General features: G+C 44.9%; 3 protein-coding genes and 1 long non-coding RNA gene across 6 annotated transcripts in view; all 4 read right to left on the reverse strand.

Annotated features, from left to right (window-relative positions):
* Nucleotides 1–4,925: 4,925 nt before the first annotated feature.
* On the reverse strand, nt 4,926–7,383 carry LOC306809066. The gene is made up of 3 exons (XR_013776156.1): nt 7,290–7,383; nt 5,978–6,181; nt 4,926–5,040 (listed from the first exon to the last, which is right to left on the reverse strand). It is a non-coding gene; the product is annotated as an uncharacterized lncRNA (long non-coding RNA).
* Nucleotides 7,384–17,965: 10,582 nt separating this feature from the next.
* LOC306808814 (organic cation/carnitine transporter 2-like) lies at nt 17,966–42,557 on the reverse strand. Of its 2 annotated transcripts, none has more exons than XR_013776108.1 (10): nt 42,055–42,557; nt 33,672–33,775; nt 31,019–31,173; nt 29,509–29,680; nt 28,416–28,542; nt 24,912–25,012; nt 21,898–22,122; nt 20,505–20,687; nt 19,958–20,093; nt 17,966–19,405 (listed from the first exon to the last, which is right to left on the reverse strand). XR_013776108.1 is itself a non-coding variant. In XM_079319794.1 (10 exons), exons 1-10 carry the CDS (start codon nt 42,445–42,447, stop codon nt 19,318–19,320), a joined length of 1,674 nt encoding a protein of 557 aa, XP_079175920.1. In that variant the 5' UTR covers nt 42,448–42,556; the 3' UTR covers nt 17,966–19,317. The 2 variants fall into 2 exon arrangements, 1 of the variants encoding a protein (XP_079175920.1); XM_079319794.1 differs by having other exon boundaries at nt 21,908–22,122; nt 42,055–42,556.
* Nucleotides 42,558–43,590: 1,033 nt separating this feature from the next.
* Nucleotides 43,591–68,265, reverse strand: SLC22A4 (solute carrier family 22 member 4). Of its 2 annotated transcripts, none has more exons than XM_079319796.1 (10): nt 67,782–68,265; nt 61,695–61,798; nt 59,933–60,087; nt 56,212–56,335; nt 54,208–54,334; nt 52,161–52,261; nt 50,963–51,177; nt 50,121–50,303; nt 47,564–47,699; nt 43,591–46,399 (listed from the first exon to the last, which is right to left on the reverse strand). In XM_079319796.1, the coding sequence occupies exons 1-10, from the start codon at nt 68,172–68,174 to the stop codon at nt 46,324–46,326; spliced, it is 1,614 nt and encodes a 537-aa protein (XP_079175922.1). In that variant the 5' UTR covers nt 68,175–68,265; the 3' UTR covers nt 43,591–46,323. The 2 variants fall into 2 exon arrangements, with proteins under 2 accessions (XP_079175922.1, XP_079175921.1); XM_079319795.1 differs by having other exon boundaries at nt 56,212–56,383; nt 67,782–68,264.
* An 8,069-nt stretch (nt 68,266–76,334) lies between these two features.
* Nucleotides 76,335–144,179, reverse strand: part of PDLIM4 (PDZ and LIM domain 4) — a 152,991-nt gene continuing 85,146 nt past the window's right edge. The window contains exons 2-8 of the mRNA XM_079319663.1: nt 118,936–119,095; nt 108,893–109,044; nt 100,620–100,704; nt 87,906–88,084; nt 83,838–83,995; nt 79,983–80,103; nt 76,335–79,101 (exon numbers count right to left, since the gene is read on the reverse strand). Coding sequence (XP_079175789.1) covers nt 78,897–79,101; nt 79,983–80,103; nt 83,838–83,995; nt 87,906–88,084; nt 100,620–100,704; nt 108,893–109,044; nt 118,936–119,028 — 993 coding nt within the window. The 5' untranslated portion in view covers nt 119,029–119,095 and the 3' untranslated portion in view covers nt 76,335–78,896. The remainder of the gene's footprint in view (nt 79,102–79,982; nt 80,104–83,837; nt 83,996–87,905; nt 88,085–100,619; nt 100,705–108,892; nt 109,045–118,935; nt 119,096–144,179) is intronic.

Below are 144,179 nucleotides of genomic sequence, written 5' to 3' on the forward strand. Positions count from 1 at the left end.
TTATCATACATTTTGCCTGCACAGAAAATAAATCACACAAAGGAAATAGAAACAGGAAAAGCAACCATCAGTCAAGAAAATTATTACAAGCATTTGTAGGATTTCTGATAGGCCAGGATGCAGAGACTCTCTGATAGCAGGCTGCATGGGAAATAGAAAAATTGGGGTTAAACTGCTGCATGAACCCAGAGAAAAGATGAGCTGTCTGAATTTGTTCTGTTCTATTGCAGTGAGTCACCCAATTTCTGTATCCAAATCTTCCTCTAAAGAGCACTGGAGTTCAGCATGGTGCAGACAATAACACAGATCCCTGCACAGGGACTTCTTCAGCCCAAGTAAATCTGAAATTCAGAGGTTAGCTTAGGCTGTAGCATCACAGGGGAGCCTCACTGGTTTGATGAGTTTACTTTTAAGCCCATGTCCATATTTCTTGGTATTTTAGCTAACAGGAATTTTTTTCATACTGCCTAAGGTGAAGGCTGGGGACTCTAGGATTAATTTATCACTGCTCTTTCTCTGCAGTTGTTCAGTCTCTATTGACTAAATCTCCAAAACTCCCCAGACTACAGATGGAACATATCCACACAAGGATCTAAATGTAAGGAGTTTAATCTGGGGTTGAATCCCACCTGTAAGATTCCATCTTGTCCCCACTTTCCTTCTTGATCTTCCTTTAATATCATTTAGAGGAAACATGGCCAGCACCTCTCTGACATTAGCATTTTACCAGAGATCAGAGGAAAAGATTTGCCATTTGCTTTGAGTATCCCCTAACAGACCAAACTTCGGGAATGTAATCCTGAAATTAGTTCCTAAAACAAAATATTTTTTTTCCTAGTTTCCAGAAAATGCAAAGTTTTAATTAGGTGGATTACCTAAACCACCTCCTCTTCTTAACTCTTCTTGCAAAATAGTCTGGCAGCTGCCCCAGAAAGTAAGGAGATCATCAAAAGGATGATTGTCTGGAGCTGAATCCTTCCCCTGTGTTCCCCAAGAGTCCTCCTGGCTCCTTGTGCCACATGACATGAACCATTTAACCCCCTCAATGCCACACAGTGTCACACTCCCTGCTGGCTGTGCTCCTCTGGTATCTGAACAGAATCCAGCAGGCTTCTCCTGCCACTGCAGGCTCCACCCTCTGCCCTTTTTTCTGCCTCTTTTTGGGTCCAAATTTTATATCTGCTGTAGCTCCCTAGTGTGTTTCAATCAAATCTGACCCTGCTTTGAGCAGAAGCCTGAGCCAATCACTTCCAGGTATCCCATTTTGCTCTGTTTTTCCTGTGTATCCATAAAGATCCACGAAGATTTGGCTGCAAACTGCCAAATCCCTGGTGAAATGGTGCCCCCTCCATGTCAGCCACAAGGCACAGCCCCACCAGCACCCAGCTGGGACAGGACCATCCCATCTGCTGTGCCCAGCGTTGGAGTCCCAAATCCAGCCTGGAACCACCCAGGGAATCACAGGGACCAGCAAGACACCCCCAGTTTGCAAGGGAGGAGCTAAAAGTTTGTTCCTGCTCCTTCTCTCTTGGAGATGGGCAGAGACAAATTGCACATTCTACTTTTTTTAAATGCTATCACTTCTTTAAAACTATTTTTAAAAATGAATTAAAAACTTGGATGTGAGCTGCAGGGATGAATCACAGCACAGAGCTTGGCAGCACAGTGGGGACTCTTGTGTCACCCTCCCAAGCCTGGCTGCTGAAGGTATTAGGAAGGAAAACCACTCTGGGAGCCACTTCTGAAGAGTTGATTCTGTTGGCATGGAGAATTTTTTTTTCATAAAGGGGCTTCTATATGCAAATGGGAAATGGAGATGGAGTGGGAAATAAGCCCAGCAAAAAATCATGGAAGTTTTTGCTGCCTGCAAGTGGAATTCAACCAAAAAGCAGGGGGAGGGAGAAGAAAGGAAATTGAAGCAGCCTCCTCTCTGCACAGATTGCATTGCTGGAGAAGCTCTGAGTGTTGCAAGGCGTAATAGTTGTCTGCTCAGAGGTTCCTTCCCAGGGGACTTCCCCTGGGATAGTTTCATATATTTATCCCTGACTCCTGGCATCTGCATAACACGCTCACAGAGAGAGTTATTAGTTTAATTTTCTTGTGAATTACAATGGAGGCAGAGAGAATTAGAAAATACTTTTTTTTTTTATTATCATTACTTTTTTGTTTTCCAGTTGAGAGACTGTAAATGAGGCTATTCATCCTGCTAACATCAGTAGGGACCCAAACCCAAGTCTTTCTGGGGTAATTGGTTTCTGATGAGCAATCACTTGTAAACCCAATAGCAAAGGCAAGAACTGAAATATAATCTCTCTCTTTACATGCTGAGCTTTTCATTAGGATTGTATGTCTGCTTTCTTTCTGGGATTCAGTGGAAAAGCCATGAAGTGGTAAAAAAGGCAGTGGACTAAGCATGACAAGAAGTTTGTCTTAGCAAAAAAAATGGGGGAAACAGCATTGTCTGATATTCTCCAGAACAAATAAAGCAGCTGCAGAATCCCTCAAGCTGCAGCTTTCTAGTGAGCCCTTTGGAACTGAAGCCCTGGACAGAGAGAAGAGACAGCAGATCTTCCTGTGGGGCAGACCTGAGTGTGCTTTTTTCCAAAAGAGACTAAAATGTTGAGAAAAAAAAAAAAAAAAAAAAAAAAAAAAGGCCAGGGACAGTTTTTCATGCCGCAAGTCTGATTGGGGTGGCTGGTGGAAATTTGCAGTCCCTGGTATCCTGCAGTTTGCAAAGTATAGGGCACAGTAATGCCTGGATTTGTTGCAAGGGCTGAGCCTATGAGTCAGGCTCCAGTTTTTTTTTTTTCCTTTCCTCTCAGTTACTAGTGAGGAATCTGTTAATCTGCACTGGCTTTTGTTTCCCTGATGAACCTCAGGGTGCTTAAGGCTTGATTTATTTATTTATTTTGGTGGCAAATTAAGCATCAGTCTGGATGCAGCTCTCAGAGCTTTCTAGGCTGGGGCTGTGGTGCTGTCATTCATTGGCTTAACTGGATTGCTTGCTGCTTTATGGGTTTTTTTCCACTAAAATCTTTTGGCACACATACAGCTGGTTGTTTCTTTAAAGATGAGCAGAGAGTAGCAGGCTTGACAAAGACAGGGAACATTTTTAAGCTCATGTACACAGAAAGGCCTCTGAAACAAGAATGATGTGGACACATCACCAAAACAAACCAAGCAAAACCCTTCAAATAAATCTATTTTTTTTTTTTCAGCTTTCAAATGCTGAAAGCTGATCCCAAGGAAACAAACAGTGAAATCAGTGATGGAATCAGTCGTGAGGAACCTGCTGTGAGCAGAGGCAGGGGACACAACATGACACACTAAGTACTGTCCAGAGATCTCTTCTAAACACAACTATTCTGGGATTCTGTGATGGCAGATTTTTGCTTTCATTAACCCAAAAGAGCCAAATACCTTGCTGTGACCACAGCAAGAAATGAGGCAATTTGGACACCTCCATATTTGCACCACATTTGTGTACAACACACAGCCCAGGGCAACGTTCTGCAGGCTATCAAGCAAACCCTTTTTTATTTCTCTCATTTGGAGCTTCCCTGGAATCTCCCAAAGCCTGGATGTGCCCTGCACCAATCATGCCCCCTATTAGCTCTACATCCATCAGGCTCTGCTGACTGACCCAATTTTTGGCCTCCCACCTCAAATATAGGGCAACCTTGTAATTTTGGTGTTTCTCAAGCAGAAGCAAGTGTCTCTGTCATGCTGCCAGGATCATTTATCTGAGTTTAAACACTGGAAGTTTTGGGAATACAAGGGAGGAGGAGGAGAGGAGAGGAGAGGAGAGGAGAGGAGAGGAGAGGAGAGGAGAGGAGAGGAGAGGAGAGGAGAGGAGAGGAGAGGAGAGGAGAGGAGAGGAGAGGAGAGGAGAGGAGGAGGAGAGGAGAGGAGAGGAGAGGAGAGGAGAGGAGAGGAGAGGAGAGGAGGAGAGGAGAGGAGAGGAGAGGAGAGGAGAGGAGAGGAGAGGAGAGGAGGAGGAGAGGAGAGGAGAGAGGAGGAGAGGAGAGGAGAGGAGAGGAGAGGAGAGAGGAGAGGAGAGGAGAGGAGAGGAGAGGAGAGGAGAGGAGAGGAGAGGAGAGGAGAGGAGAGGAGAGGAGAGGAGAGGAGAGGAGAGGAGAGGAGAGGAGAGGAGAGGAGAGGAGGTTTTAGCTAAGACTGTAGTGTGATTTAAGACATATGGAAGAGGGCCAACTGGTCATAGCAATTTTCCAAACTGCCCAAGTCTCCACAATCACTTATAATTCAACCATTTCTGTCTAGAGTATAGACAGAGGTTTGTACCAGATTTGTACCTCAGAGTAACTTCAATGTCTTCCTGTCAAACTGTCCAAGGACAATCCACAGAGCCTGGCCCTACATCACTACCTGTGCCTATTTGGAGATCTGTACAGGTAGAAGCAGTCTGCAGATAATGAACATGGTTTTTTCCAACTTGGATTAACTGCTGCATGAGCCCCAGCTCCCCATCTCTTTTTCTCTTCCCCAAACATTTCCACATTTCCTTTTTCTGGCAACAGCTGAAGTTCCCAATTGAGTTATCTCCTGAAAGTTTATCCTGCTGATCTTTCAGAGGATGCTTCCATTTGGTCTTTATGGAAGTTTCTTCCCTCCAAGTGATGAACAGTACAGCTGAGCTTTTCATTCACAAAGCAATTGTGATGGGAACAACGGGGGGAAAAGTAGGAAGTTAATCCTTATAATTTTAGTTTGGTTTGCAACACTGTTATATTTGATTGTGCTTGTATTTTCCTTTTCTTGAGTTTATTAATGAGGAGGTCAGGACTAGAAATAAGCAAAACAGCATCAGATCACATCATTACAATATTCTCTTAAAATGTGTGCGTGGCTTAAGAAGATTCACTTACTGTGGTGGCAATTTGTCAGTGACAGAAAGTGGTGAGTGATTGAAGAACATTGATCAATCAAACAAATTATTTGTTGCTGTTGCAGGTTTTTCTCATTCTCTGCTTTATTCTGGGACCTAGGAAAATTCATTGAGGATGGAAGTATTTGGAAGGTCTGTGGAAGAAAAATGAGATGGTTTTCAGGACCTGAACAGCTGGTGTACAGCAAAGTGAAAGAAAAGAACTATGGGCAGATTTCTGTCTAGGAATTTCTTCCATTGGATAATATTTGTAGTTGTTATTATAGAAACAAGGAAAAAAGATGGACAAAACATTAAAAAGTGGATTTAAAAGCTGCTATCTGGCCAGGGAGTCTGTACCAGTGTTGGGACCTCCCTACACTTCCTTTCTGGTGGATATTTCAGGGAACCTGACGTATTAGGGGAACCTCTGGATAAGAAATGAAATTGCTATGAGTTCCAGGTACAAGGTATTAGAGGGATTCTGCCTGAAACTGCAAAGAGCTCAGCCTCTGACAGCCCACAGACCCTCTTTGCATCATCTCCTCTGGCCATCTTATCCCTCTTAGCTTTTATACTCCTTTCCTATCATTTCATGCCACTCTTCCCTCTTGGTGTAGAGCAAGGAGGAAGGAACTATTTTTCCTGCAACAACATCATTCTCTGACTTTATTTACAGAGGCTGAAATGAAGAAAACTCCCCCCTGCACTAAATCTGTTTGGCTTGGTGGAGGCAAGGAAGTGGAATTATATTGCAAATGTCAAGGGCTATGAAAAATGTAACAGACTTTAATATTCTTCTGCTGTTATTGCTGAGAGTGTCTCTCACCTGCATTCACAGAAAGTGAAGTGCCTTTTACCACTGAGCAGAAATGATTGCCTATTTTTATTTTAAAGCTACACTGTGGCATGCATCCTAATAATAAATGCATTTCCCTTTAGCAATTAACCTTCAGCCTCAAGACTTAATTTCAGCATTGAGCCTTCAGGGTTAACTCCTGCCTCAGGCTCCAATAAGCCCCAGCCCTAAATACCTCCTGTTACCTATGTCTTAAAAGTGTTCCTGCATTCCTAATTAACCACAACCCCTACCTTCCATGATACCTGATGGTAGCTAGTGCTGAGCCAGGCACTGGGATGCTGCTTTGAAGATGTAAAACATTAACTATGCCTCTCTCCGTAGCTCACTTTCCCGTGGGGTTGTGTTTCAAGGTAAGTGGTTTGCATAAGATCCCTCAGAGACCTGCATTTAGTTTATTCAGTAGGATAAACAACCTGCTGCTTTTGTGCTTCTCCCTACAGAGCAAAGAAAAGCCCATTTTATACATTAAAATTGAACATAGCATTGCTGAAAGGTCTGTGATGGCTTTTTCTGGAGCTCGGAGCATTTTATCTTGTTCCAGGAGGGGTCTCACAGGGCACAAGCCCTGTATATCTCATTGTACATCCCCCTCCTTAAATTACAAATATTCCTCTTTTAAGACCCTGTGCTGGTGAGGGAGAAGAGGTTTCCAGCCCTCAGCTCTGCCTGTCTCGCTGACCGGACTGCCTGAGGCTGGGGGGAGTTGGCATCGATGGTTTTTTCATGAAGATATTTTAATTTCACCTGGGTACAGCAATCCCACAGCTCCAGGAGGGGGAAACTGGCTCTTCTCGGCCCAATTAGCACAACTCTTGGAATTAAAGTCGCTGGTGTTTTACTGGGAATCACACTTCTCTCCCTGCTCCAGCAGCACCGAGTCCCTGCGTGCCGGGGGAAACGGGGCAGCCCTGCAGGTCTGTGCCACAGTCACCTGTCTAAAAAAGTATAAGCCATACTCTGTGTCTTATACACCACCCAAACTACATTTAGCTGGTTTTCTCCATATTTTGCTGCATAGTTGTTTTTCTGCATATTTTGCTGTTTCTTCACATGCTTAGCTGTTTTTCTGTATATTTCTTAGTTTAGACCAGTGTTTATAACAATTGTGCAAAATGAGACATTTTTAAGTGTTTTTCTGCAACTTGTTGAAACCCTTCAAAGCCACTGAAACATAAATTGTACTAAATCAGGAGAAAAGGAGCAGAAAAACAGAATACCAAAATCAAAAGACCCAAGACAAAGGTAAGCAGTAAAGTTCTAAACAACCACCAATCATCGTACAAAGCTCGTGCAAAGCACGTAAACAACATAAAAGCACCAATCAAAAATGCATAATCGCATAAACAATAGTCTTAAAATATATAATTAAAACTAAAAAGTAAACAATAAATCAGCTTCTACATAATCATATTAATTTGCTATTCAAAAGTCCTGTTTCTCCCTCAGCCTGGCAGCCCAGAGCAGCATTTCTGCTGGGCAGGGGGCTGTGAGGGCCGAAGCAAGGCTGGCATCACAGTTTTAGTCTAATTATCAGACACTTACACCCGGAATTAGGGGCACAGACAAGAATTTCACCCTCCTTGTGGGGTCGGTGCTGGTAAGGCACAAAGAGGAGTGGTGGAAGATAAACGAGCAGCTCCCTGCCCCCGCCGGGATTTGAGCAATCAGGAAATATAATCGGAGCTGGAAAGTGCCCGAGCATCTGTTGGGTTATTAATAAATTGTATGCAATCTGTCCGGGATGAAGCTCGGGACGGAGAGGAACCATCTGCTCCCGAGCGGCGGCTCTAATGGTGTCTGGGGAATGAATTTAGCAAATGAAAAGCAATGGGATCGGCCAGCCAGGCTCCCGGGGCGCCCGATCTCCGCACGCCTTTTCCAGGGAGGGACAACGCGAGGTTCCCTCTCCCCGGGACAGGACCCGCGGGGATCCCGGCCCAGCGCGGGCATCACCTCTCCGAACCCCACAGGCTCGGCCTGGCACCTCGGGCTCTTTTTCGAGACCCTTTCCAAAGGGTCCTGCTGCAGAGAAACCCCACAAGGGGCTGCCTTGTGTCCCCACCCCTGCGCGGGGACCCCGATCTCGCCCGCTGTTCCTCGGGTCAGTGCTAAGTGCCGCCCATAAATATTGTTCTCCACGTTTTATCCTCCACCTGTAAGGGTGCCTCGTGTTTTCTCGGAGGATTTTCAGCTCAGCACCTTCAGCCCTCGGCCAGGGCTCGGTGCCGGCGCTCGGGACTCTCTGGGCCAATGTCTGGGTGTCACTTATGTTAACTGAGCAAGGCTGGGAGCCTGGGGAGGTTATCGCATGAGCTCTCGTGGAGGAATAAGCCGCCAAAATGTTTCTTGCTGAAGGATATCTCTGCCTGGTGAGCAGTCTGTGCCTTCCCTTAGAGGGAGAATCCAGCAGCGGCCAGCAGGCAGGCAGCACATCCCTAAAACTCTTAATACGTGAGAAAATCCTGGCTTCCATAAACCCCGCACACGGGAGTTCCAGCCGAAATAAGGGGCGCTTGAGGACGGCACCTCGAGTGGCAGGAGAGAGAGCGAGACAGCGAGGGAAGAGCCGCTGCCGGCGGAGCCCGGACTGCTCGTGGCGATGGCTCCATCTCCATCTGCCGCCGGTGCCGCCGGTCCCGGAGCCGCCGCCGGTGCCGCGGAGGCGCCGGCAGCTGCCGCGGGGCGGGGCGGACACGGGAGGCGGAGGGAAGCGAGCTCCGCCCGGCCTCGCAGCGCCCCGGGACCGGGAGAGGCTCCGTGCTGCCTGGGGAGGGTCTTGGCAGTGGAGGTTATTGTTGTGTTATTATTAAATTCTAGTTTCTTTTGGTTAATATATTTTATTAATGAGCTTTCCGGCTGGTGACTCTCTTCCTGTGGATCGAGGCGTGGAAACCCGGCGGAGCCGGGAGGTGGGCTGCTGCGGGGAGAATGGAAGAGCTGAAGGGCGGGGGACCGGGACAGGGGTCACCGCATCACCAGCAGGTCGGGATTTCAGCTGTCCAGCGTCCCAAGACACAGGGGGAAGGGAGCGGGTTTGCTGTGCGTTCCCTGCCCTCTGAGCCTGACCCCTTCTCTTCGGTGCCTGCTGGAGGTGATGTGCAGGAGCGAAGACTAAAGCTGCTCCAGGCGCTGAGCCAGCACCGCATCTCCTTCCTGGTCCCCACTCGCATTGTCCGGGGAGGAATGCCTCACTCAAAGACCGATGGGACCGTGTGAGCAGTCCTTGTCTCGGTGCTACTCATGAATGGTGGAAGAGCTTGCGGCCTCAGAAGGCTTTGAAACCAGACCCAGCTTTTCTGTGCCTGCTCTAACACTAAACTGCGCTCAAGAGCCGAGAAGGACGCAAAGACAAATTGGACGATGCGAGTTCGGGGCTCGTCGCCTTTCTGGAGGGAACGAGCTTTTCTTTCTGGATCCTCCTCGACGGAGACAGTCGCCCCGAGGCGGCTGATGTGGATCTGCTGAGCGATACCTCCCATCTCGGGGTGCTGGAGCTGGAAGTGTCCAGAATGACACTTGGGAGCGATTCTGTAGAGGATGCAGTTTTCCTTCTCTTGCCAGCTCTCCATTTCTTGTCACCAAGTGTAACCAGAGTAGTGGTTCTAATTTCAGATCTAAGTTTCGGGTCTAAATAGAGCATTCCAAACACCCCTCAAAAAGGCTGTGTGTCTGTCAGCTCTCTAGAGAACAATAGGAGGTAAACATTTTCACTTGTGTTTGTCACTGGGCTGTACTTGCTTTTCTAAGAGTCCAGAGATGAGTCCGTGAGCTCTGATGGATGCTCCGAACTTGGGATGTGGAAACACGTGGTTATTATTTTTCAGGACTTTAACCAGGCTTTCATCGTTCCTGCCTAATGAAGGAGGCTCAAAGTAGCACTCAGACACTTGGTGGGTTTTCAGGATGTTAAGATGAGTGGTTTATACAGATTTTTTTTTAACAGATCCTCACTGTGGATCACCACTCCTCACGTCTTGCTGCTTGGTCAGAAGCACTGGGAATGCTCTGAGGCTGATCAAAGTTGAAATAGCTAAACCAAGCCTTCCACCAATTCGTGTGCTTTTTGCAGGATTGTCTCAGCTTTTTTTATCATGACCTTTGTGGGTTCCCCTTATAGGTGCAGGTGGTATAAAAAGCACTTAGTTGTCCATCTGTGGTAGTAATGCAATGCTACAATATGCAAGGATCCTCCACTGTCACCCACTACCCCACTGCTACTCAGGTAGTGGCTGGATTTCATCAGTGTGAGAATCCCACATGGACTGGATCTGAATAAGCAAGAAAAAAAAACTCTTCCTGTAGGTGATCTTGGAATCTTTAACTCTGTCTTTGTATTTAGAACCATTTTTATTTCTAGCTAAGCTCAGATATCCAGCATTGTGGGACCATTTAGTGAGGCTGCTACTTGGTGGATATGAAAATTATAAAGACAGGTGTTCAGACCAAAATCAAAGGACACCGAAATAGGACATAGGTCAGTGCTTATCACCTCATTAACAGCTGTTTTATTGATTAAAAACATCCTATGACATTTTACACACAGCATTCCTAACTTAGTACAGCTCTTAAGATGCGTGTAGACAGAATTTACTGACATCAGCATTACATTTTCACTTCCATGAGCACGGCATGAAATATTTCTCCAGAGAAGACCTACTCATTCCAGGTAAGTAAATTAATTTAGCAAACAGGTAAGTAGGGGGGAAAAAATACCTCAATCAACCAAAACAAACTCACCACAAAAATAAAACCAAAACTAATTGAACAAACAAAAAACCCAAAACCAACCCAAAGCATAACCAATCCAAAACCAAAAAAAAACCCCAAAAACCCAAAAAACCCAAAAGAACAAAAAACCAAACCAAACCAAATGACGACAACAACAACAACAGCAACAAAACAAGTCAAAATCTGTCCTGCTTAAACACCTCTTGTCCTGGACTCAAATGGAGCAAACATGAGTGATTTGTTGATAGAAGATCATCCCCAGCATCTCTTCCTGTCCACGAGTCAAGATAGTGATCTCTACCCAAACCATTATTTCCTTTTGCTACAAAAATTGAAACAAATTGCCAGAGAACTCCAGGCAACTCATGAGCTTGTGAACGTGTCTCCAGATCAACCTGACAAAAATTGTGCTGTGCAGGTTTTTCTCACCAGTCCTCTGTTATCAAAAAGATCAATTCTGTTGCCTGCACCTGGAAAAAGTTAGCAAATGCTGTTCTACTCGATGGAATGGATTTTTCTGTGCCTGTTTACCTGTGGTCTATGGTGAGGAGAGTGTGAATCTGCAAATTTGATCTAAGGAAGAGAAGGACGAAACCTGTGTGGGTGTTAGGAATGAAAAAAGCATGTGTTATTTGGTTTAATAAACCCGAGTCCTCAGCAGCAGCAGTGCCTGCCAGAGGCTTCTTTTGCTCTTTACTGTGGGCTGCTCAGCTCGAGAGAAGTGCTGGAGGGGAGGACCACTCTTTATCTTCAAAGCCTAAATCCACCAGGATTTGGGATATGAAACATAAACTGAATGTCCTCCTCGGGGAGAAAACCGTGTTGCTGGCTGTGATACGAAAATACAGGTAAGTTACAAAGACACAGTAGGATGAATTCATCTCTGCATTGATAGCATAGCCCAGACACAAAAGGGATAGATCTGGAATCAAGACATCATTCATATCCTCAAAAAGCTTGACTGCAGGTTTCCATATGAACCGGTGGAGCTGTGGAGACCAATAAAACAGGAACACAAAGAGGTGAGTAGCACAATTTTTTAGCACAACTTATTTAATAATGTTTTGAACCATGGTTTGTGTACAGAAGCTACAGATGTAACAGCAGAAGTTATTCTTGTCCTTAGTGCTCCTGAGGTAGGTGCTGCCAGGGGCAGGTGGTGAATGTGAACGAGGGTAGGTGAGAGCTGTGTGGGCATATGGATAATTTCGCCCTGAAGCTTCAAATAGTGGTAGAAAATCTTCCCCACAGCCACGAAATTGTCTTTGCCAGGATGGAGAAAAGGAGACTTTTTTTTTTTTTGTGGCAGTGATCCTTCCCTCTGAGTTGCAGGGAGTAGGGATTGGAGATTTGTCATGGGGAGGCTGAATTTGAGAGAAAGGTCTTCGCTGAGGAAAGGAGATGCTGTGTAGCACGTGGGCTGTGTCATTGGTGACAAACTGCAGAATGTCTGCCTAGCTGGAGATCTCTGTCCCTGCACAGAGAGGCTCTTGCTGTGTCCTGCTGGAAAGGAGAAGCAAGAGCTTGCCATTCATCATGCAGGCGGAAAAGGAAGCTGCAAGAACAACTCTTCACCTGTATGAACAGTGCACAGGAGCTGTGGGGCTTTTTCAGCATTCCTGGAGAATTGGTGTGCTGGGTTCTGATGGGTTTGAATCTTCAGACTCAAACATCCCCTGGGTTGTTTGGTGCACTCAAAGCCTTGTGCACAGCTGTGGAAATATCTGCGGCTTGGGTTACTGTATCAGAGTGAGGTGGATTCTCTTCACTGAGGTGATGGGTTCAGGAGTGCGCCTGTCTTCCAAAAGGGGAGGGAAGCAATGGAGAAGGGACAGTCTGTCTGTCTTGCATAAATTGCAGAAAAGCAAGAAATTTATTTCTCATCTGGAAAGATGAAAGTCGGCAGGAAAAAGAAAGGGGAGCTCTTGCCAAAAGACATGTCCGCACTCCACGGCGAGAGTGATGTAATCACATGAAAAATCAGTTCATGAAAGAGACAAAGGGGACGCAAAAAAAGAAGAAGAGAAGGGATCGGGGGAACAGAAGACTATGAGAAAGAAGAGGAAGAGGGAAGAAACAATGCAGAAATAAAAGAGAAGCAAAGAATTATGAAGAAATAAACGGAAAGAGAGAGAGAACAGAAGAAACCTTGAACTATTTTAGTGACGTCACACGTGTCGTTGAGGGTATCACTACACACAGAAAGAAAGAAAGGAGGCAAAAAAGAAAACAGGATGAAACCATAAATTACATGACAACAGTGCACCAAATACATAGCAGAAGAATACAGGAATAAAGGATAAAGCCAAGACGGAATATACATCCGTAAATGAGCAAAGAAGAAAGGACGGAGAGAGGAACACGAGATGACCTACACGCACCGAAATTACCTCTAGACGCGGAAGGGAGTTGGTCCCTAAAAACGTCCCCCTTGCTAAGAGCACCGCATCCGGCGCGGATGTCCCGTAATTAGTGCTGATCGCTGCTGTTTGATGATCATTCAGCACCGGAGGCAGCGACCGATCTACCACAGGGGTAAGGGAGAGAGAAGGACCGAAAGAGAAGGGAAAGGGGAGTAAAGGATAGGGCATGAAAAGGCAAGGAAGAAAATGAGAACAAAGTGAAGAAAGAATAAAGGGAAGTAAAATAGAAAGAAAAAACTAGAAGAGATAATTGAGGAAATACAGAAGGCTAAAGAAGGAAGAGAAAAGAAGGATGAAAGAACGAAGAAGACGGAAAGACAAATGAGACAAAGAAAGTGCGAAAGAAATTCGGTAGGAAGAAACGGCAGAAGTGATGGCTGTGGCGGAGAGGAGGCAGAGGGGATGCGGCGGATGGTGCGAGGCGGCGGGACAGCGCACGGTGTCGCTGCAGGCTCAGGAACGGCGGCTCCGACCCGGTGCGGCGGAGACAGAGCCCGGCTGCGAGCGCGGGGACAGCACGGGCCGGGAGCGGAGCCGGTGCGGCCGGGCGGCGGCGGGGAGCAGTGCGGAACCGTGCGGGGCACAGGCAGAGCGGCGGGGAGCGCAGTGGAACCGTGCCGGGCACAGGCAGAGCGGCGGGGAGGGGAGTGGAACCGTGCGGGGCACAGGCAGAGCGGCGGGGAGGGGTGCGGAACCGTGCGGGGCACAGGCAGAGCGGCGGGGAGGGGTGCGGAACCGTGCGGGGCACAGGCAGAGCGGCGGGGAGGGGAGTGGAACCGTGCCGGGCCGGCAGCACAGGCAGAGCGGCGGGGAGCGCAGTGGAACCGTGCCGGGCCGGCAGCACAGGCAGAGCGGCGGGGAGCCGTGCGGAACCGTGCCGGGCCGGCAGCACAGGCAGAGCGGGGACAGCGGCGGCAGGGATGGAGGAGCGCTGCTGTGCGGCGGCGCGGGTGCTGGCGCTGCGGGCGGGCAGGTGCGGTGCTCGGTGCCGGAGGAAGCCAAGGACCGGGGCTGGAGGCGGGCGGCGGTGGCGCAGGGCCGGCGGGCGAGCGGCAAGAGCGGCTGTGCTGCCGGAGCGGCCGCTGCGCGTCTTCCATGTGCAGCTGGAGGTCACTGACACCGACAATGACAGTGGCCCCGTCTTCCCACCGCCCGCATTTACTCAGATGTGGAGATGCCATCCACATGGAATTAACTCGGTTCACTCCAGGGGCAAAGAACCCTCCAGATGGTCACAATTAAGATCCTTCAAGAAGTTTCACTTCTAGCAGAAAGCTAACACCGACACAAGAAAGGGGAGAAAAGCTGGGGCTCTCAGAAGTGCTTCGAAGGAACGAGGACCATCCTCCTCAGCTGGTCTGCAGTACTCCTCCTGCACAGCTGCTCACTTCAACAGGCAACAGCTGCTACCAGGAGTGCTCACTCAATGACTGCAGGCTTTTAAGGTGTTTTCTTCAGGAATTTAATCAATTACCTGGTGTTCTTGGACAGTTGCTGCTTATCACTCATTATTTACTGTGCCTTGAAGTAAAGTTGGCCTAGGAGCCAGTACACTTGTAGCTTGTTAAAAGGCAGGCAAAGAGTCACAGTGACACAGATAAGACTTGCTGGCCTAAGAGGTCAAAGATCTACAGTGCAAGTGAAAAAAATTGTCTCCCTGCAGCAATGGACATCCATCTCCAGAAACTACTGGGTTTGCATGGTGCAATCTCTGGTTTGGGGGATTTTTTTTTTTCTTCTCAGAAGCACTTGTTTCTGCTCAAGAATTTGTGGAATGCTGTTCCCAGGCTCTGTTCAGAAGAATGACCCCAAGTGTAAGAAAAACCACGGTGGACAGGCTGCTAGAGGCACCAGGGGTTTTACATGAAGCACAAAGTGGTTTGAGTTGGAAGAGACATTAAAGCTGATCTCATTCCAACCCCTGCCATGGACAGGGACACCTTCCACTACACCAGGTTGCTCTAAACCCATCCAACCTGGCCTTGAATATTTCCAGAGATGGGCCAGCCACAGCTTCTTTGGGAAACCTGTTCCAGCAATTACTTGCCTCTCCACAGTCAAGAATTCATTTTCAATCTTGAATCTAACCCTGCTCTCTGTCAGTTTGAAGCCATTTCCCCTTATCCTCTCACTTCATGCCCTTGTCCAAAGCTCCTCTCCCACTCCCAGCCCCTTTAGGCACTGGAAGGACTCTAAGTTCTCCCTGGAGCCTTCTCTTCTCCAGGCTGAGCAGCCCCAGCTCTCCCAGCCTGGCTTCAGAGCAGAGGGGCTCCAGCTCCCAGCACCTCCAGAGCCTCCTCTCCAGCAGCTCCACGTCCTTCTGATGCTGGGGGCCCAAGAGCTGGACACAGCATGGCAGGTGGGGTCTCACAAGAGCAGAGTAGAGGGATAGAATCTTGTCTCTCGCCCTGCTGGTTATCCTAAAAGGGTTTGTTTCCTTTTGCTCAGATCCCAGGCAGCACAACTGGGTTGCTCAAGTGCTGCTGGCACCTCTTGCTGGGCTCTGCAGGACTGTTACTATTTGGATGTACACAGAGACCTCTTATACAAGGATGCAGGGTACAGACAGTCCAAGAGATCTCAGACTGGCTGTTAAATAATGAAACTTCATACTAACAGCCTTTCAATAGATACTAGGATATATTTCTAAACATGAAGATGGAAAAAAAAAGAATATAAAATTTTGAAGATAATTCCAGATATTTTATTCTTAGTTTTACAAATAACAAGCATTTCTCTATAAAAAACTATGGCAAGAATCAATGTAGATACAGCTAGAAATATTTACATTCTTAGAAAAAATTTATGTATCTTTCTATATACAAGGCTCTGGCCATTACTGGTTTAAGGTACTCCCAAAAGCATTTCTGGGTAAGGCCTTATGGCCCTAAGCCGATTCTATGTTTAAAGAAAACCATTTATAATTGCCAGTTCTGCAAATGCTGAAATAGGTGTTGCAGTCCAGCTCCCCAGGCAATGCACCCCCTCCCTGTCTACCCACCCATCCTAAATGCTCATTGGAAAGGGAGGAGGAGTTCACACCTCTTCATGAGAGTGTCAGAAGTCAGCCAAAGTTGCCTCATTGTGGAAGATGAAATACTGAACAATGCTTATGGAAGCATTACCTTCACTGTCAGGAGAGTCAGAGATTCTAATAATTATTGACAGTGGAGCATGAACATCACAAGTAGTTGTGGCACGTTTTCAGTTAATGATATTTCCACACAAAAGCAAAGAAACTGAAGGCACAGGATTATCTGACATGCCTGAGGTGATGACAGGAGTCAGCCTGAGAGCTGAAAAGGAAAGGATCCTTGCCCCTAAGGCCACATGCTGCCTTCCCTTGGTGAGGATATACAGTGTGATTGTTCTCTGGCATCAGGGAATCCTCCCTAACCAGGTAACTGTGCCATGTATTGCTCCTGTGATACGGATTATAGCCACCCAAACCATGCAGGATTTCCCAGGTTAAGGTCAGTCTGAATGTCAAAGTCTGTTTCACCTTCCTCCTCTGCAGCACAAGCCCACAGGTTTATCATAACTCCTCTTCCAGAGGTAAATTCTGTCCTTTCTCCCTATTCTGCAGGTATAGCTGTAGTCACACTCTATGCTACAAATCCCATCTGCTGCCAGCACAGATGCCACTCTAAGATTTGCCCACGACTGTATCAGTTCCTTTTATCTATTACCTTGTTTATTAAAATATTCCCTCAGTTTCTTTTGGAGATGCCTGTTAGCTGGAGTCTGCCTACCCACTAGAACAAGATCCTTGGCTTAGAGCTGAAATTGAAAAGAGTAGGATAAAACAGTAAGTACAAAATAACTCAGTTGGCTATATCAATTATGTTCCACATTTCTGACTCAGACTTTATGTTTTTAAAAACATAAGCAATGGAAAAAACCTTTTTTTGACACAAAGTGATTGCTATTGATTTGTGTATAGTAGTCACAACCAGGAAATTCCCCAATTTGGATTTTTAAAAAAACCTCAAACGGATAATAACAAAAGAAAACCTTACAAAAACCTTTGGTAAACATCAAAATATTTAAATATTCAAGAATAAAAGTTTCTCTTTCAAGACACATACTTTGATAAAACAGTGGCAAAGAAATTACAGGTAAATTAGATGTTAGACACTGCACTTTAGGACTTGAATTTATGGACTGAATAATATATCAGGCAAGCACATATCTTACATTTCAGGGTATTTTTTGAAGCTGTTTACAGGAAGAGCCTTATGGGACATGACTGTTTACATTGGCAAATTCATTACAAGGAAGTTGCAGCTAAATGTGTTTTGCCTCAGATTCCTGTGGTTATCAGGTCATTCTTCTACAAGACACACAAAAAAGCTGCTTCTCAATGTTCCAGTTCCTAAACAAAGTTTACAAAGAAAATTATCTGTACTATATTTTACAACATACTCTTATATTTGCAATAAGTATTTCAAAAAGGCTGTAAGCCTAACAAATCAGGTCATGCTTTTGGGCAAGGGGGACTGGCTGTTACATGCACTCCTGTATTTGCTCATGTCAAGGCTGCTCTGTGATGTGCAGTGAGGCTTGTAAAATCCAGATTCTCAACTTTGGCAGTAGCCTCAAATCACACACTGCATTTTAACCCTGCCTGCTCAGGGCTTGTCAACCTATTAACCAGGAGTCACACTGAACCTGCCCTAAGCTTTGGATTTCTTTCCTTGGAAAAGCTGACAGCACTACGTTTGTCAGTGTCATTCTCTGACCCAGTGACATTGGTCAGCTCCCTCCTGCATTCATAAAATAAAATTCTAAATAAAGAGGTGAGAAAATGCAGGAAATGTGAAGCAAACCCTGGAGCTTCAGATACTATTAGGAAAAATTTATAGTCTATACAGCATTTTCTACTTTCTTCCTGTGGCAAGCAGTCCAAGGTACACATCAGTCCCATTGCTGGAGTTACAAAGATCAGAATTTGGGATATCAATTAAAGAAAGACTGGAATCAGCCAGTATATTTAAACCACATAGGAAAATGCAAAACTTCTCCAACCAGCTACTGCAGTAGAGTAAGGACCCTGAGAGTTTAAGCTACAAAGGTTTAGGCTTTTTATTATTATTGTCTAAATTTAAGGAGACAGAACAAAACACAAGTGCCATTAGAGAGAAACCTTTCACCACTCACATTTGTCACACTGTAACCAGCACTGCACAAATGAGACTGTGTACATATATATTGTATATCTAAAGAAACACAGGTAATGCCAGACTTCCATAGCACAAGGAACAATTTCTTGGCAGACTGTCAACAAGATTTATGGGTTTTTTAAGACAATTGAAAAGCAATTCGGTAATTACAAAAGTTAAGTGAAACTTAGAATGAACAGACCTCACAGCAATCATATGGCTGACATATGAAGATAGAGAACCAGTGATCAGAGATACATTCTGAATTTTGTTCTCAGTACATTCCACCATGAAGTCAAATGCAGTGGCATGATTAACATAAAAATTTACACCTAAATATATTAATAGTGTGCATGTGTACATGAGTGGGAAAAACACAGGACAAGGACAGGACGATTGTTTCCATCATAAAAATTGCACAGAAAACATTAAAACAATTTACACATTAAACTTTCACAACACATTGAAAAGGGAGAATCCCAAACTAACACCTCTCCCTTACACACAGGTGAAACAATTTGCATTATTTAAATAAATTCAGCCCAAAGAAAGGCAACATCCAAGGTCAGATGTAAACTTCACCAAGAAGGTACAGTTGAAATCCAGCATTGGAATCAAGTTAATTTTGTGAACAAAATTTCAGTGCTAAATATTTTATGCAAGACAATCCTTTCAGTCTATGCTGAGTTAAAATATATCAGGTTAGAATTGATTCTCAAAATCTTTCTTTGTATCTTTCTCAATTTGGTAACAAATTCAGCACATGAAGAGTCATTTGAGTAAGATCACAGAGAGGCACATTCTCATAAACCTTCACTATAATAAATAAGTTTCCTGTCCAGAAACAGAAGTCAAGGAACCAAAAGCAATGAACAATTTTTTCAGGCAATTTTTACCTCTTGATGTAAGTATTAGCTCTGGAAGAGGTTCACTGAAGAATCCAGGCACCCTGCCAGCCCTTGAAATAATTTTCAAGTATCTTTCAGCTGAACTATAGGTGTAAAGTTATAAAGGATTGATCAGATTCTGCTCCAGTGTATTACTGCATGAACACAACCATGGCTAAAAAACTCTCATTGAAGGCTACAGAGTATTTATGTTCATATAAAAAGAGAATGTAAGGAACATGGTGTTTAAATTAATAAATAAGGTTAAAATTACAGAAAATAAAGTATTACCACTAGCCCTTTCTAGAATAAATTTTAGAAGAAAAGTCCATTTAACTTTCAGTCCATCAGGAAATACAGAGCTGTTCCATCAAAAAGCTGTGCTTTTAAGAATCTCTGGGTTTTCTTCTTCCTCCTTGGAATCCCTTGTGCTACTAGATGGAGGCCTGTATTCTAATCTGGGGGTTGAAGAAAGAAAAAAAAAAGTCTTTAAAAACAGATGAGAGAACTTAGGAAAAAAAAAAAATCCGAGTCCTGTCTGACATTACAACCTCCTAGTTTTAATATCCTGTTGACTTCAGTTCAAAAGGTCCCTTTCTCACACCATGTTTATGCTCATGTGCCATCTTCAATCAGAGCCATGGCAAAAGGCCAAATGCTCTCAGTGCCTTTTAGATCAGCTCAACTAAACTGGAAGAGTTCAGCTCTTCCCCAGCACTTAGGAGACTTTCAGGACCTGCAACTTGTCTGTATACCTTGATAAAGCAACACACTTTTAAAATGCATTCCTCTGATGTATTTTTATTAAGTCACCAGAGTCAAATGATAAATTTGGAGCTGAGAGATGTACACATGAACATTTAACTTGGGAAGAGGGACTAAGACTCCAGCTAAGCTTTTGTATTTTCAACAAAGTGCTACCATTGCTGCCAAAACCAGCCTCACCCTCTGACATACCCAGGCAAGTCCCTTCCTCAGAGCAGAGGAGTGTAAGATCAGGTGGCACTTACCCTTTCACCCGCAGCATTTGATCAATGGTGTCAGGAAGAGGCATGCCATAGCTTTCAGGCAGAAACAGTGTGAGAATGCCTGACAGCACAGTCAGGCTCCCCATCAGGATGTAAGGCAAGAATCGATCATAGGCACCTGGAAAAAGCATCATCTCTAAGTGTCTGATAACTGCCCAGGGAAGCTGTGGATGCTCCATCTCTGAAGTGTTCAAGACCAGGTTAGACAGGGCATGGGGTAACCTAGTGAAAGGTGTCCTTGCCCATGGCAGGGAGGTGGAATGAGATGATCTTTAAGGTTCCTTCCTATCCAAACCATTCTGTGGTTCTGTGGTAATGTTTGTACCAAGGTACAGGTACCTGTGCAAGATTTGTGCTTTCACTAAAAACCAAACAACCCCCACCACAGCCTGACATTCAAAGCATATGTTACTAGAAATGTGGTTGTAGGAACTCAAGAGAGTGAAAATAAATAGCTGTAAGAAGTGTCCTTATTGAGGCAAGAGGATTGAGTCTCTGGAGCATCTGTCCAGCAGAGCTGTTAACTCACCAAGGTAAACAAAGTAAGGGGAGAGGATGCTGCCCAGTCTGGAGGCCATGGAACTTGCTCCAACTCCCATGTTTCTTACTACTGTTGGGTAGAGCTCAGCCGTGTAAACATAAACCATTGAGAAGGCAGAAGTGATTCCAAACTTCCCCAGCATCACCAGCAGAATGGACAGTGCACGGATATCTGAAATCCAAACACAGTAAGAACTTAGGCTCTTGCAATTCATTGTATCCCTTAACTCATTTGTTTGTTAACTCCTGCCTAATTAATTCCAGTAAATGGTGTCTTTTTCCCTGTAAACATTCACAAACATAAGCAATGTTCTTTTTTTTAGTTTTATAAATTACTAGAAGTCAATGTTTCCATTTTCTTTTGAGAAGAGGGTATCCAACCGAGTGAAAAATAAGGAGAACAGAGCCATCCTCTCAGGTTTCAGGGGCCAGACCTCTGCCATATATCCCTTTTAAATAAAGTCAACAAATTAAAGTATTTGAAACAAATTATTTTATGTTTCCTAAAAACCTGTTTTTTCATTAACATTCTTAGCTACATTCTTAGTTTCATTAACACTCTTAGCTATAATAATTTAATTATATGACATTGGGTTGACTTAACAGTTAAGATTTGAAAATGAAAACAGATCAAATCAGTGTGCAATTGACTCAAAGAACAGGGGAAAAAAACACCAAACCTGAGAATGCAGCACACATATTACCTGTATAAAATATGCAAGACAGTTCTTGCACATTCTCTCTTTTGTATATCTTTGATTTGTGAATGAGTCCTATGCAACAACACATCCCCTGTATTCAATATTATTATCAGTAATATCTCCATAGCCCTATTAATCTAAGTGGACTAAAAATACATATAGTTTGAGATCCAATAAATGCTACTTGGCCCTCCTTTCCAGTATCCACACATTATTTTAACTATCAACACTAATTCAGTACAAGCATCTCTACTGATCAAAAATACTTCCACAATGACTCCATTGAAAGTAACTCTTTAAACAAGCTCTAAAGTCATCAACAGCTGTTTGGGAAGTGAGTTCTGCAGCCCTTTGGTAACTGCCACTTACTAACTCTGGTTGGTCTAGACCTGGTTTTACAGCTGGACCTTATCAGGATACCCTGTCAGAGATGTAGTTTAGAGGCAAAACTGGACAACAACTCTAATCCCAGCAGATCACAAAGCCAGTGATCCACCTTTCAAACTGTATCTGAATGACACGTTGTGGCAGTTCCTTGTGCAGCAGCACTGAGAGCCAAGGAAGAGGGGCAAAGACAGGACACAAGTATCTGTATTTAGACCCTTGGGACACTTTTCCTGCACACCTGCCCCGTGCACAGCACTGCAGGTCACCCATGGTACATTTGTGAGATGAACTAACGATTGCATACGTGAAGGCACCAGCTGGATGAAGAGCAGGACGCAGCCTCCCAAAAAGAGAGCAGCAGCCATTGAGTAGCGCCGGGGGAAGCTGCGCAGCAGCAGCCAGGAAATGATGTAGGCTGGGACTTCAGTCACTGCTGAGAGGAAGCAGTTCACATACACGTCTCCGTGCAAGTTAGGTGTGTCAAGAGAAAGTCCAAAATAGCCCACGGAGATTATCATCCTGAAAGAAACAACAGCAGCATCAAACAAATCTCTCTTCTTCCTCAGGTTGCCACGAACCTCTTTCACATTTCCATCAAGCAAGAAATGGCTGTGTAAGGCAAATTCAGCACCTGGTGGTCTAGTTCACCTCTGAAGCAGCTGAAGTGCTGACTACAGAAGCAGCAGGTTAACTATTAAACCATGTGGATAATTTTAATCTTTCAGACTGCTCTTGATTTCAAATAAAAAATATATCACCATGGGAGGAAAGCAATGATCATTCACACTGCAGTAATAGAGTAGTTGCCATTACTATAGTTTATAGCCTTAACCTGAAAGTCTGAGTTACTGTATTTTACTGAGGCCTACAGCAGCTTTCCATTATGTTTACCAGGGAGCTCAGGGTGGAGAGCATTGTTTCTGGGTCATTATGCTCCATGCTTTCTGTATAAAGTCAGAGAGGAGGAGTATGGCATCCTGGCAGGATAAATAGCCCATGATTTTCTCTGTCATGCTCCAAGCTGGCTGGACAGCATCCAAATCACATTGCTATGGCTGGGTGCCTGGGCTGGTCAGTGCATCAGGACAGAGCTTGGTGACTGGAACACTCTTAATTTCCTGCCAAGGAAATACACAACTCTCCTTGGAGACAAACTCTGCCCTGTCTTGGGAGAGGGTAGGTAGAGAAGGTTAAGCTTTACCAATAAGTATTACGTGGTAAATAAGGAAATAATGGGCAGTGGATTAGGACATGTTCAGGTGCAAACATGAGGCACAGAACACTTGGAACTTATCTCCACCAGCATCTGCCTCATAACAGAACCTGGAGCTAAATCACTGCACCAAGGGCACCACTGTCAAAAGAGTAGCTCTTCCTCCTCCTCAACGAATACTGGAAGAGCCTTCATGGTCCAGTCACTTAAAATAAAGCTGCTTAGTATACCTGGGAAGGCATGAAGTGACATAGCTGTGAGTTATCCCCTGCTGCTGTGGTACCCTGCCCTGAGCCATTCTTCTCAGAAGTACTTCTGCAGTGCTTTTCACACCCTGTGCTCCTTGGAGTTATTTTTATATACAAACTGTAATGCTGGAAGTCCCTTTTAGTAGCAGATTGCCTTAGCTCATTACATTGGCAAACCTTAATATGGTTATATATTTTGTAGGAAAACTTCATTTACAGATCCTAGGGTGCCAAGAAGCCAAACTTCTTCATCTCTGGTGCAAACCCTGCAAAGGGAATAGTTTAGCAGCCTGTTACTTAATCAAAGTAACAAAACACTCAGCACTATGTAAAGGTGATAGGTTACTGTCTGCAATTATCCTTTTTTATAACTCTTTTTTGTGAGAACTTTTAATTCATGATACAGACTATACCATCAGCATACCATGAGTTGGAAAACCATGTGCTGTGAGGAAGCACAAGATATTGTATCTTTACATATTGGGAAATTAATTTAAAGGAGATTAGGTCATTGACATACAAATTAGAATAGTGAAAAAATTGCCCAACCAAACAAATACTTTCCTGCAGGAGGAGGTAATATTGTGCAAGTCAACTGTACCTAATTGACTCTTCCAGCCTATCACAAAACTTGATTTTTGAATTGGTAAAAAGCCCTTCAGTATGGGTTACTGAATCCAGTAGAATGGATTACATACTGTCACATCAGTGTTTCTCTCAGCTGTTTCATCCTACCAGAAATGCTGTTCAAACAGGTTTTGCCTTTGATTTCCACAACCACACACACAAAACTGGTAGTGCCCAGGAGCTACTGCCCCACATCAAGCAGATGAGGAGTAGGGCAGCCTCACTTCCAACCAAACATGAAAGGCAGTGACTGGACTTGAGCAGTAAGATATTATATAGACACTTTATTGATATTTCTACAAGGAACCAACATTACTCTTCTTTTTGAGCTGTTTTTGGACAAGTTCCCTTCTCAGTGTGTTTGTGGCCTTTTGCTTGGTGATGGGCCAGAGAATCTGGCTTAAATATAAAGCCAAATCATCCTTTGACCTAGGATGTCACATCATCTTGAATGTGCTGGCAGGTCAGTGGATTGAACGCCGAGGCTCTGCCTCACTAAGGCACAGGAACATTGTTCAAAAAGACAGTATATAGACTTAGTTGGCTCTCAAGCACTTGAGGGATCTTCTTGGTTTGGTCACTAGGTACATGCACTAATTAAACCACACCTGTACAACCTCTGGCAGGTTGTAAGTTACCCTCTGTTTACAGCTTTACTGAGATTTCTAGTAAAGAAAAATAACCCAACCATTTCATCAAATTGAGAATAAAGTATGGCTTCAGCTAGATAAAACCAAGATGAAGATGACAAGTAGACAAAGCAGACAGCAGGAAAATACAGGGGAATCTCAGATGAGAAGCTAAAAGGCAGCATTATCCCTTGAAGAGCCAATACAAAGGAAATTGAAAGATTCTCCTCTAAGTAAGGCATCATGTTCAGATCCCTGGGCAAAAGTTCTCTGATTGGGGGTAGGGCACAACTCATTGCTCTAAAAAGACTGTTACAGTCACAAGAGCATTGCCCAAGGCCCAGGATCAGGCAGCATTCCCACACATCCACTGCCAGCTGATCAGATTCTTGCTCAGTTGAGGATAAGCCTGTTTCAGAAAGGAACACCAACCTAGATGTGTTTCTACACTGTCACCAAAATGAAGAACCTATGTAACCAGAATTTTGTTGTTTCAGCCAGCTAGTCATTGATTTTTGAGCTGCTTTTGTCTGTATCTCTTCAGAATACTTTAGTATTTAAAGCTACATACTCCTGAATATGCCTGCTTACCAAAGAAGCACTGACATAATTGTGATAGTTAGGATATTTCGGGTTTTCATTAGATCCAAAATGGTGTATGTCTGCTGCTTCTGGGAATTCACATCTTGTAGCTGCAAAAGAGCAAACAACAAACAAAACATGGGAACTTTAAATTCCTGTAAAAATAATTGTTATGAAACTAAGTCCTACCACCAACTTATACTTCAGAATTTTGATTTGCTGAAACAGATGCCTGACTTCTAATAAAACATATGTAAAAGCCAACTACTTGTGAAAGTAGAAGCTCCTCTCTTATTTAAAGTCACTTTAGACTGAAACCCTTAACTCTCATGACCAGTGACAGGACTCAAGGAAACTGCATGAAGCTGAGTCAGGGAACATTTCTGTTGGGTGTCAAAGAGGCTCTTCACCCAGAGGGTGGCTGGGCACTGGAACTTCCCTATAGGGAAGTGGTCACAGCATCAAGCCTGAGAGAGCCCAGGAGGCATCTGGACAATGCTCTCAGGCAAATGGTGTGACTCTTAGGGTGTCTTGTGCAGGGCCAGGAGTTGGATTTGATGATCTGTGTGGGTCCCTTCCAGCTCAGCACGTTCTATGATTCTATAGTAATAATTTTCTTTGCCTGAAGCTTCACAGAACAACTGCTTTTTGTTACTTGAATTAAAAAGCAACAGCATTAATTCACTATTTATATTTCACTATTGGAAGGGTTATTGCAACCAATTTTGAGCACTGCACCTGGAGAATCAGGCTATCAACTGCACTCAGACTAGAAGAGAGCAACAAGAATGGTGAGACATTTGAAAAAAAGCAGAGTGTGTCTTTAATCTAAGGGCCAGAAGACCAAGGACATCTTAAATGACACAGAACAGTCTTCAAATACCAGGAAAAAAAAAGTGATAAACTGTCCTTCAAGTCCATTGTAGACACAGCAACAATTAATAAGAATTGCTGCAATAAACTGCAGCAGGGCAGAGTTAGTAAATGACTACTCAAGCTGGACCTAAGAGTAATGTATATAAACTGAGACAAACTGGGTAATGAGCTGAAGAGTGCCCATCATTATCTAGTCCATTTTTGAGATTATCTTCTAAGAATATAAACAAAAAGACAACATACATCTCCCTTCCTCATTAAACTTTCCAGCCCCTTAACATAAAATCACTTCCATGTAAACAATGCAAGGGTATTCATCCATAAAGTATGAGAACAAGTTTTGTGCTTGGTAAGACTGTAAAAAAAGAAAGAATTATTTTTTTTTAATTAGGACATTATTTAGACTCCTAAAGAAGGGTACTAAGGGAAAGACTTTTAAAAATATGGAAAACGTGATTTAAGAGGACAAATTCCATTGATTAAAACTACCAGCTCTGATAAAACAACTTGGAGTTTCTCTAACCTCTGCAATACCTTGAAAATTCTTTACAAGTGATAGGTGGTTCTGAAGATCTGGATAATGAAATAGCAATCTGGTGTACACCAAATTTCTGTGTACTTGCTTTCATAAATCCCATTTTCTACAAAAGGCAAACAGTCCTTTACCTTTGATAGCTTTCACTCTGCCTGAAGCCAAACTTGTATCACACAAACTGTAGTCACTTCACAGCCCATAGCCCTTTCTCATAAATCACGTGATCTTCCCTAAGTATTCTCCAGTTCTGCCACTATTTGTTGCCAAGAAGCAAGAAGAAAAAAAAACAAAATAAAAAAAAACAAACAAAGAAGAAACAAGCAAACCATAAAACAAAACCAGGAAGAGAAAAATTCAGAGTCAGTTGATGAGAAAAAGGGTCCTTGCCTTGTAAAAGCTTGATAAGCAGACAACATAATCTTTACCAGGACAGGCTCAAACAAGAAGCTATGAGAAACAGGCAGGGAAACCAAAATGACAGTTTGAAATTAAACTTATCATCTAAACATTTCTACCCCCTCTTAACCAACCAGGCCTTATTTGTGCTTGGCAGCTGGTGATTTGGCACCTGCTGAACCTCAACTGGATTGAAATCTCTTGATTCAAAATCACTGCTCTCCAGCTGCACAGGTTTGGGTGGCTCCTCCATCCAAAACACACATTCCAAATGCAGGAGGGCAAAGGGTCAGACAGATTTCTCAGAACATCTCTGCAGCATAAACATGCTCCCTAAACCCTCCAGAGGCTGTAAGCCTTCTGCTTTCCAGCTCTTCAGATAGCAGACACAAGAACAGCGTAAATACTCTGCTGATGCAGAGAAGTTTTGCACAGATCTTTTGGCCACAATACTACTTTTACCTTAGAAAGCAAAGAGATATGAGCTCTGCATGTTTATCAAGTTCATTTTCCTTTGATGGTCAGAAAGTCAGTATGTTTTTGAAAGCTGATGTGCTAATATCTGTAAATACACATCACATTCTCCAGCTCACTCTGCTGCAACATCAGCATTTCCCCTTGTCCAGCATTTCCTGGGACAAAATCCCTACTCTTGCCCCTGCCTTCTGCTCCTTCACTATCCCACCCCATTCAGAGACAGAAAACACATCACTATTTCTGTCTAAGAACAAGACAGAAGATTCCAGGAACAGTGATCTTAGACAGATGTTGGAGCCAGAGTTTATTTTCTGTTCTGCTGCTGCAGCACTGGCAACAGATGAGTTTTCATGGCTACATGAAAGAAGGAGAAGAAAAAGATGTATTGTAACAAAGATCCCAAGGAAGAGGTATCAGAAGGAGTGTATTTTCTTGGCATTCTTACTCTGTTCCAGTAAGACCAGGATGCTTGCCCTACTATCTACTAATAAGTCTGGACAAACAAGCTTTGTCTGCACCTCAGCTGACTTCAATACAAGGGAAGATGTTTTAATCTCAGTAGCAAACACCTACAGCTCAATGGCTTCTTATTCTCCTTAGCCCAGAACAGAGGTGCTGTAAAGCAAATATTATACTCCTACATTATATGTATTTTCACTTCAATGACTGTATTGGTTTGGCATGGCCTGGGAGAGCTACAAAGATGGCTCATGTGGGAAGCTGCTGGAAGTTTCCACCATGTCCAGCAGAGTCAATCCTTGATGGATTAGAAATTGAAGTTGACTATGAACTAGAATGACAGTATTTCCAATGTCAGTGGCCAGGATTAGCCCTCTGTTAGACTTACACAGAGTTATATTATAGACTGAATAAGCACAAAATCTGCTTGGTGCAAATATTTAAATCACTAAGCAACAGGTACCTCAAATTTATTATCCTCCCCTGAAAAACAGAGTTTAAAAGGAAAAAGGGTGGCTGTAAACTGGATGAAAAAGATGTTTGCATTAGAATGCATGCTGGCATTCCCATGGGAATGGGACCAAAGGCTCTGCAAATTTCATTGAAGGGAAAGAGTATTGTACTTTCCAGCAGAAAACTATGATCTTTCACCCACTTGAGAAGCTCATAAAGCAGTGCAGGCATAACTGCATTCATCTGTATGGAATTAATTGCTTTATGTAAAGTCCAGCAAACAAGCAACCAGACTTGGACTGCTAAACAAGTCTTACCTCAGTAGGGTCAAGTATTACATCTGGGGCTGCAATGCCATTAGTTTTTGCAGCTTTTCGGATTATGTCTTCTGCCTCCTGAAACCTCCCCTGGGAGATCAGCCACCGAGGAGACTCTGGAATGACCCTGCAGAGAAGGTTCAGAATAACAAGGCTGTATTTCCATAGAAAGCCCTGCTGAAGGCACCAACACATTGTTCCAGGCAGGAAAATCTCCAAACGTGCCACATCTTCCAGGAATTAGCACAATGACAACAGAAATCAGATTTACAAAAGCAGACCAGGGTAAGGAACAAGACCAGACTAATATGGCCTTATTGATTTCAGAAGTGCTGAAGGAATTAGCAGTGACTCAGAAAAAGGAGCAATCCAAACATTCCAAGTATGGGATAAATTTAAAAAATTCAGAAATGTGAAAACACAAGTAGCATGCTGTAGGTTAAGAAGCATATCCTTAGAGGCTAACATATATAAAATTAGTAACTGTAAATTCTGTCACAGAAAGGCAAGTCAGAGAACAGAATTCTCCAGTCATTTGATTGCATAAGAACCTAGATAGAAGCAAAACCACAACTGCTAAGTGAAGGAACACCACCACCACGTGGACTATTTCAGCTTTACATGCCACTCAAAAGTAGTATTTTAACAATTACAGAAGAAAACACAGCACAATTACACACAATTACAAAAATCACACAATTACAGAAGCGCCACAGCTGTGCAAGTACTGTTTTGTAGTTTTGTCACATCTGTGTCATCCTATCAATGCCCAGAACAACTGGTTTTTCCTTCTGCTCTTAGTTCACACCTATACTTAAGAGCCTGTGGACTTCAGTGCAGAAGTATGAGTTTTATAGACTTTTTTTTGCTCTTTGCATGTACAAGACTTAATTTTCCAGAAGTCTATAGAAAATGAAGAGTGGTCATTAGCCACATACAATGCCATGGACTGACACCTAAACAACTAGGAGAGTAAAGGACACAACATCCATTCTTCACCTACCCATTCCTGAATTTCATTAGCTTCATCATCTTAAAAATCTGCAGACAGGACCCTCTAAAGACTAAAGTCTTGCAAGTTAGTGACACTCACCACCAGAGTGGGATGAAGAGCAGCCCAGGCAGGGTGAGAGCCAGCAGCAGCATCCGCCAGTCCCGGATGAAGAAAGCAAACAGAGGCAGCAACATGTAACCAAATGCGTAAAAGATGCACACGCCCAGGGTGCTGAACAGCACACGGACTGATTTGCCAAGGATTTCTGTGCCTGTTCAAAACAGCAAAGGGATTATCAGCATTTTAACTTAATAGCAATCAAGTAACTTCATAAAAATACCCCTAGCAATTGGCTTTGAAATGCACTGCACTGCAAAGTTGCAGGATATAGCACTCTGCTGTCTAGTTAGAGAGGCACCACAGAGCTGCTTCATGCTATGACTACATCAATGGAGGTAATTATATGTGTAAAAGAATGAGAACTGGGCCACAGAGCATTGCTGTAGCTCAGTATGTAGGTCATATTTCTGTAATTTTATTCTTTTAGAATCTCACATTTTACTTGAGGAGCTGAAATCACCCGACATTGTCAACAGTTAACTGTAGCTTGATCTCCAGAATCCTTTCCAGCTTATGAAGAGTGACCAGACAATTCAAAGGTGACTAAACTAAGTTTCCAACCTGTATGACCTCTAAAAGACTATTTAGCCAAAAACCCTCACAGTCCCTTGGGGTAGACATGTGGAATTCATGCTGGCCACAATGACCAGGCTACTGTCAGAGAAATTAAATGCATGAACAGGGGTCAGTGCCCTCCTCTGAAATGTTTTGGGACCTGCAAATCAAGAGACAAAAAAACCCCCAATCTTTCTTGTTTCCATGGAAATCAAAGAGGATGGCAGCAGTTGCAGCAGGCTGTGTGCAGTGAGGTTAGCTAAGCACTGCTTTCACCCCTGAACTGGCCTTCCTTGGCTCAAAAATAATTTCTTGCCACCATCTCATACTTTGGACAGTGAAGTCACGGTAAATAACATTATTTTTTGTTTTTAATCTCAGATTAATGAGATTTATGAAATTCACATTTGTGATTAAATATGGTCTTAGATTGGAAGTATACAAAGCAAAAGTAATTTAAATTTTTACTATAGGCTGTCTAAAGAAGACTTGATAAAAATCACTCCACCTATCTTGGTTCTTTTGCAACTTTTAAATTAAACAGATATTTAGGCCCCAAAATGGACATCAGAAATCCCCAAAAAATCATAGAATCATGGAATGGTTTGGGTTGGAAGGGACCTTAAAGATCATCTAGTTCCAATCCCCAAAAAGTCATGTCTCACATGTATTATCTCTCCAACTAGAAAATGGATTTTATTTCAAACAGTCAGTTTCTGGGGTTTTGCCTTTTTTAGGATGGTAAACCATAGTTCAAATTGCATCTCTATCAACTGGAAGTTTCCAGGGAGAAGAGAAGTTATTCATGCACAGTGAGGCCACATTCTTAACAGTGTTGCTTGGTAAAACAAACCAACCCTAAGTCAGTACTGAAAAGGAGCAGGAAAAGCACAAGATGAAAGGACACATGCAGTGACCAGCAGGACTTTCATACCAAGAACAAATGCTGCCACGTAGTTAGATATCTGTCCCATGCCAACCAGCACAAACAACACTGAAAACATCTCCCAGCTGGTAGAGAAGACCTGTATGAAACTGAAGCCAGTCTGCATTGCCAGAGTTGCAAACAGCACATTCTTCCTGCCAAACCTTCCATGGACAGATTAAAAAAAGAAAGAGAAGGGGGAAAAATATATAATTAAACAACATCATGAATGGAATCTACAGAAACAGAAAAATAAAATTACTTATATGCATACTTAAGGACATACAAAACTTCTGCAAAAAGCAGAGGTTCACCAAATGCAACACAGGCACAACTATTCTAAACACATTAAAAACATCACTGTCCAAGAGAAATTATTATTCCAAGGGCTGCTAGTTAAGTTGTCTTTAAGTATGTGCTGGACCACTATTCCTCTCTTACTGATAGGATGAGCAGTGAAACAAATCATTAGGAACAAGTTACTTAAACTGCAAGAGTATCCAATGCTTCCTCTCCTCCAAGGAGCACACAGTCCATGAGGCAGATGATGTTAAAAAAAAAGAAGAAAGACTTCTGGAAGAGAGGTAAAACCCAGATATGGAAGATGCTATTGGCAGTCAGTGATCCCATGCAGCAATCTTCATTCCCTTTGGTTTAAAAATGAGCAAAATTAAGGGATTCTAGAAGACCTCCTGATGAAGTATTAAAAATCCAAAAATCAAAGACAAAAGAAATTAAACTAAACCCATCAGGCTGCTGTAAGAGTGGTAGCTGGTGTCCTGGCCCAGGGCAGCCCCAGGCTGCTGGGACAGGATGTGCTGAGTGCAGGTTTCACAGCTCCACAGTCCGTGCTGACCTGCAGGTCCCTGCTGGTGTTGGGCCAGCAGGTGGGACACGATGCACAAACAGGCTGTTACTTGAAACACCCAAAAATTTTGTCAACCTTCATGTCTCAGGCTCATTGCAGGCAGCAGAACTCTGTGGGCAGCCTTGCTGGAGCATTCTCCTCATGGAGGGAAGGAGCTCTTGACCATGAGCTTGCTGTCCTTCAGTGGCTGCTGGATGGGCTGCACTGATGGCTCCTCACCTGCACCTGCTGAGGATCTTTGCTACCATGGCAAGGAGCAGCAGGAGACTTCCAGGAATGTGAAGGTAGGAAGCTCATGGATTCAGGCACCAGACCAGCTCCAGTTTCACCTGCTGGGTAGTCACCACAGGAGACACTCAGGATCCTTGTACCAGACAAGGGGCTCTTTGGAAGGAAGCACCTGAACCTTCTGAAGCAGCAGCACCAAGAAAGGGTGGAGAGACTCCCCCAGTGAGGAGGGGAATCACTCCTCACATGGGGAGGCAGCAGAAGAGAATGGAGCTCTGATGAGTGACAAGCCAGCTGAGATCACAGCTGGGACTAGCAGGGAGGCCAACATGGGTGGCAGGTTTTGCTGCAGCCAACTGCTCAGAAAAAAGCAAACACAAAAAAATCTGCTGCAGAGCACCACAGGAAACCTCCTCATGTCCAAAGGCACCAGCCAGCATAAGGGCTCTGAACAATCCAGGACATGCTGAAAGGACAAAACCCAGGAGGTTTCTGGAGCTCATTAGTGATGACTTCCTAACACAGATGCCTGAGGAGCTGGAAGGGAGAAACTGCTGGAGCTCACACTTGCAAACAAGAGTGAAGTGACTGGGGTGTGAAGGCTGTGCAGTGGGAAAGAGCTGGATTGAGAGGGGAGGAACAAGGCAGAAGGCAGGATCACAAAGAGAGCAAACACTGGCCTGCCCAGGGATTTTTTGGGAGAAAAAACATTGCATATATCTTTGGAGAGAAGTACACGAGGCCTGGTTAATTTTTAAAGATTGCTGTCTCTAAGCTTGAGACTGGTCTAACCTGATAGGCAGGAAACTATGGAAAGGCCCTAAATGATGCCACAAAATTATGTTTCAATGAAACAGAAACTTTGCAAGTATCAGCAAATTAGAGACCACATACTGCTCTCAGGGAATCCAGAGGACAGCACACAATGCATTGCACAAAAAATTCCAGGGAGAGAATCAGAAAAACTGAGCCAACAACTGTTGGCATCACAAAAAATAATGATGTCTTCTTTTTTTTTTTAATGTTTGTACTGATTAACAAGAATTGCTTCTCTGGAGTACAGCTGATCAGCATTTATGCTTCCACAAACACAGATCATTGGACTTAAATGCTGTATTTGATGATGAGAAACAGCAGCTATAGCTGTTTATTAGATGAAAAATCCCAATTTGACCAAAAAAAAAAAAAAAAAAAAAAAAAAAGAGAACAAGCCTCAGGGATCACTCTGAACAGAATCCAAAATAAATAGAAGAGAATGTCATTTATCAGATTTTTCCAGGCAAAACTTATCTCCTACACCTGTTTACTGGCATAAAAAAACCCAAACAGTTTACTGCAGTGATTTGGTTGCAAGAAACAGATGTGAATAACACCTACTAACAATGTTTTAAAATTCAGTTCTATTTCAGCACATTTCTCTACACACTCTGTGTACACTCAGGTTAGCCAGTCACAGAACAAAGACATGTTAGTAGCTGCAGAAAGACAGTAGTAGGAAAGCTGACATACAAGAAATGCCTACAAATGAGCATCAAAGAGAGAGCAGCTCTGGTGTATATACTTTACTTGTCTGAGAGCTGTCCTGAGATGAAAGATCCCAGCAGGACACCCACAAAGAACAGGGAGGTGCTCAGGGGTCCCTTCCAGTCGTTGGCACAAACGAGATTCCACTGCAGGGAGAGAGAATTGGAAAGTCTTTTAATAAACAGGATTTCCCCTCCCTCCTAAACTCAGCTGAGCTGGGTTTGCAAGGAGTGAGAACAGAATTACAGAATAGTTTGGGCTGTAAGGGACCTTAATCTCAATCCAACCCCTGCCATGGGCAGAGACACCTTCCACTATCCCAGGCTGCTCCAAGCCCCATCCAGCCTGGCCTTGGACACTTCCAGGGATGGGGCAGCCACAGCTGCTCTGGGCACCTTGTGCCAGGACCTCCCCACCCTCACAGGCAAGAATTCATTCCTAATATCCAATATAACCCTGCCCTCTGTCAGTATGAAGCCACTCCTCCTTGTCACCTTACAAATAGCTCTCAAACCTGATTTCCCTCCATATAGTAATGTTTCCCATCAAAAATTCACATTCCTAATTTAATAAAAATTTAATAAAAATAGAACCATAGAAACAACAACAGAGAAAGAAAAAGCCTCTTTGTTACATTCTAATACGGTTTTGAGAGACAAGAGACTGCTCATTCTTCACTGGGAATCTAACCTCAATTAGAATCTTTGAAATACAAATTGAAATATACACCTAACAAAGATTTCCAAAATTAAAACAAAAATTGAGAACAAAAGAAAATATTTACTAAATAAAGTCTTCAATAGTTTTCAAGACCCTACCCAGCTCAGATGTTTTTGAAACAGCACTCGTGTTATTTTTCCATCTACATAAACAACTATTATTAAAAGACTTTTAGTTTTATTTTGGTTATCTGGGTGTGTAAATATTAGAAGAAAGGACAAAACCCAGCAGGGATCCCTCAACCCCTCCTTCAGAGCTATGCTGTGACTGGAGGCCATAAAGCCAGTTTCCCAGAGCTCTGCCAGTACCTGCTGCCAGAGGGCAGGTGCTGCAGCCCTGCAGGAGAGGAACTGGAAGGCAGCAGATGCTTCTGATGTGAGACCAAACCCTCCTGAGCTTAGTTATTCAAACAGCCCCACCTCAAGGCCCCTTCTAATGTTTTAGCAATGGAAAATTTTAGGTTTTAATCTCTATTAAAAAGGCCAAAATGAAAATATTCACCCTGATTTAAATAGTTAATCCTCCTTGTCTCCCAATTACAAATAATTCAGTATAGTTTTTTCAAGTAGGGAACACCCTTCAATGCTTTGATCTGCTTCACAATAAACACAGAGCAGTTGCTGTGTTCCAGCTCCCCCATCCATCTCATCCACAGTCCCCCACGTGGCAATGCTGGTGTCTCACTGTCTGCCAGCCCCATCTCCTCAGCAATAAGCAATCTCCAGTAATCTCACAGCCTGTTAACAGCCACCCCATAACTACATCCTAGTCCATGTTTTAAGGCTGGAGGATCACTTAAAACTATGCACAGAATGAACAACACCAGCAATGGCCTTCCACTGCCAGATTCCCATGTAAAAATGCAACTGGGCCATCACTTATTTAATGGAATAGCATCCAGTTTTGAATTAGAACTGGAAACTGTTCCAGAGATGAATTATGGTCATTCATACAGTCTACACTCTCATCAGCTGTCTAACTTTATCTGCCAGCCCTTATATTATCTTTTAAGACAGTCACCACAATTATTATTTTAAAGGTCAATATGCACTTTTTCCCAATTTGTAACTGTATTCAGGTCACTTCATAACCTCTGCATTGATAAACCTGTTTGTGCTTTTATGTCTGAAAAATCTCTCCTTCTACCAGGTTTCATAACCCTCAACATTTCCCCCCAGGCCTTTCCAGCCTTACAGCACCTGAGGCTCAGGTACCAACACTCCAGGCAGTGCTCCAGCACACCCCAATTAGGCATCATTACAGAAGTTCCTTCCAGAACTTCACCCTACTAATGTGTTAACAAATGTATCCCACTCATGGTAAGGAATTGAACTTACTATAGTTATCAACATCTCTTAGATTATGAACTATAATTAACATTTATAGTTAAAACTATATTATTCAACAAAAGCTATAATTTATTACAGACTAAAGAAAGCTTGAGCCTTTCTGTCATGATCACAGAGGCTAAGCCAGCTAGGAAGCTTCAGTAAAATATACCTGCAACTTGGAAATACTATGACTGCTATCAAGTTTATAATTTATACAGGCCAAAGGTCTCAGTGGTTATCACATGCCTTTATATGATAACACCTACCAGAGAAACAAACACCACAAATACAAATCCTGCTGTTATAAAGACTTGTCTACTCAAAAAAAGTTATCTTTGTATCAACTACTGCAGTCAGATAGCCTCAACAATAGAACTAAAATCTATCCTGGTGATTAGTCTATCATTATAAATAGGTGATTACTGTCCAGTGGGTCACCCTGTGCCTCTGAGTCCCCCATCTCTATTCATCTGTCCTACACCCTGCACTTTGGCACAAGGCTTGCACAACACTTGCATTTACAGACACTGGCATGCTCGTGTCCCATAACAAACATTTTCGTCAGATCACCGAGGTGGAGACCTTTCTTGGAAAAGTTCAGGGTATTAAAATGTTTAGTACAGCTCTGCCAAAACCTTCTTGCATTGGCAGGGGGAAACATACTGGGCATTAAAATGTGGCAATGATTACCAGCTTGTTTTTCTGGCCTCTCACTGTTTAAGCACAGTGAGGAGCTGTCATGCTGAAGATCACTTGAACTAGGCACCAAAGTGAACTTCAACATCAAATTTCCAAAGTAGAACTACCTTGGTTGTACAATACCAGTTATTTACAGACTCCACAGAAGCACAACAATTAGAACAAAGGGATTTTAAGGTCTGCTACCCTTTGACCCAGTAAATAAATGCCAAAGTCTTTAACTTATTAATGACACACCTTTGAGGTTTATTATATTGCTTGTCAGTGATGATGGCATCATCCTTCCAGAACCATTTTGCAACCATACCCTTCCCTCAACTGCACTTTATCCAAGAGGAAGTCACCAAGGTATCACTGCTAGAAGATCAGCACAGCAAAGAGCAAGTGTCCCAGGAGTAGTTACTAATTAAACCCTGCTGCTGGCAGTGCTGTTTGGACACAGAATACCATGACCTAGTGCTCTAAAATCATGTGTTATTTTCACTTCTTAGTATCTTTTGAACTAGCCTGCTAGCTCTAAGAGCCTTTGCCCCTAATCCTGTGAACAAGATATGGTCAACCTTGGCAAGGTACCTGAGCTTCAAACAGGAGAAAAACATTTCCACTATGTTCTCAAAGAGCAGCTGCTGATGTGAAGCAACGAGCTGCTCAACTGGTATGCAATGGAACAGAGCATTCTTGATCTATTTTGTTATGACTTAAATTCAAACTGCAACAGAGGATGTCCTAATCTTCTTACTCATCCTATAGACAATTTGTGATTTTTCTGCTTCCCAGGCAATTCACATCAGGCTGGGGTGATGCCTTTCAGCAGCCTCACACCCAGCATAAGCCAAGGTGTGCCCGTGCACCTCCCTAAGGAGACTCTTGGCTGATGCCAGTCACTGGTGAAGACAGCCAGGAGTTGGGGAAGGGAGAAAGAGGACAGGCTATGGAGATGGCCAGGAATGTGGACAGCTTGGGTTAAAAGGCAGGGGGACCAAAAAGGAGAGGGACTGAAGCAGTTGCTTCTCAAGCACAGGTCTGGGGCCCCGAGTATTAAAAAGCCCCAGGCACTTAACAGCCATCACTTACACAGCCTTCTAGGACAGCACTGTCCAAATTCTGCTTAATCTCCTACATGCCAGCTGCCTAGAACCATGTCTCCAAATCCCTTGCTAGAAAACCAAGCCCAGTGACAAAACTGAGAAGAACAAAAACTCTATAAACTACTCCATCAGATCTCCTCCCTCCCACAAACTCAAGACCCTTCCCTAATGCCATGACAAGAACCCTAAACAAAGCTGGACTGTGACAAATACAAAACTTCAAGAGCCACACCCAGTTATACTGCTGTCCTACAAGGAAAAGCCTGATAAGCAAAACAATTTTTACAAGATACTGTGTCTTTGCATTCCTTTATTTTTTTAAGCTCTTTTCCTGTCTTGCTGAGAATAACATGGATAATTAAAAAATTAAGTGGCTAGTTCCATATATTAATATTTTTTTTAAAAAATTAACATGTTAGCAAGACTTTTTGAAGCTAGGCCAGTACCCTGTATTCCCTCCTTCCATTTGCTTCTCTCAGCAAGTAGAGGCAGGTTCTTCAAAAAATCTCAGTCTCATAAGCAAGTGGCAACCTTTGAATCTGATTTTGTTTATATCCATACAAGTATTCTCTGCTTCCTTGAGAGCAGTGAAGGTTATTAAACACCCTTTCCTCTAAAAACACATTTGTATATTCCAAATACTTAGAAGGTCTAGATGTTACATTGACACTTATTATCTAAAGCAAACAGAAGTTTTCCTTGGTCTTTTTCAAGAAACATTCTGCTTAATTTTCCCTCCTCTAGTTGTTTTACATTTCCACAGAGATAAAAATTGCATAGAACAGGAAGGAAATTACCAAATATTTTACAATTCCAGTGCAGAAACAGAACAGTTCCCAATACACCACGAGAAAGGAAAATGAAAGAGGGTACTGTCATCACCTGAGGTGAGTTTGAATTTAAAAGGCAACATAAAGGGAATTTTACCTTGTCACTAACTGTCTGTAGTACCTCTAAAACACCAGTGTTTCCATTTAACAATATCAACTGCAGGCCCATTACTCTTGAACAATACTAATCTCACATTATATTGTGCTACCTGTTCTTTGTACAATTCTGAACACTACTGCATTATGTGCTTTTTAAATCACAACTTGAAAAACCCAGCACTTAAAAAATATCTTTGTATATCTGTCAGACATTTGTATTTACTTATGAAATGAAAACCACAGTTTCTTTTCCTTCTTCTGACAAGACTAGTAATACCAAGCTTTTGTAAAACTGCAAAAAGCTTTTTCAGCTCCTGGGGCTGCAAAGTTAAGGCTATGAAAACTTCAGCCACAAAGATAAGCAGATATTAACCTACAACAATAAAAAATCAGCACCTGTTTTTAAACGATGATAAATAATGGAGGTGACTAACATTAATGAAGAGTTAGGTGAGAGCAGGACCTGGATGACACAGGGTTAATTTACAATTCAGCTGCTGGCTCCACACCTGCAACAGTCTGGTCTAGTGTGGGAAGGTGTGCCTGTCCACGCCAAGGGAGTTGGAAGTAGATGATCTTTAAGGTCCCTCTCAACCCAAACCATTCTGTGATTCTATGACTCTATAAACTAGAACGTCTAGCACAAGCTTGTGTTTTTATTTTGGCAGAGTGAAACAACACATCCCTTTGTCTTCCAACAGGGTGAACATCATCTCCACTCATCTCCAGGGACTGTGGTCTGACAGCACAGCAGGGCACCTGAATCCCTGGGGTGCAGAGAATGGAACCCTCTGGGCCTCCTCTCTGAACACCCACACAGGATGCAGTACCAGCCCTGCACTAAGCCTCCAGACACCAGGCAATTCCCACCACGTGCATCCTTCCTCTGCAAAAACTAACAGGCCCTAAAGTTTGCCAATAGCAAAATAGACACAAACCATGCAAATGTGGCATACACCACCTGCACCCATTTCAAACTGATGAACAATACAACTCCTTTTTAGAAGCTGAGGATGAATCAGTGTATCCAAAACTCAGCATCTGTTTGTGGTTCACTGTTTAAGAATTACCCCTGTATGAATTAAAATGTTGCGACTGATGTATCATCTAACACCTCATTATATCATATTTCTAGTGCACTCATGCCCTTAACTCACTTCTCAATTCTACTCCCAGTTATTCTGTATAGCCCCATAACAGCCATGACTGGCAGAAGCTAATCTTTTCCCTTAATTACGCCCTGTTTAGTCCTTTTACTACCATGCATGAACTTTCACTACTCCTAAACTAATTTTTTACAGGACTAATGGAGAAATTAGAATGACACAGTTGGGTTCTTGGGCCAAAATAAAGCCATTCTTATGCCCTGAGCTACAGCATTTCAAAAAGTAAAAGACAGAAAGGGATTTTGTTACATTGGAGCTGGTTAAATACTGCAGACTGGTTAATAACAACCTTCTGTTGTCAGTCTGTGAGAAAAGAAAGTCTCTCTTCAAGTGGGAGAGAACTTACTGTTTTAAGTTTCCCCTGAAAAGCAGAACCATAAATAAGGTTTCTCTAAAGTCATGAGAGATTCAGCAAAAACCTTTCTTTAAAAAAAAAAAAATCCCCTCCCCCTTTCCAGTGTCAGCTATGGAAATCTGGGACAAAGGTCCTCATGATTATTCAACAAGTTAGGGATATGCAACTAAACACAAGATTAGTTAATCATAAAAGCAGTGCCACCAAGACAAGAAATTAAACAAGTTAAACACTGAAAACCTGTAAGTGTGTGAAAGGTCACAGCTCTTGCAAAACTCCCTCAGAAGCATTAATATTAGAGGAGAAAAAAATGCTGCCTCAGTGCACGATGCCTGGGCAGACAAACATTGCCTCCCACGGACACGGGACATCTGCCAAGTCACACAGGGCTGGGGAGTCTGCACTGCCTGAGCAGCTCCCTTTTCCTATAGACTGTAGGACTCCTTGATGATACTCCAATACCTCAAGACATTTTAATTAACATCAAGCCAAAGCTGAGTGAAGCTCTAAAGACAAAGCACCAAATGTAAGCCAGGAAAACCATCCCAGCACAGCACTCAGAGCAACAGTGTGTGTCTGCCTGTGAAAGGGGCCTGCCTGAGAAGATGCCAAAAGGTGCCTTACACCACCCTGAGAGTGCTCAGCCTTTCACAACAGTGCATTTCAGCGTGGACTGGAGCTGAGAAATTCTGAGCAGCTTTCCTCTCGAGGAAGACAGCAATTCTTTAGAAACAGATGAGGCAGTGCCTTGAACTGCTTGACAGAATCATTCAAACTCTTGACTGAGTTTCCAATCCTCCCTTGTGCTGCTATGGCTCTTCTTCCATGTTCCCCAAGTCACCTCAGTCCTCTGTGCCCAGATCAGCTTATGGTCATTTGGTACTCACACCCATCACTACCCAAACACGGATCACAACCCAATTTGCAAAGCGAGAAATCATGGCAGAATTTTTTATGGAGTTCTAGCTTCATAAAACTCATGTCCAGGCAATGGGACTGTACAAACTTTGCAAGACTTCTGAAAAAGGCCTATACTTGTACTGAAATTCAAGTATTCCTCAAAAGTACTTCTCAAAATCCATTTCCTTGCTTCGTAAGTCAACCTGCCTTTGTGGGTCTGGACAGTTTTCTTCTGAAACCTGAGTGACAATCAGCACAGCTTCACCTTTGGCTGGTTGCCCACAGCCCAGACTTGATTCAAGTGGTATACCTGCACAGACAAAACCATGACCTATCCCAGCAGGTGAGCACAGAGACCAAAGCAGAGGCACTGTGGGCACAGGGCAAAGCTCAGGGTCCTTTGAACAAAGCATCAAAACAGGGCTCCCCAACCCATGCATTTTGGACAACTCAGGATGACTCTAAACTGTGAGAATGGTGACACATTGGCACAGGCTGCCCAGAGAAGCTATCAGCGTCCCATCCCTACAAGAGTTCAAGGCAAGGTTGGACAGGGCTTGGAACAACCTGGTCTAGTGGAAGGTGTTCCTGCCCATGCCAGGAGGTTGGAACTAGCTGTTCCTTAAGGCCCCTTCCAAGCTAAACCACTGTGATTCTATGAGTTGTACCACGTTTATTTTTTTAAAGAAAGAAAACAAATGCTGTTATCTCCAGAGTTCACCGTCATCTCTGTCACACCAAGCATGCTGAATCCAGTGCTCACCATGCTCCAGCCCCTTGCACAGATACCTGATGAACCAAGAAGCATTTACACAGTGACCAGTTTCGCTGTGTAAGGAAACACTTTCGCTGCACTTGGAAGCTCATTACAGAAACAAAGAACGTTAAGGGATTGGGATAGACCTTAAAGATCATCTAGTCGTTGCCACGGGCAGGGACTCCCCCACCAGACCAGGTTGCTCAAGGCCTTATCCAACCTGGCCTTGAACACCGGGGCTCCACAACCTCCCGGGGCAACCTGCTCCAGCGCCTCACCACCCCACTACAAAAATTTCCTTCCTCTTTCTTATGCAAACGAAAGCGAACAGAAGACCTCAAGATAAACTCGGCATGTCATGTGTAACAGCAGGTCAATGTGCCGGCACAAACCCCGGAGCGCGGCGGCGCTGTGCCGGTACGGCGATAACCCCGGGGCTCCCCCCGGACCCCGGGCTGCCCCCGAGCCCCTCCCGCGCACCTCGGTGACGATGGTGGAGTGATAGACATCGCGGCTGTACTCCCAGCCGTCCAGGCACGGCTCCTGCTCCAGCGCCTCCAGCTCCACGTCGGAGCCGGGTCGCAGCCCCAGCGCCGAGAAGTTGGCGAGCGCGGCCAGGCGGTAGCGGCGGCAGCGGCTCGGCGCCTCCTGCCCGCCCCGCAGCTCCAGCGGGATGCTGGCGTTGCGCCACTCGCCGCTCAGGTTGGCCCCGTGGGGCACGACGCACCGGTGCTCGGGAGTGCCGGCCAGGAACACGATGGACAGGCCGTTGAAGCCATTGGGAATGATGCTGGCGCTGAGCAGAAAGAAGACGAGGCGCTGGAAGCGTCCCCACTTGCCCAGGAAGGCGGTGGCCGCATCGTAGTCGCGCATGGCGCGGCCGAGCTGCGGCCGGCGCTGCCCGCGGGGCGGTGTGGCGCGGGCAGGAAGCGGCCGGCCCGCTCCGCGCGGCCCAGCGCCATGGGCCGGGCCGGGGGCGGGGCTTGCGGGCCGAGCCCCGCGCAGGTGGCGCCGGCCCGGCGGGGGCGGGCCCGGAGCTGCGGGCGGGGGCGTGGCGGGGGCCCGGTCGGGCGGGGCCGGCGGCGGGGACGGTGGCGGTGTCGGTGTCACTGTCACTGTCACTGTCGCTGTCACTGTCGCTGTCACTGTCGCTGTCACTGTCGCTGTCACACACGGGCTGCAGATGGCCCCGGAGCCCGCTGGTCCCGGCCCTCGGCGCTCCGGGCCTGCCGCTCCCAGGCCAGGGGCACAGCTCCGCTGCCCTCCGTGACTTGAACGGGCATTAATACAGGCATCGCATCTTGTATTTAATACCCAAATAATTAAAAAAAACAGGGTGAAAATGAATTATAGTCAATGACGTTGGAAAGGACCTCGCAGATCATCGCCTCCGAAGCATCTTTTAACTTACATCATGTCACCGAGTGCCACGTCCCGTCAGTGACTCCACCGCTTCCCAGGGCAGCCCATTCCCACCGAGCGACAATCGGGCTCCCTGCAGCCTCCAAGCCACACGTGTGACCTGCCTGGGGCTCTTCACTAACACCTTGCTTGGGTCAGTGCCATGTACGAGCCAGGAGCCTTCACGGATTGTTCTCACCAAAGCAGGGCGGTCACTGCAAGTTCAGGAGTTAAAGGGATCCTCACCTCGCTCTGTGCCACTGTCCCTTCGGCAGGCTCAGCTAAAGCTGTAGAAAAGCTTTCCTGATCCTGACACTGTTTTCTCAGGCAATGCCTACTACATGCTTGACAAATAATAAATTTAATAAATCGTGTTCTAATCTTAAGCCCAAAATCCCAGCTCAGTACCTAGTGGCACTGTCAGGAAGTTCACAGAGTCCCACAGATGTCAGTTCAAAAGCTGGATTTTATCACTGCAGAAATTTGGTCTTGCTCATCATAAGGCTAATGTCACATTTTCAAGTGGCCTTTTATGGCTGATAATTTTTCCCACCTCTAACTGATGAAAAAAAAAAAAAAAGTGTACTTTACAGCATTTTTTGAACACTTGTATTTAAAATAATCTTTTATCCCGAGTTGGAATGACACAGCTGTGAAAAAATGTCAGAGGTGATAAATGAATGACATAGTAGGAACTCAATCACAAAATTATCCTGAGCCTGGCCAGGGTCAGCTTCCAGGGATTTGCACCTGAAAGGCAGAAAAACTGTACCACAGCATCATAATCTTCCTGTGTGGAAGAACTTAATTTGTGAAAGAGCTTATTTTAGGACTTTTTTATTTTTTTCCATTTTCCGTTTTCCACTTTCTATTTTTTTCCATGCCTGATCCACACTAAATAAATTTAATAATTATTTATTTTAAATTCTTGGCACCAAGTGTTTAAGTTTAGAGACTTGTTCTTCGAATAGAATCCACACAGGAAGCAGGTTGAAACAATGTCAGTGCACATTTTTATTACAGTGAAAACAGAAGGCAATGTCTGACAATTACTACAGCTTCATATAAGCATTAGCAGATCCAGTAACTCAGCTGAGGATCAAAGGCTGCACAGAGAGACCCCAGTAAAGGTGACAAGGTTACAGATGAGGCACAGCACCATGGCCCCTGTGTCAGAGACAGTGCAGCTGGGGCTTCCCTCATTTCCACCATGTTTAGACTCCATAAGGACTTAACACCACACACTTTTAAGAAAGATATTTCACTCCTCTGAAAGATTATCAAATCTGCTGCAAAAAAATACTAAGATGTGATACAAGCTTGAGATCAATGGTTTAAGTAAGAAAAAGAGACTGGTTAAAACACAGTATTTTAAAAAACACTGTAGTTTTTCTTATTTAAAAAATGAAAAACAGGTTTTACGATACTGAAAAGTTCAAGAGTACAAAAATATTTACCTTTTAGAAATACCCAAGCCTACAATCACATAAAATAAGTCTCAAAATAACAATCTTCATAAAAATATGGCCACCTATATTTAACTCAAGTCCTCAAACCTGTCCTATGCTGATAAAAAGGGCTTTATTGAGAAATTTAGTTACATCTAAACAGTACTTCTTTAGATCAACTCTGTAAAAGTAAAAACAAGATTAAATACTGCTGTTAATAGAGAAATTGATTGAAAAGGATGAGAAGATCAGGAGTCACAGGACACTGGTTCCCTCATGCTATGTTACATTTATGGCAAAATCATCATTGCAGGAAATTAAAAATAGTATTTCCACTCCCAAAAGCATCTTGAGTTAATTGCACAAGTTCCTTGCATTTGTTATAAAGCTTAATATTTGTGCTTGAACTTCAAGGGGAGCCTCATTCTTGTGCCAAGAGCCAGCACAAGACAACCTACCCTGAACTCACACATTAGAGATGAGACACTGTGCTTTTGTTGGCCCTTCTAGAAGGTGAATCAGGGCTAATTGTTACTTATGGAGGATAAAAATCAGTTTACCAGGTCTGATAGACTTTAAGTGACCAAGACATGCACATATAGCCAATAAATACAAAAATAAGAGGAATTACCCTCTTCAAACAATGTAGTGTTCATAAAACAGTAGTAGCACAACTCTGAGCTCAACATTTGTCTTTATCCAATCTAGTTTTTCTGAACTTAAAAAAAAACCCCAAGGACCAAACTTGCATAATCTGTAAGATTTGAAAAAAAAAAAAACAGTTTTTGTTGGTGTTTGGGGTCCTGTGGTCCCAAATTAGTCCTTTTGCATTTTTAATAGGTGAACATATCTAGTACCCAAGATCAGACTTTTGTGAGCATCAAATCGCCTTTCAATTTGTAAATTCTACAAAGGTTTTGTGAAACCTTTTACAACTGCAGTAAGTGTCCTCTGAAGGTGCAGAATAAAGTGGTATATATTCAAAGGAGAAATTAAATACTTTGAGAAAAAGAAAAAAACAACACCCCAAGAGGTCTAAAAAAGTGCTTATGCCCATATACAATGAAAAACCTGAAAGCTAAAACTTGCATGGCATGTTAGGACAGAATCACAGACTTGCTACAGCTCACTTTTCTGTTGAAAGTGGGTATGTCCCACCAAAAAGTCAGCAAATTATAGTCCTTACTCGGTGCTCAAGATTTCCCCCTTCCCCAAAGACACTGAAGATTCACAAAGCTGAGGGTTTTGGGTGGGCTCAGGCTTTATGAAAAAGCAGCAGCTTTTACAGGAAATAGGGGATTCCAGGTCCTGGGAAAAGCAAATGGCATCTAAAGCCACTCTGATGTTATGTTTAAAACCCCTATTGTTACAGGGAAATCTATGCTCTGCTATAGATGAATTCTGACTCCACTTAGTCTATGGGCTTTGGTCACAGATTTCAAAGGAGGCCAGGATCTTTCTTTCAGGTTTTGAAAGGCAGACACCCAGCTTCCCTTCCTCCAGTCAACACACAAAGTGAGAAACAAAACCCTCCAGCATTACATTTGCTATTTTTTTCCTTTTCAGCAGCTTTCATCAAGTACCTGACTGCCTGGAGTCACTGCTGTATTATTTCTAAGACTCACTTCCAACTTACTTGTGTATAGCACAGACAGGCCCCCATTTCTAAATGGTGACTGTCTGCCAACAAACCCCAGGAAACAGGACACTGAATTACAGACTAAGAGTCCTACAGGTAGACAGCATCTGATCAGTAGACTATGTAATTTGAGGACAGCAGAACAAGGGATAACAACTATGGTGCAGTAGCTGTTGAGTTTTGTTCATTTTCCTCTGGCAGAAAATGCATTTTGAGATGATTTTGTTCTTCTTTCAGCCTCTCTGAGAGGTGTGTCTTTCTTCACAAAGGTGTTATCAGACTTTTAGGACTCTCCTTGGAACTCCTACTGCCAGTGGTTTGTTTCCCATTTCTGAAACTGAAAGCAAGTAAAAGACTGAGAACATTTTCCAGGCTGTCATCATACACTTCCCTCTCCTATATAAGCACCACTACAGTGACCATGTTACACTGCTAATATAAACATTAGATGCAATGCAATGCTCTGTACAGTGTGCCTTGCTGGATGGCAGCAGCAGTGCAGAAACAACGCTTGGAACTCGAAGATCATTCAGCAACTATAATTCAGTTACTTCAGGCTGTTGATGCAAGAAGCCTCTGAGGGGAATCTGGGTTGACTCTAGGATTTCTAGCTACAGTTTTATCAACTGCAAAGATGAAAAGCCACAGGTGAGACATGTAAGAAGTCCCTAATTGTGATAAAGAGCAACATGTCCTTTCTCAAGGAACCTGGCCTAGGAATTTTTCTTATTTTGAAAGCACAATGACAACTCCTTATACTGACCAGGAATTAGATGCAAGGAATTCTAGACTTTCAAACTATTATGCTTACAGGGGCAAATTCTGTTCCAATACCAGTCTCACTGAGCTGAATAGTAGCTACACAGCTGCTCTTTGGTTAATTCAATTTCCCTCCAATGCTCTAAGAATTTTTCTCACACTCTAGTGGATGTGCATAGATTTGAGCAGAAATGTTTGGTTGGGGTACCCTAAATAGCAATGCTGGTGGGACAAGTGAACTGTCATTGCTTACAGCTAAATCATATACACCAGAGAAAAAATCTGTCCTGGTCTGTCTCTGGCTCCCCAGAAAGAGGCCAGAATGTTGAAATCCTGAATTTAATTTAGAATAGTACCTAAATAACTTACACTGGAAGAATGAAGGATATGCATATAATCCTATTTAAAAAATATTTTAAAGGAATAGTTTAAATAAAGAGTTAAGGAGACTAAATGGTATAATAGGATGGAAAGTGTCTGGAGATATGAAGCAACAGCCTCAAGGTGCTATGAAGGTCAGCCTTGCTTTGCCAGCACACATCAGCTCTCAGGTTCAGACATTCTGGAGAAATTGTATGATATCATTGTCTGTCGAATTAATAACCCGAAAGAAAACAATCTGAAGTGCACTTTGAATGCCTTGAAGTTCTGCAGTGGACCTGAAGAAACATGTTTCCTGATTGTGAAAAGGGACTGTGTTCTGAATTCCTGTGAAGCATGGGATGAATGAAAGCTGCCTTACCATTTCACCTTCAGCATCTGCTCAAAGCTCTCAGGCAGTGGATTGCCATAGCTCTCTGGGAGAAACAGGGTAAGGATCCCAATCAGCACAGTCAGGCTTCCCATCAAGATATATGGCAGGAATCTGTCATAGGCACCTGGCAGAAAACAGAACATTCCAACAGTAATAATGTCCACAATTGACAAACCCACATATACAGTTTATATTCCAGACATAGCTGTAATGCAGAATTAATTTGGAATAATTAGCTGAAAGATTCATCAATATCAAAGGTGAATCCAAAGCTGAATTACATCTATTACCTGCCAGCAGTCAAAGGGACTTTCAGATTTTAAAGCTTTGACATATGCTCTTGGATGGCCACACGTACCATAATTTCATGCCAACCCCCACATTTCTGTACCAGCTACAAGTTTGGGTAGTTTTTTTTGTTTGTTTGTTTGGTGGTTTTTTTTATATATATATTTTTCAACTGGGATAATCAACATCTTTGCAAGGCAATAGCTCTGCTGGAGCCTTCAGTACCACACTGCCATCAATTCTCTCTTAAATAATACAATATGAGGGAATAAAATTGCTTGTAAGCAATGAAGCACTCATCACTGCCTAAGACCATGTATCCTGATGGGCTGATGCAAAAGGGAAGAGACTAAATCAGCAGAACAGGTCAGTTACAGATCAAAATCTCATTAATGGGAAAATGCTTTCATGCCTCCTTACTGCACAGAGAGAACATCAGGCTTCCCAAGACACATATGAGGCTCTGACCTTAAGTCTACTCAGAAAATTATTTTGAACTTGAAGGCAGCAGCCTCTGCCAGCAGCCTCAAGCTGGCACTACAACTGTTTAGGCAGGATTCAAGATCCTCAAGTCACAACAGCACAGCAATGAAAAAGTCTTTCAGAAAAGGATTAGCTAAGAGTTAAAGTATTGAAGATAGAGAAAGTACCAAAGTGCACTTGACAGCTTTATTTTATAGCTGGGATAGAGCAATATGCTTTATAATGTATGGAATAAACTGAGATTAAAGAGAGGACCTCTGGGTATGTCTCCCAGAGCTGAAGTTTGTGATCTGATCTCCTCTGTGTTTTTGAGCTGGATGAACTGCAAGGTCTTAATTTAGCTGTAGCAAATAGTAGCAGCCAACACATTTCTGCCAAAATCTCTTAAAGTTTAAGAAACTATTTTGATGTCTGGAATAAGATTTCCTAAAGACTGAGTCCATGGATAACTGGGAGAAAAAACCCCACAAACCCATAAAAAACAATCAGTAAAAATGTTATTTTGTCTACATTTGTCTCTTAGTGCTGCAATGGACACTGAAGACCTTAAGGAGTCACAGTACTGCTGACCCTTTTACTTTACATTTGCACTGTACAGGTATGAAACTATGACAAGGTATTTCCATCATTTGTGGCACAGTGTGTTCCAATCACACTGGAATGCAGAGGAGCATTAACATAACTAACACTGATTAGTTACAGATAGTCATCTCCTCTCACTTTGCTGGCAGGGAGAATCAGCACCAACCCCTCAGCAGTACACCAGCAATGTTCTGTCAGAGCCAGCAAAGTCATGCTCCTGTTGTACCCAAGATCTAAGCAGGAAGCAATACTTTTTAAGGGCAGAGAGAGTTGACACTAGTCCAGTGATGGCAGAAGGAGATAAATCATGTATAAATGAAAGAAAGAGGAGATTGAGCACCCCAGACTGAACAGTAGATATCCACAGATACTTTCACCCTTAGTCCCCTAACCTCTGTCACTCTTCCCTGTCTGCAACATGAGGAATATTTGTATGCATTAAGCAAAAAAAACAAACAAACAAACAAAAAAATATTTGTCAGTTAATACATGCACAGCAGTCAGAATGTGATGGCATTGAATGTCAAAAAAGCCTATGAGGAAATCAATAATTCTGCTTACAGAAATACTGAGCAATAGGAAAAAGCAAAAGTAATTAATGCTGAGGTTAATGGCTCAGAAACTAAAAAAAAAAAAAATAAAAAAAAATTAAAAATCACTTCAAGTAAACACAATTTTATGCTACTTAACCTGTATGTTTTCCATTATTACTTTAGGAAGTACAAGTCCTGGGAATGTTTGGATTCCCACCCGATTTATCTCCTGACACACCTGTCTAAGGATGCACAGGGACAGTACCATGCAATGAATTTCCTTCTGCTACATTTTCTTACTTGCAAGACCACACCTTGTCACACTCTCCTGGGAAACTAACTGGCATCCCAAGATGTGATTATCATTTCAGCCACTCTGCTTGCACAGTTTATAAACATCATGATTGTATGGACCAGCTCTAACTCTCTTCAGTGATATATGAATGGTACCTAAAGGAATGAAGTGCCTGATCCTTCTGTGAAGTCCAGGACACTCCACTTAATTTCTACCATGTGTAAAAGTGAACTCACACCCAAGCTGAGAGAAAGAACTGAAAAGACAACAAGTGAAGGCACTTAAAGCTGAGTCTGCACTGCAGAAGCTCAGACAACTTCTCTGTGCAGTTCTGTGGTGCAAGGAATGAAGAATGGTATCTCACCCAGGTACACAAAGTAAGGAGCAATGATGCTGCCCAGCCTGGAAGCCGTGGAAGTCGCTCCGACTGCCATGTTTCGCACTAGTGTTGGGTACAACTCCACATTGTAGACATAGAGCATGGAAAATGCAGCTGTGATGCCAAACTTCCCAAGCATCACCAGTGCAACAGAGAGGATGTTAAGTTCTGGAGGAGAAAAAACAAAATCATGGTGAATAAACAATACCCTGTACTTATTACTTGTATTACTTCTACATCCAAAAGACTGTATTGCTGCGTTTTTCCAAAAGGTCATGAGCTTGGCACTTTAGGTTTTTTTAGTTATACAAAGTATTAATCCCACCCCTAGATGACTCCAAACTCCCCACTAAGCATAATGTAGATCCTCAGGTTATTTTGTATTTTTCAGATTTTGGTTGCCTTCAAGTAAAACAGCATTCTTGAAATGGAACAAAACTCTGGATTACACAGCAATAAACTACAAGCTTGAACCCACCCCTTTTTAACAAAATTCTCTGGAGATTTACACACAGTGGAATCTGGATGCAGGTTTTGTAGCCTGGAAGCACAACCAGATAAATCACAGTACACTTTTGGCTTTCATTTTAGAAGCTGCTTCCCCTTGAACTATATAAAGGTCAGTAATTTGACACAATAAATGACAGTTAAGTGTGACTCAGCATATACAAATGAAAAAAAAAAACAACCTAAGTCTGCAAGGGATCAGCATAACCTTGAGTTCAAATTCGAAATTACATCCTGATTTCCAGCAATTTTGCAGAACTATTACAAAGTACCATACTTTGAATGTTTCATATAATTAAGTCCCATATTTAATTTTGTACCTGCAGGAACCAACTGAATGAAGAGGACAACACTTCCCCCTAAAAAGAAGGTGCCAGATAAGGAGTAGCGCCGTGGGAAGAAGCGGAGGAGAAGCCAGGCGATCACATAAGCTGGAACTTCAATAACAGCTGAGAGGAAACAGTTGACATAGGCATTTCCATGCCAGTCTGGAGTGCTGAGGGACAGGCCAAAGTAACCAACTGATGTGAAAAACCTGAGAAAAGCAATAAAACCAAATTATTCCAGAAGCAGCAGTCTCTGAACGCCTCCAGTGTTGCCTCAGGTGTTGTTACAAAAATAGGATATCGCAAAGCACCACCACAGGCATTGTGGCTTAAAAAAGTCTCAGTGGCAACCCCCCTCTTTCTAATTCTGTCATCCCATTCAGTGATCATATCCACAGCAGCTTGAAGACACCTAAGATTTCTCTGTCCTCCTGCATAGATTACACCAAGTAAAAAGCTTTGTGGAAGTTGTTCACAAAGGCATTTCACTGCAATGGACTCAATGGCACAATGAAACTCCTGCAAGCTTCCCAAGCCAACTACATTCCTACTTGTAGCTAGTGTCAGGATCTCCCACCCTCAGCAGTTCTGCTGTACTTTATTTAATCTTCACAGAGAGCTGGATGTTCAGGTTTCAAATCTCAAGAGTGCCTTACCAAATGTGCTAGCCAGTTCCTTTCTGCAGGGGTGAATACGGACAGAAAAGAGTTCTGGTTTGTCTATATGGCATTATTGTGTACTCATTTCTCGTGGCTGCCCAGGCAAGGACCAGGATCTCACTGAGATGGGCACAGTACAGAAACAGAACAGAAATGCTGGCCATGGGTCTGGCTCTTGTTATGTTACTGAGTTGCTGCCTTTGATTCAAGAAGAACATTTCTCTTCAAATAGAGATTGCAGAGATGGAAGCATTTAAAAAAAAAACAAACAAACCAACAACCAAACTTACGCCAAAATACACAAGTTGTTACATACAGTTTTCTAACTATTTTACATCTGAGTCAAGGCTACTGTCTCTGTATTCTCTATATTAATGCAGTGTGGGTGTGAGGACACTGAGGGCCATGTACCAGCCAAGGACCACTGGAGCACAGCTCCGAGGCTCAGGCTTATTATCTAAGCCTGTGGCATGTGCCCTTAAATCAGAAACTGTTCTATTGCCTGGGTACTTTAGGAATACACATTTCCTTACCACAAAAGTAATGACATAATAGTAATAGTTGCAATGTTTCGGGTTCGAAATAGGTCCAGAAGGATAGCCTTCTGCTGCTGCTGAGGCTTCGAATCCTGCATCTGAAGGAAAAAGGAAAACAAAACCAAAAAAATTCCCACACACCTAAGAGTATAACAACCTCTGCTACCCAAAATCTGGGCAGTTACGAAGTTACGACTACCAGGGGATAACTGGTCAGCCCAAGGGCCACTTGTGCACCAGGAAGTGCAGTCCTTAGGTGGAGCTTGTCTCTGTACCCAGCTGCACTCATGGGAGCTTCCACTGCACCACGATGATTAATTAGAAAGGACTATCTGCTGACCAGACAGACGAGTTAACATTTCCTCAAGGATCTCACACAGTACTTCCAGAAGTAACCTCATTACCAGAGGCATTTTTCTGTCCATTCTGTGCACGGTCCATTCACCTCTTAAACCTTCATAAGTGATGTGAAATGAATGTAGGAAGTCACCCAGTTTTCCTGCCTGCCAGCGCCCTGACAGGGAGAAGAACAGATGAGAGAGGTTGGTGAGGTGGCCAGGGCACATCACAGGAGCATCCACCACCTCAGGTTGGAGATGAAGGGTCTAGTTTGAGGCTTGAGGCAGGAATCTTCTGAGTGGTAATAGGGTGCCTTTCTGCCTGCACACTTTGCTCTTGCTAGGGCAAAGCCAGAACATGTGGCCAGGCTTCCCTCAGGCCCAAAGAACAAACCACCCTGCTTCTCCCTATAGGACTATCCAGGAGATACTCTTTCCTAGAACAGATTATGGTTTCCAAGCAGTCTTTCTATTGTTAATTATCTTCCAACATAAGACTTAGCATGCAGACATCATCCTCAGGCTTTTTTGCACGGACACTTCAGCACAAAAATTTCCATGGAGCAGGTGAGTGTCTCCTTGTTTTAACAAAATATTCAGGAATGATAAAATGCTGCAATCTAAAAAACTCATCCCCAGTTTGAAAGACATCCAAGGCCTGGTCTGTGAAGTAAGGGAAGTGCTTTTTCATGGCTGGTGTAGAATGAGCTTCCCATAATTGGAGCATGCACTTCAATCTACACTAAAACTTCCACTTAGGTAAGAGATCTTCAACCAAAATATAAATGTGACAGTCAAGTGATGGATCCTGCCCAGGGGAGGGGTAACTCATCTTTGTCTTGCAGACACTGCAGGGGAGCACATGGTGCTTTGCTTTCTGCTCTATCAGAAACAGACACAAAACACAGGCGGCAGGATAAGGCAGTAACTTGTAAGGCAGTAGAGGAAGATCCGACCTACAGACACAAGGTCATTGCTGACACAAGTCTGGAGGTGTCTTTGCACAAGAAAAATGTGCCTTTGTGAGGAGGTCCGGTGAGGGCAGAGCCAGTAGAGGGCGAGATGAGCACAGGAACCATCCCACTGTGTCTGTGCTGCTCCCTGGCCTGCTGGGCTGCCAGGTTTGCACTAGACTTCTTTCTTTTAACCAATAGACATGAAATACAGAAAAAAACCCACAGTTTTGAAGAAGAGCTTGATGTTCTTCACTGTCTTCACTCACATCAAATCTCCTTGTAACACTCGGGTGCTTTTGCTGGTTTGTAGAACCTAAAGAGTCCCTCAGGCTGCACACAGCCCCAGCTCATATGGGTGCTTCTTTAGGGTTCCCCACACAGCCCCCCTGCAAAGGGCTGTTGCTAAACTGCAAACGGCAAATAATGCATGAAACTGAAACGGGCACAAACACACTTCACTTGGGTCTTTGCAGTGCCCAAAGGATGAAGCAATCTGGGTCACCCTTGCTTTGAAAACCACAATAAACCACTGCTGAGGAAGAGAATTTTACTGTGAAAAGCAAACAGATAAAACCTCCCTCTGGGTTCTCACTTTGATCTCAGTAACCCAGCACTTACCGCAGGCCAACAGCCACTGCCAGCCCAAGAGCTGCTGCTGCAAACTAGGTCTTTGCTGGCATTTCCCAACAAGTCAACCAGCCAAATGGGGAAGTGCTAGTGAGGTAAAGCACCAGGATGTGTGGAACATACCTCTGCAGTATCGAAAACCACGGCTGGGGCTGGAATGCCATTTATTTTTGCAGCCTTTTGGATAATAACTTCTGCCTCCTTATATCTTCCTTGGGAGATCAGCCACCGAGGAGACTCAGGAATGATCCTAAAAGTTTCAGAATAAATGACTCAATGTTTTCCCAAAAGTAACATGTTACAAATAACATATTTATTGTGCCAGATCTCACAGATTGACTGCAGCAGGAGACAGCCAGCACAGAAGCATGTGGGCAATGTAATTCAAATATATGGGACCTACTCTTATGCTAAAGTAGATACTTTGTCCTCAGTGGTTGTTTTCTAAGGAATAACTGATGTCCACCAGGTGTCACCAGATAGACAGAAAGGATGGGGGTAGCTTAGCCAGTGTGAATAAAAAAAATTCTTAGGAAACAGCACACAATGTAGAAATGCTTTAAATATGCACAGTGTGTATTTAAAGGTCTGTGTCATAGGAATGTTATATACAAACCTCACCAAGTTACCACAGCTCTGAGGCAGATTCTCCCAGGCAGAAGGCAGGGGCAGTGCTCCCTTGCAGAGTTGATGACATTTGTAATCAGTTACAGGTACATGTTGAATGAATTAACACCAAATGCAGAACAGAAAACTAACTTTCCTTAACTAAATCCTTTGGCTTTAACAGATACTATCTTGCTCCCTTTAGCTAGCAGCACTTTTTCCTCTCCTTGGAAAAAAGCAGGTCAGACACTCTTTTTCTGATGAATCCTAAAGACTGACTCAAAGCCAGGTCAATAATTACAAACATATGATGATTTATATCTGATCATTAATGGGACTTTCTGTAAGATGAGCTGCCTCCACTGCTCTTCTTACTGGGAAAGCTGAGGATCTTGAGACTGCAGAGATAATGAAGAGAACCTTCTGGAGAATTTGGAAGGGAAAAGAGCAAGAATGGTACAGAGCAGAGGGATGTGCAAGCCACATGGCCCGTGGAAGCAGTGGGTCCACATGCCAAAATGCCAGCTAACACCAACCTGCCTTGGCAGAGCTTTGCCAGTGCATCTTGATCCCCATCTACCCCCACACAGGCCCCAGACAAAGTGCCCAGAGGAAGTTTTTGGCATTTTTAAGCTTAAGCTCTTCAAAGTTTTTTAAAAGGCCTGGGAATTCCCAGCCCATAGGTTTCAAAGCAGGACTCTGAAGCCATGCCTTGGGGACAAATGTCCTGTGCCTCACAGTGCCTGTTTTATAGCAGACATCTGAGAGGATCCCACCCAAAACCAGCCTCTCCAGAAAACAGCTGCTTGGTGCAGAGGGAAATGCTGCTGTGATGGAGCTTGAAACATTTCATGTGAAATAAGCAAACTTACCCTTAAACAGAATCAGACTGTCTTTAAAATCCAATGAGAGCAGAAGTGGAGCTGAAAACCATTTTAAAGGTTTGGTTTGAAGTCTAAGGTTAAAAAAAAAAAAGCCCAACTAACAAGCCATCAGCAGATACTTGTAACAAGACTGGGACATTCAGGAGGGCTTTTAGACCATAGAAGAGTATGTTTAAATCACTTAAGTGTTATAAAGATGCTAATTACTCACTCACAGATATAACTTTTTCAAGATGGCAAAAAGAAAGGAGTTCCCTGAATAATATGGAAAAACTCTTCCTGTTGTGAATTATCTTTATTTTAAGAGTGTGAGTGATACCTTGCTTTTCCTTACCTATTTTCAAACACCTGTAACTTCAGAAAAGAGCAGATGCCCAAGGCTATCTGCCCTTCTTCAGTGTTTCTATCCAGCTAAAAAGAGCAGGGCTTCAAGTACACAGACAGCATCTCTAGGCAGTAGCCGACTTAAGACTGGCAAGAAAAGCCCAACCAAAAAATGCTCCCTCAAGGCGAAGCCTTCTCACTCGGTGAACAGAAGAGTGTCCCTCCTCCCTGACCCTGTGCCATTACCCAGCACCCAGCACAGAGAGCATCAGGCAGGAGGGGGGTGGGAAGGGTGGCCTGGGCGTGGACTCACCACCAGAGTGGGACGCAGAACAGCCCCGGGACAGTGAGCGCCAGCAGCAGCATCCGCCAGTCTCTGATGAAGTAAGCAAACAGTGGCAGCAACATGTAGCCAATTGCAAAAAATATGCAAACTCCTAATGTAGAGAATAGAATACGAACTGATTTGCCAAGAATTTCTGTGCCTGTTTAAAACAAGGGAGGTTGGATTAGCATTTTAACTCTTTGTTTTCAAGCATAACTAAATACTTTATTGCATTTACAAACAAAAAAAAAAATAAGCTAAACAATCTTAGAATAGAGCAGCACAGCACAGACCTGACTTTACAGAAAAGCTGCTGGGAGTACTGGGAACCTTCAGATAAAGAAGCTACTTCTGTTTGCTTTGATTAATGCATTGGCAGACACAGATAAGGACAGGCAGACTTCCAGGAGCCTTCCCACATGCTCACCTAGAACACATCCTGCTCTCTAACTTATCCCATCTGGATTTAACTGCTGAGCACTTCTGGAAGAGCAAAGGTCTGAGCACAGCAGACTGACATGGGATAGAAGGATGTGAATTTACAGTGAGGTGAGGTGGAAACAAATTTCCCACCTATTTTTTGGAACAGAAGAAAGGTTGGAATGCTGAATCAGCACATCACAGGCTGAAGGACAGAACCAGGGAAGATGCCATCCTCTAGTAATGTTACTATTCCAGTAGCCAGGCAGCAGTCAGGGAAAGCATCCTACAGCCATTGCACCATGCAGCAACCTAATATTGAGTAACAAAAGCTGAGACAGTTCTAAGCCTTCAAGAGCACCTAAATTCTTTTACAATAAACCACCCAGCCACTGCTTAATAGAACCCAGTGAAGCCCTCAGGTCCACCTCACTTCTCTTTGAGTTCTCAGCCCCCAGTCTACAGAGCTCTCCTTCACACTAGGAGCACTGCAAGGCCCATAACTGCCAGAGTATGATCTGGACTCAATTAAAACACAAAAGACACTGAGCAAACAGGAGGGTCACAAAGTGTGGAGAGTGTACTTGAGCTGTGTATCATGGCAAGAACTTCAACATTTATTGCAGAGAAGATAGAAAAAAATATCCAAGACTGGAAAACCCTATTTGACAGTTATATGAATTCTCATTTCAGAAACCTGGAGTAACTAAATAAAGTCACAGTAAAAAAAACTGAAAATAAGTATTTGCTGGGCTAAAATGAGTGTGTGGGGATAAATGATAGCATCTTCCTCTTGACTTGCTCTTGTTTAGAGGGGCTTTCTTGGGAGAGGTCTGATACTTGAAACCTTGGTTTTAGCCTGTTAAATATTTCATTGTAATTTGTGTCAATTCAAAGCCAGTAGGAGATGAGGTCTCTCCTGCTCTTCTCTTCCCTCATTCTCCAAGCCATGGAGCAACAGTTCTTGGACAATACCAACATACCTTCACAAACTTTTGTAGTGTTTTACAGTCCCAGAACCTGAACACAATAGTTTTGAGCACAACTGAGAACTAAAGCTAAGAGAAAAAATTCACAGCATGTGGTTGAAAAAATCCTAACATTGACTACAGCAGTTCACCAACAGCTCAGGAAGGAACCATTTCCATGAAGGTGGGCAATAGTGCAAAGGGCAGCATGAGCCTGGGTGGCTAAGGATGCTGAAACAGGGTCTGAGCTACACATAGGGAGGCAACAGGGGTCTGGATATTGAAAGTTTGAATGACAAGAGAAACCTGTGCTGAACTTGGAAGAAAACCCACTGCACTTGGGGATGGAGGGTGCCAGGGCTGCAGCACAGCCAGGGTCAATGGGACCTTTATGGGTGCTAGTGCCACTGCTCCCCTCCAAAGCACAGGTCAGCCCTGCCTGCTCTAGGATGGAACAAGGGGAGCATTTCCAGCACATCCTGTAATCAGGATGGGCTTTCTTAAGGATTTACTTTTCTTTTTATGGGTATATTCTCCTATTCAGTACTTCTATCATGTGCAGGTTCCTGGAAGCTCCTGGGTTTGCCTTGCCACAGGCAGAAGTCACAGTGCTTTTGGGGACTTGCTGGCTATGGAGTGTAGGGTGGGGTGGACCACCCTCTGTAAGAACCTCCCTCCTTACCATGATGGTTAGCTGACAGCTCACTCAAATGAGGAGCTAAGGTCTAAGTTAGTTTAGATTAGTCCTGCCCTTAGAACCAGCATCAAGGCTGCTGGGGAATAGCCAGCACTGTTGGCAAGTGCCCCAGGAATCTGCCTCTGCTCCCTGGGAGCCAACACTGCTGTGACAACTCTACAGAGGAGAGGATGGCACAAGAGACAACACAATGGGACAAGGGCCAGCAAACAACAGCTGGCCAATTAAACAAGCCTAATGATAACAGGGGAGACCCAGTCCCCTCTCCCAGCAGTAGGACCATTTGCCCAGTGGGATGTTCCAAGCCCTCCCTTCCAGCTTTGCTTCCACTGAGCACCAAGAAGCATCCCAATTCACATCCAGCTGTGCCTCACATTCCCAGGGGAGCTGGCAGCTAAATCCCTGCCTGATCAGAACCTGCACCTCTGTGCTACACTACACCCATGTGTTTCCACAAGGATTTTCAGCTTTACTCAGTGCTGTACCTCCCAGTCTTCCCACGGCAGGCATTTGCTCCTGTTCCATCAGCTCCACACAAGAATTAAACTACCAGGACAGTGGCAACGGTGACAGCAAAGGCAGGAACAGTTACAATGATGATAACAACAAGGCATCTCCCTGCTGACAGCTTGACCTTAATCCTCCCTGCACCACAGACAGCAGTGACTTGTCACTGCTTGGGGACAAAATGCTCTATCTTCTTCATAGCACTGACTTCATATTATGCTCTTCTGAACTATTTTTTCCCCATTAAACCTCATGAGGTAGGAAAGACCAGCATTTACTAGTCATGTACAGTTTTAATCTAGCTCACATTACAATCTACAAATTGTAATGCTGACACCAGGGGTTTAAAAACGACCATAAATATATATGTGCACACTTTAAAGACAGTGCTTGCAAATCTCAGTTTTGCCCCTGAGACCTGCATTACTCATTCCCATAATTTGCTCACGAAGTTGCCTTTCCTGAAACCCCCATGTTCAGTGGGAGCCTCTGTGGGACCCCCTTCCCCATAGGGTCCCTTGCTCCCTGCAGGGTCCCTTGGCAGCAACTGTAGCCATGCAGCTGCTGGGTCTTTTTCCTTACACTCCCCATAGAAAAGAAAGCAAACCTTACCTTCCAAAACTTAGAACTTTATTACTGATCTCAACACTGAGAGCAATGACTTTATGGCTAATGGGGCTTTGGCAGCCACCCAGCTCCTCTGCTCTGGTCCCCTGACACCCCTTGTGCCTGGAAATTGCTGGTTTGCTCCAAGGCTTTGCACTCAGGTATGCACTGACCTCTCTGCAAAGGGTGCACAGGGAGGCAGAGATGAACCCAAATGCCTTCTCTGTCTCAGACCTGCTGCTGCTAAACCCTGAATGCTGCCTTGATTGTCTTCTCCAAAGAGGAATGTAATGGATATTGATTTATACTCTTCCTGCTCTCTCCTTTTTCTTTAAACCTACAGAAAGTACAGGTTTGAACAGTTGCAGAGCAAAAGAAATTCATACTGGACTAAAGTAGGAATTTCACCTAGTGAAGATTTACCACTGTCTAATTAAATGATCCAGGTTCAGAGGGGAAAAAGTAACAGCACATTAAGCAAACATTTAATCTAATGCAAACATATTCATACCCAAAATGAAGGCCACCACGTAGTTAGAGATCTGTCCCATCCCCACAATGAGAAAGAGCACTGTGAACATCTCCCAGCTGATGGAAAAGATCTGCAGGAAGCTGAAACCAGTCTGCACCGCCATTGTCAAAAAAAGGATATTCTTCCTGCCAAACCTTTGGTAAAGAAAAAGATTATTACAGAAACAGAAACAGCATGTATTTGTGGTGGGGGCTATGTAAGAGGGTACAAGGGAGAACAAATATCCAAGCATGCATCTTAGCAAAACCTGAAGTTCTGTTCATCTTACAGAATTTGATTATTTTCATACACACTAAAATATTAAAATTTCCAGGACCCATGAGACAAACATAAAGAAGAACTATGAGAAGAAATTTCAGAGAGCCACCAGAGGAGATTAAGAAGACTAGGCAACAGTACAATAGGGAGACATGTGCAGACTGCAAGCCACACACCTAAAAGTTAGGAAATGATGGCTTTTAGGCTACTGGCATCTATACTTAGCAACACCATTATACTTTGAATGTGCTAAATAGCTTTGTCAACAGGTTTCAGTCTGAGTACCCAGACATACTACAGCCTTCCTCTCACCTGTTTCTCTTCATTAGGATTACATGGCAGCTGTCCTGGAGAGGCAGGACAAGCTCACAGACAGGTTTTCATACCTGTGGGCACAGATGCTGCATGGGCAGCATTGCCCTGCCTGCAGCAACCCTTCACTTGGGAAAGGCTTCTGGAGCAGTCATGGGGAAACTGCTTAGCTACAGGCTCAGACCATAACCCTTTACTGATAAAACCCCCAAATAATCCCCAAGGCAATGCAACAGGGCACAAGGGGGGCTCTCAGTAGCTGTGCTGCCACAGGCACCAGGGCACACACACTTCCTCAAATGCTCCCACTGGGCAAATGGCAGCACTGGGATTTAGTGATTATCTCATCTCCCTTTCAAACAGTAACACCAACTGACTTCTTCCTGGGGTAGGAGTCAGACAATTAAATTCAGATCACATGGAATTTAATGCTGAAGGCTTTTGGATTAAGACTTCCAGTGAGTTTTGAAACCCCTCCACTAAGCACCCAGAGGAACACTGCTACCTTATAACAACCTCATTCCCAGACAGCAGTCAAAGCAGGATCACAGATCCCACCATATGGGTATGGATATGGGGCTGAGGGCTGTATGGGGGGAATGCATATTCTGCATTCAACATTTGTAAGGCCAAAACCTCAACACTGCTGAGACAATTACCAAATGCCTGTAATGATTTTTTTTTTTAACATTTATATCTACTTAGTGAGATGCTATGACAATTGCTATCATTTTCAGGTTATCTTTTTTCCTTCCTCTCATATGTCCTTACTCTATTTCCACCAAACCATCTTTCCTATGCAGGGATGCCATTCAAAGGGCAAGTTTCTATCTTGCAGCTCTGACAAGGGATTATCAGTTAATGTGCAACAAAACACAGCATCTTTTAAGCTACTAAAAAGGCTGGATAAAAACACAAATGGGAAGTGGGCTGTGAAGGGAAACGCACTACATCATCCTGCAAAGCAGCCACATGGGCTCCTTGCAGAGATCAGTCCCTGGGCTCTGATGTTCCAAGAGACAGAAATCCTTCACCTGGGGTAGATCATGATGGGATTTTTGAAGAAGCCAGGCCAGTTACCTCATTTTGATCAGAATTCAGAGTACTGGTGATTTCATTCTTTTGTCTCTTAAAAACAAATGCCCCAGGTGTGCTCTGCCCATGGCATTACCTGTCTGAGAGCTGCCCCGAGATGAAGGAGCCGATGAGGACCCCCACAAAGAAGAGGGAGGTGGTCAGTGGGGCTTTCCAGTCATCCTCACACACCAGGTTCCACTGCAAGAGAAAGGCCTGTGCTCAGATTCAGCCACAATGCTGCACCCAGCCTTGTCCAGCTGCTTGGAGACACATTTCCCTGCAATGGAATTCTGTTCCCCATACTGACACTATTTTCTTGGTCAAAGTCACTGTTGGAACACCCTGCTTACAGCACAGGAAAAAGAAGGGAAAGTGATTGCCTCCCCAGGCAGCTCCATGAGGCCAAAACACCAGCAGCTTTCTGATACAGCCCCATTACCTCTGAAGGGGGTGAGCAGCCAAACCTGATAGGAGCCCATGTGTGCAGCTCAGGGGCTGCCCTGGACCTGTTTCCAGTGCAATCCTCCCATCATGTACCCACCAGACCCCTGGACCTGGCTCCCCATGGTCCAAGATATTTCCACCAGTGAACCAGAGCTACAGAGAAGGGTAAAGGACAGCTACCAGTTTACCTCTGCCAGCACAAAACCTGCTGCATCTCTGTAACTTCTGGGGCTGACAAAACATATGTAAGAAAATGCACAAAGTGAAATCTCTTTTCTTGCACTGACATGTTACCAAATTCTGTTCCACCCCACAGCCTGCACCAATGACTTGCCACCTATCACTCACAGCCTCACGACTGCAGCTGGCTGGGGCTGCAGACTTAAGACAGGAGCCAGTGTGGAAAGTTCCACCTAAAACTACTCATAATCTCAGACAAGGTTTAAAAAAATTTAAATGGCATCATGAGCCTCTGTGCACCGCTTTGCCAAGGCTTGCTCCCTTCCAGGTGACTAATCTGGCTAAGGCATGCCTGCCAGGAGTACTTAGGGAGAGGCTTCAAGCATGTCACTCAGATCAGATAATTCTACCACAATGGTAGTTAGATCACAGATTAAAGAATGGCATAGTTTTAATAATTAGCTATGCTATCAGAGAGCGAGGTCATCACCTGCCCCAGCAGTCACCCTCTGCTCAGAGAATGGATGGGCCAAGCACAGGCAAAGGCTTGGTGATGGAGCAGAAACCTTCCCTCAGAGCTGCTCAGACTCCTCACCCAGCTGCAGGCAACAAGAAGCAACTCTTGTGTTACAGAGACACTCAGGTGCTGTCTGATGGCACCACAAGCCCTGCCAAAACCAAATCACCCATGGACTGGTGGATGAGCTTCACTGCTGCTGCAGAACAGGCAGGCAAACCCCAAAACATGGGGGAAGGTGGTGTGGTTAGATGCAGTTTGCTTTGGACTGTAATTTAGGAAAGAGATGCAATTAATGCTTATTTTCAGGCAAAACAGAAGTAAGCTGCCAACAGAGGGGAGTCAAGTACCTCTGCCCTTTGCCCAGCCTGCAAAGTAACACCAGCTACACAACAAAAAAAAGATGAGGTTAAAAACACAGCCCATGCCTCTTCCTGAGGAACACACATCTTCAGTGCAGGAACAAGGAGACCTGTGGACTAAAATGTGCCTCCAAGATTAAATCTGATTAAGATTTTTTAAAATCTTGTCCCTGCTGGGAAAGGGGAGGTGGTGAAGTGTGGGCTTGTCTGGGCACACATCTGCACTTCTCCACACTGTTTTGAGAAGGTGGAGGTTAGCGTGTGGGTCAGTGGAGCTCTGGTACATTCAAGGATGCTAGATGTGAAAAATAGATGCAGGAATCTGCTTCACCTGTGAAAGAAAACAGATTTCTGTAAAGAAGGTCGGTGGAAATCAAGTCCAATATTTACACCAAGCAAAATTCAGCTACAAAAACCATGGCAATCAAAGTACACTGCAGAGGTCTTTTACCACGTCCTGCTGTGCTTCCCTTTCCCATGCCAGAAAGCTGTTGACTAACAGCATGGCAGAATGTGCAGCTCATCCAAACTATTGTAATTATCTGGGTGCTGAGCACCCTGCTCTGGGGCCACTAGCACAGTGCCTGTCCTGGACCTTCAGACTTAAGTTGCTCGAGGTTAAGGATCAGTGTTTTCAAAATGTCTCCATGGTGCAAAAGGCACTTTGGCTGTAAGATAAACCCAGGTAAATAATAACTTGCCCATGAAACTGCATTATCTCCTTGGTGCCAAATGCCTCCTATCCAAATGTTCACTCCATTTTCTCCCACAACATACTGCACACCCAGCAAAAATTCACTGGGTGAGTTTTTGAATTTGAGTGAATCTGAAAGAACTTGACCTGTTCTCACAGGGTCAAGTCTTTCATATCTGGGGGATATGCATAAAGAGCATCAGCACACAGCAGCTGGCTCTCCAAAGAGGGGTTACTGTTTACAGGAACTCACTGCATTTGAGCAGAAAACACACAAACACATCAAATCCATCTGACTTTAAGTATACCTGAAGCTGCTGAGTGAACAATCCACCTATTTTAGCTCAAATATCACATGGTACCTGAGCAATACATCCCTGCTCTACAGCTATACCTCATCTCCCAGATCCCAGTCTCCCATCCCCTCTGACTGAGGCTCATGCCATGGCACTGCACAGAGATCAACCACATATCAACATGGTAAGGCTTCACTAGTGCTTCAGTGTACAGGGAAAAGTGAAATGCAGCTTGTTTTTCCCCTTCCTCAGAGGCCACATCCATCACAGACAGCATCAGACACACCACGGCTACAGGAGCTACAGCCCAGCCACAGTTGGACTGCTTACAGCTAGAACTTCTAAACTCTCTCTACTGGGCTAATTATACATTAACCAGAAAATAAGTAATTCTGTAATGTCCCTGGCAAAGCAGACTGGGGAGCAAAGTTCATGTAAGATCTCAAGCAAAGCCTCTGAATGCTAGAAATAGGAGCTACTCATGAACGCTGCTACTAAATCACTTTATTCCCATCAAATCCTTACAACCCTTTCTGACAAACTCCCAGCTACTGGAAGAGCCAATTCTGCTAAGTGCTGCTACTAGGAACACTATAGATGGACAAGCTTTCTGAAACAATGAAATTTCTGGAGAAGGTGTACTGACTGCCCAAAGCATCCCTCCTGCCAATTAGAAATCACTGAGTAGAACCCATTCACATGAGAGGAGAAAACACTAGTGGAGCCTTGTGTAAATGGGTGGGGCTGCAAACCAGGGAAAATCTGAACTTGCTTCCAAGAATAAAGCTGACGATGAATAACTCAAGAAGTGTTAATTATTCACAGATGGCCCCATCGTGCTCCCTGGGAATCAGGTCCAGCAATGAGAACAGCTCTGCTCGATGCACAAGTGACAAGCACAAGCACCTCCATGCCTGAGCACAGGGTGGGCTTTCAGGGCTGGGCAGGGCTGCTCTCCACTGATAGAAAAAGCCAGAACAGAACAGAACAGAAAAGAACAGAAAAGAACTTCAGATACCTTCAAACTACAGCAATTCCTATGCAGTCTCTTGCCTCTGCCAGTCCCAAAAGCTTCTGGTTTCTGCCTTCACTAACATCAGTGTCAGGGCTGGGACAGGGACTGGGCAGGATGACACAGGTGACAGACCAGTAGCCCCAGCAGAGCCTCTGGCACTCACTCTGCCCTTTGCAGGGGCCTCACAGTGGTGTCTGGACATGCCATGCCCCTGTGGGGAAGAGCAGCTCAGTGTGTCCCCAGGGAGCAGTGCTGGGTGCCAGCCTGGGTCAAGGGGACCAACTGGATCCTAATGCCTGCTCCTAAGGGCAAATTCAGTGCTTGTCCTTGAGCACCTAATTCATGTTTGATCTGAGCATCATTATCTGGAAATAAAAGAAAAAAAGTTAAGTTCCAGAAAAGAATACCAACCCCCATGAGCCTGCCAATAGGAAAAGGAAACCCTGCAGCCCCTTCATCTTAGCAAAGGGATCACTCTTGACCCCACAATGACTCACATTTCCACTTGCTCACCATTACACTTACAGCCCCTTTCTTACATCACCCTGGCCCAAAGATTGCCTGTGCACACATTCACTTTTCCCCATCATCTCCATTTTAAGACCATGAAAATGACTCAGTCTGGGATTCTGTTCCCACTATTTAGCATGTCCTCACAGACCAAGTAACACAGGTGCTGAGCTGGCATCTCCCACTCTCCTTCAAGCAGCACTAATAACAGGATTTAATGCAACTGAACGAATCAAATGAGGTCTCCAGCACTTAATCCTGTACTATCAAGTTCTAGTCCTCAACTGAGTTCTTGAACTGAAGCTGTTTCTTCACTAAGCTCTTCTGATGGCATGTCCTGGCTTGTCTTTCCTAATAAAGAGAAAAATGTTGGGTACAAAAATAAGCATCTCAAATTTGTCTAAACTGCCTCTATCCAGCATTTAATCAGTGCCTGCTTTCCTTGTTTTGAAACCAAATTCTGATTTTTTTTCCAAATGTCCATGACAATTTTGAAACAAAACAAGTATGCTTCTTTTCCATCTGGCTTACAGATGGGAACCTGGCACTTGGTTTCCATCTCTGAATGTGCCTCTCTGGCACACTCCAGGCCCCGTGGCAAGCCCCACTGCTATGTCCCATCTGAATCCTGCACAGAATGCTTGTTTGGCATCTGCCAACATAAATTATTTACTGTTCATTAAGAAGGATCACATTTCTCCTCCTTTTGCTTCATTTACTGCCTCTCCCAGAACAAAATAGAAATTACAATCAGAAATTACAAAACAGAAAATTGACTCCAAAACAGAAATTACACCAGGATGAACTGGCCTGGGTCTGGCAGTGAGAGTGGCATTGTCTGTGCCAGTGGTGGTCACCAGGCACCTGCCATGCAGCCGTGCCAGCCTGTGGGTTATGTGGGCAGCAGCCCGTCTCCTGCTTCAGTTCACCCATGGCCAGGAGCAGGGCAAGCTTCCCATGAACCCCTGCCTAGATCTGAGATTATGAGGGATGTCCAGCAACTGGATACGAGTGCCAGGACAAATGGCAAGTGTCGCGTGTGCCAGTGACTTCCCATAGAACAGACGACAGGAGGCTGACATCTCCTGCATCACCCTGCCTGCCTGGCGTGTGGCTGAGCTGTGTCTGCACACAGACCCTCCTCCTGTGTCCTCAGAGCACAGACTCCTTGCCTCATCATCAAAACCTTTCCTGGCTGTGCCATCCTTCGATGTTTTTTTGGTGGCAGATGCTGCTGCTGAGTCACAGGGACTCGTGAGGGCTCCACACCCTTTCCCTCTCACGCACCCCGAGCCAGCAGTGCTTGGGGAAGGGTGGCCTTTGGCTACCCGGGGCACACGGGGCTGAAGGACCACGGAGCCTGCCAGCCGCCATTGCCTGGCATGAGGGTGAGCCCGGTATTCCCTAAAACCCTTACATAACGAAGAACAGCACCACCACTCCTGCAGTTTCGGAGGAATCATTTTCCTTCTCTAACGGAGCTCCATACTCCGTGCCAGCCTTACAGAACAGCACGTTCCTGCCCACCGCACCATGGCATGGCCAGAAGACCCAAACAAGTGCTGACATTGTCCGGCAGCGCTGATGTTCCCACACGACAAAACTCTGTACAAATGATGCCACTGCAGAGCCTTACAAACGGGTCAGGTTCCCGCAGGACTGACCACGGCACCTGCCTCCCACCAACTGCAGCGCTGACGGCCACGGGGGCCGCTGGCATTCCCGGGTGCGGGGCCAACGAGGGTCCGCTCTGCTCTAGCCCCGGACAGGCTGCGTGTGTTTAGCTGAACGTGTCCATGTCCCCATGCAACGCTACACTGAGCAATTCCATTAGACAATTTAGAAAATTTGCCGGCAAGGTCAGCGTGTGGCAGGAAGAAATTACCGGGCTTCAATTTTCAACCTCTGACTCCCCCTCCACACAAACCTGTCTCGGAGTAAAACAGCCTGGAAAACACAGATGGAATGGCGAGGGCGCGCGGCTCCTTCGTCAACCTTTACCTCTCACATCCTTCCCGCTCCTCGCAGCATCGTGCTCACCCGGACCCTTTCCCACTGGCACTTCACCCCACGGTTCCTGCTCCCTGTTCGCCCTTCCCCAGACAGAATGACAGCCCCGGCCCCGGCACGGCCCGGGGTAGGGGTGTCACCGCTCCCGCGCACCTCGGTGACGATGGTGGAGTGATAGACATCGCGGCTGTACTCCCAGCCGTCCAGGCACGGCTCCTGCTCCAGCGCCTCCAGCTCCACGTCGGAGCCGGGTCGCAGCCCCAGCGCCGAGAAGTTGGCGAGCGCGGCCAGGCGGTAGCGGCGGCAGCGGCTCGGCGCCTCCTGCCCGCCCCGCAGCTCCAGCGGGATGCTGGCGTTGCGCCACTCGCCGCTCAGGTTGGCCCCGTGGGGCACGACGCACCGGTGCTCGGGAGTGCCGGCCAGGAACACGACCGACATCCCATTGAAGCCATTGGGAATGATGCTGGCGCTGAGCAGAAAGAAGATGAGGCGCTGGAAGCGTCCCCACTCGCCCAGGAAGGCGGTGGCCTCATCGTAGTCACGCATGACGAGCGCGGAGCTCCGGGGGTCTCCCGCGGAGCCGCACGTTCCGCGGTCGCGGTGCGGGCGGCTCCGCCCCCGCCCGGCCCGGCCCCCGCGGGGCGGCGCGTCCCTGCCCGGCGGTCCCGGCCGGAGGGGACCGGGGGACACTGCGCCAGCCCCGGGCTCTGCTTACCCCGCCTCCCCGCGGCATCCCTGGAGCCTGCCCCCGGGCACCGCTGCTGCTCAGCCGCCGGCTCCGGCGCTTTCCTTAGGAGGCGTGTCCCGTTTTTTTTCCATTTATTTTCCTGGGCAGCCGCAGCCGGAGCGGAGCGGGTGGTGGCAGTACCGGCGGGGCGGGACCGGGCGGCTGCCCGGCAGCAGCTGCCGGTGCGAGATCAGTCCCTGGTGAGAGCGCGGCGATGGTTTCGCCGCCCCCAGCCTTCCCCGAGCCCTGAATTCCTCTCTTCGGGGACCCAAAGCAGGCTGTCCTCTGTATTGCTGTTGCAAGATGGAGGCACAGCATCGCACCGTTCCCGGTCATCACGAGAACTGTTAATGGACAGGGAGCCGGAACAGCAAGCCATCAGCTGGCAGCTGGCGGAGCTGCCAGCGCCGGCGGGCTCTCTCTCCCTGGGTCACCCCACGCAGGATAGCGACGTCAGTAATGGGAGCCCTGCTACACGCTGGCACAGAGGAAAACAAGGGCCAGGCACAGCTTTAGGAATCAAACGTTCTTACAGCCCCTGAAATCCCTCCATAATATAGCCCAGTGTTTTTTCCCAGCAGCGTTTACTCTGGGCAACAGACAAGGTCAGTAGTGTCTGCTCAAGGAGCCTGTAGCAGCTCTGGCCTGGAGAGAGGAGCTTTTTATATTCCCATCTCCTATCCATTTACTATTCGTGCTCTACACGTGACTCTGGCTTTGCCCACAGTCGGATACGTGGACAGCTTTCAAAGCCATTTCAGAAATCTGAACAACGCTGCCATCTGAAATAACTCAGGGAGCACTCAGAAACCCGGTGGTGTCTAAAACAAGCACAGTGTTTGCCCTGCTCGGGCAATACGGCTCCCTGGAGGTGTGAGCAGCGTGCCTGTGTCAGGCTGTACCCAGACGAAGATGCCCGTGCCGGCGATGTGCTAGGGCAGGCTGGAAAGCATTGCTGCAGCAGAGATTGCAGAGGGCGACGTGGGGATGCGGGAAGGAAGCACAGAGTGGGAGCGATGGCTCGGCGGTGCTTGGGGAGGAGAAGCATATGGCAACATTTATCTGCCCAGGCAGCGATCTGCTGCTCTTCGGGTGTGGGATGAAGAACTCATGTCATGGGAAGATTCAGATATCTCCTGTTTGGAGAGGACATCCCCCTGCCGCGCCTGGGCTACTCAACAGTCTAAGCTGTCCCCAGTGATAAGAGCAGGGTGGGGGCGAGTTGGGACAGATCAGGGGTTCGCAGGCAGCAGCAGGCAGCAGCCCTCCACCTGCCCTGCCCTGAGGCTGTGCAAGAACCATAGTAAAGAAATGCAATGCATGCCTGCACCCATGGAAATTAAGGATGTGGAGTGTATTGTCTTAAGCATTAATGTTAATGAAATCTTAGTAATTATTCAGTCAACGGTAATTTTTTACAGATGACTGATTTGCAGAGTTCCAAAATAACTGTGGTTAGGCTGCAAATTTAGCCTATCAAAACTAAGTGGAAGACAGACTCAGTAAGTTGTAGATGATGTGCTTAGGTTTATCTCTTAACATACTAAAAATTCACATTTGACATGAGAACACCACACGGTTTTCTCTTATATTGTGAACCTGCAATAAATGAGCAGTTATAGAAATCTCGTGTGTTCCAGCCAGCTCTGTCACAGCACCAAAGACTCTTGCTGCAATCACCATAGCCCAGAATTTTTGCTGGGTGCTCCACAGCTTGCAAAACCCACTTGTGATCCAACATCAGGGATGCTTTAACCCGAGCATGGAGATTATGAAAACCACATGGAAATAGTGGCCAGTGAATGGATTGGACTGTTGTGGAGCAAATTCACTGTAGGGGAAGGACAGCCCTAGTTCTTGCAACTGACCCTTCATGAAGAGGTCAGTGCATGTGTCCAGAGAAGGGTAGCAGAGCTGGGGAAGGAGCTGGAGCACAGTTCTGATGAGGAGCAGCTGAGGGAGCAGAAGGGGCTCTGGAGTATGGGTGGCTCAGTGGGGACCATGGTCTCTACAGCTCCCTGAAATGAGGAGATAGTGAGATGGGGGTTGGTCTCTTCTCCCAAGGAACAAGCAATGGGATGAGAGGAAATGGCCTCAAGTTGTACCAGGGGAAGTTTAGGGTGGATATTAGAGAAAATTTGTTAATGACACTGGCATGGGCAGTGGTGGAGTCACCATTCTTGGAGCGCTTTAACATGCATGAAGATATGACACTTGGTGACATGGTTTAGTGGTGGGCTTGGTACTGCTGGGGACTTTTTTCACCAAAACAATTCTATGATTTTACCACAGCCTTATAAAACACACTTTCAGCTATTAGAGGAAGAGCAGTATGTGGGAAATGAGGTCAAGGAGATGCCTTTGAAGTCAGATGCCAAGGAGCCGGCAGAGCAAAGCAGGAGTACTTCACTGTAGGGGGGATGGAACAAATCTCTGAATGGCTGAGACACCACCTCTAGTGCAGGCACTTGGTTCTTGTGGAAGCAGGAAACTGTACCAAGGCTGCTGGATGCCACAGTGGGTTTTCCTCAGTCACCATTGGTCCAAGAGTATAACAAGGCCACAAGAGCTGATGGCTCAGCTGGTCAGGAAAGCATGAGTAAGGATCCTGGAACTGGCTGGATGTGATTTTGCATGCATTCATCTGCTGATTGGCCTCTCTGAGGATACAGTGTCCCCAGAGAGGCTGGTAGATATGTTTGAACAACTATTAGGAGGAAATGAGACCCTTCAAATTGAATTGGATAGCTATGTAGAACAGATTTCTGTCCAAGCTCCTGCACATGAATTGTTTAATGAAAAGTTTAATTTGATCCCTGGAGAGAAAAGGAGCCAGAGAACACTCAAGGCTCTGACAGTTTTCACTGATGCATCTAGAGCATCCCATAGGTCAGGAATGACCTGCCTCAAACTCAGTAGTGGGAAACAGATGTAGAATGTGTGGAGGAGTCTCCACAGATAGCTGAGTTGGCTGCTGTCCTTAGAGCTTTTGAGAGATTTTCTGGGCCATTCAATTTAGTTACTGACACAGTTTATGTAGCAGGAATAGTAGCTAGAGCAGAGAATGCAGTTCTGAAAGAGGTCTCAAACTGGACTCTCTTTGAGATGCTCTCAAAATTATGCTGTTTCCCACTGAGAGCATCCATTTTACATAATGCATGTGAGATCACATACCAACCTGCCAGGACCAGTGGCTGAGGGAAATCAAGGAGCAGATTCCCTGGCTGCAGCCCCTGTAGATCTAGCGAGGATTCCTGACATTTTCCAGCAAGCAAAGATGAGCCATCAGAAGTTCCATCAGAATGTGCCAGGGCTGGTGTGTCAATTCCACCTGAAGCGAGATCAGGCCAGGGCCATTGTGGCAACCTGTCCCAACTGCCAGTCAACTGCCATCCCATCATTAGGAGAGGGGGTTAACCCCAGGGGCTGGGCAGTTGGGAATTCTGGCTGACTAATGTCACCCACATATCTGAATTTGGCAGGTTGAAATATGTGCATGTCTCTATTGACACTTTCTCTGGGGCAACCTACACCTCTGCCCACACAGGAGAGAAGGCTGAGCATGCAAAGAAACACCTGCTGCAGGCTTTCTCAGTGTTGGGGGTCCCTAAAGCAATGAAGACAGACAATGGCCTGGCCTACACTTCCAAGGGATTCAATGAACTCCTGCAGGTATGGGGAACTGAACATAAGACAGGCACTCTCACTCCCTCACAGGTCAAGGCGTGGTTGAGTGAGCACACCAGTTGCTCAAACAGGTTCTGGAATGTCAACAGGAGGTCACCAAGAAACAGACAGCTCAGGAAAAAAACTTTGCAAAGCTCTCTTCACTATTAACTTCTTAAGCTGTTCCTTTGAGAATGTGAATCCCCCAGTGGAAAGACACCTTGTGCTGCACGGAGATCACAGAGAACATCTGCCCATCCTCATCCAGGACCCCCACACATCCCAAATCAAAGGACCCTATAAACTGGTGACATGGGGATGTGGGTATGCCTGCGTGTCTACTCCACCAGGCCTGCAGTGGATCCCTCATGGGGTGAAACCCTATGTCACCAAACACCCTAACAGGCCTCCTGACACTAAGAAACTGGCTCTGTAAACCACTCCCCTCACTCCTCCCCTAAGGTTATCCCATTGTGTGGCTGTTTGCACCTGCATACTGGTTTTGGCCTGTATATAAGGCACTGCAGAGCTGCTCTCTTTCACTTTCTGAATCTCTGGATTATAAGACCTTCTGGAGTATCAGGCAGAGAGCATCTGTCGACTCTTTTACTTTTCTCCCTGATGCTGGTAAAGCTAATCCCAGTGTAGAGCCACAGCTCTTCAGTTCAGCTTCTGGTGAATTTATCCTGGAGTTGTTCCACACACCTTGGCATGGCTGCTGGTGTTCTAAAAGAGCTAGCTAAAGACTCCAGTGGCTGTGTCAATAATTTAGAGTTCTGTGGATTGCATAGCACTTGGACCATGTGGAAACTTGCTTATCAACAGGGCAAAGCAACACCCATTTTCTATGTGAGCCTGTGAGTGTGTCCTCTGAGGGGCTCTATGCCACATGCTAGAGCTCCCCTGCCACCCTGCTGGATGTGGCACAGCCCCATACTGGCCAAAGCCCTGGCCTTGCCCTCCTGCCTACCTCTGCCTGCCCTGGAGTGATCACATCCATGAGGGTCCCATCCCCCTGGACCAAGAGCATCTGGGAAAAAGTTATCTTTGGCAGCCTTTAAAAAGACTTTTGACTCATCTCAGCCTTTCTGCTCCCTCAGCAATATAGTGCCAGTACCCTTCAGAGCAGTGCCAAGATGCCCACTTGAATCCAACTTGTGGGATTTGGAGCTCTTAGGGGCATTATGGCCATCACTTCCCAGTTCCTGGTAGTGGTGAATGAACTTCTCCTATGCAGAGCCCAACACAAGCATTTGGTGTGAATGATTTTTCATCTTATTTGTGGTAGGAATCTTGTAAAAGAGCTGGGAGTAAGGATGCCTGTCTTCAGCATATGTGTGAGGATTTGGGATAAACCCTCCCAGAACCCACCTACTCAAGTGCAGTCAGCTTTCCCAAGGCTATCCACCACTCATGAAGGACTTCAGTAATTTTGCCTGGTGCAATGTTGCTCCAGCCAGGGAGCTTTGGCTCTGGCAGGGACCAGAACACACTTTCTCTGCAGCAGGAGCAGCTGCATCGAGGCAAACATGTTCTGATGCCCTGGAGCCCAGCCTTTGGGTCAGAGCTCAGTGACTTAGGTCAGGGCTGCATCAAAGCAAGGAATTACCATAGGTCTTGCCAGAGAAGAGATGAGATGCTCAAGCCCATCACTACAGTGTAAAACGATCTCTCCCGGAGAGATCTCTGCCAAAAGTTTCCCACAGCACTGCTCTCTGGGTGATTCTCGCTCGGGAACCTCCCCACCATGCCGGGACTCCTCACAGAGCTGGCTCTTGTCCCATCCTGCTCGAAGCTGCTGGATATTTCGGTTTTCATCACTAGATGGAGCAAGAGACAGCACAGCACCCGGATGGAGCTCTGCCTTGCCCCATAGCCCTGTACCCAGACAGCTCTGCCCCTCATCCACTTCCCACGTCCTTTACAGACCCCTGCAGCCCATCTGCTCCCACACATCCTTTATAGCCCCCTGAATCCCAGGCACACCCATTTTCCACTATGGCCCCTACGGATCCCATACATCTCTGCACATCGTGCATCCAATGCCCTCCTTTACATCCCCTGCACTCCCCCTGATGTTGGGAAAACCCCAGGGACACGCTGCCTGGGGAGCTGGGATTCTCCATTCCAAGGACAGATTAGACATCTCTTGGGAGGGTCACGGATGGTTGGTGCTGCCTGCGGAGAGGGGCAGGGTGTGAGTGGTCTCCCAAGAGCCCTTCCAGCTGGGTTTTCCAGTGATGGTGTCCATGTCCCACTGGTGAGCCCAAGCCCCCCTAACCCATGGTCCCACAGTGCCAGCAGCTTGCATCTCCTCAGAGTCCATCAGTTTGGGAGGACACACTCATCACTGGCCTCCTGGAACCCTTCAGGTTCAGGAGTGAAGAACTAAGGTGTTTCTTCAGAAAAAAAATATTCTCATTAATAAAGCCAAAAGCCTGAGCCAGGCTTGAGCAGTATCTTTGTGGAGTGAAGTGTGACCCTGTAACAACGGTGTAATTAAGTGGCCTGAAAGCAGTACTGGCACCAGCCAGGCCCTCCCCAATGGGGCTCCCTGCACAAGCAAACGCTTTAGGATTACCTGAAAATTCAGAATATTTAAATGTCCTGGTGGAAAAGCTGGTCCTGGCTGGAAGAGCTTTGAGAGTGTTTGCTGGGGAGAAACACGGATGAACAACCAGCAGGCAAGTTTCTCTAGAATGGGGAACAGTCTTCTGGGTTTTACTGTATGTGTAGGGAAAATTTTTTCCTCCCTAAGGTAATTGAAATAGCTGTTTTCATACATGAGAAAGGAAGACAGGGAACTTTTCCAAAGAGCTTCTTTCCCTCAATCTCCCTCCTATGGCACAGGACATTTATCCTGGGCAAGCTGAGGTTTGAGTCCCTGGGGCAGACCGGCAGTAACAAAAGCAAAGTTAAACAACTCCAAACAAAAGCTACAGCAGAACAGGGGTGTGGTGGAAATAATGCCTGGTTAAGTAGGAAACTTTAATGATGATACATGGAAAATGTTAAACAATTAACACTTGAATCAGTCTGGCCCTGGTCCCACCTCATTTAGTTAATAAACGCTGCACTCCATCACAGTGGAGCTTGTGCCTCTTTTTTTGTCAAGAGAGGAAACTCCCAGTGTTGGGCTGCTTAGAGCAGCTGTGTGGGTAGCAGAGGGTCTGGGGGGCTCCAGTGCTGCCCATGTTCTCTGTACCCTGCAATCTCACAGTGGGGATCACTCTAAGGGCCTGGAGCCCCCCAGCATCAATGCCCATGGCAGAAGAGGGCTGGGGATAGTGGTGGCTAAACCAGAGAAACACATCCAACGTGTGTGTATTCAAGGGTGAATAGAAAAACCACTAATTAGAGAGTCATAACCACATTAATTATTTGAATATGTACACTAATTAGACATAGAGTTACGCAGACCCACACTATGGAAACTTTTTCTGCCACATGCAGATCCTCAGAGGCTTTGTCTTTTTAATGTTTTAGGCACATACAGACAACAATTTCCATATATGAACACTTGCCAAATAAAACCTTTTAGGTTACATATTGGAGGCACTTACTTCACACCCATTTTAAGTTTCCCATATGCCAGTGATTTGAATCCCAATCAACTATTAAAACCAGATCCATCGAGATTAAGCTACAGAAACAAACATTCCTCTGACACAGCTGTTAACCCCAGCCTGCCCTTGCCTCCCAGTCCTCCACAGTCCCACCACCCAGTGGGCTTCTGTACTCCAAGGGTCAGCAATAACTTCTTGGCAAGAAGGCCCAGAGCACTCCAGCAATGACAGCAGTAATACCCCCAGCACAGCAGAACTGTGGATCCCAGTCTAATGTCAGCCTCAGCATCAGGTGGGAGAAGGCTCAATGACATTGACACTTCAGAGTGTCACTCTGGCTGATTAAACATCACCAAAAACACTGATTCATCAGCCTTGTGCAGGGGCAGATGCAGCAAAGCTCTGGACAATCACAGGATTGTGAGCTGGGTCACATGGGTGGAGAGGAGCCAGGCACTAATGGGGGGGATCACATAACAGGCAGAGAAATAAGCCTTTCCCACCACCTCCACACCTATAGGATGTAGGATCCCAGCAAAGGCTCAAGTTAAAAAAGCCCCACACTAACTCCCCCAAAACCACAGGCCAAATCTCAAACAAGCCCTCAATGTGAAAAGCAATCCACATTTGTAATTTGCATGGACATGCAATTCAGATCTCCAAGATGCTTTTTGAAGTTTATCCAGTGTCCTTCTCCTCTGGATGCCAGGGTCTCCCACACGTATGTACCAAGCAAAGGCCAAGTGATGTGAGACAAAACCCATAATACAATTTTATTTTTTGTTTCATACAAACAGCACCCTCCCCACATTTTACAGCATTTAACAGCATTATTGGTGACAGAGAAGGTGACACTCGCTTGTGGCTGCTCCTGCAAGCTTCAGAACAGGAACAGGGTGGCCAGAAGCCAGGAAACCATGTGCCCTGGGATTGGTCTGTGAGGCAGCTCTAAGCCCTGCACGGGAATCAGGTGAATTGATTACTCCTAAAAAAGGGTATCATGAGATGCCATGTGGAAATAGTGATTTGAGGGAACTTGGGATCAAATTAAAAGAACAGCTCCATGCCCAGCATTCCCAATGCTGTACTGGTATGGCAGACAAGCAAGGCCACCAAGGGTGCCCTGGCAGCAGCCTACTCAGCTGGGTGTTTAAAATGAGAGCAACGAACCAACTTATGAACTTCTTGGTGCTCCCTGTATCAGGGTTGCAGACTCCTGGCATCCTGCAGGACATGGCCACCATGCAGGTATAGTCAAATGGGGACAAGAGCCCCAAGGAGCACCACTGGCAGCTCCAATTGTCTGCCTGGAAAATAGGGAAAGGGATCCTGTACCACTCATGTTGTGAGTCTTCCATCATGCAGCCAAGTGGTATTCAGTCCTGGATTTGTGTGAAACCTGAACTCCAAAGCTACAGGCATCAAAGCTCAAAACAGCAATGTGGAAGATAGCAGAGGAATTCAGAACAAATGTTTCTGACAAGGGCAACCTAAGGAGCCCTGCACATCAGGGCAGAAATGCTTCCCACCTGATTACCATATCTCCTCATTTACACTTGTCCCAAATATTGCCCTTCAGAGGGTCCAACTGACCAAGCAAGGCCATGCAAATACAAGAAGAACATGCCTTAGCACTGTGATAAAAATGTTCGTTTCTTGTACTTTATTCATTAAAAAATCCTGATGACAGAATGAGGGAGAGCTGGATGTCCTGCTGCTATCAGGAATGCACACAGCTAGCATCCCTGTGGTACCCAGCTGGAGGGTGCCTGGGGCTGCTGGGAGGCTGCAAGGCACAGGGCAGGAGCTGCTATGTCCCTGTAAGGCACTGCATGAAGAGGTCTAGATGGAGACCAATGACACCCTAAAATCCCTTCTGGGGAGCAGAAGCTGTAGGAAGAAATTACCTACTCTGCCCAGCTAGGATCATGCTCCCAATCCTCCAACCCCCTATTTTCTCTCTTATGGAGAGCCAGGAGGAGAAGGGGCGCTTTCCCCATCATCCTATTTCTTATTTTCCTTTTCCACAGAAGGAAAGCAAGCATAAGCATTTATTTTTCTCCCCCACATCCTTCCTCTCTCCAAGTGAGGAGGAAGAAGTGTGAGGCTGAAGTAGCCTCATGGTATCAAAGACAGCTCCCATCATCTGGCACAGCAGTACCCAGCAGCTGAGCAACTCAACTCTCTCTTTCCTTCCTCTAAGTACTAACATGAAAGAAAACCACATTTCTTTAACAAAGAAACTTTTCAAGATCCACAAAATCTTTTCCCTGTCAATAAAGTGAATGATGGACCTGGCTGAAAGCACAGCCTTTGGGAGATGGGTATAAATACAATCCTGCTGCCCTGGGACTTGGGGTTCACCCAAGCTCCAGTTATTCCCTAAGTGCCTGGAGGGATTTTATCACCCCCTCCCTGCTGGAGGCAGACCCAGATAGCAGAAATCTGAGGATCTAGAAATAAAGGACTGCAAAATTTTAGCAAAAACTAGTGAATAGTCACAATGGCCAAAGCAAAGGCAGCTGTGGGCAGAAATTTAGGAAGTGGGGATAATCAAAAGGTACTCCAGACTACTACAGTGCCCTTTCAAGGCATGCTTGAGTGATTAGAGAACAGGACAACTGAATTAGGAGTAGAAGGAAGAAAAAAGCCTCATCACACACTCACTGTGGAGATCTCTTGGGAACTTGAATCAGACCATGTCAGCCTCAAAGTGCACTGCCCTGGTCCAGAGAGTTTCACTGTAAATACTGTTTTAAAAGACCATCTGCTGGGATGCAGCTGAGTGAGGCACCCACTGGTATCCTCCTGACTCTCCGGGATTGGTTTTTAATCACTGGGGCAGCCACAGGACAGGAGATTAGGGCCAGGACATAAGAGACAGCTTCTTTTGTTAAAGTGCCTTATTTTCTTTGAGCTTTTAAAACATCTTCTAAAGTATCTTCAGTAGGAGGAGGGCACAGAAAAAAAAAAAAAAAAAGGAAAAAAAAAAAGGAATACAGGTTTTATATAGAAGAGAGTAGAGAATTAATCAATATTTACACAGAACTTGGATAAGATTACAGCACAGGCTAATAATCCAACAGAGCAAAATGCAGAGTGTTAAAAAAAAAAACCAAACAAAAACGGGCAAAACCTGTTTGAATGCTTTCAACACCATTTCCCGGAGATCCCAAGTGTAAACGGTTTATCTAGGAAAAGGCATTTAAACTTGGGCTTTGGTAATCAGAGCTGATTACAGCCCCACTCTCACAGCCAGCAGGAGGATGTGGGTGGGCGGCCACCCGACCTCTCCAGAGCAGCCCAGGCTTAGACGAGTTCAACTTTAGCATTTGGATAAACAGCTACCACATCATATCCTTCGGGGGGCTTAACCCTCTCCTTGGCATGTGTCTCGCAGTACAGCTGCTCCTCAATGAAGAAATACCCTCTCTGCTTCAGGTTGAGGCCACAGTCGTCACACATGAAGCACTCAGGGTGGTAGAGTTTGTCCCGAGCCTTGACGATGGTGCCCCTGGGAGAGATGGGGAAAGCTCAAGTGAGGTGGAGAAACAACAAGCATGAACAGCTTTTCCTGCTGCCTCAAGTAAAACAGAGTAAGTGGAGGAAAACAGCATGCAGGGACATGTAAGGGTGTTATCAGGGGTTCTCAGCCCACCCAAAGCTGCCACCTCACTCCAGGTGTGGCTTCACTATGCTTCTGGGGGAAGAGATGCTCCACATCCAGCAGCACTGCTCCACAGCTTGATGCAAAACAGAGCCTAAAATATCTACATCTAGCCTGATCTGAAAATCAGGAGCTAGCATCCTGCAAGGACTGGGGCTGTGCACTTGCAGGTACTATGACTTGTGGAGCAACTCGCAGCACCAGCAAGAACAGGGTTGCAGGCATTTGCACAGCTCACACTCAGCCATCAAATCTGGCTGAAACAGGATGTGAATTATAGCAGAGAATAAATTACAATAGGTCATAAATTACAACAGAACAAAACAGAAAAACACCTATACTTTCTGAAATAAACATCCATCTGTCAGAGAGTAACTCTTCAACAAACAAAACAAACAGCTTACTTCTCAACACTCAAGGTGTTTCTCCCAGCAACCCTTCTAAGGCAGTGAAGGAATACTTGGTGCTGTGGTGCTATTCATAGTCCCTGGGCAGCTACTATGATAAGCAGGGCACAAACCATCCCATAAATCATCCCTTGCAAGATTCCCTTAAAAGGGGCAATCCAAACTGTATTGCTCAGGTTCAGATACAGTTAGAAAAAAAAACCAGGAAGGGATTCAAGGTACTCTGCTATCAATTCTAACCCATGTGCCTGGCAGGACCCAACCCAGCCATGTCCCCCAGTGTCACCATCCCCACTGCACTGGGTCACACACAACACTTACACAATCCCATTCCTGCAGCGGGTGCACTCAGGGAGCATCTGCAGCCCAGACATGGGACCACCAAGCTTTGGCACTGGGGACTTGATGTTTTGGGGGTTGCTCAGTTTGTTCAGTTTTTCACCTGTCAAGAATTATAAAGACACAAATTGAAAACTTGACCTCTCAGAGCTAGATTTTTTTCTCTTTTTCTTCCTTTTTTTTTTCCTTTTCTCTTAAGGACTCAAATGAATCTGCCTGTCATAACAGGACCTTTAACTTCCTTGGAAGTTCTAGGACAGTACCAGCTCAACAGACATGGACCTTGTCCAAAGGCAAAGCAACTGTGATCTAGAAATGAGAGGTTAATTTGGTTGCAATACTAGTTACTGAGTTAAGAACGATGAATAGTGAAGACCTCAGAAAAGTCCTCCCCCCCCCAAAAAAAAAAACCAAAAAAAAAGAAGGTTCCATCACATCAACATTTCAGGTACACTTGGTAGATCCACCATCTGTCAAGGAGATGTAGATGAAAGCATTTCAGAGAATGAGGCAAATTGAACCAAACAATTATAGAACCACTTGCACTTTTCTTCCTAGAACATGCGTTTAAGCTCAAATAATCTAAACCAAAATACTGTGATAGAAGATAAGGTCTTCTGAGGCACCAGGCCTCCTTTCATAAAGGTCCAACAATGGGAAAGCAACGAAGGTTTTGTGCATATAAAAACATCATAGCAAAGGTTTCAGTGTTGCTGCTCCCACTCCCTACAGATCATCTGCCCTCTCATTCTGGACAACAGCAACATGCTTGTTGTCAACCACTGGGATATTTAAAAGCTTCCAGTACTGACTGCATGGTTTTCCACAGCTGACAACTGGCTGGTCTGTTTGGCATATATCCATCTATGGTTTCTCCCTGATTGCCTAAGGTCGGAGAAAGAAAAAGCCTGTGAAGAAGGACCAGTTGGCACACAGTTTGGAAAAGCAGCAGAGGAGCTCTTGTATGAACAAGTTGTTCTCCAGAGCTCTAATTTGCCACACTCCCTGAGCTTCCATGGTTTTTCAGCCCAGGGTCCATTTTAAAAAATGTGCTTCAAGCTCTGATGCCCAGAAGGTCTCAGTAGGGCACAAGCACTTTCTGACAGAGGTATCTGCACATACCCTGTGCCAGTTTTGGCAACTTCAGAGCAAAATCCACTGTAAGTGCCTCCCACAGATCCAGAAACATCTCTGCCTTTCCCAAAGGGAACTTTTGGTACCTGAAGCCTGACACATCATCACTGCTGGTTGCCCACAGACCCTGGGCAGGGTCACACGAGAGACAGATTTTGACGGGAGTTACTTGGAAAAGCCTCTTTCCATGGACAGACCCCTGCCCCCCTGTCTAGTGTGTCTCAGGACTGCTTGTTGTCTTGGGCCCAGATGGGAAGGAGGGTGCACACCTGACTCATCCCCTGGGGTGCACAGGCATGTTCACATCACAGCCCCCCTCTCCAGCCATGGCTCTGACACAGAGGCCAATGCCGTCAGCAGTTCCAGCCAAGTGGGTGAAACCAAAAGGACCAACTTCCCACCAGATCCCAACTCCCCAAAATATAACAGAGTGTTTGGCAATGCCAAGAGCTTTCATACATACAGGAGTGCCTGCCCAAGAGCAGAGGAGGGCTACTCCACCCCAGCAATCCCCCCAGAACTCAGCTGGCTCCAGCCAAGCCCCTTGTTAAATTCTTCCGCTGCCTTGCTGGGAATAAACTGCAGCAACTGCAATCTCCTGGCTTCCCCCAGCATGAGACACAGTGTGCTTTGACTAGACATGCTCATCTGCCAACATTTAACAGTTAAGCTGTCACTGCCTCTCATGCAGAGTGCTTGGATAAGCTGCTAAAAAAAGGAAAGAAAGAGGAGGAAAAAAATAAAAAAGGGATTTTACAGCAAAATGAACCCTGCAGAGAAGGCTGCTTCCCATCTTCTTGAACTGTGTATAATTTCCTTCTATTTACAAGCCCAGTCACATGGTGATTTATGGTCTTTTGGAGGGCAGCAAAATGCTTTAATTCCACAACCTCAATCATAGCCCTGTTATGGCTAGAGTGTTTGTCCCTCCTGGGTCATGGGTGCCTGTGAAGGTGGGAACTGCCATTTCTCCAGCTTCCCCCTCAGCACAAAGCATTGCTCCCTAAGCATGTGAGATAGGGCTAAAATGCTTCCAGCAGAAACACATTCCATATAAAACAGGTTGGTGTCCAAGACACTCAGCTCCTTGGGAGAGGAGAGCTTGACTTTAAAAGGACAATGCAGAGCAGGCTCAGGTCAAAATGTATAATTTTAAGCTGAAGGAAAAAGAAGCAGGGGTGGCAGCTGTAAAACAAACCTAGCAGGAACACTTAAGATTGAAAACATGCTGGAACATCACAGAGCTTCATGCCAAGCAGAGATGCTTTTCACCTAATTTCTCATCCCTTGTGAAATAAACAGCACGGGAACAACCAAGGCGTAAATGAGGCTGTGCCTGCAGGCAGTCACACATCCCCTACTGAAAGGGAAAGGGAGAATGGTAGAAGCCAGGTGACAGTGACTGCTCCAGCCTGTCCCATACTAGCTGGTAGCTGAAAGCAGCCTCTCAGGCTCCAGTTGAACATTGGTTGTGCTGGTGTTGCACTGATGATGGGCTAGTGCCAAGAGAATGCTGATGAGCACACATCCAGGACTGACTGGATGGTCCCAGGATTCAGGGACCTGTCCTGGCACCTCTGTGGTCCCTATTCCCCCAGCCCACAGCCTTTTCTTTCTCCCTTCCTCCTAGCACTGGGTTTCTGCCAGCCCAGGGCTGTAGGATGCAGGGGGAGGCAGGAACAGATCAGCAAAGCTTGAATTTTTTTTCCCTTTCCCTGGCACAGAGAATGGATGAAGGCAGCAGTGTTACTAATTAGGATTAACAGTCACTTCCCATTTGCTTCTTCCAAACAAGAACACTGGGGAAGCATCAGATTTTTCCTTGCTCTTGAAGGACCTGGAGGGGTCCTGTATTTAACATCAGTTTTTCTGCCAATCCATGTAATACTAATATAAAATATAATAATATACCCAGTGCTTCTGAGGTTGATCCTATCTCACGCTTTGAATCTATGATCAGTCCCACTGAGAAAACCAATAATGGTGGAATTCCATGATGACCAGAAGTTACTTGCAATTGTGCTTCTTGTGAAGCAAGAACCAACATCCTTCTAGTCAAAGAAAAGACTTCTCTAACATTTTAGACATACAGATACTGAAGTGAAACAGCCCAACTCGCTACCTCTCATAGCTCCATAATGAGATTTACAGCAGTTGGTATTTTCCCATAAAATATACATTCCTGGATTCACATGATTGGAGTATGGGGCCCTTGGAAGGAAGCAGAAAGAGGAGTTTTGTCCTGTAAGACTGTAAAGTAAAGCCTAAAAATTTGAACATAAAAGCCCCAATAGACTTAACGTTGAAAGGCAAATAAAAATAAAAAAGAAGCTGAAATGTATAGATTGAGGATCTTATTATTTCAGTGTTAATGACATGGGCAGGAAGCTGTGACAGAGCTGAGAAGAGAGCCAAGAGCTCCTGATCTCTATCCCTGCTTTGCTGAGGACCATCCCATGTCCTTATGCAAATGCCATTTACTCAACCAGGTTCTCCAATAGTGATGTTATACAACTGCTTAAGGCCATCACATTTCATAAGCCATCTCAGAAAACAGCTGCCACACTGGCTACAAATCCAGCTTTCACATGGTGTTCAAGTCAGCCACAAAATTTGGTAATCAGGAATATGTGAAACACTGATTTGAAACCAGCCATCCCAGTGGTCTCTCACAGAAAGATGCTTGGGTGTGAACCTTCTTACCATTCTCACTGGCCTCCAACATGCCCTGCAAGTACCGGAAGGATCCTGACTGCTTTGGCTCTGAAACGGGCTTTTCATAATCCTGAAGCATCTTGTAGACATCTGACTCCACATCAATCCCATTTCTGGTCCGTGGGAGAGATTTCATGGGTTCAGTGCTGGTTTGAAGCAAAGAAAGAAAGAAAGGCTCAAGTCAAACAGAAACAGCTACTGTCAGCTCATCAGGGAGGTACTGAAATCTCCACATTCCCACAGATTCAATGAAGCACCTGTGTTCCCATGTGTTTCCCTGCCTGGAGGTATGTCTGGCTCAGGAACAGTTGCTGAACCAAGGAGATTAAACTTGTTCCCTGCTGGGCTCCAATTGAGCAATAGAGTGAGGGCTGGCCCAGTTATCAGATGCCTTCAGGAAAGAGGGCAGCTGCTTGCAAATGCTGTAAATTGCTTTGCCACCTATGGAACTCATTGAAAAAATGGGAAAAACATGCATTTCATTAACTATGCAGGGCCAGGGCATGCAGCCACCCCTTTTAAGTGTGTGCCAGGCAGGACAGCAAAACCCCTCACAACCAAAGGCCACCTGTGAAGCTGGTGTTACTGTAGGTACATCACAAACACAGACCACAGCTTAACTGAGAAAACCACCTCACCAGGGAGGGGGACACTGGGGCTGCCCAGTAACCCCCATCTCCAGCCTTGAGCCTGGAACTGCTCCTGGTCTATATGAGGAACATTTGGGATGCAGAGACAACAATCAGCAATTTAAACCATTATTCCAGTCAATACATCAAAACATGAAAAACATGGTCTGGAATCAAAAATATTTCAGGTACATGCTTAAATGTCCTGCTGAGAAGAACTGAATGCAAGTGCTGTTGTGCTCCAGAGGCCCCAACACACAGAACAGCTCTGGGGGAAGGGGGTCCTCTTCCTTTTTATAGAGCAGGTCAACAAGGTCATTATAAAACAAATAAAAATAGCAAGAGTCCTGAACTCCATCAGCTTCACATACTTTAGCCATCATCTGGATAATTTTCTCCACCAGTATTACATTCATGTCTACTCAAACAAATAAACAAAATAAATAGCATTCACTTTCAAAGAAAGAGAAAGAAAAAACCTCCAGACAAAAGTCACTTTCAAAGAATGGCTAGAGGTCCATACTGTGGTAGTGACACCCCAGCAGGTCTGCTCCCTGTGGGAGGTGAGGGCCAGCCTGGGTGGTGGGGCTGAGCCATAGGGCTGCAGAGCCATGGATCCATCCCCATGACACCCAGTCAATCCAAAGTCTGCATCTGGGTCCAAGTGCTTCTTTACCCTGTTACAGTTCACTCCTACATCAATTCACACATTTTCTTTGTGAAAGGGCAGGTTTTGGCAAGCTGTGTTAATTTGGCACAGCCTGGTTTGGTAACAGGAGAGGGAGATGGCAAAAGAGTGGCTTCTGTAAGAAGCTGCTAGAGGCTTCCACCATGCCCAACAAAACCAATCTCTGATGGCTCTGAAGACAGACATGCTGCTGGCCCAATCACAGAGGCTGGTAACACCTCTGTGATGACATATTTAAGAAGAAAATCTAAACAGTGCAGGCAGTTTTTTTCCCAGGGGTGGTGAGGGCTGCAGCTGCCACCACCTCGGCACAGCCCGAGGCCAGCCCTGCTGCCCAGCCACACGTGGCAGCCACGCTGGGGCAAAAGGGCAAGGCAGCTGCTGCTGCTCCTTCCCTCTGCCCTGCAGTGAGGAGAGGTGTCAAACAGCCCCAGCACCACGGCACCAGCACTGCCTGCCCGGTGACAACAGGGCTGCCTGGCCCGCAGTGGGAACATGGCAAGTGACTCCCGACACAGAACCCACATGAAATCAACCTCTCGGTGCTGTGGGATCCTGCAGAATCCTTGAATTAGTGGAACTTGCTGGCAATGGTATCTAGGAACAGCAGCTTTTCTTCTAGTCAGAGAAGAGGAGGAAGTGAGGACATTGGAGTGAAAACATGGTGGCAGCAAGGTCAGTGGAAAAACAAAGAGGGGGAAGAGGTGCTCCAGGTGTTGGAGCCAAGATTCCTCTGCAAGCTGTGGTGAAGACTATAATGAAACAAACTGTCCCCCTGTAATGCAGGAATTCCATGGAGGATGCAGAGATCCACTCACAGCCCACGGGAAAAGTCCTCACGGAGGAGCAGCTGGATGCTGGAGAAAGCTGTGATATGGTGGGAGACCTGAACAGAGAGAGGGCTGCTGCTTCCAGAGACAGAGGGACCTTGCTCCCTAACTGGAGCAGCCTATCCTTAGAGAACTGCACCTTGTGGACAAGTGACCCATGCTGCAGCAGTTTTGGGAACACTGTTTGTTTGTGGGAGGGACTCACAGCATAGCAGAGAACAGACTTTTCTCTCTGAGCAAACCAAAGTTCTCAAATGACAAACTGACCAAAACCCCCACAACCCCCCATGCTGTCAGTGGGGGAAAAAGTTGATTTAAATGCTTATTTTGCTTCTTATTAACTTCCTCTGACTTTGTTAATAATAAATTTATTTTATACCCTTAAATTTGAACCTGTTTTGCCCTTAGAGTGTTTCCTTCCAGCCCTCAACTCATGAGCCCTTTGTTATTTTTTTCCTCCCTCCCCTCTACCCAGCTGAAACCAAGAGAGGATAAACAAGTGACTTTTGTGGTGCCTAGTATTTGGCCAGTGTGTAAAACCATGACACCAGCCTGACCTCATCAAAGAAAATGCACTCCTGCCCCAATTCTACTCAAAGACCCAAGTAAGTGTCCTGGCTTTAGCCTTATTTGCAAAAACCACCAGATTCTGTTCTGTGTTTTTTGTGCAGTTCTCCTCTTTACAACTTCAATAACCTTCCCAGAGCAGCACAGGGAATAAGCTGGCTTGCTGCATCACTGAAATACAGATTCATGCAGACACAGCATTCTCAAGCTGAAAAGAAACTCTCTTTGCATGTGATACAGACATTACTTTCTTGCAGGATATTTTGCCAGTTTGGAAGAACATAAATCAAGATACTCATAAGCCATATGAAAGCATCCCAGCCCCCTACCTGGCCTGTCTCAAAGTCTGAGTTATTCACCCAAACTGTTCTTGGCTACACAAAAGCCTTTTCTTTCCTAGGAGCATTATTTATTTCTCAGCCTCCTGGACAGCTACACTGAGCAGATCTTACACTTACAAACATCCCAGTTACTAGAGTTCATCTTTTCAGCCAATATCTCCAGCTTCCAGGGCAAGTGTTGGCTCCTGTGTCTGTGGCAAGGTAATCCCCACTCTTAGGAGAGCAGCACCCTCCATCCTGCCTTGGAGATACACTTTGAATAAACAAACTATTATTGCCTGTGACACTCACAGGGCCATGGAATTGTTTAAGTTAGAAAAGTGCTCCAAGATCATCAAGCCAAACCATTCCCCCAGCACTACCAAGGCCACCACTAAACTATGTCCCCAAGAGAAATATCCACATAGTCTGTAAAGTCCCTCCAAATGTGGTGATTGCACCATTGCCCAGGGCAGCCTTTGCCAGGGCTTGACAACCTTGTTGGTGAAGAAATTTTTGCTAATATCCAATTTAAACCCCTCCTCCTCTTGTCTTTCTTGGCATTAATCCCATCTGGGCGACCATACCCAGGGAGGCCACTAACCTACCTACTCACATCAGCAATAGAAGGATCTAGAGAGCAAGCACCTTCACCAAAATGCATACCTGAGCATTGCTTCAGCATCACAAGCTTCAATTAAATATTGCACTTGCTACCTATGTAGATGTGGCCATTTTGCTCAGAAACTGGTGTCTCCAGACCTTTTTATTTTTGCTTTGTTTTGTTCATTTGATTAGTTACTTTCTTCCTCTCACCTACACTTGACCAATAGAGCAGAGGTGCAGCCCCTGATGGACTGGGCTGAGTGAGGTCAATGGCTAGAGAGGATGATCTTGAAGGTCCTTCCAACTGAAGTGAGTTTAAGATTCCATGATCTCTGAAGCATCAGGAGCACCACAGCTTCTGTGCACAACCTGAATCTTAGTTTGCAGGAACAGCATCAGATGCAGAGTGGTCCTACCTGTGGGCAGGAGTGATGTGGAGTCCACTCAGCTGGCCTGGAAGTGCCATCTCGGAGCTGCTGTTCGTGTAGAGCCGGGTTGGTTGGTGGTGCTGCATGTTCAGCATCTGCTTGCTGTCCATGAGGCTGCCCCCAGATCCATGGGACATCAACCTTCTGCTCTGGGCAGGGCCACTGTCCTGGAAGAGAAAGAAGGCAGAAAACCTGAGATTTATAGTGTGTGATGTACATGGAGAGGCTGTGTTGGGACATGCAGTTTGCAGTATTAACATTTTATGTGTGCTGTGGAAAACAGGGATGTGCAGCAGGAAAAGAAAATTGAGGCTTGACCTGCAGTTAAATTGTGCTGAATCTACACAGCTCCCCTTGCTCCCCAACCAAATGAATTTGCTGTTTCTCCATGGTGAGCCACTGCCAAATATTGTGCATTTATTTTTCCTGCACTTATTTTTTATATATAAAAGCGTATTTGCTGTTTCTGTAAAAGAAAGGCTGTGAGTCTGCTTATTCCACATTCCAGCACTCTGAAGACACTTGCTGTGCTCCTGATTTCAGGGCTATCCCTTCCATTTCTATCAGCAAAACAGGATAAACTCATGCTAGGCAGCTCCACATGCAGGTTGGGCAGCATCTCAGGCCAAGGGACCAGAACTGGGATTTTCACTTGCAGCTATCCGTGTCCACACAGATCCACATTCATTTAGGGAGGTTTTCTCCTCAAATAAGGTCAGTCATTTACAGTGTGAGAAACATATCAGTTAAGAATTTAGTTTGGTGTTCATATTTCCATTTGTTTTTTATGTCCCAAGGTAACCTGTGGAAATATTTTTGTCATACGACCTCAGGATGCCATTAAACCACAAATTTTCCACATTATTTTATGATTTTACCAATGCCAAACATTACCTATGTATTATTCCACACACATGGAATTCCACATATACAGGTGTGCTATTAATCAGTCCCACTCACACCCATAAACCAAGCAATACCTACTGCTAATGTCACCTGAGCCCAGCTTTACCTGCAAAAACTCAGTATGGGGAGAGGAGCTAACTCCACCTATTGGGAAAAGCAGCAGGAAGCAGGACACAGCCCATGGACACACGTTGGCTGCTATTTTCAGCAACTCCAGTGAGTCACAAACATGCCTGGACTGATGAAAGACACAGATGATGTGTAAGAGGCTGGAAACTGTTTAACCTGGTTTAATTTGTTCTAGGGCAGCTCCCTAACACAGCTGCCTTCCACCAGCTTTTCAGTAGATTGAAGCTGATGAAAAAGCAAACAGGGAAAGAAAACACCATCCTGTGAACAAGTAACAAAGTGTATATAGTGAGGTTCTGATATAAAGCTTACTTTTGACTACAACAATCCAATAAATATTAATTAGAAACAAATGTCTATCCCTGGTGCACTGGGGAATGCACTGGCACTCAAGAACCTTGCAAGGACAAACAAGAGAAGTAAAAAACCAGATCCTGCTAGAAAAAGATCTTGAAAGCCCAATTCTTCAATTCCTCCCAAGGCAAAATGTCCATTGATAAAATCAAGCTTAGTTAAGAACTGAAAGATGATGCCTTTGACTTTTTTTCCTACCATCAGCTGAAAAGCTGCAGCCTTCAGCAAGCTCCCAGCAGCTTCCCCTACTTTAGAAGCTGCCCAGAGCCCTCTTGGCACAACTCCCTCCACACTACACATGCACAAACACATGGGGAAAACTGCTTCCAACATAATAACTTCAAATTGACTATTAAAAAAGTAATTTTGCTGCCAGGAATAATATAATTTTAACTGTTCCCCAATTTATATTCTTAAAAAAAATATATACACAAACAGGCTATGGGTTCCCAATTCCCAGATTTAGATTATTATTTCAAGGGAAATAAAGAAAACACTCAACCATGATGCAGAGAGGAAAAGAAGGATCATAAACGTTTTTTGGGATAAAAGCAATGGCCCATATGGCTGGCAGCATTGAGAGCAACACTTTTCAAAAGTCATTACCTTTAATTCTCTGGGCCTCATGACTCAGATTCATACTCAGTCCAGAGTGGCTGGAGGAGAGGGTTAGGTCCTCTCCTCTGACCTCATGTGCTCCTGCACACTGGTGCCATACAGACCATGCTGGGGAGCATGGAAATGGTGGCTGATTCCAGAATGGAAATCTCCTCCAGCAAAGGACCTCCATGGACTTGCTTAAATCCAAGGTAGTTTGTAAAGCACTGCCCTTTTGGCCCTGTTAAGCTCAGCAATTTGTACATCAAGATTAAATGGTGCTATAAAGCTAAAACTTACTGCTTGGGCACTCTCCAAAAGGAGGCCCTTGATGGGAGAAACAGAGCCCTTCCTGCACTGCTTGGCATCCCCAGCTGCCATCAGCTCCCTGTCCCTGTGTGAGGAGGATGGCCATGGTGGTGGCAGCTCACCTTTCCTCTGCTCAGCCATGTTATAAAGCCACAGGTGACCCAGCCACAGGGATCAAGAAGCTCCTCCTGTAGCACAAAAAGCTGTTCCCAGGCCAGAGCTCAGTCTCCTCATCCTCAAAGGCTGTGAGATCTCTGCAAGGCTTTGCTTTGTGCCAAACACACATTCACCCTCAGAAACTCAGAACCAGATGGGATTTCTTTCCAGTTGTCAAATTCAAGATCAGTTCAAATTTCTCCCCTTTGGGGCCTAATTTGCTTTTCTTTGCTGGATTTTCTTCCTGCTTTTTTATGGCCTTTCTTAAACTGAGTTTGTAAACCCTTCTTAAGAGCTGGCCTGTGAACTCTCACCAAGAAGAGCTCTTGTAGCCTACAAACCACAAACTCCCAAGTTTGTTTTCTCACACTTGGCTGTTTTTTAATGCATTTTGCAGAATGTCCTATTTGTCCTCTCACCTTTTTTCAAGTCCTTAGCTCTTAGAGACCACAGAGATTTAGAGAGCATCAGACTTCATATTCTGATCCAAAGCATTTAAAGTTAATTTACTTCAGTGTGCTATTAATTCGACTTTCAAAAGACCAGAAGTACAAACAAAATAACTAATCTCCTTTTTCCAGACTTTCAGAGATTAAAAGTGAAGATTGCTAAATTGATAAGCCAACATTGGCTCCTAGAACCTCCAAGCAAGCCCTTCCTCCCATGACATGATTTGGAAGGGTTTTGAGCAGTGATGGCTTTGGTGTATCTAAGAAACCTTCAGTGGGAGGAAACTCACCAGCTGTAGAGCTGGAAATATCTCCTAAATCACACCTCCAAGCCCCAAGTCCACCCTCCATCTGCCTACTTGTGCAATGGTGGTAGGAGATTTGCCCAGACAGGACCAGAAGCAGCTCTGTCCCTGCGATGTGGGTGCCTATCCCCACAGGAATTGCCTGCATCTTGTTTACATTTTCCTGATCTTGGGGGTGTTGGTCCTGTTCTCAGACACTACATGAGACTCAAACAGAACCACAGGTCATGCTTGGCTCAGCCCAAAGCAATTTTCTGTTTGATGTTCTTCAGATTTACCCTCTTCTCAAAACCAGACCATGATGGGCTGGTGTCAGCTAAATGCTTGTTGCCAAAATGCTGAATTATAGACACAAGCACAGTTATTTATACATCAGGAGGTAAAGCATCCTTCAGCCACAGAATCACCTGGAAGAGATGCCTCTTGTGACTGTGTTTGGTTATCTGCATCCATCAGCCAGCACCAGCAGGACAAGCCTGTCTGCTTCAGCACCTTCTTTGGCTTCCTTCTCCCTTGTTCCAAGCTTGGCTAATTGAGTCCTAACTGATCCTGGCCTCTCCTGGCAGAGGGCTTTCTGTGGATGAAGTTATACTGCCCTCATTACTGCAAGTCCTCTATCATGCAAATGTGCCAAGCAATTAAGCCTGAAGACATATCCCAGTACATCCTGACAGCCTCAAGCCAAGACTCAACCTCTGCACCAATGCAATGCTGCAGGTCCCTCCTCTCCTTCCCCACACATTTTCAACAGTAAAGATACTGCTTAATCTCTGATGAACCACCTCAAAGGTCCCAGAAATGGAAATCTTATTATTTCCCCACAGTGGGGGGTGTACAGGACAGACTGCATGGATTTAATTTCAACGCAAGTAAGTGATTTACACTGTGGCAAACAGCCACAGGAAAAGGATTGATTTTTTTGACAAAAGCCTCAGAAGGCCCAGGGGGAACCCTTATGACAAAGGCTGCTCCCAAAGCTTGGAGAAAAGGATAAATTTTAAAAGCTACACTAGTTTTAACACACATTTCCCTATAAGCATAGTTCAGATGATATGTGTATATACTGCTTTTACAGACAAAGCAGTCTTCAATCTAACTTTCAAAAGCTCTAGTAAGTATGATCCCATTACTTAGCTCAGCTCAGAAGATTAAGAGATAAGGAAAAAAGGTCGGGTCTAATGTGCTGATGGTGGATAAACTGAGTGTGTGGGTTATTTTACAAGACAGATGTTAAGTATTCTGCCAAGCTCCCCCTTTCAACATTGTCAGAGACTGAAATATTGTAGTTTTTGACTTAAACACTTTCATGAAGGACTTTCAGAATTTTATTACAAAAGCTGCACAGAATACCACCACGCTGAACAGGTGTCTGGAGTGAGGCCCTGGACTGTTCACTGATGAAGATAAGATAAAACCCAGGAACTGGGGACATTCACAAAGCACGAGCTTAGCACCTTTGGGCAGGAGACCACAAACCCAGGGCTATCAGCTGCCAGGCTCACACAGACTGTCCCACCAAAGGGGGGGTGAGAGAAGCTTTGAGTGTGTGTTGGAAAGGCCTCTGGTCAGAGGCAGTGAATGCACACCCTCTGATGTGCAGAGGGGCCCTTCACCCCGGGGAAAGCTTATCCACAGCAGAGAGGGTCCCCCCAAAGGGGTCCCCAGACCAGAGCACCAGAGATGATACACCAGGCTCTCAGTGCTGCAAGGGACAGTGTCAAACTGGCCCCCTGCAAGGGAGGCACCTGGGCATGCCCACCTTCCCAAAGCTACACGTGGCCCAAAGCATATATTAATGAATTCTACACTCTTTAGCATGTGGCAGTGTGATGTGGGACATTCACCATCAAGTAGATCAGACAGAAGGGAACAACAAGACGTCACTGGGACCCTCAGATAGGGGACATACTTCTACCTAACCCCTATCATTCTGTCTCTCCTGCCCCCCCCCCCCCATGCACACTTTTCTCTCTTTCTTTCCTCTTTTACTATTAAATAAAAAAAAATAAATCAATTTTTTGGCAGCAACATCTAACCTTGTTTGGTTTTAATCTTGTTTTTGAGTATGCTTTGAACCTTCAAAGTTCTTTCTGGCTTATACACAGAGACTTAGCTTTCATCACTTTTCTGGGCTTAAACTGGATCATAACAAATGTATACCACAGTATAAAGGAAAACCTTATCCATCACATCTTTCTCACTATGCTTCTTTCACAGCTGTCAGCTAAATATCAAATTAATTTTTCAGATCTAAGTAAGAGACCAAATTCTTAAAATCAGATGATCTTTTTTGTAAAGATTGCAGAAAATGTTCACAGAACACATGACTCAAGCTGGAGCCTGGTGGAGCCCCAGCCTGCCCATATTCCCAGGACAGGCTGTACTGCACAAGGGCATGTAGTGACAGGACAAGGGGGAATGGCTTCACACTGACAGAGGGCAGGTTTAGATGGGATATTAGCAAGAAATTCTTTCCTGTGAAGGTGGTGAGGCCCTGGCACAGGTTGTCCAGAGAAGCTGTGGCTGTCCCATCCCTGGAAGTGTTCAAGGCCAGGTTAGATGGGGCTTGGAGCAAACTGATCTAGCAGAAGGTGTCCCTGCCCAGGACAGGGGGATGGAACTAGATAAGCTTTAAGGTCTCTTTCAACCCAAACCATTCTGTGATTCTGTATAGCACAAGGCTGGCACACATTTAAGCCAGGGACAAATCTCTCACAATCAAAGAGCAGTAACATTTCTCCACCTTAGAGCAGCCATAGGGATGGCCATGAGCAAGGCTCTGATGGATGTTTCCTCCCACAGCTGCAGGGAGAAGCTGCACCCTCATGCAAATTAAAGAGTGCAGGAGAGACCCAAGCTGCAATGCCAGGATTTTATCCCTCAACCTACCTGGCTCCCCAGCAGTCTCTTAAAATTCCACAGCAATGGAAAAAAGCTACCTAAGACTGTCGAGATTAAAATGTGTTTGCATTTATCTTGCCTGCTGCAGGGCAGAGAGCACATTTCTAACATCAAGTGTGCCAGGGGTATTTACCCAGCAGACAGAGGAGAGCTTTTGTATCATTGTCTTCGCAGAAGAGCCTTGACATTTTCTCCTTTGCCATGCAGCAGCAAGCTCCTGCCAGGTGACTACCTCACTAGAGCTAGGCTCAGCAACAGTTTAAACCCTAGAAAGGCCTTCTACATCCCAGTGCTCAGGATCACCTTCCAACCTCAGGAGCAGGAGGGCATTGCTCAATGCAGGTGTCAGACTGATGCCTCCACCATGCATAAGCTGCTGACAGAAAATAATAACCACTACAGATAGAAAAAACTGAAACCATCACAAGTGCCCACCCACCATCCTGCCTGCCCCCTTTCTCCCAGGGATGATGCTCCTGTTCCCATTTCAGTCCATGCTTCCACTGAATCACTTTACTCACCATCCAGTGTTTGGCTTCTAGAACAAACCTAGTGAGCTTAGCCCTAACAGACTTTGTCCTGATTTCATGTTTTCCAGCTTACTGTCACTGTCCTCTCTCTCAGCTGGGGAATTGCTGCATTTTCAGGTGCTACCATATCACACTTTCTGATTTTCTTTCCATAATCATTATCAGTAGCTAACTGAAACTAAAAGCTTCACTGGGAACAAACTAAGCTATTAAAAAATATTACATGCTTACCAGTATGGCTTACCTGAACACCTCCTTCTGTAAAAGCCAGGCAAGGTACACCAGAAAACACAGCACATGCAACAGGATGATATATTTTTTTAATTTTGGAATGCCCTAACCTTTTGTTTCTCCTCATTTATTAAAAAAAAAAATAAAATCAGGTAGATTCAAAAATATGTCAGCCTTTCACAGCCCTCTGTGGCACAAGCTGCTTTAGGGATGGAAACAGCTGCTTCAGCCTGATCATCCTGAGGGATCACAGTGAGCATCCCTCTTCACACCACTGAGGATAGCTCTTTCCATACTCTAATGACCTTCAAGAGCAACTAATTCCTCTTAAGTGAGACACAAGGAAAAACTGAAAGGGGATAAGCTGGTTTACCTGATGGATAAGAACAGAAACACTGAGCAACACCTGTGCTTCCAAACACTTGGCACTTCTGAGTACACAAGCAGCAGTTTCCTTACCTGTATTAACAGAGTCATCATTGAAACTGATGTTATCAAGTAAAATAACACAGTATATGTCTGTGCTAACACTTAATTCATCAGTATTTTGTTTTGTCCAAAACCAACTACCACTGTTATCACTTCAGTATAATTCTTATATACCTTCAAATCAGAACAAATTATTCAAATTACCTGGACAGAAAAAACCACTACTTTGAAGTTTCCATTCCCATTCTTCCCTCCATTAACTTAATATTGTTTTTGCCTCTTTGATATACCAGGATTATCAAAACTCATTTAAAGATGCTAATTTATCTAAGACATACACAGAGAATTTCACATAAAAGGTTACAGCTTTAAGATGTTACAGGGGTACTCAGAAAACTCCTTTGCTTTCAAATGATGCAAAAGTAAATACAAGTGCACACACCTATGTGTGTGTAACCTCTTCACCCAGTAAATTAGATCAGTGTTTTTTTGTAGTGTAAAATCCCAATATCTGGGTGTGAAGTGTTGCCTGAGCACCCAGAGCTCACGGCTGATGCACCCACAGTGGCTGTCAGGATTCAGCATGTTTCTGCTATTAAATCAGTCCTCAAACAACAAGCTGTGAGTTCCCATGGAAGGAACCTGGGTTTTTGCCAGGGCATTAGCTCATCCTTTGTTTTCCCCAAAGCATGAGGCAGACATTTTCCCTCCTTCCTTCAGGAGAGGGCCATTGGTGCCCAGCTGGCTGGGAGGTCCCAGCCAGGGCTTTCCCAGAAGCAGGCACAGCTCATCCTGCCCAGCAAGCAGGGGAGGAAGGATGGTCAGTTGCCTTGAGAAAGGAAATTCCACCTCTCCAGCTAGGAGGCTTTAACCCCCAGCTCACAGAACTCAGCATGGCCTATGCCAGCCTTCTGCAAAAAAGTACACAGAAGTTTCCAGCCCAGCAGCAATTCACAGAGAACTTAAAACAAATACTCCATGTAATTAAATTAAATCCATTACTCACTTAAACATTTTTAAAGGTGTTAAAATCAGTGATAAGGGACAGGTTAGCAGGAAACTACCCTCTCTGCTCTAATGAGGGACACTGCTGCTGTCCCTGGGTGCCAGAGCTGGGACAGAGGCTCAGACTCCCCTCAGCCCACATGTGATTTTATTTATGTTATTATGAGCAGGCACAATCAGCAGTGCTATTATTTGTGAAGTCAGGGCAAGTATGAAAAGCTCCTAGGACTGATGCTGCAGAGCCCATGCTGGGTGGATGCCATGTGCAGTGAGAGGTGGCAGGTCCTTGGTCCTGCAACCACACACACCTGAGCACCTCTGACAAGAGCAAACAAAGGTATATTTGCATTTCCACTGGCTTGGCTCACACCCAGCACCACCTTGGTTTCCTGCACTGCCTGGATTAGGCTGCTCAAACAGTTGCAGCAGATGCAAGTTTGTCCCAGTTTGTCTCTTCATCCCATTCTGGCTGGCATTTTCACATAGCAAGCCTTGTGCCTTGCACCTGATTTTAGTCAGAGCAAACTAACAGCAAATCTCTGTCAACTGGGACCTGGGTGTCAAGAACAGAGTAACACACACAAAAAAAAAAGAAAATTGCAATTGATGGCCCACCCTGGGCCAGAGAGCTGCCAATTCCAGCAGTTTGGGAATGAACAAGAAAACAAACATCTCTTTCTATTACCACTGCATGGCAGTATTTTGACTAGCAAGCTCATGCTAGAAGAAGCCAAAACCAGTGGGCTCTCCAGAAACTGATAGATGGGTGTTCCCACTGCCCCATCTGCTGGGGAGGAGTGGCAGGGGCTGGTGCCCACAAGGACACCAACACCAAGCCAAGTGAGACTGGGGATCCCAGCATGTGATGGTGATGTCATGTCTGCACAATGGAAATGTTGACTGCTGGCTGGAAAGCTCCAAGCTGTCCCCAGTTCCCTGTGGGTCCCACTTCCACCCATCTCTGGGTCTAACAGACAGGCAGCCCCCTTCTTTAGGTTGCAAGTCTGAATGTCACTGCATTTGTGGCCTCCTCTTTAGGTCCTTTCTGTTAAGGACAGACTCATCTAGCAAAACCAAATGATAACCAAAGTCTGCTTTTTAAAAATAAAATTATTTCCCAAAAGTGACTCACTCATCCTGTTCAGTGTTGTTTCTGCTAATTGTGAAAAAGCAGCTCTCCAGTTCCAGCTTTTTCAGTTTGAGGGCAGCTATTCCCCACAGTCATGGTAATAGCCAAAGTTTTAATAAGGAGGATTGATTACATCCTTGGATTCTGAGTAGGGGTTTACCAGAAAGCTCAACCAAGAAACCACAACAGTTTTAGAAACAGGGGAGAGGAAAACTCTCCAGCTACTCTATACCTTCCAAGTTCTCTTGCACAAAAGGTAACTAAAAATTCCGCTGCCTTCAAGACTAAGATTACACCTAAAAAACCCTAAATTGTAATAATAGAAATACAGATTTTCCTACAAATCACTCAGACTGAGGCATTCTGCTTATTTGGACATGTTTAAAACAAGGGTTACTGTAGTTATAAGTCAAGATTTTCAAGAGATCTTTGCCCAGTATAATGAAAAATCATATAGAGTAAAACCTGGAGGAAGAAAGGATATATATCCTCCACATTACTGCAAAAGCCACTTGGGGTAAAACTCTCAAAACCTCTCTCAGGTACAAACCCCTGACTTCTTTTCATGATTTGAGGGCAGAATTCCAGAAGTTTTTCCCTGTGTTTCAAAGCAGATTGCTTTATTCCAGATGCAAGGAAGTGCACCTAAAGGTTCCACATATTGAGCCAAGTTACTACTTTACAAAGATTCTTCCTTCCCACAATCTAGGAAGTGCCTTTGCTAGAGGGGCTGAATGAACACAGCACAGGACAGCCCTGGGTCACCTGGCATTGTTTCACAGGGCCTCCAGCCATGCCTGCAAGCTCTGCTCCCAGGGAACTGGACACCTGCAGCAAGGTTGGCTCCCTTTGGGTGCTGCTGATGGTCATTCTCAGTCACACACAGGTCAAGGACATCAGTGATAACATTTGGCTTAGCACAGCTGCTGGCATCTGTTTCAGGCTGAGTCAACCAACACATTTTGGGTGCAAACACAGCAACCTGGAGGTGTGCATAGAATCACCTTCACCTCCTCTCTGGGAAAACCAAAAAGCCACTAAGGAAGACAACACACAGATACAGGCACAAAAAAAATAAAAGAGCAAGAGCAGGAATCTGTTGCCTGTACTTGTATACCCTTATTCAGACACCTCTCCTTGTTACCACAAGCACATCTGCTAACACACCCACGACCCAGATTTACATATTTTCAGTGTCGGTCTGGATTCAGACTAGTACATCCCTACTTGTCTTCATTATACTCTATAAAACTGTCTAATTTTTAAAAAGAGCCATATGTAACATATATTAATAGCCAGATTCAAATCCAATCTGCATTAAACCTCAGAAAGTTGTATCTGGCAGTGGAACTGCTCCACATTTGTTCCTCATTTAATATTATTCATAGGTAAAGTCTAGTAAGAAAAAATGTCTGTCAGAAAAGATGGCTGTAATTGATAAATGAAGCAAACATGTCCAGAATGTAAGGCCCAAGCTCACACATCAGCCTGTGCTCTAAGTCAGGGCAGGAAAGACAAATGTGTCACTGGTGTGTGGTACCAAGGCAGCTCTGCCAGTGTTGCTGCTGTGCCATGCCTCTGCCTGCTGTCCCTGGGCAGAAATGCAGAATATCTGCAAATTGCACATAATTGGAATGGCCAAAAGACTCAATGGCTTCACACTCTGCTCCATTTCTCATGGGGTTTGGAGGATCTAACCCCTGTCCTGATCACTTGGTGGGCTCTCTGGTGCCTGTACTTTCTTCTCCATCTCTCACTGAAAGAGATTCCTTGTAGCATCATCCCCTCTCTTCCACCCTTGCAGCTCTTGTATTCCTTCTGAATTGAGCCAAGAGGGGACTGAGGGGGCACCCTGGAACCCTCATCAGAACATTCTAAAAGCCCCTCTGGAAAGGAGCAGCTGAACCAGCAGATCCTGCACACAGGCATTTTGCAAGGGCTGGAGAAAAAGCATGGAACAGCATATGATGTAAACCACCTCTGTGGAGAAGGAGACCATCTGAGCAATATTTGAACACTTGGCATCAGCCAAAGAGCACTCACATGCTTTGGGAGCAAGCACAGGGGATTCTGTCAGCCTGAACTGACATACTTTAATGCTCTGAAAGCTGTAGGCAGCCCCCTCTACCACTGCCCTGGGAGGGGTGGCCAACCCACAGCAGGGAGAAGCCTCGAGGCTCGAGCCCATCCATGACCTCGGGTGCCCTGGGAAAGTTGGCAGCATGTGCATCAGCTGCACACACTCAAACAGGAGCCAGACAGCAGGAGCTGACCTCTGCCTATCTATACCCCTGGTTTCCTCATTCCCCAGATAGCTCCACAACATGGACAAGCATATGCAAAAATTAGCAAACCAGTACCTGGTAAGCAGAGAGGGGGAGGAGAAACCCCATTTCTCTTCCCATTGAGAAGCCAAAGGAGAATGAGAGTTACTTCTGACCCTGCTAACAAGCCATGAGAGATAGGGAGGAAAGATGGGGAGGCCTACTCAGCTCCATCCACCACCTGGCTGCTGCAGGAGACAGGGTAGTAAGGCAGGACAGGATACAAGTAGAAGGCTCCAGGGAACAGAGCTGAGGACAGAGGGAAGAGAGAAGCTGCAAAACAGAGAGGAGTGAGAGAGAAGAAAAAAACAAATAAACAAAGGAAAAAGACAAGAACACTATAAGACCCCCACCCTGCCCCCTGAAAAAAAAAAAACCCAAAAAATCAACCCACAACAAAAAATAAAGAAATCCACCTTAATGGGAGGTGAATCACTGTCACGGGATTGGAATGGTGCAGCAGATTTTGGTAGCAGCCAAGGTAGAGGCACACCAGCTGAGGCAGATGCAGACAGACCCTGGGTATGCTGAACCCCAGGAAGGGCAAGCACTGGACAGTCAGAGGACTCCCAACAGCTCCATCCAAAATAGCACTAACTCTGAGCTGGGCTGTGGCCTCATGGGGGTCAGTGCTGGATGCCACCCTCCACATACTGCCCAGCCAACTTGTGTCCCTAGCAAGCTGATCCAGCAAAGCCTGGCTTGGGTGGAAGGCAATGACACAGATGGGATTATGCCAGTTCTGCTCAGGATCTGGCTCACCATGGGAACCAGGGCTGTACAAGCCCAAGAAAAGCACAGACACATCTGCACAGAACTTTAAAACCACACATGGAGACTCTTCACTTCTGGAAGGACCACAGGGCTTTCCAGGGTCCAAACACAGATGCCCTCTCCTCAAGAGCAAGTTGGGAGAGCAGCAGAAGTGCAGGGCTGCAGATGCCATACCTGGGGGTCTGCCTCAATGTTGATCCGGTACGCTTGAGCCTTGCCATCTTCCAGGACAGGGGGTGACCAGGTCTTCCCTTCAGCTCTGCAGTGGAAAATTAAGTAAACTCTATTTAAATTGCTTTTGAAAAAGCCCAAACCAAGCTGCTTCCCCCCAAACAAACAAAACCCACAAAATGCCCAAAGAAAGAAGCAAGTTCCTTAAATAAAACAAAAAAAAGCAATGAAACAAATTGAAAAAAAAATACAAACAAGGGGAAAAAATCCATATATATGTATATATGTACACATATATACATGCAATCCCTGGCAGGCGTGTGTACTAGACCACATCAGGAATTCTATAAACCCCTTTAAGGGAGAAGGCTGTCACCATCCTGTATGAATCATCTTGACCCTTTCAACAGTTGCCAGATAGAAAAAGCCCTAAAAATACAGTTTCCATTCCCAAATGCATCTTCCCTCCTGTCAAGGCAGAGCAGAATAGTCAATGTCCAAAGATTTTCCATGTGCTTGATAATTTTTTCCCCACAAAGGCATCTGGGGGCATGGCTGGAATGGGATCTCCAGCACAGATCTCCAGCACTTGAGGCTGTGAGGTTGCTGCAGGGGCCTGGGCAAGGTCCAGCAGGTACATACACAGGCTTTTCAGGAGAAAAAGAAGGTTAAGTTGGAAGATGGAAACTCCATTAACTTCAAGATAAAGTTTTCAACATGCAAACTATGCTGTTTATCATCAGGCTATATATGCACTACTTCACATAAATAGGTTTTGCTCCATGGGCACAAATACATCCAAGCATCCTTTGTGGATTCTCCCCTCTGTCATATACCATATCCACTTGCAGTTAAACTATCTAAAGAGTCTAAGTTTGAAAAATAAAAAGCACAATTTTAACCCAAGAATTCTCCAGGAGATTTTTACCTTTGGCATTTCGCAGGTACACAAGTCAACATACAAAGCTGCCTTTCTAAATCTAGGGTCAAAACCTGCCAAATGCAGGGACTCCCACTAATTGGGACATACTTTGGATCCACCCTGACCCCTTCTGCTCTTTTTTCTCATTATTATCATTACTGCTTTTCCAACAGGGACAGATTACTCTCATAGCTAGGTATCTTGTTCTTATAAATTATCTTTACTATTGTTATTTGATTTTAGGCTAGGATAATTCACTTATAAATTGGTCTTTCCAACTGGGACAAAGGAAACAGTCCCTCCCAGGAACATCAGCATTCCCAGCAACCCCAACTTGCTTTTTACCATGATCTGGTGCTGTGTACATTGCTTCTACATTGAAAATCAAATCTGGAGGCCCAGAACAATGGAAATGCCTAATTACATTGGTAGGGATGTAATTATTATTACTTCTATTATTACTTCTGTGCTATTACTACTTTTATTACTTCTGTGCTTTCCCCTGCACCAAGCTAGCCCAATGAGAGCTTGCAGTGCCCCAAGAAAGGTCCATGATTACTTTCCCTCCAGTCAGCTCTGGATCCCACAAGCCAAACACAGCTTAAAGCATCCCCAAAGACTCCAACCTGCCAGTAAATAAGAACAGAGCTTCAGAAAGTTATTCTAATTGCAGAAGGTAAGAGCAATAGCAGTAAATTCATTCTGCATGAAGGTATGGCATTCAGTCACCAGTATTGCCAGCACTTCCCATTCTCCATAACCCTGACAGAGATCATCACACTGTACCAGAAAGCAGATAAACCTGTGCTTTCCAAAAGTCATCATGGGTATATTTGCACTTAATGACAAGCATGGACAGACTTCAGTTTGCATGGAGAAGTCCATTCATTACTAATGCTTTAATGACTAAACTGAAGATTTCACTATCAGTTCTCCAGTTCTGGTTATATCAGAAGTTCTTGGTACAACAGAGACCAACCTTGACAGCTCCCAGCAACAGTCTGAACAAAGCCAGGCTCACGTCAGGCCCAGCTTCCACTTGAAGTACACTGAAACAAGCTGATACAACATAATTTGGTCTCCACCTGGCACTTCAAAAGGCAAAGCTAAAGTGAATGGGAGAACCACCAGCTGATACAACATAATTTGGTCTCCACTTGGCACTTCAAAAGGCAAAGCTAAGGTGAATGGGAGAACCACCAGCTTCACCAAAAAGAAAGTCAAGTTTTAAGTTTGATGAGCATTTATGCTTACACAGAGAGACTCTCTCTTTTCCCTGGGAACAGCAAAATACCATGTAATCTGAAATAATCCAAAACAATTAAGAGATTATTCTGCTTGAGAGAACAATGCTACAGGCAGCTGCTGTAGGAGGGGCTGATGCTTATAGAGCTCATGCCCCAACCCTGGCTGCCAGGAACATCCCATGTTCACATCCTCAACAGAACCAGCAGCACAGGGATCTCCCGTGTACAGGGGACCCCTGTACCTCCCACAACAAGCCCTGGAGCAGTGGGGACTTGGGGGCCAGCAGAGTCACCTGAGACCCCCCAGCAGCAGGTTCACCCTGCCAACAGTCAGAGCTTTGTGTTTAGGCAACAGCAAAAACCCAAGACATTTTTCATACGTCACAGGCAACAGATCAGGCATCACTCAAATGTTCCGAGTTCTTTAATACACAGCTCAAGGACAGGAAAAGTGTTCTCAGATGTGCTATAGGGAATTAAAGGCAGCTATGTGGAAATCATTACCCAGCACTTACACCACTCTGCTCTCTTAATGGCATCCAGGACAATCCCAAGAAAAATAACTTGACCTAGGTTAGTGCAAGGCCTTCCACACAGGGCTTTGTAGGAAATGGACTCATAAACAGGACATCACTTCAAAAAAAAAAAAAGTTGCAGACACCTTTTACCCCACCATTTGCTTTCTAAAAGTCTCAGAGTAATTCTCAAAAGATTACTTGCATATACTCACATATTTTATGAGAATGTTTTTTCACCTGGTAGTGATCTGCAAGTCTGACTCAACATTTGTAGAGTTGCTTTTAAGTTGCAAGAATTCCTGTGTCTTACTAAATTTCTAATTTCTCCATTCCCTTAAAAACTAACATTTATCACTTGCAGAAGTAGCAACCTCGATCCAGGTCACTGCAGGTCACCATGCAGCCACAAACCAGCAGAATAATCACTTTGCTGTATTTCACCCCTTTTCTTCAGGGAGTGAATCCAGGGTCCTGCCCATCTCCTACTGTAACATCACTATGCTCACAACTGATTGTTATCACTGATATGGCCATTAGCCTTCTAGAAGCTGAACTCCATCTAGAAGCAGCTACAGCCAATGCTTCAAATTTCCCAGGATTGTGAACCTCACCACAACAACTGTAAGGTATTGGATCAATCCTCTGCAAGGCAAGTGAGCAGCATGGGAACTGAGACCCAGCTCATTCAGCCTACGTGAAGAAGCTGCAGGATTTCTCCTCCTTCATTCCTCTCAGCTGAAACCATTGTGCACTGCTCTGGAAAGCTGCCTGTTTTCCTCTCTATTAGTCTTCAAGGAGCTCGAGAGGGGAAGCTATGATTCACTTTTTCAGTTCTACTTTTACTGGAAACTTGAGAGCATACATTGTCATCTATCCCAGCTTCCAGCAGCTTGCCTGTACTGTTTACAGCTAACATACCCCAATAAAATCCCCAGGAACTGGGGAAGATGGGAGGAACATCAACTATGTGAAGTTCCAGGTACTTTTGGAGCTGCATAGCCAGCAGATTCATTACTGGGCTTTCTCACACAGAAACTTTCAGAGAAACTCCATCTCTTTACATAGAGCAGGAATAGAAAGTGAATCTTCACAGCCAATTCTCCAAGCAGACTCTGTAGTGGCATACATACCAAACCAAGGGAGAAGACACTGCTTCCAGGATTTAGTTTAGACAGAAGGAATCAAAGCTGAACCTTTGAAGATTTATTCTTTGACACCAGTCAGGAAATAAATTCAGTTCAACCACCCTGGGGCCCTTGGCTGCACCTGGGGCCGGGTAGATGCTCCCAGTCATCCAACATCCACTTGGCCCTGTACACAAAAGCCCCAGGGCTGTCACCAAAAGAAAGGGCTAGAAATCATAAAAGTGTGAAAGTTGAAAAATCCCTCTTAGACCATCAAGCTCCACTGTTACTCCAGCATTGCCAAGCCCACCACCAAACCATGTCCCCAAGTGCCACATCTACATCTTTTAAATCCCTTCAGGGATATGAGTTCCCTGGACTTGAAAACCCTTTCAGCAAAGAAATTTTCCCTAACAGCCAATTGAAACCTCTGCTGGCATAACACACTAACACACTTCTTACCTCTTAAGGAATTTGTTGTGTAACTTGGAAGCAACTTCACAGAGAGTAAAAAGAACAAGTTTTACCAGGTGTCTGTGAGTAATAGTTCATGGGGCTGCTCAACACCCCAGATCTTCAACCAGTTGCCATGTAACTGGTCTGACCCTTCCTGCACTAAAGCAGGCAAAGTACATCCTATGCTACCCTGGCTTGAGATTCAACAGCTGGGAAGATGATGATGGAATAGCTGTCTTATTTATCACCAGGGCAGCCTGAACCACCCTGCTAAATCTTAAACAGCACCATCATTGGCTTCTCTATAGCCTCACAAGCCCATGCAAACTCCTGGGTCCCCATTTTGGAGGCATTAACCACAGCCTGAACATGCAGCTCTTATTCCAGGGGTGCCCAAGTAATTCCTCACACCTTGTATTAGTGCCCACATAGGCATCAGTTACATAAACCAGCTCCTATTGTAAAGCAATTAAGATTTTCAATGACTTTGTTTCAGAACAGTAAGGCCACTGTGCTGCTTTGCCTTCCACAGCCTCACTGCCCAAAGACAGACTTGCACTTGTTGGGGTAAAGCAGGATCCAAAATATCCAGGGACAAAACACCCATTAACTTCAGGGAGGTCAAAGGTCTGGCTAAGAAAGGAGTTAGAAAATGGAGGGTGTGAAGAAGGGAAACCCCCCTCAAGAGATTTGTCCTTGATAAAGGACAGAGATTTGAAAAAAAGGAAATATCTGCTAGTTCAGCCTGAGAGCAGGGACAGCTTCACAGATATCAACACTGAATGTGGGCTCCAGGGGCACAGGAGAGCCATGGAGCCCAACATGCTTAAAAAGCTGTGACATCCTCTTGCCAGCAGTTTTCCCCATGTGGGCATAGGGCCAGTTTCTTCAGGAAAGCTGGAGCACAAGCCTTCATCCTCCCTGGCAGATGACAAGAGGCTCAGAAATAGCTGTGGGGCTCGCCCTGGCCCTCTGGCACAGATGGGCAGGTCTGGACAGTGCTGCCAAGGGTTTCCTGGCAGTCTCTGTCTGCAGGAACAGCGATGCCATGAGGTCTCCCATCCCACACCCAAGGTCCTTTCAAGCAGTGATTTCAGCAAAACACAGCTCCAGCCCAGTTTTATGGCTGCCTTTATCTGATGCATGATACTTGGTCTTGGTCAGGCCACTCAGTAACACCCCCCCCCCTTCTTTTCCCTGCATTCTGACTTTCCTTCTGAACTTCCTAGTGTAAGGGCATTTACTGACCAGAGTCTGAAAACAAAACCCATCTTGTTCTCCATCTCTGTAACATATAATGTCAAGGGTTGATGGAGAAAGGGCACATAATGAAGCAGTCCAGAGGGCACCAGGGGCACAGAAGCACAGCACTGCACAGCTCCCTGCCCTCCCCTTCACACTCATGCCTGGCTGGAAGAAGCTTGCTTTGACAGAGTTAACACCAAATTTCATGCATCTTCACAAAAGACAAGCAACAAACAGGCTTGCTATTTCAAACTTATTTCATATTTAAAAATAAATCTTTTTGTGCTGACTTGCAAACTGCATTTTGTTGAAGGCAGTGTACAGAAAAAATGCTGCTTGAATAGCATCCTCTGCCCATGGGAAACTATACCAATCTACACCATCACAGGCAGGGCTTTCTTGAAGCTCAGCCTCAGAGCAGGGTCCAGGGTGTTGATCCACAGCTGTGACAAACAGCAGTGGCTGGACATGCACACAAACCAACAAAACCTCTCATCACTGCCCCAGAACATAGCCCCCTGAGCAGGACTGGGTCACCCCACGTTCCAGGAGGCAGATCCTGGAGCAGGGATCCACTCCTACCTAGGAGGGAATGCAAGATGTGCTTCCTGCAATGACTAGCAACAGGATCCAACAGGTCACTTGGGAGACAGGAGAGAAAGCCAAGAACAAAGTCATTGTGCATCCACTTTGGGCCAAACTAAAAATAGATCTAATAGCTCATCACTGGAGCTGCGTCCTTACTGCAGGAAAAAAACAAACTACTCCATTTTTCCTGACAAGAGAAATAACGCTCTCATGGATATCTCTGGGCACAACCAAGGTGATTTCTGCCCTTGGAGAAGCCACCAAACTGACTCAACAGCATGATCTCCAGGAGGAGCCACCCCGAGCTGAACAGCTCCTCACCTCACCATTTATTCCTGCCTTGCAGAACCCTGAGGAGTTATTTTTGCCTATGAGATACAAAAGCCTTTAAAATCTGTGTTTATGAAGACTTTAAGGCCTGACAAAACCATTGCAATCCTACTGCTTAGCAAAGGCCAACCATGTCACCCACAAACCCTGCATCATTGAAAGGCTGTGGGCCACCACCAGCAACATCTCTGTTAAAAACTTCACCTCCTCTGGACACACCACAAGGTCTCCCTGTCGAAAATATCCACACCTTGGTAGGTACAGTTGGGAAAAAAAAACCAACCTGAAGCCACACAGCATCTTCCAGATCACGCTGAGGTTATGAATGAACATTTCTGTGTCTCAGGGAAATCAAGCAGCTAGATCACCCCTCACCCCAGCAAGGACATACCAACACTGCTGTGAGACCACTGTGACCACAACCTCTGCCCTGTGCAGAAATCACCACTTAAGAGAGGAGATGCACTTTCATAGAGACATTCAAGAGTCCAATCTGAGCCAAAAATCAAACACCAATTGATATCAGTGGCTAAAATGAAGTGTAAAGTTGGGAATTCAGTCCATCAATTCACACAGTAGAAACCCTCATTGATGAGAATAAACATTGCCACACTGCAGATGAAAGCTGTTGTCAGCAAAACTTGGTTCTAACTCCCAATGAAGCGGCTTTGCTGCCAGACCACCTCAGGAGCTGCTACACAAGGACTTTCACCTCTTCCAAGGAGAGCTCCAGTGGCCTGCAGACAGTCAGGAAGGGAACCCTGGTCCTGCCCTGGGCATGAGTCCTGTTGGGGGTAGAAAAATCAGTCTCCCTAGTCTGCCTAAAACTGCTCCAGACAGAAAGCAGAACAACTGCCCTCCATAGCTATGGGAAATTCCACCTGTGTGAAGGGGTTCTGCTTGTTTTCCTTACTTTCTTTCTTTTGTAATACTGAAGCCACATCATCTGTACACCATGGGCTGAGCTCACAGGACTTTGCTTTAGCCAGGCAGCTCAGAGATGCCTGTCTGAGGAACCATGAGGAATCACAGAGGGTTTGCTCCATTTATGGCAGCACTCCTTCCCCACTGCCCAGGCATCCAGCTAGAACTACATGGTTTTCCAAGAAAAGTATAAACAGTAAATGATAGCTCTTTATATCAGGAAATGCCTCTTTAATCTGAAGTGGAAAACTATATCCACTTATTTAAACTTATGACAGATAGTACTAGCCATTTGTGAACCTTATAAGGAGCACTCATTTTGCCTGGGTCATTTGTGATTTTGCTACAGAATTAATTCCAACAAATAAAAAAAAAGACCAAGAAAACCCAAACTAACCAACCAAAAAACCCTACAAATAAACAAAAAAACCCCACAACATGTACATTACAAAAAAAAAAAAAAATCAAAACCAAAAAACAAACAAAAAAAAAAGCCCCCAACAAACAAAAAGCCCTCAATACCAAACTCATGCTTCATTTTGCTTTGAAATACCCTAAAAAGTGAATTTGGCAGGACCTTCAAATGTTTTTTCATTGAACTGATGCTTAAAATGATGGGTGGATGTTATCAAAGTGGAAGGGTTTGTCCAAAGGAGACTTTGATTCCCATGCTACTCTTGCTTGAGCTGACACAACCTCAAAGACTCAACTCGTAACACAACCTGGACAAGCCTTACAAGGTACAAATAACAATCCATGTGTATAAATGAACTTAACCCACTTTTTCTATCAGTGAACCATTAAAAATAATTTTGTTTTACTGTTTTTGAAAACACAGGACAATTACCCAGACATCTGCTCCAGGGCCAGCCAAAAGCCCTCTGAGCAAAACTGACACAGGAGCACATCAGAGAGAACCAACCTGTTCACAGAGAGCAGCAGCTGGTCCACACATGCTTTGATCTTGTTTTGGGCTTCTAGATGTGTCATGTTGTCCGTGTTCTCCCCATTAATTGCCAGAATAATGTCTCCTGGGCACAAGTCTGCCATGGCTGCTTTACTACCAGGGTTAATCTGGAAAAAAAAAAAAAAAAAGAAAAAGTTACTCACAAGAATCCTGGGATTTTTTAATAAATAAGTCCAATTTCTTAGAATAAGATGCAGGTAAAGAAACAGTTATTCCTGGAGAATACATCTTCTTTGCTTCTGGTTTTGCAGGAGTGCCAGAACCTTATGAAACCTCTAACTTCTTTCCTGAGAAACTAATGACAGGTCCAGGTACTGCCTGTGGTCAGCAACAAGACCAATCCTATAGCCCACAAAAGAGGTTATTGAGAAATTACCATTTCATTTACTTCATCCTAAATGTGGTTGTAATTTTTACAATAATAGAGAGTGATGCAAGGCATAACCAGAACAGTTAAACATGCTTGGTTAAACTCTTACTATCTATGTGTTTTCCCTCTAATTTCCCCTTCAGTTTATTCATAGCATCTGCTAACCAAACACATTTTATCAGCTGAGAAGTTACAACAAGCCCAACTTTGGGTTATTTATGTGTCAATGAATTAAAGCAAACTGGTGCTTTGATTCTGTTGACTCTTGATTTACATAGACATAATTCCCTGTCTTAGGTGGTAGGTCTCTGCTCCACCCTCCAGAAATCCAAACAACAGGAGCACTGCTCTACCCACCACCTCCCCTTGGCTTACAGCATTGTATGACAGCAACCAGACAGACCAGATATAGTTTCTCAGACAAGTGGGCAATTTCCCAGTGCCCAGAAGCCCTCCAACCACAGACTGTCATTAAACAGGTGATTTTTTTTAGAAGGGGGGCATGCACACATCCCAGCCTTTATTTTGATTTCATATAATCCTACAATGGCTTGTGTTGGAAGGGACCTTAAAGATAATCTTGTTCCAACACAGAAGCACCTTCCACCCAAGTTGCTCCAAGCCCCATCCAACCTGGCCTTCAACACTTCCAGGGGCAGTTTGTTCTATTTTTATAGGGAATTCAAAGAGGATTTAGTCTTACAACAACAGCCCCTGTGGATTGCACTAGAGCCATCCCTGGTGAGAAGCCCCCAGTGCAACATGGGCCTGCTGCACTGCTCTCTGCATGACCACAGCTACTGGCACCACCAAAACACAAACCTGAAGGTGTTTGAGAAGCTCCAAACCACTACTGACAGTTAAGTAGAACTGGCAGCCTAAGTTACAGCTTTTGTTGCATTGTCAGAGTACATCAGTATTTGCCATTTGCTCTTCAATAGTTTCAGCTGGGCTGTTTGGCTCTAACAAACCCACCCAAACCAACTGCTCACAGGCTGCCCTATGACTCAGCTCAGAGCAAACAACAGGAGATGTCTTTCAGCTCCACACACATTAGCTCTGACACAGGACATTTCAAGCCAGGACAGGATTATTTTTCCCCTGGCATTGTTAGGGTATTTTGGACCCCTGTATCTATTCACACGGCATTAAAGTCTTTCTACAGCCACAGAAGCTGCCAGACTCACTAGAAAATCAACCTAAAGCTCAACCAGGAACACAAGGAAGCACCTCCACACTCTTGCCTGCTGTTATCTGCTTCCCTCTGTTCATCCCAGCAGGTTTTTAGACTAACAGACATTCAGCTTGAGCCAGGACACCTGTATTTTTCTCTCATCTATCTAGATGAGAGATCTGTCTAGATGTCTGATGGATTTTTTTCCCACTGATCTTAACCATGGTGTAGCTTCCTTGAAAAATAACTGTTCACAAATGGGACTCTTAGCTGTTTCCCATTTTTAGTTTCTGCTTTATTTCAAATTATTTCAGCAGCAGAAATGAAGCTGCACTCCAAGAATTCATTTGGGACACAGCATTGGTGTCTCAACAGCTTGGGAATCATTACTGTAATGTCTGTCAGGCCCAAAGTTTGTATTTTAGTGAATAATATTTAAAATACTGTAGACTAAATTCTCCTAACCCACAGCTGTGCAGAGCCCTTGACACCAAACACTGAAAAGCAAGCCTGAAAAGTCTGGTTATGGGTCAGTGCTATGCCTGAATGCTAGAGCAGGGGTTCTACCTGCTTTGGACATGGTTTAGTGGTGACCTCAGCAGTGCTGGGTTAGCAGCTGGACTCTGTGGTCTTAAAAACCTTTTCCCACCCAAGCATTCTGTGATTGTATAACATCAGAGCCTGGTAGTGCACAGAGGTTTTTGAATAGAGCTTGTATCAGGCACTCACTCGTGCCTCTCTCCAGAGAGCCTCCAGGTCTGCCCTGAGCCAAAACCACAGCGTGAGACATCAAGGAAGCACACACAAATCAGAGTTAACTCACACTCCTGGTTACTGCTGCCCTGCATGCAAAAGTATTTTCCCAACAACATGAAGGCAGCTAATGAAGACTTGGGGTGAGGTTGCCCAACACAGACAAGCCAGTTCTGGAGAAAGGGGAGAAGGCCATCTCTCTGCATCTTCCTGTTCCAGGAGTACCATCCAGCCTCTTCCTTTGTGCCATCCCTGGTGCTCAGCAGGTTCTGAGGCACAGCCTGGGATGCAATCCAGAAGAACTGATGGTTTCACAGAATGGTTTGGGATGGAAGGGACCCTAAAGATAATCTTGCTCCAACACCCTGTCATGGCCAGGGACACCTTCCACTAGACCAGGGTGCTCCAAGCCTCATCCCACCTGGTCTTGAACACTTCCAGGGATGGAGCAGCCATAGCTTCTCTGTGCCAATGCCTCACCACCCTCACATAAATAATTTCTTCCTCATATCTAATCAAAATCTTTCTTACTTCCACAAGTTTTCTGAGAGTGTATCAAAGCAACTCAGAGGACTGGGTCCAGCACAATGGACCTGTCACTGGGCACCATGGCAGGGCTGGAGTGAGCTGGTGGTGAGCTCTTCATGAGATGGTTAAGCAGAGCCCACAGTGCTACCCACCACCTAAGCACTGCTATATTTTCAGCAGGAAGGAACCAAGCATGAAATATGTGCAGAACCAGTTCATGTGCTGGGGAGGTCACTGAATTTGTGTTTTCACAGCTCCTTTTATGCCAACAGAAATACTGGTGTGTTCTCTGCCCAAGGCTGCCCTGCACACACAGCACAGCTGCTGCTCTGAGAATGCAGAGTGCATGCTTGCCAGATTTACTGTTCTCCCAAAAATTAAATAAAGAACGGCTAACACTCCTGAGTTTATCCCCTCCCTGCAAAAAGAAGCAGCTGCTTCCTCACTTCTCTCTCTCAAAAAATGAAGATGCTTGAGAACGCTTACAAACAGAAGAGACTAAAAAAAACAAACCACTTGCCCAGCAATGATATTGTACAGCAGAGCACAAGGGGGTGTTTGCAGAACTCGTGCCCCAGGTGAGAAGCTCCAGGCTCCCAAGATCCCAGAGAGCAGCCCCTCCCCACACAGCATGCCTATGAAGGGTGTGTCCGGCAGGGATTTCTTCCCCTAGGAAGCCAGAATGTGCTTTTTTCTCCCTTTTCTAATAAGAATATTATTCTTCCTAATCCCCTCAGGATATGTCTCATTTGTGACATCTTTCTATGTTCTCCACTTAGCACTGTGCTTTGAAAACTACCAGAGGTCCAATACTGGTGCCTGTCTCAACACCCTCTATTGTTCTAGTAAGAAAAAGACATATTTAAAGGAAGAGCTCCCTGTGAACAGCCCTCCTTTCATTGTCCTCTGACTCTTCAGTCACCACAGAGGGTTCAGCACTGTAAACATCACCTCCACAGTATGCCTTTTGCCAAATCACCCACCAGGGAACTCTATCTCAATAATTACAACCAATTTTTTAAAATTATTTTTTTCCAATCATATTCCCCACTGCTTTTTCCAGGATTACCATCCACCTCTCCACTCTCCTCTAAGGCAGTTAGCCTCCAGCAGCTCCCTTCCCCAGCCAAATGGATACTCTGATGCTATGAAACAGGCTGGGATAATCCCAAAGCCAGCAGCAGCTCTGTTATCTGGCCACTGGAGCATTGCTAAGATTTACTGAGTGCTGGCATCAGACAATGGCAGGCCATTAAAATACAGTACATTGAGGCAACTGCCTTGTGCTTAACCTAAGTTGGTCAGTGTTGGAGCTGTGCAGTCTAATTTAGTAAGCAAGATTATTTGTGCCAGGAGTTTTCTCCTCACACAGTGTTCTACCTTCTGCCCTGGAGCTTGGCCACAGAAGGGTGCCAGGGCTGGGAGAGCATTCAAAACAGGGCAAAGTCCCCATGCCTGCTGCCTGCATCCCCTGCTGTCACAGGGATGGCTCTGCTGGGAAACAGCTTTGCTCAAGCCAACTTTACACTTGGGCAAACACAACCTTATCTGCCAGGGCCTGGGCCAAGGGGGGTGTCAGGGGCTGTGTACAAGCCCCTAACATGAACAAGCTCAGTGAGATATGGCTCTAGCACACATCTGACACTGATAACAAATCTGAGTATTTTTCTGTGAACTTGTTTGTTTTAACCTTTTCTATCAACACTGCTAGATCTTGAGAGAGCTACTGTTTTCTTTCACTTTAGCACCTGTGGTTACAGATGATTTAGAAAATAAAAATGCTTTTACTAAGTGTTTGGGTATCTGAGAACCACAAGTCAAGGCATTTTGAGAGCTCAGAAATCATACAACAAATTCAGCTAGAAATACTATATTGCTCCTTCTAGGATTTCCTATGACATGTATTTCATCCCCATGGTACCAAAAATGAAATTAAATTGCATTGATCTGCATTAATTCCACACAATTCATAACAGTATATTTGTATTAAAATTCAAGGTCTTATCCAATTGCAGGAGGACCAGGATTATAACCATAAGTTATGTTACATAGCAAAAGAAGTTTAAGGGAAAAAAAGAATAATTGCACATATTTCTCCCTGTATACTTCTTACACCAACAAGGCTGTTCTAGTAAACCTGTTATCTAGCTATTCTCTTAAATCCCACTTGATAAAGTGGGTTAAAGTGCACACTTCTACAAAATAATTTTGAATACCTGTCCCAACAGGCAATCTTTCAATCTTCAAGGAAAACTGACATCACTACAATTTAAAACAAGAAGAAGGGGGAAGGAAGAAAAATCCCAAACCCACAAATTCCTAATGCTGAATATCCAGGGACACTGAACCTGTACTGCTTTGTCCAGCCTGGCAGAGGCTTGGTGTGCTTTCATGGGTGTGCTAGGTTTATTTTGTTAACTTGCCCCAAGGTCAGACCTTGCCTAAATGGATCTACATGAATCATTCTTTCCACCCGATTTCCCACTCGGGATTATCAGTGTGCTTAATTACGGTAATTAGTATTAAGTTTTCATTCCAGCATGTTCCACCATTACTGTCTCCTGAACCAGCACAAGCATTTATTCTTCTCTTTCAGTTATTAAACAAAGTCTCAGTGACAGAAACACTTCAGCAGCAAATATATTTGGGGCATATTTCTGCTAATTCTTATCCACAGCTCAGATTAACTGTTTTGTACCAGCACAGATTCAGCCATAACCACCCGGACCTCTTGCCCCTGAGTTTATAGTGATGATGAGAACAACAAAAACTGACTAGCAAAAGTATTTCCTTCTACTTGAAAAAAATCATCCCACTTGAAATTCTGTAACAATGTTACTACACAACCAGCTGAGGGACAATTTTCATCACTCAGCTCTACAGAGGCAGCAAACCCACCAAAAGTCAGCAGAAATCAGGTGGGATTCAGCAACATGGAGTGGCTTCTTCAGTCCATTTGGGAGCTCTGAACAGAAAGTGCATAATTTCCATCTAATAAACTATCAAATACACAAGAACTACATGAAACAAACAAACAAAAAAAATCCTCCTAACTTGTCTCAAATGGAGACAAAATTCCTGTTCCTTTTGCTGTTGTCTCTGATCCTTGCCTTCTAAACCAACATATGTGGAGTTCCTGGGGTAACCAAACCTGTTACTCCCAGCTCTAGCTCCAGGCAACCCCTTCTGCTCAGCCATCCCCATCCACACAAGAACAAACCTCACAGGCCTCCCCAGATACTACATCACTGAGTGGGTTCTCTCTGCATTCACACAGGATCACAGCAGACTTGGGCATTTGCCAGTTGCCCTGACAGAGTCAACAAAATTACTTTTACTGGAACTCCTTCCTCAGCAGAATTCTTTCTCGAGTATCCTAACCTTTAACAGGACACGTCTCTGCTCAAATGCTAACGCTGCTTAAGTTTAAAAGTCAACCTTAACTCAAACAATACCTGGATAATGGATTGCAGACAAATTATTTCTCATCCTTCTTGTGTTACAGTTCCAAGCCAGTGCTGAAAATTGCATTGTTGCTGCTCCACTAGAGACCAGGTCTAATGCTAAAACAAATGCTGAAGCCAGCAGACAAAGGAAAAATTGCATTAAAATCTCATTCCAAAAACCACTGGAATTGGTCAATTTGTTAATTATCTGTTTAACCAAGGAATTTATCTATGATTTCAAAACAGCAAGTGCATGGATTAATACTAGCAGAACTGGACAGATGACAACATTGGCTGCTCCAGGAGCAGGACAAGCAAGTTCAAATGATTAAATGCGTTCAGCTCCTCTAGTTACACTAATGACTGATTATCTTTTAATCCCAGGCAAGGGGTAGGTCAACTGTGATCCCACACAGAACCACAGCACTCACTGATGTGGTTACAAGCACAACACTGAAAACAGCCAAATGAGTTATTCCATTCCTTTTCCTGAGCTGCTGCTCAAAAGGAATGCTGTCACAGGAGTAAGAGCCACAGGGAACCCCCTCTCCCACAGAGGGAAAACACAGCACCCAGTATTAGCCTGCTCAACCAAGGAAAAGCAACTGTCAGCTACCAGAAATTGAATTAAGCCTTAAAACCACTTTCTACCAAGTCACCAAGGCCAACTCAAAGCAGATCTTTTGGATCATTTCCTACCCCTATAAGAATCCCTAGAAGGAATAACCATTAACGATGTGATGTCCTACACCTAGTGTTAGGTCACTGTAACAGTGGGTATAAAACAAACTGTGTTTCCTCCCAGAGCATAGCCTGGGGCTACAAATCCCTCCCAGCACTGTGCTGACACACCATATCACCCTCCAGAGCTGTGAGCCCCAAAACCAGCCCAGCAAACTCCAGCCCTGCTAATATGGGTCCTCCTGAATACACAAGAAGAAACAGGGGATATAGCATACCTAACTTTTCATGTGACTGCATGAAAGAGATGTCCTAAGCACACCCTTCTGGATTTGCATTTATCTTTAATACTAAGGAGCTCAACACCCCACCTGGAGCCCTGGCCTCTCCAGGGCAGAGCTTAGCATCAGCTGCTCAGCAGAGCAATCAGATCTTTACCCCCTGTCACTTACGACTGATCAAATCACAGAGGGAAGTGACTTGTTTAAAAAAAAAAAAAAAAAAAAAGACTACTGCTTAATGTAATGAGCCTATTTGAGACAGCTGCAAGAGACAGACTCAACACCATCAGCACCTGCACAGACACAGCCACCTCCCAGGGGCTAGTGCCAAAGTAAACCCTTGTGAGCAAGGCAAATTCCATCCCAAAGCAGGACAGAGTCACTGCCATGTTCCATGCTATCAAATTCATACATTATCATTTATCTCTTGACAATATTATCACAAGACACTTTTGTGGACCACCTTCAGCTTTGCTCCCTGCCCAAAACCTCTCTGCCCTGCACCACTGTGCCTCTTCCTCAGCTCACCCTGGCAGCTCCTCTCATTATTTCCAGCCTCCAACACCCAGAACTGAATGTGGGTGGCCTTGGATGCCTCAAATCCCAAACTCAACCTGATTTCCCAACATAACCAGTCCAGGTAGGATGCTTGCAGAACTGTGCAGCCCAAACAGCTTGTGACACATTGATCCTCAGCCCCCTTTGGGCCAAGTAGTGGGATGCAGCAACCCCACATCCCTCAGGCAGCCTAGCACACCCAGAACATATTGGCATCTTGGGCCACAGCTGGATGTGGGATTCTGAGAGTGTGGTCTTGTCGCCTGGCAGAATTTCTCATTTTCCAAAGATGTTTGTGATTTAATGGCCTTTTAGTATAAAACAAATAAAATTGAAATTAAAGAAGAAAGGCAGTTTGAAGGAAGCAGAAATAAACCAAAAGCCTCCACAATTAGCAAGAGTCTCCCTCCTGCTGTGAGCCAGGCTGGGAAAAGTGGATGGAGACTTCTCATTCCTGGAGACAGGAAGCCCTCAGCCCTCTTGCCCACATTTCAAGCCAGAAAGATTTCCTGGACAATTACAGAATAAAAAGGAATATGGGAGCCATGATCAGTCCTCTGCACAGTAGCAGGGTTGCACAGACCCACCACCAACCAAAGCCCAGGCTCCACAGGGAGCCCTCCAGCAGCCACTTCCTGCATCCCCATGGCCAGAGGCCATAGCAGAAGATAATTCTTTCCCAGCTTTAAAACTTTCAGGTACTATTTGCAAAGCAAGCGGGATCTTTTCTTGTATTTAGAGACTAGAGGCAAGCAGAGCACCCTACATCTATATTTACATCTTAGCACAGTACATCAGAGCATCAGCTCACTCTTCAGTGGGAGGAGAATTTAAAAAGGATCTAATTTAAAAGGCTGCCAAATGGAATAACACCCTACATCTGCTTCTTGAGTTACAACTCCTAGTGATCCACAGCAAGACTGGCCCGAGGACAATCATCCTCCTCATACCTCCTGAGCTTGCTGAATCAGAAAAAGACTTATGTTTTTTCTTGTTTCATATTAAGCCAGTTTTGGGTTTTTTTCCTCAAAGTAACAGGAAAACTGGCTACATCCCCTAAGTTCAAATGTTCATTTCCACAACAAGAACATTTCTACAATTGCCAGGGAGTGGATATATCTCATGTTACCAGGGATGAACTAGAACTCTCCATGTCCAGGAGGTTCAGGCTGACCCCCAAAAGCAAAGTGCCACCTCTCACGACACAACCCCCAGCTGCATGTGCACAGCCAGCCCCACCCTGGCCTTCCCTCCATCCATCTCCTCCTGTTCCTCCTCCAAAACAGCCCTCACTGGGGCACTTGGAAACGGGCAGTCCGACGTAAAAACCGAAACAAAGCAATGGAACAGACATGTTTGAACTCAAACTAAATCTCCTTAAAACATGCTCTCTTCCACAACTATTTGAAACTAAGAATACGCGTTTTCTCTTTTCTGTCACGACAAACAGCTTGTGTGCATTACAACACGAGTACTGCAGTATTTTTAGGTTACAGCTCCTTTCAAATGCACTCAGTGTTTGTTGCAGAAATTCAGCAGTCCGGGGGAGCTCGGCAGCCCTACACAGCCCGACGTGCCGGGAAGGCAGAGCTTGGGGCAGGCAGCCCTTCCCGGGCAGCGATGGAAAAGCAGCGCCCACGGGAGCGCGCCCGGCAGCTCATCCATCACACCGCCCGTCCTGCCGCGCCGGGGATGGCTTGTTTTCACCTAGATCTACGCACAGTGCCTATTTCAAGCTATCTTTGCATCTTGGCAAAGAATTTTCCAGAATGCATATTTGTGAGGTCAAGCACAAGTGTGAGTACACTTACACAGTAATTATTACCAGCCCACAGAGACCCCAGAACACTGCAGCCTGCATGGAAAAACTTCTTGCTGACTTAACTCATGTCTTCTTTAAAAACCCCAACAGCCTGTGAACTCAGTCCAGGGCACGAATCCAAACCCTGTGAACACTAAAAACTTTGAAAGCAGATCCTTATGAATTAACATCCAAAAAAATAAAGCATGAAGAATGCTGTAACACCGGGAAAAGCAGCTGAAACAGCGCAAGGCTCAGAGAGGAGCGCTTATTTGAGTGTATTGAGTGCAGACAGAATAATTTGGGGTTCCAAAGAGCCCAAGCGCTGCCGTCCCCGGGTACCACCCGCCGCCGCCCGTCACCTGAGGCGGGCTCCCGCTCCGCTCCCCTCCCCCTCCGAGCTCACCCTGGAGATGGTCAGCGGCGCGCTGAAATCTTTACCGCCCACCAGACGGAAACCCCACGGCGAGGGGCCACGCAGCACCACCGAATGGGACATCGCGGCGGCGGGGCTCTCCCTGCCCGCTGACGGCGGCAGCTCCCGCTCCGATCCGCGGCCGCAGCTCCTCAGCAGCTCCCACACGGAGCGGGCCCGCCTCCCCACACGGCCCGCCCACGGAAAGGAGGGCCCTGCCCGCCGGCCTTGGGCGAGCTTTAACAACTGTTTCCCCCGTGTTCTTTTATAAGTGGGGTTCGGAGCGACTACTCGCAGTGATGAAGTACTTTACTAGTGGTAAAGCAAGCGTTTGGTGTGCTCAAAGTCCTCCTCACTGCAGTTGCATCCTCTGCGATGCAAGGAAAATGATGCAATAGGTCAGCAGACGTTGGTTATGTTTTATTCATTACAATAAGTTCTCCTGAATGAGGAAAAAAAGTTTAAGAAAATAATCAGATTTGGTTTAAAGCGTTTTGTGAGTCTTTCGCGGTCGTCACTTGGGTAAAAGATAAACTTCCAAGAAAATAATCACAGAATCACAGAATGGTGTTGTTTGGGATTAACCTGAAATGTCATCTCAATCCAAACCCCTGCCGTGGGCAGGGACACCTTCCTCTGTCCCAGGCTGCTCCAAGCCCATCCAGCCTGGCCGTGAACCAGGGATGGGGCAGCCACAGCTGCTCTGGGCACCCTGTGCCAGGGCCTGCCCACCCTCACTGCGAGGAATTTCTTCCCAATATCCCATCTACCTCTGCCCTCTGGCAGTTTGAAGCCATTGTCCCGTGTTCTGTCTTTCCAGGTCCATGCTCTAAGTCCCTCTACAGCTCTTTTGGAGCCCCTTTAGGCACTGGAAGAGGCTCTCAGTTGTCCCCAGAGCCTTTTTTTCTCCAGCTGAATGTTTCCAGGTGTCTCAGTCTGTCCCCACAGCAGAGGTGGTCCAGCCCTCAGAGCATCTTCATAGTACCCCAACATTTCTGTGCCCTAGCAGGGTGTCTGGAGCAGCCCCAGAACTGCAGAGGGTCTCAGTTTCCTGGTGGTACAGCTGGATCAGTGACTATTGGAGCACCATGGAGATGTCCATGCTGCCAGTGAGTGCTTAATGGGATGGTTTGCAGGCACAGAGTGGTGGGTGGGAGGTGGGGTGGGTGGTCAGCAGACTTGCTTAGCATGTCCCCCAGAAGCTGAGAAAAAAAATTCAAAATGTCTTGTAAAATTTCCTTTTCTTCCTGGAAAGGGCTGGACTGGAATATTCCAGTTGAAAAAAAAAAGGACCTAACAAAGGATTCATTGTTTAAAAAGTCCAGTTTCATTGAGCACCTTCGTGCTGCCTGGTTTCTGCAAATTTGATTTATGTGCCATTTGCTGCAAAGGCTCTTTGCCCATGACATGGGAAGGTTTGTGTGACTGGCTCATTGCTGTGCCATTTGCTCAGCTTTGATCTGGAACGGGGGTCAGAGCTGTGACTTCAAAATAGGCTCCTGAGCTTCCTGCAGCTTGGGATATAGCAGGATGAGTACAGTCTACATGCTGTGTGACAAAGCTGAACCACAGTAGAGTTGGTTTGCTTCGCTAGAAAGGTGTCTGCAGAGGAGGTCCAGCTGCAGCCAATACCAGCAGAGCTTTCCCCTTACTCTTTGTTCCTCACAAGTACCTGCCTTCACCAACGGAGGCTACACAGGCTGACTTTTGTCTGGGTGATGAATCATACCTCCTTATTCCTGCATGATATCACCCAGCTTGCAGAAGCCTGGGAGTAGGCTGCTCTGAAGTTTCCTTGCTTGTGTTAGAAAATCCACCCAGCCAAACAGCAAAATTCCTCTCGCAGAGAACTGGAGGACTGGTTGATGCCCCACCTCTCCTGCTCTTGCTGTTCAGTGGTGAAGAGGATTCTCTGATGGACAGAGTTAAAAATGTGCACAAATGCAATGTATCAGCCTCGGCGTCTCCTTTCTCTTAGGAGGAAAAGAAAAAATTCTTTCTATGAAAGGCACTAAATTTACTGGAAAGTAACAACAACAACAATAAACCGAGATATGGAAAAAAAAAAAAAAAAAGAGAGAGAGAAAAAGCCAAAACCCACAGTTCTGTAGAGTCAAATATTTCCCACTGCCATTCACTGGAACTCCATTCCCTAGGTGGATTCTGAACTGCACCCTGCTGTGAAGGGCAGCTCTGCTGTGCAGCAGAGCCCCAGGGATTCAAAGTAATTTGCTGGCAAAGGCAGTAAATGATCAAAACACAGAAATCCCCTCTATTAGAGTATTCATTTCAAAAGCAGACAGGAAACTGCTGGCTCTGAGGCACTTTCTCTTCAAGGCTTTTTGAATGCTCAGCCCAGATCTCTCCTCATGGAACTGACGGCTCATCTAAAACTTAACCCAAGTAAAACAAAATTAGCCAAATTGGTATAAATTTATGGGTGTGTGTATTTCTAATGAGACTATATTCCAGAATATGCTACAGTGTGTGAAGTAGAGGCAGTTTTACTATGAATAAAACTCTATGCATTTGAATTGCTCCTGATGGAAAGTGTTCACATGCAGAGCAGCTCTCAGGATTCAGAACTGCTCTGTCATAGATGTTTTTCCCCAGGATGCAGGGAATGAGAACATTTGCTAAAGAGGTCCATGGTTCACACATGCCCCATGCTCTCTCAGCTGTTCACACACCTTTTCACATGATGTTTTCTTTCAGCAAAGCAAACATGACTCTGCAGTCTACTAAGGACCCAGTCAGTTCTAATTTCAACCATGTAAAGTGGGCTGATAAATTTCTGGTTTTATCTTTCATAGAATCATAGAATCACAGAATGACTTAGGTTGGATGGGACCTCAAAGATCAACTTATTCCAACCCCCACTTACAGGGACACATTCTTCTAGAACAGGTTGCTCAGCGAGAATTTTTCAATTCTATTTTAGGTCATTTCTGAAAACTAATTGGAATTCTACTTCTGGCAGAGAAATTAACAGGACCAACAGCAACTGAACTTTGCTGTGGGAGCAAGCCTCAACATCCAGCTGAAATACAGTATTGCCAATGTGCCCATTCTTCAGCTAAGCCCTGAAACCCTACAGTGAGCTCTAACAAAGACCACACATTATTCAAAGGGAGGTCAAACAGGTTCATGAATTCAATCTCATCACTCTGTTCACTTTATCTTGCCCCTCCCTGATATTTTCCTTGTTATTTGTTTCCAGTATTTTTCCACCCCAAAGCCCTATCACCTCTTTATTTCTTTTTCTGACTATTCCATTTAGGCTCTACTCTGCCACCGGTGACACTTTCAGTTTCCTTCCTTTGTTATCACAGACCAACTGGGTAAACTACAGATCTTTGTGTCCCATTTTGAATGAACATTCATGTTTTCCATCTGCCACCCTCCCAATATTTAGCAGAGATCTGTGTTTATCTGACAGCCCTGATAATGACCCTTCAACACTTTTTTTCCCCCAACATCTGTCCACAGAGAGTGATTTAAAGCATCATTATGGCTTCATAGTTCTTCTTCAGGTCAGAAGATTTTCTTGCTTGTACAAATTGTCGTCAGGGCTCTGGCTGTTTCTTCTTAGAGCCATTTCAGTGGCTGAAGTTAGTAATGAGCTATCCATTCCTGGAAGTATTCAAGGCCAGGTGGGAAAGGTCTTGGAGCAACCTGGTCTGATGGAAGGTGTCCCAGCCCATGGCAGGGGATTGGAATGAGTTTTAAGGTCCCTTCCAACCCAAACCATTCTGTTTTATGATTTAAAAGTAGCTTTAAGTATAAAACTAGCTGCTATCCTGTGTCTTGGCCTTACCAACAGCCACACTCCTGTTAAAATTATGTAAAATCAGAGGCTCCTGGTTTGTATTTGAAAATAATTTGTTGTGAATGGTAATCTGTATTTTTTAATGCTGGTTACTCCTTTTCATGTTTTTGATTGGAAAAGGTCCTTGAAAGTCATGCTTTGAATTCATATTAATTCAAAAGCCTTGTGGGAGTAAAAAACTCCAAGCAGTGTTCCATGGCATTTGTGTAATTTGCCCTCCCAGTAGTCAGTAGAATTTCTCAGAGTAGAATCTCTTTTCTTTCTTACATTAACCAATAATCCTTGATTTTTTTCATCTTGATTGCCATTTACATTGCCTGAATGACTCCTTTCTGGTGCCTTCCTATCCCAAGAGGATCACATACAACAGATTCTCAAGAGTTCCAGTTTATTCCTTTACTTAATAGTTTTTCAAAAAATTTCAAAACTTCAACATCCCCTGTGAACAGTTAAATTTGAAAATCTTTACTTGGATTAAGTACAGGGAAATCTCGACCCTATGGCAGCTTTAGCTGCAGGTTTCCAAAGGATTAGTTAATTTATAGGCTTTGCAGCATCTCTCAGATCTGAGTTATTATTTTGGCTTTTGAAAGTTCCTTGGCAGACCCCCAAGTGTTGGGAACTATCGTTCTGAATTCTGTTTAATTCGTTTGTCTAAATAATTTCTAAGAAGCTCATCTCATGGATCTAAGCATCCCACAGAGGAAAAATCCAGCTGTGATAGAAACCATTAGGATGATGAAAGAAATCTCATTTCTCCAGTAGAATTTCTTCTCTGTAATTATGTTCAGGTGAAGAAGCTAGATGCCTCCCAAGGCTTTGGAGATTTAAGGGATTACTATGGAGAAAAACTAAGAGAGAATAGGTTTATATTCGATATTAGGAAGAAATTCTTCTCTGTGAGGATGGTGAGGCCCTGGCACAGTTTGCCCAGAGAAGCTGTGGCTGCCCCATCCCTGGCAGTGTTCAAGACCAGCTTGGACAGGGCTTGGAGCAACCTAGGACAATGGAAGGTGTCCTTGGCCATGGCAGGGTGTTGGATCAAAATAATCTTTAAGGTCACTTCCAACCTCATTCTGTGAGTCTATGAAAACGATGAAACTTCACCGTGCGTGGTCAGATTCATCTTTGATTTGTAACACTGTGCAGCAGGAGCAGAGTCACAAAAGGCACAAAGGCAAAATGTAAAATGTGTTCAGAGGATAAAATGCAGCAGGGCCTGACAAAAAAAAAAAAAAAAAAAAAAAAAAAAAAAAAAAAAAAAAAAAAAAAAAAAAAAAAAGCAGTTTATTCTTCTATTCTGGCAAATATTCATGAGACAATATTTATTCTAAGTCACTCTAAGTCTTGCTCATCAGGCTACCAGTCATCTACCAGAACTTCATAGTTTGGGGTTTTGCAGCCTGCTAAGCAGCAAGGATAAGTCCCAAACACTGCAGACTAAGCACATGATAAGAGCCTGTTGATGGATATTTCAAGGGGAACACCGGGAAGTGACATAATATGGCCAGCTCACATCAGAGCTCAACAGCAGCCTGTCCTTGATAATGACAGCTCCACAGAAGGCTGTGGACAAGGACAAGGCTGACATCAGGGCTCACAGAGAGGTCACAACATGTTCAAAATGTTGCAAACAAACCACTTTTTTAAAGAAAAAAATTGTATTGCCTTGTTATTAATTTTGTTGAAAAATGAATTGGTTTCATGTTCACCCTATTCTCGGTCTCACTTTCCATCTCAGAAATCAGAGCAAACAGATGAGCAAGTGCCTGTTAGGTCACATCTGACCTTTCTCACCTTAATCCCCAGACCGAGACTAATGCAGTGATGAGCTGTGCAGCACAGAGCAGGCAGGTGGGGCCTGTCCTGCTACACTCACTGCTGCCTCACCAAAGCAGATCCTTGGGTCTTTTTCACCCACCTGTGTAGCTGCAAGCCTGGAATATATGGATGAAAGAAGCTGGTCTGTTTGCTTGGAAGAGGCATGACCTCCTGCCAGCGGGTTCAGCTGCTGCTGACAAGGGCAGGATTAACCCCAGCTCTCACCCTGCATGAGCCTTAACCTTTCCACAGCCTTTTCACTGTGACCAACAAGCAGCAGTTGAGAAAATCAAAAGAAATATTGGCATAATATTGCAAGAAGGTGAGATTACAAGTGATCTGCTTTTTCTGTAAGGCTAATTGTTCCCATTATGGGATTAAACTGATTGATTTCCCATCAGAAATGGTTCCTGGAAGAACAAAGTCAAACCCTCTGGTTTAATGTGAGTCACTCACTGAGCAGCTAAACACTGAGATTTTGTTGGTTTTTGTCTAGTGTAACCATGACAAATGTCAGCTGTTGCTATATTCTGCAAACAAATTTGGCACATTTTTCTTTCACACAGTAGAATCCAAGCAATTGTACCTATCCAACAGAAGAGCTCCCCAGCCTTTCCTGGGGATTTCAGCATTTATCACCCACACTCTTGACTCTGTTTACCATGATGCATCCTTTTTTGGGTGTTGTATGACTCCAGAATGCAGACAACTGGAGAGAATTAAGCTGAATATTCCCAATTTATGCAGGTCAAGGAAAGTTTGCCTTTTATCATTCAGAGATAAGTATAGCAAACTAACTCTTTGAAAGGCTGAGTTCCACAGATGCCGGCATGAAGATTCAGTGTTCACAAAGGTTCCTGTAGATGGCTTTCACAGAAGTTTTCCTGTTAATTTCAGTCTTAAACTGATAGGCACAAAGGGACAAACAGTACTCTGAGAAAGAGGGGATATGTTTTGTGATTCTTATCCTAGTATGTTCTGCCAGAATTCATTTAGCCCAATCCATCAGCTGCTGTCTGACCCCATGTAAAGCATCCCTGCTGTGCTGAGGGTGTTTCATATGCTACCTGGGGAGAATCCAGAGGGATCAGTCCTCTGTGGAAGAGGCTGTGCTCTGCAAAGTGCATGGTAAGGGCAAAGCAATGCTGGTAGAATAGCTCAGGGTGTGAGAAAAGGATGTGAGGCACACAGCTCAGCTCAGCTCCTGGAGCAGATGCTTTCTCCCTCCACTCAGACTGGTCTTCACCACTTCCAGGACTTTTGCACGAGTGTCTATAGAGGCCCAAGGCATCTCCTCACACCACAGATTCTACTCACTAATGTACATTTATGTCACATCTTAGGGACTGAAGGGATCATCCCCTAGAAGGACATGGGAAAATATAGTGCATAATTAGGGTGTTTATTCTGGAGGAGAGAGGTATGCTTAACAGTTTGAACTCTCCCAATTTCCTGTATTCATTGATTCATCAGAGCAGGATTTCCAAGAATCTTTTGAAAAATGTTGTGCTTGAACTTTGAGGTGAAATGCTATGAACTGCTCACACTGGCCAGAAGATTAACCATTCATCATCCACAAGCAATAAGTGAAGAAAATAATACAAAATGAAGGAACTCCTTCCTGATGTCATAGGCTTTAGTTTACTCCTTATTTTTTTTGGTTACTGTAAAGAAACAAATAGACTAAGCCTCCATCCCACTACTGGGGCTTACAGGCCGGAATTAAGATGCTTTGGTATCCAAATCCTGCAATTTTTTGGATAGAATCTCCTGGGTACCAATTGAAACAAATAATATACCAATAGAATTTTAAAGATTGCTGTAATAATTCAAGATTGGTCTTCTGAATGACTATGTCTTGTCTTAGTTCTCCCTTAACATTCCCAAAGTTTGCATTTATGCACCCAGATTTCACAAATATAACAACACAAATTCCAAACCCTGAACACAGGCTGTGACTTTATTGAATAGGCAAAAAAAAAAAAAAAAAAAAAAAAAAAAAAAAAAAAAAAAAAGTAATTGCCAATATTTATGTTCTAGCACATAAGTAGTAATTCATAAATGCTTTCAGGAATGTGATATATCAGCCTCCTTAAACAGCCACATCCTGTTTCTTTTGTTTCTTTTTCTGCCTTTGCAGTGACTGTTGCTACAACACCATCTATCACTGCTCCTTTCATCTGTCAGGCCCTCCAGCTGCCCGCCCACAGCCCCATACCTGTTTCCCCAGTCTGAGCTGTCTGGATTTCCCCCGTGTTTGTTGGTTCAGGGTGTAGATGCTCGTCCCTTGCAGCTGGAGCTGTGTGGGCTATGCAGGGATTCCCCTGGTTCCTCAGCACCCCTCCTGTACCAGCTTGGCTGGTTGCATGAATAAGTTTCAGCCAAGTAAGATTAGATTTGGCAGGTCTGCACAGGGCATTCATACTGGGGACTAAAATTATGGTTAAATGGCACAGTCTTGGCTAAGACTGAGAGCATGCAGTCAGAGGACAACATGCATCAACATCCCTGTTCAGAGAAGTTCAAGCACATCTTTCCTCTGTTATTATTAGGCTCTTAACACACTAATTTTGTGGCTGATCACCTGCAGGCTCCTGCTGCTGAAGATGTTCCTCTGCTCTCTCCAGAACATGGCCCCAGGATATCTTCTGGAGCATATTCCTTGAAGAAACCAATGCTGCACAAATGCTAATTTAATTTTCTTTTACCCCTCATTCCAAGCATCCGGTTACTGGGTTGTGGAAAAGCTGAGCCTGAAATAAACCTTTAAAGTACTTTGAAGGATTTGTCATTACTCAGAGTAATAGGTCTGATATTCACTTGAGTGCAAGGAAATGGAGGGAACAAAATGGGTTACTCAGAAACTGCCTCAGCCGGGCCAAAGCTCTTCAGCTCCATATGGGCAACTCATTTAGGCTGAGAGAGCTGTGCTGCATGATTTGGAGTAGGACCTGCCCTTGGAGCTTAAATAACCTGAGTGATATTTAAGAAGCTGCAAGGCTGTTTGGTGATATTGCACAGAACTTTATCTAGCAGCGTTGAAAACTTTGATCCAAGATTCAGTGATGTCAATAGAAAAGATCCCACCAGTGATGGGGAGAATGTTGATTCAATGAGCAGTTTGGCCATTATCCCAAGTGTCCAGTGGGCATTAGGATCACCTGGGATTCCACCTAGAAAGGGTCAGGTCTCACTATTTCTTTTTTAACACATGTGGCTCCTTATGTTCTCCAGCCTTTTTCTGCTATTCTTAGGAAAGGGTATGACCTGACTATGGAATAAAAAGTCTGACAAAATAATAAGAATCTCTTAAAATCCAAGGAGCATGAAAAGCAAATGTTACTAACATTGAACTGTTTGTCTGCTTCAAGCACGGTATTACACTATGGTAATGGATATATGTCTGTTCTTTAATTTCTTATTAAGAAAATAGCTCCCATCTGCTTCTCTAACCAAGGTATTTAAGAACCTTCTGCAAACATTAGCTCCAAATTTGTCCTCACACACAGAATAAATGATGTTTATAACAAATAAATGAGACTGTAGCATCAAACGGTTAAATAACCAGTTCCAAGACAGTTGTGCTAGAAATTGTGCACAATCTTCTCATTCACTCTGCTATGGTTTAAGCAAATGATGGAAGTGTCTGAAAAATCCACAAAGGACCGAGAGTCCTCTTATGTCCCACCAATTTTCCTGAGGTCCAACTGGATACACCACCAGCTAGCAGAAAGAACTAATGATGTTCCTACCACAAAAAATAATACCTGGTTGCCAAAGAATAGGATATTTTATGATTGTTTAGGTGTGCAAGGTGTGGTGTCACAAGATCAAATAGAACCTAGCAATTCTGATGCTCATAAAATGATCAAAAAGGGTGAATCATTCAGTTTTTTAAATTCTGCCATGACTCTTTAAAGATTTAATATGAGGTTGGAGTTTTTTACTTGGATTTAAACCTTCACAGTGCTTTAAAACTCTTTCTTTATTTTCAGCAAGCCCAACATCCATCTGTGAATGGTTCTACTGAGCTTAACCAGAGAGTGCCCTGCTGTTCAGCTCTGTGCTATGGCCCCAGCTTGCCTGTTCCCAGGAAAACCTTGCCCAGCCCTAGATCTATTGTTTTTCTTTAGTTCACCCCAAAACCTTTCACTTCTTCCTTGAATATCTTCATTTCAGCACTACTTTTAAAACCATCAGTGTCACTGCCCAGGGAGAGAGAATGCAAATACTTGGCACAGGTGGCCATTTACTTTTCTGTTTTCATGGATGAGGAGTCTGTTGTGCCTGTTCAGAATGTCTCAGGAGAAGCATGAATGGTTTAAACATGTTTTCAAGGAAGATTTTTAGTTTATGGGTCCCCAGGTATTATTGCAAGTTGTACTTTGATATTTTTTTTCAAATACATGTACTATTGTTCTTCTAAAAGAGACTGAAAAAGTAATTGAGGACAGAAGGAATATTCTTCAGAGCACACTTTGCAGAGGAAGTGAAATTGCTGAATTAGTGCCAGAGCCAGCCCAGCATGGCTCCAGCCCCTCACCTACCCAGCTCCCCAGGATGCCACAGGCCAGCCACACTGCAGCCACATGAATCATCTCAAAACAAGGTCAGTTCACATTAGATATTAGGCAGAAATTCTTCTCCATGAGAGTGCTGAGGCCCTGTCACAGATTGCTCAAAGAAGCTGTGGATGCCCAACCCCTGAAAGTTTTCCAGGCCAGGTTGGGTGGGGCTTGGAGGAAGCTGGTCTAGTAGAAGGTGTCCCTGCACATGGCAGGGGCTTGGACTAGATAAGCTGTAAAGGTGCCTTTGAAACAAAAACGTTCCATGATTCCATGAAGGAGAGATGTGTAGTGCTCTTGACATGCTACAGAAAGCTCAGTCATCTTGGTGGTTCATAAACTGAAGCTGGGATGGAGCAAGCACATAGCTGAGTTAACACCAGAGAGGTTTCTCTGCATCTGCAGTCACTGAGCATCAACTGCTGATGACTCATTTGGAAATGATTTGTTAGCAGCTTGTCCCCAGCCAGCACAAAGCCTCCATCCCACCACTCCCACTGACCCTCTGGCTGCACACACCATCTCCATGATGTCGGGCAGGGATGAAATCCAGCTGACAACAATAGAAACCACAGGAAAAAACCCCCAGGAGTTTCTTCTCCTCTGAGGGATTTGACAATGGAAAGAGGAGAAGTCCTTTCACTGGACTTGGCAAAAAAAATTTGGATAGTGCTGTCAGGAAAATATTCTTCACTGAATGAGTGATGCAGCTTTTTAGGTATTTTCTGTATTTTTGTGACTATGAAGACAATTAATGAGTAAGAGGCCCTTACAGCTGGTGTCCAACTCAACAGTTACAACATGCTGAGGGAAGCACACTTCTTTCCTTTTGGCCAACCAAATGTTGTATTTTTAGCCCCATAGAGAGTTTCCTCCTCTGTAATGATGTGAGGTTCCTCTTAGCTCATCAGATTTCGTTTGCCCACTGTAAAAGGCTAAAAAGAGACAAAATCGAACACCTCATCATGTCTGGGCCTCAGCTCAAGGCAAGATGTCAAGAAGACATCTTTGGCTGCTGAATCAGTCACACCCAAAGGCAAAGGAGAAGGCAGGACACAGAACCCAAACAAACCACAAATACTGATTCTGGTTTGACCTGAACTCCTGCTAATGTATCTCTATTTATGGAGTTGTTTGATGGTAGACAGAATATTAAGCTACTTTATGGCCAGTTTGTTGGAGAAGAAATAAGTGATGACCTAAACAAATACCAAAAATTATACCCAGATGGCAAATTTATTGTTCATGTTTTTAGAAGCATTTTTTCTGTAATCCTCCTCACGGGCAGCTGATTGCTGAGGCTGGATCCCTGGCTGGTGTCAGCTTGTGTAGTTGTGTCCAATGTATTCACGTCTGCTGATTTGTGCCAGCTAAAAATTTATCCCATCTATTTTTATGTTCTGGTATTGGATGGGACTTGGGGCAACCCGATTTAGTGGAAGATGTCCCTGCTTATGGCAGGGAGGGCATTGAATTGAGATGAGTATTGATGTTCCTTCCCACCCAAACCATTCCATGGCTGTGATTCTTGGTAGGTAGAAATCTGGAAATCTCCCCTTCTCCCAGCTCCCATTCCCAGCATTGTGTAACTCTACTGTAAAGTGTAACTAGGAAGATTTTATCTGTCTTCTGTTTTTTCCTCTCATAGGCAACTAAATCACATTCAACTAAAGCTTTCTATGCAAGAAATTAAAGTGATTTCCTTTGCACATTCATTTGAGGCGTGTTAGTTTATAAAGAATTCTAGTTCTCTTCCATCACCCTTCCCAGGCACTTCCTTTTCATTCCTGGATGGCGTGTCAGTAGGAAATGCAGGTGCCTCAACCTTTGGCTGCTGGCACCCATCACCACAGGAGAATAAAAATGTGAAGTTGTGTGCCTAGAATAGTCAGCCCAATGGTTTTCTAAATCTTCCCAGCATGGAAAGCTTGCAGCTTCTAATTATAGATGCCAAGCGCTCAAAACCAAAAACAAAAACAAAAACAAAAGTTTGCTATTAATGTATGAAACATACAGGGTCAATTTCTGATGTGCTATGAGCCAGTGTCAACCTGGGGACTTATAAAATAGCTACTGTGCCTTGTCATGGGGACACTTCTATGATGCTTTGTATAAACCTTGGGTTTTCCTTGTTGGTCACATGGTGCTTTCTCTGCTGACCCACTCACTAAAAGAAACAGGACAGTTTTAGGTGGATGTTCAGAGACAGACACGAGTTCCAGGTGATATGTCCTGCAAAGATGCCCCCAAATAATTTTGGAGTGTAGAGAAAACCTTTCTGGCCCACTGGAGGTGCCTGAGGATGAAGTTTCTGAGTGAGGCTGGAGCCTGAATGGGGTTTACTTTGCTGAAAGCTCTGAGGGGCCCCTAAAGACTTTGTATTGGCTCCAATCCAACCCATGTGAGCATTCCTGTCAGTGTGGCTTTTGGAGCAGGCCAGGAGCAGTAATGGATTGCTTGCGATATTTCCCAGGCATTTGCTTTATACTCACTGAAGACAAAGGATATTTGGGTTTTAATGAAACAGGGATGTTTCTCAGCATAATGAAGTTCCTGCCTTTGTTTTGCTTTTTGTAGCCCTGCATCATGTGACATATAAAACCACCCCATTTGTTTTGCATTGACTGAAGTAAATTCCCCCATAAGACCACCAGTGAGCAGATACTATCACAGAGGCCTGCCCCACTCCCACATTCCTGCCTCTCTAGACCCCCAGCCCTGGCTTATCTCACTCCAAGGCATTAGTAGATTGGTGATGCTGTGTTTGTTCATGCAGTGTCCACCCTGTGCAGGCACAGCACACACTTCCTGGCATGGTGTAATGGTCTATTCCATACAGGCACCAAGCCCCAGGTCTGTCAGAAGTGTGTCCCCTCATGCACAGCACATGTTTAATCCTAATTTCCATGGGCCTTTTTCAGCCAGATATGCCCCATGCTCCATCCCACAATACAGCTGGGTGTGTAAATGCCTGTAACATTTCTGGATGAGTGCAAATGCATGTGCTTTCTTGAGAATAGTGCTTTATCTCATTCAGAAGCAAAACACAACTATATCATAAACTGTAATCATAATAAATAATAAATCATATGGTGAATAAAATCATATGGTGGATGTGAGTGGGATATTCTGGTTTGGGACTTTTAGTGTAAGATTGTTTTGTTCCTCTTTCTGTGTCTGAGAGAGTCAGAGTTGGAGACAAACGGGCTCTAGGGAAACTCATTACAGCCTTATAGTACTTAAAGAGTGTCCATTAAAAAGAGGGAGAGTGATATTTTACTGAGGCAGATAGTGATAGGACAAGAGGAACTGGTTTGAAATTAAAAGAGGAGAGTTTTAGGTTTGATATTAGGAAGAAATTCTTCCCTCTGACAGTGATGAACCACATGTTGCCCAGAGAAGCTGTGACTTCCTCATTGCTGGAACTGTTCAAGGCCAGTTGGGTGGTGCATAGAGAAACCACGGCAGGTAATTGGAATGACATGATCTTTAATGTCTCTTCCATCCCAAACCATTCTATGAATCAATGACTGTCCATCTGCGGGGTTAATGGTGGAGTGTTTTGTCACAGGGGCAGCTCTATGGACCCTGGTGTGTCTCTTTGAGCCAGCTCAGTCCTGGCTTTTCTTCCTGCTTCCTGGGAGTAATCCAAGCCAGGAGAGATGATAGACCTGGCCCCAGGTGGGAACTGGTATGTTCCCCTTCCTGGTGACTCCAGGGCCAACAGATGGAGGCTGGAAAATTGAGATGGAGAAAAGGAAGAACTGTTTTCCTGGCTGCAAAGCTAAGATGTGTAGAAGTGAAGTGACCTGACAGAGGCCTTTGGGGACAAACATGGTTCATGTTTTCCAAATTGCAATCCCAGGAATTCATAGAAGCCCATCCTTCCTGCTCCCTGCATCCAATGGTGCTGGTGTCTTGGGGAGCCAGCACCACTTTGGGAGGAGCAGTAGGAGTCAATCCAGAGGGAATGTGCCTGGAGAGATTGGCAGCTCCTCTCAGTGCTCCCTGATCTTCCAATTGGGCACTTCCAAAGCACACAGAGAATCGAGCATGCTGCCATGGATGTTTTCCACACAAAGCCTGCTTGTAGAACTTACAGGCTGTGCAGGGGCTCCATTCCCTTCAGTGTCTGGAAGTCACGTTAGGAACACCTGCTTCACTTCATGGCCAATAACTAACATACAGTCCTGTGTTTCTGCTGCATTAAATGAAGGGATTACTCCCTAAAGGACTCAGTACAGAATTCCTGTTTTGTTAAAGATGTGACAACGTTTTATTCACAAATCTTTGGTTCCCACCAAAGTTAGTGGAAAGATGACTTTTAACTTGTTGGCGCTGTGCTGGAGCCCTAAATTGAGTTCACTTCAGGATAACTCTAAGGAAACTTTTTATTTTTTTTTTTTTTTAAGTGTGGAAAGAATCATATATTCCACTTGCTGTGATTGCCAAGGAAAAAGTATTAGGGTTTTTTATTTTTTAGCTTGAGGCTTTTTGCTTTTTTTGCTCTAGGTCCAGGTGCTCACAAATGTATGTATGCTGGTCTACACTGTTGGTATGGTGCTACTATTAATAACAAACTGATCAGAAAAAAGAGTCTGATCCTGTTAAGAAACGTGTAACACAGCTCTCAGTGTGTGGTGTGTATCTTGAGTTGAACCCAACCAATCCTGATTAATTTGTGTTTGACTACTAAATCTACACTTGGAATTAATTAAATTCAGGGCAACAGCAATGTTCTGCAGAACCTGAGTTTCTAATAAATTCATATAAATGTTTCATTTAAATGAATGCATCTTCAGCTCAGGTGTATTTTTTTTTTTACTCTTGAAATAGACTCAGAGGATCATAAAGATTTGTGCTTTATTTATTCATTCCTTGAGTCTAACCAGCAAAATTGTTGCCTTTTTTTGTGTGTGACTGTAGCCAAAAGGGATGTTATAAATCTCAGACAGCAGCATTTTGGGTATCAGAAGCTGTTTTTACAACAGAAGACAAGTTCAGGTTGCCATTGGAGTTGTTTATTAGAAATGTTGCCAATGAAACGCTGAAGATATGCTGCATGTTTACATCACTTGGTTGTACTGTGGTGTGCTCATCCTGACTAAACACAGCTTATTTTCAGCTGCTGTGCTCTCCTTCCCTTTCAGCTGTTTGAATTGCTATGCCCCAGCGTGAAATGCAAGAAGGCATTTTAGCCAGAACCCCCAAATTCCTGTCACCACCTTGACAGTGGTGGCATCTGTGAGTCCTGGCTTGGACGAACAACACCGAGAAGCTGGAGCCAGCAGTGCCGACCTTGTGCCCATGGAATTAGTCACTCACATGGCTCCTGTAAGCAGCTAGCTCAGCCTCCTTGCTTGCTTTAGTCTGGAGAGTACCTCAGTTAATGAAACTTTGCCAATTTGTCTCAGCTCACTGCTGGCCCCATGCAATGACTCACTGCTAATTATTTCTTTGAGGAAATCAGAGGTGTTTCTTAAATGTGGATTTTTACTGGCACAGGCAGCGCAAGAGTCTGGGTTCCATTTTACCCAGGAACTCAGACATGGCAGAGACAGGCCCAGACAGGGACCATGATCAAGGAGGGTGTCCATCTGCATGGAAAACAAGCAGGTTGCTAAAAGGAGCCCAGTAGATGCACCAATGGGATTGAGGACGGCTTGCTGTGAAAGAGCAGGGAACACATCCTCACTTGTCACCACAGCTGGCTCTGCTGCAACCATCCCCTGGTACAAAGAGCTCCATGCAGTCAGCCTGCTCTGCATTGTGCCCAGTGCAGGATGGTGGTGCAGGGGCTGAGGCAGGTCACAGCCCTTTGCCCTGCCTCCTGCTCCCTCTCCCTGTGGGACACATGGCTTCCTCCTGTTAGAGTCAAGGAATGATTTGCATTGGAAGAGACCTTAGAGACCATATCAATCGAAGCCCTCTGCCATGGGCTGGGGCACCTTCCACTAGACACCAGGTTGCTCCAAGCTCTGTCCAACCTGGCCTTGAACACTTCCAGGCATAGGACAGCCACAGCTTCTCTGGGCAATCTGTGCCAGTGCTTCACTACCCTCATTCTAAAGCTAACCTCCATCAGTTTGAAGCCATTCCCCCTTGTTCTGTCACTCCATGCCTTTGTCCAAAGCCCCTCTCCAGCTCTCCTGGAGCCCTTTTAGGCACTGAAAGGGGCCCTAAGGTCTCCCTGGAGTCTGCTTTTCTCCAGGCTGAACAATCCCTGCCCTCCCAGTCTGTCCCTAAAGCAGAGGGACTCCAACCCTCCGAACATCTTTGTGACTTTCTGTGGAGCTCCTCTAACAGGTCCATGTCTTCTTGTTGGAAGGTCCTACACCTGTGTTCTCATCTTCATCCTCTGCAGAGAGGGTTTCCCTGCCACAGTTCTGCACCCTAGTAATTCCTAGCAGCTCTCTTTGAGACTCAGCTGCCTGCTTTGTTTTCCAAACTGCTCTTTAATAAAGTCAGGAAGACTTAGAGAGGCAGAAATGCACTCGACTCCACCTCCACACAATGTCTTGCAAACTTAGGAGCACTGGGACCTTATTTCTAGTCTAGTGGACAGCAAATGTGAGCAGGGACTTCAAGATCTCCTGGTAATTTAGTGTAATAATGCTGTTAGCAAGAACCAAATTGCTAACTTGGTTGTGAATAATCACCCAGCCAGACCGTTGCCACAAAAACTCTAAGAGCAATGAAACAGGCTGGTCTGGAATGAAACCCACTCATTGTATCAGAATCATCTTGTGCATATTCATTGCCAAGTATGTTGGTTTTTGGGTTGTTTGACAAAATATGGCCTCAGCTGCTCTCTGCTGTTTGGCACCATGTCAGGAGAACATGGAAAACAGGGAATCCTATTCCACAGACTTTTAGAAAGAAGGTGGGGTTAAAAAAAAAAAAGAAAAATAAATACAAAGGGTATTTTATATAATTTTTTTTTTATAGTAGTAATGATGCAAGCAGGCAAGGGGATGGGTTTTGTGTGATTTTTATTTCCTGGTTACAAATGGGATTTTTTGTGGGGAAGAAAGTTCATGAAGCCTCTCTGCTATTTATCCCTTTGACCTCTGCATTACCCCAGCTGCGGCTGGGATGACAGATATATATCCATGCAGTCAGAGTTGTGAGGTTAAAAGGAAAAGTGACTCATTCAGTATGAAACCCCCAGGAAAAAAATCCCCTCAGAACAAGAGAGATATTAGGCCAGTGGCTGAATTTTGGCCAGTTGCTGGACTGACTTATGGGTTATAGTGTGGTTATGGCTGTGCTTATCCATGGTTGCTTTGGGGTGGGCTTTCTGGACTAACTCTTTAGGGGCACAGGTGCTCACTTCTGTTGAGAATGAGTGGGGGGGCAAACAAATCCTAGCTGCACTAGTCCTGCTGGGACATACAGCACAGTGCTGGAACAGAAGCAGAGTTGGATGTGAGAGGACTGAAGGAACCCTTGTTCTGTGCCTGCTGTGGGAGAGGCCCCAGCTGGTGAGGATGTGTCTCATGCAAGCTGGTCCTTTTAGGGCAGAGACACAAAGTAAATGCACTTTGACAGTCTTCTATAGACAATTCCACTTTTTTGGAACACTGGGCATAGTCTGTCAATTTCTGTGATTTGTAACTAGTGTTTGAAATCAGGCTTTTCCTCTTTGTGTTTTGATTAAAAAAAAAAAAATCTATTTTATAGGGAGCAAAAGTGGCATTTACAGCTCTGTGTAAATAATTTTTACTATAACCACTCTGAGGACAGCTTCATCCTCTTGGTCACAGTCCTGTGCTGGGGATATGTCATGTAATAACACATCCCTAGCTTAGTGTAGGAGTGTCATGGATTTGGCGTTGGCCAAATCACCAGTGCACCCACCAGAATTATTTACTCATTTTCTGCCATGAGATAGGATTAGCAGGAAGGCAAAACAGGATCAAACTTTGAAGGGTATAAAAAAACATTATTACCAGAAACTACAAGAAAAAAGTAATAAGAATCAAAATAAAACTTTCAGAACACTTCTCCTCCCCCCACAACCTGTTTTCTTTCACACTGACAACGTACAGAAACAAATCAGTCAGTTTATCACCTCTAAAAACATTCTTTCACCAATTTACATAGAAAGAGGAGACTTCTCTTCATTCTATGGAGACTTCTCCACAAGGAACAGTTTTCTTTTGGCCTCGATGTCACAGTGAATCAGCTGCCCAGGAAAATGGAAACTTGATCACTGTGTAAAAATCCCTTTCTCGACCAACAGTCTTCCCACAACTGTTATCAAGGATGATGTCAACTGATGGGGCACATAAGTTTAAGGATTAGCAGTTCAAGCAAAGGCTCTCATCATCCTTTGAAAACAGAGATCTTTCTTCTTCATCTCTGGGGGCAACAGGGGTCTTCATCTTTACTCTTTATTCAAACTTCTCATGGAATCACAGCTACTTCAGCATCTGCCTACTTCAACACAAATACCTTAGCTCGTGGCCTCAATGTGAATGCTTCGTCCACCCCAAAATGCATTTTCTATGACTTGCAGGGAAAGAAGAGTATCTTTTCCACAGCTTAAAAGAGACATTTCAGTCCACAGCTCTCCTCCTTCCCTCATCTAGGACCTGATTCCTCCTTCTGTCTGACCTTGGTGTCTTCACGCTGTTTCTGTGTGCGTCTTCATCTCTGTCCTTTTCTTTTACTCAGGAGAGAGAACAAAATGTCTGCAAGTCTTATCTGGGCAGTAAAATAATTAATATCATGTCAGGCCTGCAGATAGTCATGTGATTTCTTCAGGCTGAGAGCTATTTATGATAAAGAGTCTTTCAGAACCGTGCTGGGGCTGGGCTAGGATTGCAAGGGCGTATCCAGAAAGCAGTGGCGGTGTTCTAACTGCATTCCATTCCATTCCATTCCATTCCATTCCATTCCATTCCATTCCATTCCATTCCATTCCATTCCATTCCATTCCATTCCATTCCATTCCATTCCATTCCATCCCATCCCATCCCATCCCATCCCATCCCATTCCATTCCATTCCATTCCATTCCATTCCATTCCATTCCATTCCATTCCATTCCATTCCATTCCATTCCATTCCATCCCATCCCATCCCATCCCATCCCATTCCATTCTATTCCCTTCCATTCCAGCACTGCAAAAGCAGAACTGACCCTTACATCTGGTTTTCAATTTTATTCCATTTATTTCAGTGCTCTGTCCTGATGTCAGGCAGTTTTCAGCTGCCTGAGCAGCCTGGGTTTGGCTACCAACATGAGAAGCCTCTTGGGCTCTGCCTGTCTGCCCAGCATGGCATTAGGATGTTGCCACCATATCCTTTAATTTGTTCCTCTGTTTGATCCAGCACTTACACAAGTATTTTTCCCTGCCCACATGCTTGGATCCCCTCGTCAGTCACAGAGAGAGCCCTCTGTCCTGGGCAGACGGGAAATTGCATGTTAATGTGGAAAATGCCAATAATGTTGTTGAATTTTGTTGCTGTGGGAACAGGAGCTGCCCATTGTGAAGGATGCCCAGAATTCTATCTTTAAACAATGACATAGGAAAAGAATGAGACACAGAAGGCCAAGAACTGCTCTGTGGGTTAGTTTTCTGCTTCTTTTAACCTTTAACTATAAATTGTCCCTCTTATGACTGTCTCATAATATAATCTTATATTGTGCCATTATGCTCTTGCATTAATAAATGGAATGATGTATTCTCCCTTTTCTCTCTCTCTGTGACCTTTTGTGATTAAAATACTTCATTGAGAGATGAAAGATACTATTTGCCTTCAGCCCAGATAAATATCTCATGTTAATGTACTAATGCACGAGCATCTGCAGTCTGCACCCAGATGTCAGCCATGATGGCTTTTCATCTTTCAGTCTCATGACTGGGTTGCTTTTATTTAGGAATGAGTAGGACTCAAAGAGGAGGTGAATAATTCTGTGGTTAATGAGCACATCTGGAGCTATAAAAAAGCCAAGTTATGAAGGAGTAGGAAGGTCAAACTGCTCCACACATGTCCTGCAGACAGCAGGCTTCTGCTGAGCTCCCTGGTCCTTGTGGAGGTGCTTTAAATAGCCAGAGCTGATTCTCACTGATGCTGACAGAATGGAGCTCGGTGTCACATTGAGCTCCAGACCCAATGTTCTCTGTCCCCAAAGTGCTTTTCCACCACTGAGAACCCTCTGCTAATGTATAGCTGGTTTGATGTGTTTAGAAAAAATAAGTTCCAGAACTTTGCAGCCAGGCCATGGCAAGGAGCCAGTTCCCATAATTTCTTCACTGGGGCATTTCCACCGGCACAAATGAGGGGCAGGTCAGTGTAAGGCCTTGATGCCTCAGTTCAGCTGTCTTCCCAGCTGTGTCAAGGCACAGAAAACACTCAGCAAGGCCCATGATGAACACTCAAAATAACTGTTTCTTCAAAGCTGCTGGGAATTTGGTCTTCTGCTGGCTTACAGCATGCACATCTGTGATGCATCCCCAAAACACACAGCCAAACATCGTATCAGTAGAGAAAGAGGAACACAGAGTTTGTGCTAGCACAGAGGAGAGGTTTTCCAAGGCAGGGTGGGGCTATTGCACCACGAGTCCCTTGGCTTTGAGGAGGGCTGTGACAGTGGCACTGAGCACGGCCTCGGTGGCTGAGTGAGCCCTATCAGCTGGGGCAGTGCCAGAGGGAGCAGGTTATGGATGGGGCTGTCAGGACATTAGGCAGCGTCACAGCTGCTGGCCACTTGCCACAGGAGTTTTGAGAATGCTTTTAAAAAACTCTGCAGGGAGGTTGTATTAAACACACAGCCCAGCTGACAGGAGTGTCTGCTCAGCTCCAGCTAAATTCCTGCTGTATTTTTAACCCGTTCATTTCTTGTTGCACTGTGTACCTATGTTAGCTGTCAGGAGCTGTGTTAAATTTTTCACTTTGTTCTCAAGAAGAATTTCAACCCCGGATGCCCTGCTCTCTCCCAAGGGATTGGAGATGCATAATGTGTGTTTTGGGCTCTGCTTGTGCTGGCCAAGTGGCTGATGGTGACCACACTCCGGGATAGAAGGGAAGGTCTGACCCAGAATGGGGGGCAGTGGTTCTTCCCAGCTCAGTGATGCTCCAGGATGCACACACAGGGTGTACAGGAGACCCCATTCCTTCTCCTTCTGCATGATTCCTGTCTTCTCCTTCACACCTTCCTTCTACAGCCAATCCAAAATTGAGGCCAGGAGGAGGAGGAGAAAGAGAGTTCTGGTCAACTCACAGTCAAAAGAGGGATTGGGATGCAGAGAAATATCCAGGCAGTTATAGGATGATCTTCGGTGTCTACTCATGTCATCTTTCTTGAGAAAGTGTCTCTAAGACTATGAAAATGAATAGTCCTGTTGTGTCTCAATTGTCTTTTTATCCAACAGTCTGTGATGCAACTCCTGGCTCACTGGTGTGAGGTCAGACACACGGCAGCTACTGCTGACTTCCTACTCACCTGAATTCCCACCCAGAAAGTGACTACACCAATTTAAGTAAATTAATTTAGAAACAGGTTATTTCAGCTCACACAGTTTCTGTAGGTCCCTGGGGAGCAATGGCAAAGGGGAGCTCATTCTTTCGTGGCTGGTCTGTCTAAGTAGGAACAAAAGCTACATTTAGCAGGAGCTGTGACAGCAACTGATGCCATTTGGACCTCATTCTGCTTGTCCCAGGGATTCACAGGGGCTGTCACAAACTGTCCTCCCTTCATGGCCAGCAGATTTCTCTTTCAACTGAATCAAAATGATTCTGTCGAGATAAGGAGAGTAACAATGGCATTACCTATCTGGATGGCTGAAAGCTTATTATTAATCCCACTAATTCTGTGTTTCTCTGTCAAGCTGCTGAGTCAGCCACTGGTCTGTATTTGTGTATATTTAATGCTTTTAGGGATAAAGACAAGATCCTCGGGTTTTGCAGAACACAATTCCATTCTTTTACTTTAAAATAAGCATGGCACACGTCCTAAGTACAGAAATACCCATTGTTTCCCAGCTGGGTTATAACAAAACTGTTGGAACTCTTAAATCTAATTTCTGAATTTTTTGCTAGTTACTTTGTTACTACCCAACTGTGTGTGGCAGATGCTGGTATCATGTTAGGTTTGTGTAATGAATAGTGAAATATATTGCTTACATGTGTAGCCACAATATATTAGCAAAATGTGAGTTTTTATTTTAGTTTGATGTGAGAAAGAACTTGAGTGTTATCGAGTGGTACTTCCTTGGCTAGCCAAGATTCTTCACTTCAAGGGTCATAACCATTTTACCACAGCCATGTGGAGTTAGTACAGCCACCTGGAGGGGGGAATAGATTTATTCTGAGCCCCTACAGCGAAAAAAGTATTTATTATTTCGATGCTGAGTCTCAGCTGTGGAGGTTTTTAGGCCAGAAATGGATGCACAGGAATGCAGGGCTAGAGAAGGCAGGCAGCCCCTCAGCTTGCTCCAGAGGGTGAAGCGTCAGCCTGGTCCTGGACGCGGCTGTTCCTGGATCCGGGCTCGGCGTGCTCCCTCCTGGCCGCTCCGGGAAGCGCAGCCGAGACCGACACGGGCAGCGCGGTGCGCGGCCCGGGCACACGGGCCGGCTGTCGGTACCGGGACAGCCGCGGGGACCAGGGGCGGAGATAGCGCCAGTGTCCGGCACACGGCCCGACTGTCGGTACCGGGACAGCCGCGGGTACCAGGGATGGAGATAGCGCCAGTGTCCGGCACACGGGCCGACTGTCGGTGCCGGGACAGCCGCGGGGACCAGGGGCGGAGGCAGTTCAGTGTCCGGCCCGGGCACACGGGCCGGCTGTCGGTGCCGGGACAGCCGCGGGTACCAGGGATGCACTGGGCGGGGCTGGGCTCGGGGAGATGGCGAGGCACAGCCAACTGAGTTCATACAGATGATGCACAAGCACAGGGCGGTGTTTGGTCCTGTGGGAAAGGTGGGGAGACCAGCTGCAGCTTTCCTTCGGGAAGGGATCTCAGCTGAAGCACTTGGTGAGGACAAAACCAGGGGTGCCAGACGAGCCGAGCAGCAGCACAAAGTGAAGATGTTTCCCAAGGATGCCCGGGGAGCTGGGCAGGATGTAGGGTCAGTGCTTCACCAGTGAGGCATTAGAAACCACATGTCTGCCTTGAGACAGCTCCTGTGAAAGAAACAGTGCCACACTGAGGCATGAAAAGTCACTTTGCACAACCACATGGCTCTGAGTTTAACAAATTGGACAACATTCTCAGATACATCACGGGATTTTTGGGGATGTCCTGTGGAGGGTCAGGAGCTGGACTCAATCATTCTTGTGTGTCCCTTCCAGGTCCTGACCATATCCTGATATTCTATGATTCCAAGGGAACTTTCCATCCGCCCAGGAATGGTCTTTGATTTTTCGCAGCAAGATGATGCTTGAAAGGGCAGCTGCAGGCATGTGAGGCCCTGCTGGGAGCTGGGCAGCCATGGCTCTGTTCCCAGCTGCCCTTGGCTGCCTATGGGCAATGTGTGCAGCAGGCTGGAAAACCACAGCAGCAGAGCTGTGCCACAGGGTGTATCCTGCAAGAAAGCTGAACACAAACACTATCTCTGCCCAGGGTGAGTCATTTCATTTTTGACTTCCTAAAATCATTACAGGGACAGCAAGTTAGGGCACAATACCAGGATTGGATCCACAGTTAATTAAAAATAGCTTCATCTCTTGGGACCTTAAACTTTGCTAATTAGGGCCTTTCTACTGAAGGAGAGGGCTTACATTTAGGGGTTTACAATCTGTATATGCTGAGGATTTTTTGTCTGTAAGGCCAAAATTATTTACCTTGTGATAAATTTCCTCTGTCGCACCCATATATTCAATACAAGCCAGATTGAGCAGAGTGGAAATGAAAATTTATGCTCTTTTAATGTGCTTATTAAATTATAAATGAGAAAATACAATTTAATTTTCATCTCAATTTCCATTTAGCTTTACAGCAAGTAAAAAAGTCAAGGGACATTTTTATGTTAAAGCAAATATTGCTACTAGCCTCTTGCTTGCATTGCATATTTTCCAAACATATTATTTTTCTGTATTAACCATGGAGCTTTAAATCTACTTTAACCAGAATAACTCAGTTTGGTAATTGCTAAATAGAGCTGAAATGAAAACATACATAACAATGTGAAAACTAGAACATAAAACCACACAATTATATCATTGCAATTATATCAGGAACTATGAAAATACCTATAAAGAGCACTGAAATCTGCTCAAATATCAGAAATTGTTAAATGTATATACTCCTTACAGATATGCAATTTCGTTTATTGCAATGGCAGTTTAAATCCATTGCCTATATACTTCTTTTTTTTTTTTTTTATGATTTTCTTCCAAGGGAAGACCACAGCCCATACTGATTTAAGCTCTTTGAATTATTTAAATGTGCTTAGAATATGTGGAGCTGAAGATGCTTCCACACACACTATTTACTGTAGAACCAGTCATAGTGGGAGAAATCTCTGCCTCTGCACTTCCCCAGATCATGCCAGAAATGAACTGTCTTGTGTATCCTATCACAGGCAGAGCAAGAGAAAGCATATGCTCTGGAATAATGCCAGCAAATGAATGCTGTGACTTTACCTATGGAGTTGTATAATGGTCACATAGAGAAAATGCATTTTCCCTTCCAGTAGCTGTAGTGAAAGGAGTTCACTGCCTTATTTAATACCTCTACATTCATGTTCATGCTCAGGTATTCACTGTTTACTTATGCTGAGTATACAGTGCACACACTGTGTCTCTTCTTCTGCCTGAAAAGGAATAAAGATCTACTGTTCAAGTCAGACAAATATTTTTAAAATCAAGCAATGTGCCAGAAAGGATTTCAGCAACTCCAGAAGTTAACAATTCCACCACTGCGTTTTTCTGTGCAGATGCTGCTGCTTAGAGGAAGGATAAGGCCTCATGCTGCTAGGATTGCCTTGACTGAGCACTGAAATAGAAATTCAGAAAAGATGCTTTGCAGGAGCAGCTCCAGATCAGGTAGGAGAGGAGGCAGCTCTGGG

This window comes from Erithacus rubecula (assembly GCF_903797595.1).
Source record: "Erithacus rubecula genome assembly, chromosome: 16".
Classification (NCBI taxonomy): Eukaryota; Metazoa; Chordata; class Aves; order Passeriformes; family Muscicapidae; genus Erithacus; species Erithacus rubecula.

Excerpts from the sequence above, each read along its gene's own strand:
- LOC306808814 (XM_079319794.1), bottom strand. The coding sequence starts at position 42,447 with ATGCGCGACTACGATGCGGCCACCGCCTTCCTGGGCAAGTGGGGACGC. Across the intron at positions 25,013-28,415 it reads TAATACTTGACCCTACTGAG|CTACAAGATGTGAATTCCCA; the intron begins GTAAGACTTGTT and ends GCTCTTTTGCAG. Across the intron at positions 22,123-24,911 it reads ATTATGTCAGTGCTTCTTTG|GATGATAATCTCCGTGGGCT; the intron begins GTAAGCAGGCAT and ends TGTTTCTTTCAG.
- SLC22A4 (XM_079319795.1), bottom strand. The coding sequence starts at position 68,174 with ATGCGTGACTACGATGAGGCCACCGCCTTCCTGGGCGAGTGGGGACGC. Across the intron at positions 61,799-67,781 it reads ACTCCACCATCGTCACCGAG|TGGAACCTGGTGTGTGAGGA; the intron begins GTGCGCGGGAGC and ends TTTCTCTTGCAG. Across the intron at positions 52,262-54,207 it reads TGGTTTTCGATACTGCAGAG|ATGCAGGATTCGAAGCCTCA; the intron begins GTATGTTCCACA and ends TTTTTCCTTCAG.